Source organism: Ailuropoda melanoleuca, chromosome 16, assembly GCF_002007445.2.
Source record: "Ailuropoda melanoleuca isolate Jingjing chromosome 16, ASM200744v2, whole genome shotgun sequence".
Lineage (NCBI taxonomy): Eukaryota > Metazoa > Chordata > Mammalia > Carnivora > Ursidae > Ailuropoda > Ailuropoda melanoleuca.
Genome location: NC_048233.1, coordinates 48,808,231 through 48,952,409, shown reverse-complemented (window position 1 = coordinate 48,952,409; position 144,179 = coordinate 48,808,231). Strand labels below are relative to the sequence as shown.

General features: G+C 45.9%; 2 long non-coding RNA genes across 2 annotated transcripts; both read right to left on the bottom strand.

Moving 5' to 3' along the window:
* Positions 1-49,798: 49,798 nt before the first annotated feature.
* LOC117796762 lies at positions 49,799-51,387 on the bottom strand. Its single transcript, XR_004621417.1, has 3 exons — positions 51,016-51,387; positions 50,645-50,846; positions 49,799-49,903 (listed from the first exon to the last, which is right to left on the bottom strand). It is a non-coding gene; the product is annotated as an uncharacterized LOC117796762 (long non-coding RNA).
* Positions 51,388-53,092: 1,705 nt separating this feature from the next.
* Positions 53,093-99,880, bottom strand: LOC117796763. Its single transcript, XR_004621418.1, has 3 exons — positions 99,755-99,880; positions 95,703-95,792; positions 53,093-55,909 (listed from the first exon to the last, which is right to left on the bottom strand). It is a non-coding gene; the product is annotated as an uncharacterized LOC117796763 (long non-coding RNA).
* Between the last annotated feature and the right edge of the window lie 44,299 nt (positions 99,881-144,179).

Here is a 144,179-nt window from a genome sequence, read left to right as displayed (position 1 = left end):
TTAGTTGGTCCCTGAAGCTAGAGCCCTTGCTCGCCACTGCAGTGGCCTCATCACTCAAGAAACACGCCTTCCCCCTTCCAATGGCAAGTACAGGGCACATACTATGTGCCAGACACTGTGGGTAACCCTTGCCCCATAAAGCTCACGGTCAAGTCAAAGAGACGACACAAAGCCCATAAACACGTACATAAATATTCAACTCCAAACTATAAAATGAAGGAGCAGTACAGGGTGTGATGATGTATTGGTGGAACAAATCTAGAGTTTGGGGGTGGCATCCCAAAGAGAAGTACATTTTAGCTAAGTTTTAAAAGAATGATAGAAGGTGGCCAGGCCAGGAATGAGTTAGCATGCCAGGTAGAGGCTCGATGGGGCCCATCTGAGGACTTGATCAGGGACTGAAGGTCTATGGCACGCCTAGCACAGGGAGCTGGAGAGGACGGCATGAAGTCACCAGAAGGTTCACAGGTCCCTCAGAGTTGCATGTGAATTTGGGATTTTTTAGCTCCTTTGGCTGCTGGACAGAGAATGGATAGAGTGGGGCCATTGGATGCACAGCGAAGGGTCTATTTATGTACCCCAGGGGAGAGCAGATGGGAAGCGTGGGCCAGCACGGTGGATGTGGAAATGCAGACAGGAACTCACGAGGGATCTGCAATAGAATCTCCAGAACTTGGGGATGGTTGGATGAAAGAGCAAGAAGGGAGAGCAACAACTGAAGAAAGCTTCTGACCTGAGACTCCATTGACTGAGAAGGGGAGCCTGGAGGAAACTCTGGACATCAAAGGCTCTAGTTGGGTCTGAGGTGCCAAACGACAGAAGGATATTTGGATCTGGCATTTCGAGTAGCTGCCCAAGCTGGAGCTGCACGTCGGAGCATTAACAGCACGCTATGTGGGGATGAATGCAGGCGTGAGTGAATGAAGTGTTGCTCAAATTTGAACTTGGATTTGTCTAACTGAAAAGTTAATATTTTATACACTATTCAGTCACCTTCCAATAAAATGAATTAAGTAAAATGGTGACTCTTCCAGCATCCAGAGACCAAGTCCAGAGCAAAAGGTGGTACCTCCCAGATCAAGACAGCAGCCTGGGTTCTCAGGAGAACTCTTCAGAACAGGCAGGACCCAAGAGTCTCCACTGTTAGGGATTCTGGCATAAGACCTGGAGGTACATAGGAAGAAGAAGAATCTTGGGGGGCATAGGAATCACATCACATCCCCAAACCGCACTAGGCTGAAACTCTCCAGAGTAAACAGACATTCATAAGCATATAAAAGGTGCGCAGGCTGGGCTAAACTAAATGGCAAGCATGAGCAATCCCCACACCCCAATGACATAATTCCCCCAAGTGCCCCATGGGTCAGGCAGCATTGGAGACAGTTTTCTAAGAGCAACTCTTGGATCAGGGCTACTTCCACCCCTTATCACTAATATCCTTATGGCCCTCGCTTTCCACACTGCGGAAGTGCAAGAAAGCATGGAGAATTCACAGCTGTTCCTGATGACTTTGAACTGGAAGCACCATCAATGACCGCCATGCCCAGCCTATGGCGCTGGCATATGGCCCCAGGCCAGTGGCAGAGGAGACCAGGGGACGGAGAGGAACACGTGGAGGCTTAGTGAGGATTGCTTTTCCCTGCCTCCTTGGCAGGTGCACACACTCTCTCCTTCTTCCCCCGGGAGAACTGATGCAGGAGACAGGATTGGAAGATCCAAGTGGGAGGTGATTGGAGAGGGTCAAGGCCGGGGATGATGGTGTTCAATCAATCTTTGACTAAGAGCGAGGATCAGAAATCTGTGCCTGGAAACGTGTCTGTTTCTATGCACGTGGATTCCATTTTCTCTTATTCTTATTCTCTTATTCCCTACCTTGAAAATGCTGCTATTTCTGTGACCTTAGGAGAGGTTAAAGTGATGTCTTCTGTCACATCAGGAGGTCTGTGCCCTCTCGTGCCTGCTACCACCCAGGACCCACGTGGAGGGCATAGCTGGGAGGGTGGGACAAAACTGCCCTCACTGCAAGGATCCTAAGAGGCCATGTGCAGGGAACTCCCCACCGGCCCCACTTGCAGGAGCAAAACCTCCCCAAGCCAGGATCATGGTCTCGGGCTTGAGCTTGGCTTGCCAATGAGTTTCTGTGTCCTTCCAGCATCGTGATCTTATCAGAGCAGATTAAAAATGAGAATGGGCTCATAAAACATGCATTATAGTCTCTCAAAGCCTCATAAAGGCAGATAAATGCCTTGCTACAGAGGTCCCTACGTTGAGTTTACACCTCTCTCCCTCCCCATAATGGAATCATCAACAACAGATAATTGAAGCTTAAAAAAAAAAAAGGCAGTAACTTGTAAAGTTCAACTCAGTGGGCTGATTTTTTGGCCTCATGGATTGCCTGGTAAAGAGATCATGCCGGAAGCTGCCTGCCTTGCCTTGGCCCCAGATAGCTCCTCCACGTTTTCCATGAGACTTGGAGCAAAGGCACGGAAAAAAATCTGAGGGACTGCTTTCCCTTTCTGGGTGGTTCCATCTTCTTTTCCCACTTTCCCACTGGTACCTAAGTCCCCATCCCCAAACCAAAACGTTCCCATTCAGGCAGATAGCGGGCTTCGTAGGATTCTATTCCCAGGATTTTAGACACTCTTCTGAGAATCAGCCTTGGGTGGAAGAAGGGGGTGCTGCTGGGCGTTGGGCAGATTGTCTGCTCCTGTATCTCGACCACTCCCGGCCGAGCGTAAGTTATGCACACATTTCAGCTCAGCCTTGCTTTTCTGCTCTCAGGCAGGGAGGACTGAAGGTGCTGGAGTCGGCAGACTCGGGCTTTGGCCAAGCTGCCACCTCACGCTCAGGTTTGGCAATTGGCTCTGTTCCTGGCTCCCCTGCACCCCATTTATTGACTTGCTACTGTGTCCTCTGAGAGTGGAGATTATTCTGGGATGGGAATCCTGTCTGGGCTTAGCCCAACCTAGCCATTTGACTTCCTTCCTGTCCAGCCTTCCCCAGAAGCTCACTTTCTAGGAGACTGAACTTCTTCCTACTGTTTGGATCAATCCTTCTCTCAACTCCCTTCTTTGGGCTGATCCTGGGTCCCGACCCAACCTGCCCCTCAGCCTCCAGAGCTCTGAGGCCCCATGGTGATGGGGAACAGTGAGAGAAGGAAGCCATGGCCTGGAAGGCGTTTGGGTCCAGGTTCACGGCTCTCCTTTGAGCCGGGTATGATAGTCAGCCAGCATGGAGATCAGCCCAAGTCTTCCTTCCCAGACCAGGCTAGAAGAAGGCATGTTCTCTTGAACTTAGTATTCAAGCCTTCTTTATTACACCTGCGATAACCGGACTCTGGAGATGAGCTGGCATTACTCCTCTTAGAGTCTTTGTTCTCTCCCAGACCTAAAGCTTAGACAGCATCTTCGCAGAGTATCCTTCACGCCTAGCCATCCAACCACAACCACAGTCTCCAGATTGGTCCTCAGCCTTATAACACCTCATGCTGACTGTCTATTTAGAAGCAATTCCTCTGTATTGTAATTGTTTCCTTATGTATCTGCGTCCTGACTAGACTCTGGGAATGTGGCAGGCAAGGACCACCCAGCTCTGATTTTCGTTTGTATCTCCAGAGCCATACACAATGCCTGGCACATAGTACGTGCTCAATAAATATTTGCAAAATGAGTAGACGGATTTAATTGTGTCTTCTCGGTCTGATTCTAAGCAGGCGAGAACTTCTGCAATGTGTTGAGACTGTTTGCCCATCAACTTCCTAGGGAAGCTCACTGATTCTGTGACCTCCTGGGATGGGCTCTAAAACACAACTGAGACAGAAGAAACGTCTGGCTGTTCTGTTTTGACTGGTGACAAGAGTTGCAAGCTGATTAATACATTTAAAGTGGTGATCAATTTGTCTTATTCGCATCCTCTTATCTTGATTGTAATGAGTAGATCTTTTAACATAATGAAAACTGCATATTTCACTCAAATTCACAGTTTTGCATTCCAGAGGAGATGAAATGCTGTTTTTATTTAACGTTAAAATGAGGTGTACGCTCTTGTCTTGGGAGGCCAGGGAAGGTGACAGGCGGCCTCTCTCCTTGAATGCCAGAGGTGTGGCGCCTCCGAAGACCTCGAATTTGACTGTAAAGATTGTTTCCCAAACGGTGGAATGGGACCTCTTCGGTCACCTTGTCCCCACTGATGAGTGATCTATAAATCAGCCCTGGCTGGAGGTCAAGTAGCTTTGGCTTGAATACTCTCCAATGATGGAAAATTCACCACTGTCCATTTTATTTTTCAAAGCCTCAAGCATAAGAATAATTCTTATCCTGGTCCAAAAGAGACACCTCTATCATTTCTATTTCCATGGACTTTCCTTTTCTCTATCCTTCTCTCCCTTCTTCCTTTTCTTCCTTCCCTACCTTCTTATCAGTTTTCCCTAAAAATGTCTAGTATCATAATAACCTCTTCCAATTTTGCAAAGGCTTAGAGCTTTCACTGTGCTTTCCAAACAGCCTTGCAGAGCTGGATGAGTGAGTGGTTTGCTTTTGATTCTCTGCCAGTGTTGCTTCTCCTGAAATGACCTGTCCTCTCAGACAAGGGTGGCCTCTCTGATCCACACCCCCTTCTGCCTCACTCACTACCATATCTCCAGTACCCAGAAAGCACCCGGCACAACCTGGGTTCTAGTCAACGATTGTTGAATGAATCAATGAATGAATGCATGCATGCATGAATAAAAGGTGCCAGGAGGGTGTGAACTCCCACGTGACCCTGTGCCCCTGTCCATGGTTGGTTGTGTGACAGGCACCTCTCTACCAAGCAGCTAGGACCACACAGGGGCAAAGTGGAAATGGGGACAAAAAGGGATATTCACACATTCTTCTGTGGCCACACTCATGTAGGGAACGCTCATGAGCTGTGAGAAGGCTGTGCTTTTGCTGCGGAGACCAAAGAATGGACGAGAACAGCAGGTGCCCAGAGCAGAGCAGAGGTGAGAAGCAGAGAGTGAGCAGAGAGCTTACCAGCCCCAGCTTCCAACCGCGCCTGGGGCTCAGCGCTATCCCAGTGCGGAGCTTCTGGAGATGATCCAAGTCCTTATCCAAATCTCCCTTTATTGTTCAAGCCAACTCAAAATAATTTCCTTTACTTACAACCAAGCACGTCCATCTAAATAAAGGTAGACATAAAGACGTCGGATTCTTAGACTTGGAAGGGAAGCCGGGGAGGGTAGGAAGCTCTCCCAAGGCCACAAGAAACAGGAATGGCCGAGTCCGGGCTGGCGGCTCCCCTGGTGCCCTCTGACAGAGCTTTGCTCTGTGCTGTCATGGAAGCGCGTCCCTGTCCCCTGCTGGAGCTCTTCCCCAGCATCTCCTCTCGCTTTTAACAAAAGAAAGAGTCACTCCTGGTGCAGCCAGATGTAGCTGAGCAGTGGGAACCCAAACCAAGAGGAATTCACTCTCCATAAATTATGCTTTAATAGATGTCAATTATTAATTCCTAAATAAATATTTGTTAATATTCAAAAGAGTTTGCCTACTAAGAAAAACTCAGGCTACACAGAATAATTAGGGCTTCTCACTGTGCGATGGCTGTGGCCCATAATGATTTTTTTCCCCGTTCTGCATCTTTCTTTTTTCTGAAGTGTGAATGCCTCGCTGTGTCAGGCTTCCTGGGGAGGGTTCGGCTGGCCATGCGTGCACAGTAGGAGGCAAAGGGCCGTTGCTTCCCCGAAAGCTTCCATACAGACCAGCCGAGCCTTCTCTCCCTTCTTCGTAGAACAGGAGTCTGTGAAAAACTGAAGTTGTCCCATGTGTAAGAAGAGGAATTGGAGCTCCAGCCAAAACTAGGATAATTTAGCAATCAGTTTGGCAATGGCCTCTTAACACAGCGCAGTAATCGAGTGCTGCGCTAGGTGAGGGTGGGGGTGGATAAAGAAGAGAATAGATGACTCTCCAGGGTTTAAAGAGTGTGCAGACCAGGAAAGGAGCGCTTCCTGATAAATTCTTAGCCCAGGGGAGAGGGATATCAGTCCATGAGAGAGGGACCAGCAAAATGCCAGGGGAGCAGGGAAGAGCCAGAAATAAATCAAATTGAGGGCAAGGGAGGGAATAGACTCACGAAGGAAGTAGAATTTGAGACAGTTGTCCCCAAATGCATAGGCTTTCGATGGGCAAAGATTGCCTCGGCATTTGAGTTTGAAAGGGCATTCAGTCCTTTTCTCCCCTGTTTAAGATACATTTATTTGGAGCAACTGGCAGGAGCCAAGTCCTGATCTAGGTACTAGAGATATAAAAAAATATCAAACTGGGTCTGTGAACATAGAGTTTACAGCCCAGTGACATGTAATAATTACACATATAATTCCACCTAATACTTTCACATATAATATAAGAATAGTTGTAATACAGTGAATTATGGATCCAACAGAATGACCACCTCCACGGCGGGGGGGGGTAAGAGAAGGATTCAAAAGGTGAGAACTCGATCTAGATCCCAAGGGATACATTCATTCCATCATTCATTTACAGAAAATATTTACCGAATGCCTCCATGTGTCAGGCACTCGCTGTGTGTTGGGATAGTGCAGTGAACAAAGCAAATGAAGCCTTTTTACATCCCAAGAGTTCAACAAATTCAAGAGGAAGGCCATTCATGCCAGAGGCTCAAGGAAGGGGATGGTCAGGAGGCGAGACTGGAGAAGAAGTCAAAACCCCATTTGGAAGGACTTGCAAGCTGGGCTAGACACTTAGGACTTCATCTGGAGGCAACGTAAAGCCAAGGAAGGCTGGTAAAGCAGTTTGACGAAGGTGACCTTGGGGGCTCTGTGAAAGCCAGACTGGACAGAGAGGGAGCTGAAGGCAAAGCGACCCTTTAGGAGGTCTTCGCAGTAGCCCAAGATACCCACAATGAGGGCGTGAACCCGGGCACAGGTGGTGGGGACGGAGAAGGGACGCATTTGAATTGGAAGAGTGGTTCTTCGCCTTTTGTGTAGGTGTGTGTGTGCCTAAGTTCTTTTTTTTTTTTAAGATTTTATTTATTTATTCGACAGAGATAGAGACAGCCAGCAAGAGAGGGAACACAAGGCAGGGGGAGTGGGAGAGGAAGAAGCAGGCTCATAGCAGAGGAGCCTGATGTGGGGCTCGATCCCATAACGCCGGGATGTGTGTGTGTGCCTAAGTTCTTTTTTTTTTTAAAGATTTTATTTATTTATTCGACAGAGATAGAGACAGCCAGCAAGAGNACAGCCAGCGAGAGAGGGAACACAAGCAGGGGGAGTGGGAGAGGAAGAAGCAGGCTCATAGCAGAGGAGCCTGATGTGGGGCTCGATCCCATAACGCCGGGATCACGCCCTGAGCCGAAGGCATACGCTTAACCGCTGTGCCACCAGGCGCCCCGTGTGCCTAAGTTCTAATCAAAGCTTCTTGCCCCAGAAAAATTCTCATACTCGCCAACACATATTATTTTACAAACAACTTCAAAGGGCATGATTTCCACATCAGGAACTGCTGAGTTATTATGGAAACAGCTGGGGTGAGTGTCGCTCATTCCTACCTGTCACTCAGACACCCACCTGAGCCACGGGCCTAGGGGGCAAGTTCCTTCCTGCCTTTTCCCTTCTGAGAGAGAGTTAGAGTATTTCCCTAGGGGTACCAAAACCTCAGGGTCCAGACCCAGGGAGCATCACGGATGCCACAGGCTTAGACTGGGGAGGCCAGCAGCCAACGGCAAACCTCATTCCCTCAGTGCACAGGTGGGAAAGTTCGGGACCCGGGGGAGAGAAGTTTTACCAAAACCACATGCAGTAAGCGGCCAGGGTGGACCTAGAACCACCGCCTGCCAATGTCTCTCATCCTCTGCCCTCATGGGAGACAATGGTTCCCTTCTTTGCGTTTCCAGTAGGACAGCGCATCTTGCTAATGGCTGATCGTGTCCAGCCCATGTACCAAAGTCACCGGACACGAGCTCTGTGAGCGATGCAGGGACTCCAGGAGTGCTGCGTATAGACCAGGAGAGAGGAGGGGTTTTGCTTGGCCCCTGAAGGCTCAGCAGGGGCCTTGTTCCGCCTGTCTCACCATCCCACGCCCAGGAAAACAGCAGCCCTTATAGTTAACCCCCGTGAGCCCTGAGATTCCTCAGCAGCAAGATGAGGGTAATGATAACCAACTCCCAGGGGCGTCCTGTGTACTAAAGGGAAACTGTGTAAAGGGACTTGCGCAGTACTCTCAGGAAGTGCTCCTTCCTGCCTTTCTTCTTGGCACTTCTTCCCACACTCACGCTGACCAGTGCTGTGGGAAGAGCTGGGGATGGGGCAGGCTGGGTTTCTGGGCAGAGAAGAAGGCAGAGTTTTGCCTTCGTTTTGGCCAAGAGCCACGTAATTGTCCATATGTTATATTTCCACATACACTGACACAAATCCTTTAAAAACACACCCAGAACCAAAGTCAGAAAGAGCAGGAAACAGGAGAAGATGGAGCTGAGATGCGTCCTTGGCATAAACCGCAGGGATGCTGAGGGCCCGCTGGGACCCCTCAGGCAACAGGGACAAGCCCACATCTCTGCCGTGTGAGCGACCTGCAGGTGTAGGAGCCCGGCCCCTTCCAAGGGATCTCTTGGGTCCGTGGGTGGCCATGCTGGTGGGAAGGGACAAGAACAGGCACCAGTGAGAGAGGGCAGGGGCCGGGGAGGAAGGATCTGGGCCCAAATCAAAGGGAGTTGGTTGTAACTTCCAGTTGTCCCGGGGGATTCCGAGTCCTCTGATCCTGGAGCCCGGACATGGAGAATGAGGGCTTGGACACGCTTGTTCTTGGGGGCAGATTTTGGCTTATCCCCTCCCTTGCTGTGTGCATTTGGGAGAGTTACTTAGCGTCGGGAAGCATCCGTTCCCCAGTGTCTCCTCCATCGGACAGGATACTAACAGGAGCCACCTCAATGCCAAGGCTCAGACTGAGTGAGATAAAGGCTGGGAAGCAGCTGGCACAGAGCCCTATTACCTAATGGTCAAAAAATCTACCAAGGCACAAACAAGAACGGGGGGAAGGGCTGCCCTCCTGGAACCAGCTGCTGTTGTCTCTGCCCCAACAGCTGCCTGAATCCTTCTGCGGCCCTCGGGGGGTTTGGGGGTCTTGTTTTTGTTTTTGTTTTTAGCTAAACTTCTTAAGAAAGGAAAATACATATACAGAAAAACATGCAACTCATAAATGGCAGCTTAATCAATTTTCTCCAAATGCCCACACACCCTTGAAACTGGTCCCCAGATCACGAAAGAGCCCCTCGTGTGCCTTCTCCGTCCACGGTTAGTCCCCTTTGAGGAGGTGACTCCTTTCCAACTCCTAACACCATGGATGTGTTTGTGCTTGAACTGTACGTAAATGGAATCGCAGGATACCGATACATACCTTTTTGTGTTTGGTTTCTCTCGATCGGCAACGTGTTGGGTAGAGTTGTAACTTAACTCTATTGCATGCCCTATTCTGCCTATGAACAAACCATAACATATGGGTCCGTGCTGCGGTCAGTGGGCTTTTGCACGTGTCCAGCGTCAGATTATTATGAGTAGTGCCGCGAGACCATCCTTCTACATGACTTCTGATGAGCAGAGGTATGCATTTCTGTTAGTTACCTATGAGGTTGAACCAAACGGAGTTGCCGTTTTTGTAGATGAGAAACAATCAAATATCGGCAATGTCATGTGGTTCCATCTACTACTTTTGAGTAGAAATGTTGGGTCATAAGACATCATATTTGACTTTAGTAGACACTGCCAGCTAGTTTTCTCAAGTGGTTACGCCAGCTTCCCCTCCCACCACTACTGCGTCGGTTTCTGATTTCCACAGCCTAGGCTACCCAGATCTTTCCGCTGAGCCTTCGCTACTGACATCTTCCTTTCCCATGGGCCCTTTTGTATCGTGAATTTACAGTATGCTATGTGTTTACTTTCCCCTTGGGAAGGTCTTTCTGGCTGTTTTAACCCTAACTGTGCCATGTTTTGGTATGTGAAGAATGTGGCTCAGTGTGATGTTGGCAGAAGAAATCAAACCAAGAACAAGGAACAAAGGTCATCCCCCTCCCAAAGATGAACTTGAAGAGTCTGAGTTTGAGTGGTATTGAGGGCATGTTTTTACACCAATAATTTTTAATCTGTCGCCAGATAAGAATGGGAAGAGGACAGGAGATAAAGCTCTTCCTTCTTGTCCAGATCCAAAAAAGCTAGATATTCCAGAGTTTGGGGTTGATGGTTGGGGCCCATCCACCAAACGGAGGCAGAGTGGGAGGTTCTCGTCTCCTTGGGCTTCATGTCCTTAGGCCTGGCCGGAGCCATGTGCCCACTGGCCATTGTAGGCTCAGTGCCCAGGGCCCACAGTACATTTACGGGCTCATGAAAACATTTTAATTTCTTTTAAAATCAGGGGGAAAAATGAACTTTTAGGTAGAAGAAAATGTTTTATTTTACAATATTAATATATTCTTCTTTACATCGATGGAGTGATAAAATACAATTTTGTTTTCTTTTTTCTTTCTTTCTTTTTCAATTTTTTTGTGGAGGAAGGAGCCCTTGAAGTCAAAAGCGCCTAGGGCTTATGGAAGTCAGAATGAGGCCCTGCAGCTTGGACCAGAGGAGCAGCTAAACTGTGCAAGACGGATATCTAGATCATGGCCCTCTTTTTTTCCTTCCTCTTGGGAATGTCTGAGAGCTCCCACCCTGTCTCAGTCACACCCTGGGTTTAAGGAAAAGAAAAGCATGTCCACTTTTGAGCCAAACACTAAAAGGGGCACACTGGGAAGTTCTTCCTTTCATTTTATGGCCAAGAGCAGGCCATAGGGTCTGCAGGTCCCTTAGACCTGCCTTCTGAGTTGATGTGAAACCTGAATCTTTAGACATCATGGACACAGCTCCCTAGGGGAGCGTGGGGTGGGGGCTCTGGCAAAGACAGAATCATGTTCTCTGGCTCCAAAGAGGATCCCAGTATGGGCACCAGGCCCATCGTGATGACAAGCCCCCAGGTCTGCTTTTTTCTTCCTCCCTACAGCATGCACATACCTAGAGACTAATTTAAGGGCAAGAGCCTGAGACATCCAGATCTTATTTCTTCCAAACATGTCTTTGTTGGGCTGGCCTTCAAGGAAATAGCAAATGATGAATAGCTGTTTGCTAACTGGAGGAATTTGGAAAGAACAAGCTATTTAAAGCTCGGTGAAGAGCAACCAGGTTGGGGATATATCTTGTATTATAAGGGGAGGTTAAAAAAAGTAGTCATTTTGCAAAATATTAATTACTTAGCATATGTCTAGCATGGACCTGATCTATTCTATTTCTATATTTCTATTTGAGTCAGATAGAAAGGAGATGGACAGAGAAACCAATTCAGTAGAGTGAAGAGAGCAGGGCAGATGCAGAGTCAGGAAACCAGGGTTCTCCTGCAGCTCTCATGCAGCTCTGCTACAAATTTGCTGTGTGATCCAGGAAAAATCACCCAACCTCTCAGAACTTTGGTTCCTGCATCTGCAAAAAAAGAAGTGACTAGATAATCCTGAAGGTCTCCAGCTTTCAAATATTGGACCATAGTAGGCTCTCCCTCAGTAATTATGAAGGGATGAGAGAGCGAATGGCTATGGACCAATGTCACACACGTGTGAAAGCCAGCAATGGAGGTGGTAAGTACGTCAACAATAGCGACAATGCTGGAAAGCTGAGCCCATCTGTAGACAGCATTTGTATTGCCATAAAAATAGCATAACAAGATTATATTGAAATACCCCACTATTTAACTTAATAATTTAAATGTTTGCCTAATGAGGTGGACTTGATTGGATTAGGGCATCCACAATTAATTTTGATAGATCATTTTACACATTGGAGGTGCATTCTTCTGAACCAGGAGGTGGAACGGAAGTGCAAACTGTTTACGTTCAAACGAGCATGTGATTTTGCAGGAAACATTAATCCCAGATCATGCACACTAAGTCAATTTCAGAAATGGCTTCTAGATATATTATTAGAAATTGCTCTTCAAATATAAAAAGCTTGTAATAGAGTTCTGTCCATTTTTCCTTTGGCTGATGGAAGTTGTTTTATAAATATGCCCATGATATGATGCTTTCTTCATCCAAGCCTCTTGGTACTAATTGCAACTTTTTAAACAGTGTAAGTAGTGGCTGTCATGAACACTTTGAATCTTATTACAAATACTTTCTGAACAATTTCACATTAAGGGGTGCATTCTTTCTTCAAATATCTTTAACTATGTTTTTCTCCCATTTTTTTTTTCTGAAAAGCGTCCCTCCCCACCTTTTCGGTTAAGGGAATGATTTTATTATGTTATAGGAAGATATCTCCACTCCCCAGCTCTACCCCTTCAAAAAATTAAAGAGCCGGGATTGGTCACATAGGCTCTTGAAGTCAGGAACGAGCAAATGTGAATGGCTTCGGGACAAACACATCGGCATCAGGCCATCAAGGCTGTCCCAGAATTCCAGGAAAACACGTTCCTCAGCTCCCTGGCTGTCAGGCCTGAGCTGTGTCTCTGTTTTCTATCAGGAAGTTATCTGATGTAAGGTGTCCATGGGCAAGATGCTTCTTGGAGAATTCTTTGTGTCTCGGGACCCTCCACCGAACAATAGAGATAAATTGCTGGTACCTCAAGCCAGTGCAGGTTGGAGGTCCGATGTGTAAGGACGTTTGGTGAGGGGACATGTGGTGAGGGAAGCACTGCCGTGGGGCCAGGGGACCGCAGATCGAATCCTGATGCTGCTCATAGTAGCTGGAAACCATGGAGAAGCCACCGTTCCTTTCTGAGACTCAAATGCATCATTTGGTAAAAGGGGACCATGACACCTATTTGAGAGTGTTGTCAGAATTAAATGCCACGTCTCTGATGCATGATAGCAGCTCAGCGGGTGTAGGCCCCCTCTCCGAGCCTCCTTCTCTGGGAGAAAAGCAGTTCCAAACTCAAGGCGGCATCCCTGTTGCTGCCGTTCACTTGCGCTCCCCGGAAGACCGTGGCACTTAGCACTTGGGGGCCCTGGGCTTCCTGGGCTTGGTGGACAGCTGACGTTCAGGCTACAGGCTCTGAGCCACCTTTGTTGGAGGACGCGCCTGCACCTGCCTTTCTTCTCCGAGGTTCATGCTACGTAGTGGTATTTCATTAAACTCACCCTTAACGAGGTTTCAATGACCTTCTTAATAAAGTCCAAACACTTTGCATGACTTTCAGGGACCTTAAAGACCTGCCCTCTGCTTGCGCCTCCAGCCGGCTTTCCCTCTCTCATTATGGCATTCCCTTTATTCACCCACGAACTGCTTCTCTCTGCTCACTATATTCTGAACACACCAACTTTCTCCTACCCCAAGCCCTTAGCTTATCCTGCGGGCTCCCTCATCTCGGGATGCTCCTTCCTTTATTCTTCAACTGAAGAAGTCTCCTATTCCAGGTCTAGCTAAAATGCCACCTCCTCCCTGTGTCTTCTAGGATATAGCCCGTGTGGCTGGATCAGGTCCTCTTCGGATTTGTCATTTGTCCTTGGTGTAACACGATTCCGTAGACATTAAGGTATGACAGGATCCCTCAGAAAACTGCCATGTCTCTTCATCACTTTGCCCCTGGGTTCCCCAGAAACGAAGCTGAATATAGAACTCCTAAAATATTCCCACCAGGTTTCTTGAAATAGGCACTATTATTGATTCCTTATCAAGTCTCAGAGATGCTGAGTAACTTGTCTAGAGTCACACAGCTAGTGGGTCATAGAACCGAGATCTGAGACTTTCACTTCAACACCTGTGCTCTTTCCACTACTCTGTTCTGTAAGCTTCTCTACGACCTCCTTTCGTCTTTCAAACAACTCAGTGAGGTGGGCAGAGAAGGCATCAGCACGGCTTCTTCACAGATGAGGAAACCAAGGCTTGAACAGGACAGTCACTTCCCCAGCCCACATGATGGACACTGGTGGAGCTGAGAAGAGTTCCCAGCTTCGGGTTCCAGATGCAGGCCTCTGGACCCCCGCAGGCTGCCAGCCCAGGTTAGAGACCCATGCCTCACCTGCTGGAGGGGCAACCCAAGCAGAGGGGGTGCGGCCCCAGGCTGTTGCAACACCGGAGGAATTCCTGAGCCTCTCAGGGCCCCTCGGAGCCCCCTCGCCACAGAGGTGAGGAGTGACAAGGGACATCTCCGCTCCCAAGAGATTCCAGTCACGCGAACTCCTCCAATTAAGGCTGGAACGATGTCATCTCCTGAAATAGCATTTTAATGAGTGATGGCTCTGGGATAAATTGTCATCTCGTGATCTCTCGTTAGAGAGCTTAATTAGACCCATCATAAAACATATTGATCGATGGCACTGAGCAGGTCCACAGGACATTCACCACCCGCTGGAACATTCCTGCCCGCTGCTTGGTGGAGCTGGGGTGGGACCTGTCCCAGGCCCTGACAGCTGCTGGGGCACGGGCTCTTTTGGAGCACCTGGACACCATTCGCCGAGTTCTTGCCCCCTCCCTTCTTTCCTTTCACAAATATTTATTTAGCGCCAACAGTATGCCAGGCACTACGCTGACCTCTTATGCTTTACCTCATTTTGTCTTCACAAAAAAGCTGTTATTTCCCTATTTTGCAAATGATAAAACCAAGGCTTGGAACCCTGAGCTGCCACTGGGTGCAGCCCCAGCCTACTGAGTTCTCTTTCCAGCGATTTCTGCTTGAGTGACTTGCATAAGAACAAAGGGAACATTGAAGGGGAAAATGAACTTTATTAAACTCCTAATGCATGCTTGGCACTCTACTGGGCACATTATTTATAATAATGTCCCTTTAACCTTTATATCAATCCCATAAGGTGAGAATTTTAATCATTTTATAGTTGAGGAAACTGAATCTCAGATATGTTTCTTGCTCTAAGTCACTCAGCCAGTGACTGTCAGGGCTGGGACGAGAACATAGTTTTGAGGAATTGCTAATCCAGACAAATGATGGTTCAAATCCGAGCCCTATCACATATCAGCTGTATAATTTGAGGCAAATTAACCAAACCTTCTGAAGATCATACTGGCTATAATAACTGGACCCGTCTCAGAGTTATCGTGAGGATTAAATGAAATAATGTCTAAAAAACATTTAGATAGTCTCTGACGCATGGAAAGTTTTCAATAAATATTATTTTTCAATGAATACCCCAACTGTTTTCTCTTGGAAAGAAATTACCTGTTTCCTCATCTATAAATTGGGCATAGAACCCCTGCCCTAAAACAATTCATAGGGAATGCTTTATAAAAGGTAAAGTAATCCAACTGCATTTATTAATCACTTTCTGTATACTTGTATGTAGGCAAAAAGCTTGAAGTGGCCATCTACTTGATGGGCTTCCAGAGATGGTAGGAAATGCCCTCAGGCAAATCTCATCTAAAGTCTTTTTCTTATTATTATTATTAAAATAATGCATTAGCACAAAATGGTGGTGGGAGTTGGGGTGCATCAGAGGAAAAGGTGGGGGGAGGTTTAATAAGACCCGAGTATTGAAACTTCAAGGGAAGTTTGGCTCAGAGCATCTCAGCAACATGGCACGTGTAACTCGATGTAATGACCTGGGCTCAGCTGGGTGTGTGTGACTTTGTGGTCTGTCACTGTGCCTGCCCTGAGTGTGTGTGTGTGTGTGTGTGTGTAGGTGTGTACATCCCTGTGTGTGTGTTGAGGCCAGTCTCCGTGAGAGGGTGACTTCCTTCACCTGTGCGCACTTGGACATTTTTTCCTTTTTTATTACAGTAAATGTAGCTTGAAAGCTGAGGCTAGCACAGCTTTTCCCCAAACACAGATCACATCACAATTTTTCCTTCAGAGAAAAATGCTGCAAAATGACCTGCAGGTGGTGAGTCTCCTCTTTTTTCTTTCTCTTTCTGTCTTGCTCTTTCTTTCTCTGCATCTCTCTGTCTCTGTCTCAGTATCTCAGCCTCTCCCTCCGAGGCCCTATTTATAGCTTAAAATGCTTTCGTATTTTCACACTTAGCATCTGAAACGTCCCTGTGTTACATAAAATAACACACAGTCGAGTTTGTCATTAGATCAGTGTTTCATCCCAAGTTCGGCCCATGAAAACCCTGCACATCGTTCCTCACCCGACCCCTGCCCACAAACATCGCCAGACCTGAGGACCCTGCCCGAACCCTTCTCTGGGTTCCGGTTTCCCAACTCCAGGTGACAGCCGTCCCGTTTGCCTCCTCCCTTCCTGACCCTCTCTTGCTGCCTCTGACAGGGGTTCCGTGAGCCCCCCCAAGCTCCGAGCAGCCGGACCTCCTCTCCCCAGAGCCACCTGCATCCTTGAGCGCAGTGACAAAATTCATGTCCCCAGACTGCCCCGACACAAACACTGTCCAGAGGGAAGGGAAAGCTGCGTCTCTTCTCTCTAAAATAAGGAGAAACAATTTTTTTTTCTTTAAGGAGGAAGAAATCGCGATTCATCTCTAACCAATCTGGACATGTGTTAGAGAATATTGTTGAGAACAATTAGAGATGTATGAGTGAGGGGTTTATTTCTCACTTGCTTGTCAGGTCAGAAGACAATCTGTTTATTTTCCTGCTACAATTTTATTCAATAAACTGAGAGGATGAGCGCCGGGGAAGAGGGTATGAACAGGACGTGTGCTATCAATTTGTCAAATAAATAATCGAGCTTGGAAACAACAGATTTTATTAATTAGACAGGATGGTGTATTATTACCATTAAAGTGTTATATTGCATTGATTTTTATATTTTACTCGGCTACTAATTACTGTAAAAGATTTCCGGAATGAAGCAAAATAAAATCATGCAGCATTATACATAATGTAAAGATAGCGTGAATTAATTTTTCTGCGGCTCCCTGCCTGCAGTGGGAGTGTTGGAGGCCCGGAGGCGGCCCCCCCTGCCTGGCCTTGTCTAGGGGGGCAGCTGGGAAGCCGGGGGTTTGAACACCCAGCTCAGCCACGCCCTAGCTTTGCACCCTTGGGCGGATCACCTCTTCGAAGCCAAAGCCAGAGTTTTCCCTCTTGTAAATGTAAACACCTCTTCTCTGCCCCCCTCACGGGGTGGTTGTAAAGCTCAATGAATTCCCCAGAGTCAAAGCGCTTTGGAGGCCAGTCGGACAGCAGACCAGGCGGCTCCGGCCAGGGCCCCCCAGCTCAGGGGACTGTCCCGGCCGCTGGGCCTGGGGAGGCCTCGCAGTCAGGGCTTGGGAGCGAAGCAGAGGCCTTCGCGGCCACTCCGCTCCCGGGACACTGCCCCAGAGCCCAGGCGAAGCCCGTCCGGGGCCACAGCACCGCCGAGCGGAGCCCCTGGAAACGCAGCAGAGGCGGCGCACGGGAGAGCCGGGGCTCCTCGCGCGGGAGGCCGGTGGGCGCGGCTCAGCGGGCTGAAGCGCGGGCTCTGGGCGCGCGGGCCTGGGTTCGAATTCTGCGCGGCCACGGGCGCGCAGAGGCCCCGGCCAAACCCCTTGACCTCTCCGCACGGCGGCTTCTCCTTCGGTTAAAAAAAAAAAAAGGCTATTCGTTCAGGAAGTAAATCCTCAGGCCGGGCACTCGTCCTGGCTAAGGAGGCAGTGAGCAGGGACCTCCCCGGGGTGCGCAGGGCCCCCCCCCCAGGGTGCGCAGGGGCCCCAAGGGCGCCCCATGACCGCGCAGCCACATGGGGGCCAGGAGCCCGAGGGAACCCTTCAGGTCCTGCTCCGGCGCTGCCTCCCAAGTCCTCGCTGACCTCGGCTCGGGCCGAAGCCGCCGGCCCGGGGCGGCCCCCGCGCCCCACCCCGGGCGCGTTTCTCTCGGCGCCGCGGCCGAAGCCCAGCCACGTTTTTCTCCAGGCTGGGTCTCCGCGCCGGGCCCGGCGACGACCGAGATTTCTCACGACCCACTGCCACCTACTGTCCGAAGCGGGGAACTGCAGGGCCTGGCCCGGCCGGACTCTGAAGCTGCAGAGAGGAGAGACGACCCCAGGATGGGCTCACGTCCCTCTGCCTGGAACCCCCATCACCCTTTGTTCTCAGTACCGCGTGGCACTTGTTGGGGAGCAAGCCACCCAGGCCACCCGAAACCCTGGTCCTCTGGCGCCCACTCACATGGGGGCGACTGTACCTGGGGCACTGCCTTTCCCGGGACAGTAGTACCAGGGCAAGCCCCTTGCTCCCGACCCTGGACTTGACTACAGCTCCCTTCAGAGCCCTGAAAATCCTGCTTCTGGACTTAAGGGCCGTCTCTGGCCGCTCAGACTGGACCGGACGTGGCTCTTCCGGAGAATGACTGCTGTCCCTGTTCTAGCTTCTGAAGAGTTAACACTTTGTGTGTCCTGGAAGTCTGACCTCATTCTGAGCCAGGCATGCCCTCAACCTTCTCCATACTCTCTGGATCCCTTATGTCACCCTCATTAGGGCATGAATTCTGAGCTCTAGTGCGGCCTTACTGGCTGTGTCACCTTAGACAAGTCACTGTATTGTCGTGAATATCTCTTTAAATTGCAAAGTGGGAGTAATAATGATATGCTGGAAGTCCACCAAAGAGGGAGTCAAGACCTACTGCGAACACGGCCTGACACTTGGAGATACGTGTACAGATTTTTCTTGGGCATTCAAAAGATTGCTCGCTGTCCTGGGCTGATGTGTGTGTGCCCCCCACCCAGGTTTGTATGTTGAAATTCTAAGGCACCTGCAGGAGGTGATTAGGTCACGGGGGTGGAGCCCTTGGGAATGGGATTAGTGTCCTTATAAAAGACAGTCCTTGCCCCTTTGGCCATTCAAGGTGACAGTGCAGAGACTGCCATCAATGAGGAAGTGGGTCCCCACAGACACTGAATCCACCGGCAGCACTACGATCTCGGATTTGCCAGCCTCCAGAAATGGCAGAATTAAATGTTTGTTGTCTGTAAGCCACCCAGTTTGGGTACTTTGTCATAGCAGCCCAAATGAAGTAAGATACTCACTGCATCAAGCTAATACAACCCTGAACAGAACAGAGGCCACGGATGTTTTGAATAGCAGTTGGTGGGTAGCAGGAGATGGCTGGTCTGGGAGGGTGGGGGTTGGGGGGGGAGACAGGGAAAATAGAGCATTGAGTCCTCTAGCCTTTCCCTACCTACCCAAGGCTGTTTTTCCTCTCTGATAGAAAATTCTTCTTTTCCCTGGCTTCATAGCACATGTCACAGTTGATAATAATGCATTTGAATGATATATGCATTTGTCCCCTGTCTGGCTCGCCATAGACTGTAAGCTTCATGGGGATCTGGGCTATGTCTGTTCCATAAACCACTGCAGCCCAGTGTCTAGCACCGTGCCTGCACATAGGAGACACTCATTAAATATTTCTTGAATGAATGAATGACTACAATCATCCATTTAACCAGAGACAGTTAACCATACCCTGGGCCCTTTCTGGTTTTTCCAAAATGATCCATCCCCTTATCCTTACCCCCAGATAGCTCATCTGCTGAGCTTTTCTTCCTTTTTGCGTTCTTTATCCTAAACTCAGGCCCTGCCACAGTTTCTTGCTTCCTTTTTTAAGAAACAGCTATACGGAATAGGCAGAGGAGGGTTGACGGCTGTTTGATTTCTCTCTGGTTTTGCCTTTTGATGATATAAACTACTTTCAGCTCAGTTTAATCCTCTGAAGTACGATAGGGTAGAACTATTGTTCCCATCTTCCAGATGAAGAAAATTGGGGTGAATGGACTCATTCCATGTCACAGCTAGTGAGTGGCAGAGACACAGCTAAATCCCAGCTGTCACGGCTCTCAGTCACATGACACTCCCCCTCTCCTTGGCTGCTCTGTGGGGAGCCCCCTGTGCATGCAGCCCCCACGTCATGCCCTGGGGCTGACGGTCCCTGGCAAACCATGTGAAGTGGGACTAATTTTCCTCCAGAAAACAACTAAGGAGAAAAATGTAAAAGTCTCACAGGAACAATTTTTGTTCCTCCTGTTGGCATCCACTTCCCTTCCGGCGGCCATCAAGCAACTGGGGGACATTTCAACACAGATACCTCCATAGGTCCTCACCCCTTCCAGCTCTCTGACTTTGGACAACTTCCTTAAGGTCTCTGCACCACCAGTGTCTCATCTGTAAAATGGGGATAGTAACAGTGTCTCCTTCATGAGGTTTCTGTGTGGTTTAAGTGAACGAGTACACGTCAAACGCTTACACAGGTGCCTTAATCAATATTTGCTGACCCAATAGAGAGAGAAATAAAGTAAAAGAAAAGAGAAAGGGACAGCTGGTGCAGGGAGAACGATGTGGAAAAAGTGAGGGCAGAGTGAGAAAGATAACCTGTTTTTTTTTAATGCTTTTTATCTTAAAGCAAGAGCCTTATTAGAAGAGCCGAAAATCTAACGTGGAGCCCAACCATTCCACTCTCGCGCTGTGTTACCTTGAGCAAGTCAAGCAACCTCTCTGGACCTTCATTGCAGCATCTGTAAGATAGCAGCATGGATTTAGATCATCCTTAAGGTTTTCTCCATGTTTTCTCTGACACTGTGAGCGTACACATTCCATCAGCTTGAAACATGATGTTGACTCTCCCTAACATTTGAGAAAGGTGGGGTGGGGGTGGGGAGAAACCAAATGCGCATCTCCGGGCCTATGCTGTTCTACCTGTGACAAAGCGGCCTGCCCTGGAGCACCGCTTCGATCTCGCACTGGTGCTCAGCTCTGCCTCTTCATCACGGCGGGACTCCGAACAGGATGCCCAGCATCTCTGAGCCCCCCCTTCATCATCTGCACCAGAAGACTAAAGGAAATGAGGTGGGTAAAATGCTCCCCGCAGCCACAGACACATGGTAAATGCTCACTGGATTGTTACTGGCGTGTGTGATCAAAGTGTGCACAGTGTCACAGCCCCTAACAACCCGCTCCGAGGCCAAAGGACAATGAGTTTCCTGTGCCTGGTATTTGGGCCATTTTCTCCAACCAGCATTCATAGAAAATCTATTATGTATTCAAATTTGAACCAGGTATGGGGTAGAAAAATCATGAATCATGAGCTCTGATGCCAAGGTTCAAAGGTCTGCATGCACCTGTTCAGGTCCTAATGCGTTCCTGGTCCTGTGCCATATTATCCTCTTTAACCTTCCCAGCAACCCTGCTGGAGGTTCGAAGAAGCGAACTAGAGGGAGCTGCAGGGTGGAGACTGGAGGGAGTGATGGGGAATTCACAGGGCTCCGCCAGGACCGCACCAACTCCCTCCCCTCTTCAAACATCCACCAGCCAGTAGTCATGGAGTTCCCAGTGTGGGAGCCATACGGAGACTCTCAGGGTGGAAACAAATACGAGGGCCTCCAGGAATTTCTCTCAGCCCTCTCTTCGGAGCCCTCCTGCCCTTTCCCTTCTAGTACTTCTTTCAGGAAAGGCTGGGGCATAAATGAGCTGTACCCAAGCCTGCGTGAGAATCGGTGGCCTCTGCTCTCTCCCAGGGAAAGTTTTGTTTTTGCAGCTTGATTGCTCATATCTTTTGGAACAAAACCCCAAGCCTCCTCATTCCTACCTGTTAGAACCCAAAGGCCTTAACCCAGCACACAAGGGCCTTCACAGCCCGCCCGCCTCTCTCATTCTCACCCCAGCCAGCTTACCTGCAGCTGCTCTTGTCTGATTCCAGCCAAAAGGCCCTGGACTACTTGTCCACACCCCCATCCTTTCCATCTCTGAGAGTCTACTGGTCCCTCTGCTGGAATATACACACACCCAAACCCTGCCCTCTCAGGCCCAGCTAAGAGATCACCTCCTCCAAGAAGGCCTCCTTGATCTCATGGCTAGAAATACTTTTTCTCTCAGAGACACTCAGAGCGCCACACTTCACAAACTTTATTTGGGATATAATTTGTTTTCATATGAATCAGCCCAGAGATTTTGTGAAAATGCAAACTCAGATATAATAAGTCTGAGCGGGATCCTGAGATTCTGAATTTCTAAGATACACGCCCATGATACTGATGCTTTTGGTCTGTAAGTTGCATAGAGTAGCAAGTGATCTCCACCCCTATCTGTGTATCAGAATCACTTGGCAAGCTTACTAAAACTCCAGATCCTGGGCCCAGAGATGCTCTGGGGTTTATGGGGCCTGAGCTCATTCCATATGGAGGACCCTTTTAAAAATATGTATAAAATTATCAATAAGAAACGCTGGAGCCCCTCTCCGGGTGCTGGGATGGGGCGTACAAGGGAAGGATCCTGAAGTGTAAGCTTCATCAGCTTCAGGAGAATTCCATCTTTGCCTGGTCCACACACTGACAATCTCAGGACGGTGGAAATATATATGTGCTTTATTTTGTTTTATTTCCAGAATTTCTCCAGGTGAATCTTCGTAGCTCTTCCCTGGACTCACTCCCACTTTGGGGGACCACTGTCCAGAATTTCTTGATCTCTCCCTGACTGTGGGCTTCCCTCTCTCTACCCCTTCCATCCCCGAAGGCCCCCATGGCAGGCTTTGGGCTCGATCCCTCCGATACTAGGATCCAGGAAGGGTAGGCTCCTAACTTAAGAAGCTCAGGGTCTACTGGAAAACCGGTCACAAAATGAACTTTGCATCAACTGTCCAAATGCTGCAGGGACAAGAGGAGGGAACAAAATTTCACCCAAACAGGAGGACGAGGACAGGAGGTCTCCCAGAAGGGCTGCCATTCAGCTGAGTCTTGCTGAATTACTGGGGCTTTTCCAAAGAGGGAGCACCCGGGACAGAGGTGTGGATGCCTGAAAGAGCAGTCTCTTCAAGAACCAACCAAGTTGGGGCACCGGGGTGGCTCAGTCGATTAAGTGCCTGCCTTCAGCTCAGGTCATAATCCCAGGGTCCCGGGGTCCAGCCCCATGTCAGGCTCCCTGCTCAGCGGGGAGCCTGCTTCTCCCTCTCCCTCTTCTGCTCCCCCTGCTTGTGCTCTGTGCTTGCTCTCTCTCTCAAATGAATAAATAAAATCTTTAAATAAATCATAATAATAATAAAAAGAACCAACCAAACAAACCCACGTTTGGCAGAAGAGGAGGCCACAGAGTGGGGGCGACGGTCAGGGATGTGACAGGTGGTCCTGGACCTCAGGAGTTTGGGCTCATTTGGAACAGTATGGTGGGCACGGGAGGTGTTTGAGAAGGGAGTGGCATAATCCGGACTGCGTTTTGCATATGTATGCCTTACTTCCACTTCTAACTATAATTAGTTCTTTCTGTGGCTGATCCCACTATCAGATCCAGAGACCTGCCTTCTTTCCTCTTTCTATTTTTCTTTCTTTCTTTCTTTCTTTCTTTCTTTCTTTCTTTCTTTCTTTCTTTCTTTCTTTCTCTCTCTCTCTTCCTTCCTTGGCTCTAATTCTCTAGCTACTATTCCTTTTAAAGCAATCACTATATGTCACATAGTCTGCTAAATGTTTTAGTCTAATTCAGTTGTCCTACTGACTCTGGAAGGTATATAAAATGATGTCAGTTTTACAGATGAACTGAGGCTCAGAACATTTAAGGGACTTGCCCGAGGTAACAGATAGAAAATAAGAAAAGCCTGGAGACCCGAGCGTTAGCACAGTGCCAGGCACACAGCAGGGATGAAAAATCCTGCATGAATTGATAGCTGAACGCTGAGATGAAGACCTCCACTTGTTAGGCCAACTTTGGAAAGCGTGTTTGGAGTTGGAGGGATATGGGGCCTTCCTGGTTCCTGGAAGTCCCAGGTTCCTTCCTCCAGGGTGTTTAATCCCTTGTTCCTCTGCAGTCCTTTCTGGCAGCCAGGCTCTTCCCTCACATTCTCTGACTCAGTTAAGGAAAAGGTATAGTGGTGGACAGACCACAGAACTTTATGAAGACAGTTGATTTAGTGATTTTATTTTATTTGTGTGTTTGGGGGTGGGTGGGTTTTAATTATGTTTCTAACCTATTCACTTTAACTCAACCCAATTCTTTCGTTGCATGTAAGACAAATGAATTAAATTTTAAAAATATTTAGTGAGTGTCTGATATTGCCACTGGAGGCAAGTGATTGAGTGAGAAGCCCTGCGGAGGCTCTAGGCTTCTGGAAACAGACAATTTGAATCTGATAGAGATCTTGATTTTAGTTCTTCTCCTGGAATCCATTCCAATCCACCACGAAATGTGGCTCCTCCTTCATGGTTCAAACACTAACCATTTCCGCCAAGGAATTCACCCTCATTTGCCTGTTCTCACTGTCAAGAATGGTGATGGTCGTGACCTTTCCTACAGCATGTGACCGTGCTTTCTGTATCTCAGGGGATTCCCCACAACCATCCGAGGAGCAAAGCAGAGTGAAATCAGTATGGCTTCTCCCCGACAGAAGCTCAGAGAGGTTCAAAAACTTGCCTGGGCCACACAGCTAGGATACTGGGGCACCCGCTCCAGAAACCAATGTCTTGGAGGCAAGGGACAGTTCCAATATGACATTATTGATAAGTCACCTGGTAGGTAATCCATATTCATTCTCACGCAAATTGGTCTTCTCTTCCCAGATATGCTGCAGACAATTCATAGGAAGGACACTTCTCTTATTTCCCACTTCCCATGCATCAATGACGATTATGTGGCCAACACGCTAAAAGCTACTATATGGAAGGGACCAGGGACGCAACTAAGGATAAAAGAGATATCTTCCTGCTCTCTGAGAGTGTACAGTCTAATGGAATAATCATCTTTTATGACTTTGTAACTTCTTACTATGTCCTAAGGCTTGTGTTCTCCATTATTCAGATGAGCATACTGAGATGAGAGAGGAACAAGGAACTATTTGGGCTAGGGAAGCTAGATTCCCATGGATTCCCCCCAAAGAAGCTGGCCCAGGACCAAGCCAACATAGCCTGATAGAGCAGAGAAGAACATGGCTCTGGAAGACAGAGTCCATCTCAGCTCAGCCAGTGACCCGTGTGATCTTAGGAAGGCTCTTGGCCCCTGCACCTCAGCTTCTCCATCTGTAAAGTAGGGTCTCAACAGCCAGCTCCCAGTTTTGCTCTGTGGCTCTGCAGACAAAATGAACGTGAGGCCCTCAACTAAACAGCTGACCCAGAGCAAGAGCTTGATACATCGTAGCTGTTGCCACTACGACTGTGACTCCGTGGCAGACGGGGCCCGAGCGCGCATCACGTAGGCACCGGCTACTTCGGCAGTGCCTTCCGCCGGAGACGGTTCCTGAGAGCGAAATGCTCTAAGTTCTCCACCCGCAGCTGCGCACGCAGCCAGGGACTGAGACCACTCACCACAGGGCCGATTGCCGTGACCGGTGGATGCCAGTGTCCCCTCGCTGGAAAGGATGACGGGCGCAGCTCAGGACACACCAGCCGCCAACAGGCTTCCGAACCCCGCCAAGCCCTCCTGCCCACTCGAGCACCAAGGGGAGGGGGGGACTGTGCCATAAACACACGTTTGCTTTCATTTGGCTTAGCTGACTGTGTGTTTTGTTAAACAAATTTAGGTTTGGAAAAGATTATTTTTGGTACACTGCTGCATAATTAGATGAATTTTCATGAGTTTATTCTTGAAATAAACTTTGAAATTGTCCATGTTTTACTGTTTTTTAATCATCTGCAGATACTGTTTTTTGAGACTTAGCATGAAAAAAAAAACCTTGTTACATATCAGTTTAATTTAGATTCAAATAAAATAATTTTTTGAATTTGCAGCAACAACAAGTCTGCGAAAGTGGTTGTAACTGGTGCTGAGTTGTTTGAGGATCAAGATAATTACAGTATAAAGGATAAGAGAGAATATAATATCCTGGCATCCAGCGCCTATTCAGCTAATCCCCAGCCCTTGACAGATGTTCAAACACAGTATTTTTAAAAGCTGACTTTTAAAAAAACAGGGCGAGTCACTTATTAGATATAAACAACATGATAAGAAATTCAAAGTCTGACATCCATTATGAACTGTCCGTGCTGAGAAGCCTGACACAAGGTAGAGAGTCACATGTGCGGCGCTCATTGCTGTAATGTGCGCCCCAGGCAGGGCTGGGGTTGTGGCCACGCGTCCCCCACTTTGCCAGGAGCTTGGGCTCCACTGGCACCGGCCCGCTGGGAGGCAGAGTCCCAAAGGCAGTTTCCACGCTGCTGTCCACTTGCGCCGCGACAGCGGCTCCTCTTTGGCGGCTGGGTGAAGGCGAGGATGCCGGCAGCCCGCCCCGGGACGGTTTGGCCGGCTTTGAACCACAGCGACAATAGCCCAAAAAGACAGCCAGGCAGATGGAGGGGCAAGGAGCAGTGTATTTGTTGGCTCAAGGCTCGCTCTTGTCTTTGGTCCCTGCCACTCCTGTCCTCACACATCCCACAGATGTTCTACTGAGTCTATCTGTGGGTATCAAGGCCAGCTACTGACCTCTAGGGTCCAGAGACAGTAAGACCTCCTTCCTGCCCTGCCTCCGAAATCTCCCAGGACAGTAAAGGAGAGAAGTGACATCCATCAGTAACAACAACAATTAGTATTATTATTATTACTTATTGAACTTTGTTTATATACTAAGCTTCATTTCAAGTGTCCTTATGAACCCCCACAACAACTTTATGGAGCAGGCACTGTTCTTATGCCCATTTCACAGATGAGGAAACTACAGCACAGAATGAATGAGTATACGATGAAGGGATTCTGAACGGGCGGCGATAGATGGAGTTTGCTAATGTGGAAGTGCTGGAGAAGGGCATTCAGGGCAGAAAGAACTATGCAGGGAGAACAGGAAAAAATTAAATTAAGACACCAGGCTGCACCAAGGATGACACAAAATTACTTTTTGTTGTTCATCTATGTAAGTGGAATTCTGTACAAAAAGCCCTTAGCATATGGGGAAGCACAAACCAGACTGAGAATGGTGGTGCTTTCCTCGCTCATGCCAGATCTTTTATCTGAGGTCCTTGAAACTGCGTCTGGATCAGCGATGGCTCCCAAGTGGCAAAGTGTTCTGGAAAGAAAGGCTTCTTTCAGGGCCTGAGCCTGGAGCCATAGGTCTGGGCCGCAGAGTCAGGCTTCAACATTAAGAGAGGCTAGTGGATCTCGAGGCAGGGCGAGGTGGGTGCTGGGGATTGTGAAGCGCAAGCGAGTTCAAAGGGGAGCCACCTGCCCTACCTGTCGTTTCCATCTGATGCTCCATTATGTACGTCATCCAGCTACCTCTAATCTCTTTCCAACACTGCCAAGAATGGCCTTATCGGCCTATTACTTTAAAACAACTGCAGAAAAACATCTTCTTTTAAAGAATATTCCCGTTCTTCCCCCCAGTCCTCACCCCTGCTCAGAGAGCACATCCTTCCACGCAGATCTGCATCTAGAGCAAGGGAGAGCGCTTCCAGGAGACCACGCGAAGAGCCTGACACAAGTCCCCTGCTGTGTGGTGGCCTGGCTGTGACATGCTTTTGCCCTGTAACAGAGCCAGGCTGGACCTGGCTAGCTGTCCCATCCTTGCAATGAAGGAGAAGGTGGCGGGCTGCTGGCTGTGACTGGCACTCCCACAGTTTGCCAGGGCAAGAATTTCTTGAGTAGTTTCTGGGGACTAGATGCTGGCCCCTGTGGGAAAAAGCTATGGGGAGGTCTGAGGTCTTGCACAAGAAGGTACCGGGAGGTGATGGGGGAACACAGAGCAGGGAGACTAACTCCTCCATCCCAGGCTTCCCCTAGGCTCCACTGCGAGAGAGCAGACGTCCCCAGTGTGGTCGCAGTGGCATGCTCTCTTGGGCAGCTCTAGAAAGGCACAATGCTTGCAAAGAGCACCCCTTTCAAGAACATCTCAGTCCTGGCTTGCACTGGGGAAGGGGGTGAGCCTGGGTGTGGGCCCACAAGGGGCTGCATTCCTGCTCTGTCAGTTCCCCTGGAGGTGTCCACGGTTCAGGGTCCTTCACCCTCCTCAGGGTTCCTGCGGCCACCATGGGATTCAAGGGACCTGGGGCTCTGGTCATCATCTTCTGTTTCCTTCGGAACAACCATCTCAGATTCTCTGAGCTCACGCTGGGTTTCAAAAGTTTCCTATCATTTCCCCCAGAATAATAGCAGCCAGCCTTCAGGGAGTGTTTTCTAGGTCTCAGGGACCGCTGGAGTTTACGTGGACTATCTAATGTCATTCACAGACTGCTCTGAGAATAATGAGTGCCTCTCCTTCAAAATCTCACTAAGGATGGGCTTCTGGGGGGCGCCTGGGTGGGTCAGTCGTTAAGCGTCTGCCTTCGGCGCAGGGCGTGATCCCAGGGTCCTGGGATCCAGCCTTGCATTGGGCTCCCTGCTCTGCTGGGAGCCTGCTTCTTCCTCTCCCACTCCCCCTGCTTGTGTTCTCTCTCTTGCTAGCTGTCTGTGTGTGTGTGTGTGTCAAATAAATAAATAAAATCTTTAAAAAAAAATGGTGGGCTTCCGGTGGTGACAGACTGAACAGATGACTGAATGGTGGAAGGAAAGGAGGAAAGAAAGGAGATCAGCAAGAACATAGGAAAGGAACCACTCAGACCACTTACTGGTTGGGGATGACTTTGAGCAGATTTTCTTGCCTCTCCGAATTTTTCTTCTTCCCTTTGTAAAAAAAAGTTATTGGTGCTCAAAGAGTAGAAAGGTGTAAGATGCAAAAGCATTTTGGTTTGCTCATAGCAAACTCATTTGTTTTTATTGTAGAGTAAATCTGACCTAACTTTGTCAATTGACACATCCCTCCTTTCGGTGTGGTCGGCTGTGGAGCCGGCATCAGCATCCCTGGGAGCAACAGGAAAATTCTGACGTGCCCTCCTGCACCCCCCATAAAAACCATAGCTTCACATCATTCAAACAACACAAAACAAATAAACAAAAAACCAGCTGTCTGGTCTGTGCTCAGTCACCTCCAATAACAGAGAGGCCAACTACTTCTTGAGGCATTTGAACCACGGCCGCTCAATCCGAATAGTGGACCAGTTGCTTCTTGGGTTGAAATTCCTGTCTACATCATTGGATGAGGAAGCAGAGCTTTCTTGGGCTGAGCCTCTGCTTTTCTCTAATTGGGTAAAGCATAGATTCACAGAGTGTCAGAGTTTAAAGAGAATTTAGAAATCTGTTCTAGGGCCCTAATCTACAGATTAAGAAAGTCTATATGGGAGAGCTAACCTTTTCATTGGTTGGGAAAAGAATTTTATCATTTGAACTGCTTGTCCACACTGCTGGACTGAATGATTTCTCCTTGGGATTCATTAAGAGGAAAGTCACTTTGGCCTCATGGGTACAAAGTGCCCATTTCAGAACCGCCTCTCTGTGATGCTTCTGGTACATTGTTACAGTAATGGTGCCCAAAGGGGTTCACACCACCCTGCATCTCTGCCTTTGGGGAGTTCCGCTGTATACTTACTCTGGGTTTGGCTGTGTGATTTGCTTTGGCCATTGGCACAATTTGAAAAGTGCTTGTGTATTGGGACCTAACCCTCTCTTGCTTCCCTTGCAACCCCACCACTAACCCCATGTAATGAAGCCTGGGCAGGCCTGCTGGATGATGGGAGACATGCAGCCCTATTGCCTCCATCACCCCAATCAACAGCCAGCTAACTTCCAGAAGCAGAGTCACCTAGCTGGCTGGCAGTTAACTGCGGGCAGGTGATCGAACCCATTGGCAAACAGCAGAAGAACTGTCCAGCTGAGCCTAAACCTAATTGGCAACCCTTGGAGTCATGAGCTAAGCAAATGGTTGTTGTTTTAAGCCACTAAGGTTTGGGATGGTTTTTTATGCTGGGGTCCTCCAAATTGAATTCCATGGGCCATTCCTCTAACTTATATGTCCATCAGTTCAGGATAGTCTTGGCAGTGAGCGGGTCACTAGTTGCAAAGTTTAAAACTCACAAAAGGAAGAGTTATTTTACTGACACTTTTTAATTAGCAAATTTCACAGGCACACATAGATAGACAAGTGCATTCTGAGGTCCTGAGATCCTGCTTAAGGTCACAGAGTCAGCCAGGATTTAAACCCGTATTGACCTGGCTCCAAATTTTAAGCTCCGATATTTTAATAGAAGCCTACCAGACCTTTTATTAGGGCCTCCCTTGGTTGCATCTCTATGCTGGACTCCTAATTTTCCTATGAAGCCTGATCTGCTACCACCATACAGGAGTGGGAGCAACCATTATGCAGCTGTCACAGAAGGAAGGGGAGGAAGAAAATCATGGCAGACTATGCACTGATAATTCCAATCACTAAATTGACCATAAGAGGCCAAGAGCAAGGATTCAAACCCAGGACAACATAGGCTGTGCTGCCTCTTGATATTTGCTCAGGTGAGATTCCGAAAACCAGGCAGCCAGAAAGCCTGCAAAATTATTTGCAGCTACTGGGGCCAATGATTTCTGGTCTGTGCCTGCGTTGTTAAAGGCATCAGTCTTAGGCTGAGGACTGGTGGCTTTTTCTCTGCTCCTTATTTTTAAAACACCTCTGTGTCATCTATAGATTGCTTCTCAGAGGCTGAAAGAGGGGACATAGTGGCCAGCCCTAGATCCTAGAACTCCATGAAAGAAGAAAAGTGTTTCTCATTGTATTTTTACCACTGTGGTAGTCACTGTGGGAAGTTACTTCTACACGGTGCACCTCGAGTATTCCTTACCACCACCTGGAACAGTGTGATTATCCTCATATTACAGATGCTAATTAATAGCAACTCCCAATCAATAGAACCCTGGGAAAACCATATTTTACTGTAATTGGGTACTTTCCTGGCGCCACAAAAGGATTTGTTCTCTTTAGCTCGCTAAACATTTCTCCTCTGATTTTATTTGTTTCCTTCATTTGCTTAGCAAACTCTTTTCCACAAAGGTAGAATCCTGTGAAGAGAAAACTCCAGGAACATTCCAAATTGTCTCATTCAAAGAAATTCTGGGATAATGAATATGTGGTTGCAGTTCTCATTCCCAAGCTATGGGCCCTGGGAATGCAAGCAGGTTCAATGTCCTGGACAGAGTCCTAACTCCAGTGGAGCGAACGGGCCCTCTGACATTTGTGATTGACTGTACGGATTCTCGAACCCCATGCACACGGCGTCTTCCCATTTTCTTGTTGCCCTTCAAGTTCTGTTGGTTTTGTTCAGATGTGTTCAATGAGTTTGTCCTGCGGCAGCCAGGGAATGGCTAACAAGTCTTCTGGGCCCTTAAAAACCCATTAGAATGTTATTTCTTACCAAGTGAAAAACTAACCTCATGCCAGATGCAAATAGGGCTCAAGCCATCAGAAATAAAGTTTGATTCTGAAGGAAAATTCCACCAAGACATGAAAGTTCTTCAGCTTGGAAAAATAGTCTTTGATGTCTAGTCCAACTCAGCCATCTGATATAATTATTAAGAGTATAAGTCAGCTTGGGTTCAAATCCACTCTCTGTTACTTCCTAGCTCAGTGACCTAGAGCCAGTTGCTTTACCTCTCTGAGTTTCTATTATATCACCTGAAAAACTAAAATGATAGCTACCTCATTGAACTATTGGAAGATTAAACACTGTATTACAGGTATATAAGTTAGGATTCTGTTTAGCTGTAACAAAAAAAAGAAAGTGACTTAAATTAGTAGAGGTGCATTTCCCTCTCACTAAAAAGAAATTGAAAACTTGACAATCTAGTATTGGCATGGCACCTCCAGAGTTGTCAGGGGCCCAGGCTTCCTCTACTCTGCTGCTTTTTCACCTTTGGCACTATCCTCCATTCTCGAGGTCACCTCCACCTCATGAACCCCATGGTTCAAAATGGCTGCCAGGCACCAACTCTCAGCCTATATTCTAGATGGGAAGGGAAAGGAAAGGTAGAGGGAACAGAGGGCATAAAATCATGTGTTTTGAGTGGATTGTTATCTGTTTAGGAAATTTCCTAAAGTTCCAAACAATAATTTCTTGGATGTTTTGGGCTTCCTTAGCTGCAACGGAAACTGGGACATGACCTGCGGTTGAACATAGTGTATTTACAATAAAAACTTGGGATTTTGTGAGTAAAGAAGGGGAGAATGCAATTGGATAGTTAACTAGTAGTCTGTTTGCAACATTTGAAGTACTTAAAAATGGTGCCTGTTACTTAGTTGGCTGTAAAGTTGGAGGAGATGGCCTGCGTGGTGAATGGAACATAATAGCCCTTGGAGTCCAGTGGACTTGAGTTAAACCACAGCTCCACCCTTCCTGGAATGACGTGGTGAGCATTACTGAATTTACCTAGAAGCCTTAGCATTCTGGGTTGTTAAAGCACTTACAAGTATTGACCTTTTGGGATTTCTGGGCAAATAAAGTGAGACTGAGCATTTAAAGGACCCGACACATAGTAGATGTTCAGTAAATGTGAAGTCCCCTCTCTACTCCACTCCAGTAAGCTCCCAGCTCCTCAGTGCCAAACAAGAATTAGAGGAATCATCACCTCTCAGCAGGGCCCTGAGAAGTGGTCAGAAAGCTCCCAGAAAACAAAGCTGCTTTGCCCCCAGGCTGCCTGCTTTCTGCCCACAAAGTGCGGAAGTGAGTGAAGCCAACCCTGTAATCAAACAATACCAGATACTTTAATTATAGTTTTTTGCCATGATCTGAATCACTGTTTTCATGTGCATTGCCGTGAATTAATCTCCTAACAGTGGTGTTAATTTCTTGATGGATAAAGGAGTGTTTCAGCTACTGAGGTATTCCACAGAGAAGGGAATGGAGTTCACATTTAATTAGCTCCTACTCTCTGCCAGGCACTGTGCTGAGTGCTTTATAAACCTTGTCTCATTTTTCTCTCACAATAACTCTGTTGGTGGCTATTACCACCTCATTTTATGAGTGAGGGCACAGACACTCAGAGATGTTAAGTAACGTGCCCAATGTTACCGTTTGTACAAATCCCAGAAGTTGAACCGCATTTGTCTGATTCCAAAACTCATGCTCTCGCCACCATATCCTGCTACCTCCCTGCTCTCCCAGCCCCTAGAACCCAGAAGTTTTTAGAACAGGACTGGTGAGGCATCTTGGAGGAGAGGGAAAGGAAGACCAGGCTGGAAGTCGGCTCACTGTCTCTTGAGTCCTGGTTCCAATTTCCCAGCTCCAGGAGCTCTGTAAGACATTGTCCTTCTAAAGCCTCATTTCCTTTCTGGAAGGGAGGTAAGAGGGGGCGGTTAACAGGATGATCTGAGATCTCCCTTGCAGCTCTGAGAATCTACAACTAGAGAGGGACATTTCACACCATTGTTTCTGTATGTTCCAATATTAAGTGTACCTACTGTGAACCGAACTTCACTGTGGGGCAAAATAAAGCACAAACAAGATGCAGCGACTATCTGAGGAAAGTTAAACTGAAATCTGGAGAAAGGGTAGCAGAGTTTATCTAAATATGTGGAGATACTTGGAGGAACTTTCAAGAAATTGCATTGATCCAAAAAGTTAATGTCAAAGGGTAGTGGGCTTCCTGTCACTGGAAGGAGGTCTTTCACACACATGGCTGGGCCAGCCCACAATAACGCCACAATTATAATATTGAGTGATTGGACGAAAGGGTATCTGAGACCAAATGCTGACCTAATACATGGTCATTAGGAAAGGATTAAAGATATAATCATAGCCAAACTGAAAGTCCCATCCTCACTCCCCCTCCCCCAATTCTAATCCTTAGGAACAACAAACAGTGGTTTTCCTTCCAAATCTCTCTTCGAGATATTATCTTACCAATCAGGCGTCCTGAAATTCCTATTCATCGTGCGTACCCTTACGTGATGGCTCACAAATGATTGCCCTCATTCCTTTTATCAGTTGTGCAATGTTCCGCAGACGACGGGCTTGAGACTCATTGCTGCACAAGTATTTCCCATGTTCTGTCCCCCTTTGCATATCCCTCTATCTCACCCCACCTCTGCTAAAGACAATATCTTCCTTATTTGTTCAGATTGATTTTGCAAGCTTACTTATGGTACTGTCTTATTAAAAATCCATACATAGCTTTAGGAAGGTACATGGTTGCATCTGTCCATATTTTCTCTTTTGACATCTGCATTTCCTATCTCGCTTCAGAAAATCTTTATTATTCTGTCTTATTTAGCTATAGTCACAGTAAAACTGCATTACAGACCACCCCAAGTTGTAGTGGCTTAAAATGTAATCGTTCATGCATCAGGGGACTAAGTATTAGCTGATCTAAATCAGGCTTGGCTTTAAGCTATAGCTTGGCTTCAGTTCTGCTCCACGTGTCTCTCATCCTCCTTGGATCAGTGGGCTGGCCGGGCATGTTCTTTCCACAGTGATTGCAGACACACAAACTAGTTCATGCCTTTGCTTAGGCCACATCCACGAACATCCTATTGGGAGGCAAGGAGTATGGCCAAGACCAATGTTGAGCGGGGAGAAGTAGGTTTAGATCACACCAGGAGGAGAGGAGAAAGAATATTACACCCCTAAAATTTTAAAAAATGATCTCATTTTATTTAGTTGTTTTACAGGCTTTGGGTGTTTTGTTTGGTTCGTTCTCTATTTGCATTGAATGATGTGTGTGTGTGTGCGCGCGTGCGCGCATTAAGCAAGGCAGCGATCCTGGGCTGTGGTGGCAGGAGGCGGGTGAGTGTGCCATCAAGGGGTATGTAATTAGGAAGGATGAGGGAGCTGCCAGACCTCCACTTTCCAACCTGGGAGCTGGTGCTCCGTTCGGAGAGGTTTATGTAGAATTTCATCCCAGTTAGAGAGTCGATCACAGAATATAGGACGGGGTCTAGGTCCCAGAGAGCTTGTCAAATGGAGGGATTTATATGCGACTGATTTCAGGGCTTTGGGTGATGGTGGAGAATTCTACTCAGGCTTTAGCCCCATCAAAATACAATCATTTCCACAGAAAGCCCACAAGAGGCTGTGCTAACGGACCAGGGGTAATTTGAGGTTCAAAACTGGAAATATAAAAGCAATCAAGAGACATCATGTAGGCTGTGGTGCAGTTTCCTTCATTGTGTTTGTCCTGGGACAACAGGGTGGTGACCCCCCACCCTGCTGTCCCACCCATGCCAACCCCAGGAAGGGAGGGGCTGCCCCGAGCAGGACAGAACAGTAATGAGCAGCTCCTCAGGCAGGTAAGCATTTGGCTCTCCTTCAAACACGCAGGCTTGAAGTGTTTGTTCAACAGCTATTTACTGGAGAAGCTGAGCCCTGCCAGGGTGAAGGGTGTGGAAGTGAAGACCAAGGGGCTGGGCTGGCTTCTCCTCTACAGAAGGAACCATTATGCTTGGCCCCGAATTTGCATATGTCCCCTTAGCAAAACAAAAGCCCCACCGTTAATCAGATTCATCATCTGCACAGCACGGTTTAGCCCAGGTTTGGGGGCTCCTATCCTGTACTAAGAGCTTGATGAAATATGCCTTTGTTTTGAACAGTGTCCTAAGGTTGATGACTCTGTTTTGGGGGATGCCATTGCAGGTTGCTATCCAATTTAATAGCTCTCTATAGCTCACGGCAACCCTGGCCATCCCCAGAGAGAGAGGGCAGCCTGGGGACTGTAAGACAGCAGCGCGGTGGCCTCGCGACTTGGGCTACTCTATTCATACAACACAGTGGCTGTCTGCGGCAGGAGCCTAACAGAATGTTAGCAAGATAGCCTGGCTCTTTGAAAGATATTGAGGAAGACATAAAAAGATGGAAAAATATTCCATGCTCATGGATTGGAAGAATTAACATAGTTAAAATGTCCATGCTACCCAGAGCAATCTACACTTTCAATGCTATCCCGATCAAAATACCGAGGACATTTTTCAAAGAACTGGAACAAATAGTCCTTAAATTTGTATGGAACCAGAAAAGGCCCCGAATCTCCAAGGAACTGTTGAAAAGGAAAAACAAAGCTGGGGGCATCACAATGCCGGATTTCGAGCTGTACTACAAAGCTGTGATCACAAAGACAGCATGGTACTGGCACAAAAACAGACACATCGACCAATGGAACAGAATAGAGAACCCAGAAATGGACCCTCGGCTCTTTGGGCAACTAATCTTTGATAAAGCAGGAAAAAACATCCGGTGGAAAAAAGACAGTCTCTTCAATAAATGGTGCTGGGAAAATTGGACAGCTACATGCAAAAGAATGAAACTTGACCACTCTCTCACACCATACACAAAAATAAACTCCAAATGGATGAAAGACCTCAATGTGAGACAGGAATCCATCAAAATTCTAGAGGAGAACATAGGCAACAACTTCTATGACATCGGCCAGAGCAACCTTTTTCACGACACATCTCCAAAGGCAAGAGAAATAAAAGATAAAATGAACTTATGGGACTTTATCAGGATAAAGAGCTTCTGCACAGCCAAGGAAACAGTCAAAAAAACTAAGAGACAGCCCACGGAATGGGAGAATATATTTGCAAAGGACACCACAGATAAAGGACTGGTATCCAAGATCTACAAAGAACTTCTCAAACTCAATACACGAGAAACAAATAAACAAATCATAAAATGGGCAGAAGATATGAACAGACACTTTTCCAATGAAGACATACAAATGGCTAACAGACACATGAAAAAATGTTCAAAATCATTAGCCATCAGGGAAATTCAAATCAAAACCACACTGAGATACCACCTTACGCCAGTTAGAATGGCAAAGATAGACAAGGCAAGAAACAACAATTGTTGGAGAGGATGTGGAGAAAGGGGATCCCTCCTACATTGTTGGTGGGAATGCAAGTTGGTACAGCCACTCTGGAAAACAGTGTGGAGGTCCCTTAAAAAGTTAAAAATTGAACTACCCTATGACCCAGCCATTGCACTACTGGGTGTTTACCCCAAAGATACAGACGTAGTAAAGAGAAGGGCCATATGCACCCCAATGTTCATAGCTGCATTGTCCACAATAGCCAAATCATGGAAGGAGCCGAGATGCCCTTCAACAGATGACTGGATTAAGAAGCTGTGGTCCATATATACAATGGAATATTACTCAGCTATCAGAAAGAACGAATTCTCAACATTTGCTGCAACATGGACGGCACTGGAGGAGATAATGCTAAGTGAAATAAGTCAAGCAGAGAAAGACAATTATCATATGATTTCTCTCATCTATGGAACATAAGAACTAGGATGATCGGTAGGGGAAGAAAGGGATAAAGAAAAGGGGGGTAATCAGAAGGGGGAATGAAACATGAGAGACTATGGACTATGAGAAACAAACTGAAGACTTCAGAGGGGAGGGGGTGGGGGAATGGGATAGACTGGTGATGGGTAATAAGGAGGGCACGTATTGCATGGTGCACTGGGTGTTATATGCAACTAATGAAGCATTGAACTTTACATCGGAATCCGGGGATGTACTGTATGGTGATTAACATAATATAATAAAAAATCATTAAAAATAAAAAAAAATAAAAAATAAAAATTAAAAAAAAAAAAAGATAGCCTGGCTCTTACCTCCCACTTGGAGACCTGGTTTGCATACTTTCTCTGTGCACTTCTAGCTGCCCCATCCCTGATCAGTGCCTGTATGTGGAAGTCAGCCCCGGCAGAAAATCTCCCTGTGATGCAATCACCTATTTCATCTCATAGCTCATCTTCGGGGGAATGAGAGAAGGTCTCAGGAATAAGGTTTACTGGGGTTTTGTGACGTGGGGCTCGTCGGCCCAAAGCTTAAGGAGTTTAGGCACTTACTTCCCAGAGTGTGTGCCAGGCCTCATCTCTGCTCAGAACACCCCAGTGCCTTTCAAATTTATACAGTATTCTCTTCGAGAAGAGTGCCCTTAAATACAATCTTTCCATCTTCTTCCATTTCTTTAAACCTGTTGGTGTCCCTGGGACATTGGCATCTCGCACGCCCTCCTACAGAGAGCTACCCCGCCCCTGCCTGAGCTGGGACCATGCGGGCTCATCGGGGCATCCTTCCGAAGAAGCCGTGCCATCAGATTGCAGAGGGCAAGGAAATCAGAGAGGGCTTGGCACTGAGCCACATTCTCTCCATGGGGCACTCTGGGAGAGGAGCCCCTGAGGACAGAAAGCTGGACAATGCAGGGCCCTGGGCTGAATATACAGTGCAGCCCAGTGCCAATCTGTCCCCTTTATTAAGAACACTGAATGATCTAATACTTTTCATTCAGCTGTGGGAGTGCTTCACTGTGACACTTGGTAAACACACGAACATCAACTGACACAAGAGAAGCAAAGGATTATTTCTAGTTTCGTAAGAGACTGTCTTTGGAATTGTGGATTTATCGATAGAGGCACTGCCTTAATGTTCTGTCTTCTGGATTCCATTTACATCGTCTTTCTCTGGCCCACAATCATTCACTTGGGTAGAGTATTGGCTAGGATTCTTTTAGTTGCAAGTGACGGACACAGAGCCCCCATGAGCTTGAGCAGAAAAAACAATTTCAGTGAGGTTTCCACAACCTCACCAGAGTGTTTTCTGACTTCTCCTCGCCACGCCCACCCTCCCCCTTGAAATGGCTCAACTTCTCTGCGAGTGGGTCCTTTTCTTTCCTCCCACAATGTGGTTTTTCCTCTGCGTAGCCAGGGATGGTGGCAGAGGGCTGGCTGATGTGGCTGCAGACAGCTCTAGGCTTACATCACCTCCACTTAACACCAAAAATAAATAGAAAGTTTCTCTCTCTCTCTCTCTCTCGAGTCTGGCTGGGTACAACATCCCAGGGAAAGTTCCTAAATTGCCTTGCTTGAGATGGGCACTTCTCTTTCAAGTGGTTGGCATACAGCTCCGGATGCACATTTGTCTGGGATGCTTTCTCAAGGCCCAGTACCTGAGCCCTATGTCTGGAGATTCTGATTCGTTTGGTCTGGTGGGACCTGGTGTCAGTATTTTTAACAGCTTTCTGCAAGTGATGAGAATAGCCAAGCTTGACTGCTGCTTTAGACTCATTCATTTATTCTTCGAAAATCAATTTGAGGACCCACCCTGTGCCAGGCAGTATGCTAGGCGCTGATAGAGCAGCGAACAAGCCAGGTAAAATCATCCTCATGAAGCTCACACTCTTCGGCGGAAGGCAGGCAATAAACCCATTAATAAATGAATAAATAAATAGTGCTAATAAATAAATAAGTACTATCCAGAGAATAAAAACAAGGCCAAAGCATGGGTAATGAGAAGAAGCAAGCCATAAGCAGCTTGCAAAGAAGAATATTTGGGCAGAGGGGACAGCTAAGGCAAAGGCTGGGAGGCAGGAACAGATGGACCCTATTGCAGAAACGAGAAAGCAATATGGTGGCTGAAGGACAGTGAATGGTGAAGCGAGCAACATGGAAGGGGGTCAGAGAGACAGGCCGCAGGGGGGCTGCCCCAGAGCTTTGCAAACAAAGCCACGGGGTATGGATTTTATTCTGTGAGCCATGGGATGTCAGCAGACACAGAGGAATAACTGGGCTTGGATTTATATGTTCAAATGCTTACTCTGGCTGCCGGGTAGAGAAAGAACTAGATGGGGCAAGAGTCGGAAGGGGTAGGCCAAGTAGAAGGCAAAACAATTGTCTAGCTGACCGGTGATGTTGGCTTCGTCTAAGTTGGTTTCGGGAAGAAGTGAACGGACATAAGTTGAGTTTTGGAGATTGAGTCAACGGGACACCACAATGTAGCCCCGTAATCATTCCTTCCACATCCTCCATATCTGGCGAGGGGAGTGGGGGGCCACATACTCCAGCTAGGAGGGGCTCAAGACATCTTTGTTGCTTTAATGAAACCAGAGTCCAGAGGCATGCAGATGTACAAGAAGGGATGGAAATACAGCTCTGAACTCACAGAGCCACAGAGCAGGACTCCCTAATGAAGCCTAGGTCCTGGCACAGTGCTTCACCCATGAAGAAGGGGAGCGGATGGGGACCGAGTGTTGCCGGAAGACAGTCAATTTAGTGACCCTGAAACCTGTGTAGGAAACAACAATGAACGTGGGAGATATGCAGAGAGGGCTCTCAGCTCTGCCCTTGGGCAAGAGGCTTGACATGGGGAGACCCTGCCCCACCATCATGGTAAAGAGACGTTGAGCCTGTCCTGGTGCCTGTCTCGCTAGGACGGCCCCAAGAGAGTCAAAGCAGGTGACATTAAGCAGGTATATATACCCTGGGACCCAGCAATCCTAGCTTCGGTGTGTTTTCCAGAGAAATGCTTGCGAGGGTCCACAGTGACCTGTCATGACATAGTGCGGAGTGGGGTAACGTCGGGCTGGGAGTCACCCAGGCAGGAGTAGATGGGTAAATCAAGGCAGCTGCAGACTGTGCACTACCGTGGGGTCATCAGCAGCGGCAAACTCAGTGTGTCCAGAACGACGTGGGAGATCTTAAAACCGTGGTGTCCAACGAAGAATGGAAGAACAGTACCACAGATAGAACGTAGGACAATACTGTACATGTCAATTAAAAACACATACTCTGATGGCATGCTTACAAGGAAACATGCATACTTCTGGGGATATATTAAATACATGCGTACATTAGCATGGATGCCGACAAGGACAAGGAATAGGAGTAGGATTGGGGATTGTGGACAGCAGAGTAATGCCCCTGCCCCCGCCCCCACCCCTACCCCCAGAGATGTCCACATGATAATCCCCAGAACCTGTGGGTCTGTCTTATTATGGGAAATTCAGCTTGCAGATGGAATTAGCATTGCTGATCAGCAGGTAGGGAGATTAGCCTGGATTATCCAGGTGGGCCCAGTGCATCACCAAGGTCCTTAAGAGTGGAAGAGGGAGGCAGGAGTGTGGGTCAGAGGGAGATGTGACTATTTAGGAGTGGTAGTAACATAAGAAGGACTGGGCTCACAGTTGCCAGCTTTGAAGGGAGAGAAAGGGGACCATGAGCTAAGGGAAGTGGGAGGCCTCTTGAAGCTGGCCTCTAGAAGGAGGAAACAGATTATCTTCTAGGGAATTCCAGAAGGAAAGGCACGCTGCCAACATCTTCATCGTATCCAGAGAGATCCAAGTCAGACCTCTGGTCTACAGAACTATAAGACAATACATCTGTGTTGCTGTAAGGCATGGAGTTTGTGGCAATTTTTTCTGGGAACCCTAGAAACAAACCCAGGGATAAAGGGGCTCGTGTGGGCTTGTGATGATCAGCAATGTGGATTGAACTGCGGAGTCTGAATAAGTCTGGCCCCCTCTTCCAAGATCCAAAACAAAGTTGTCAAAATCAAAGGAAAAGAAGAAGAAAAAACCCCTCAGTATATAACACGAGATGTGACGGAAACAGCAGATCCAGGAATGAGTTCTCACCGTGTTCCAAAGACTGAACTAGAACTTCCTAGGCATGAACCCAACTTTGGCTCCTAGAGGGTAAGGTACTGGGGCTGGCCAGCCAGGCTCACTGGTGCCGGGAGCTATTAACGTCCCATGAAGCCTGTCCATCCCTCTCCCCGCAGAGAACATCATCATTGTCCACTTCTTTAACTTTCCCACTGCCTTCTCTTCCACCCCCACCCCTGCAGCCCCTGTCCCCTGGACCACAGTCAGCATCAAGCATGGTGCCTAGGCCACAGCACACCTGGTGCTTGTGGAGCTGATCCTGTCGATGTATAAGGAAAGGTCCTGACTGCCCTGCACCATCCCAGAGTTTCACATAAGCAGGACCATTCATAAAACAGCCCTGGGACTTCCATGAGCTATTTATTCTCAACAACTTAGAGCAACCCTCGGGGCCCCAGTGTGATGTTTGCGTGTCTAATTTCCGTGAGCTATTGATAAGAGCCCACTCCAACCAGCTAGTTGTCAGCCTTGACTCCAAGGGCCTGGAAAATGTACTATTTGCAATTACTTGAAAAGAAACTAATTAGCTTTAAGGAGGAAACCATAGGTAGAAATGACTGAAATCAGCTGTTCAACTGTGCTTGGCAAAAAATTAAAAGGAGTAGGCGAGCATACTTCTCATTGGTTTCATCTGAAGAAAGAGTAGGAAGAAGGGTGAGCCTTGCAGAGGGGGCGTCTGTGGCGTTTTCTCTGCAGGGAGAGGCCTCTGAGCAGAAACAGTATCAGCGAAGCTTTTGGGTGGCTGAGAGATTATAAAGTGACCTTGAAAGCCGCAGGTGGACTTGGTTCAGTGGCTGCAATGAAAGTTATTTAAAAGAGCCTTTAGAAATGTGTGCCAATCTTCAATGTAAGTGCGAGATTTCTGCATTTGGTATATAAATTTCGTGTCCTCCTTCAGATGTGGTCATTTGGAGTCACTTCTCAAAACAGATTTAGAAACACTATGTTGCAATTTCTCAGAGCCTAGCACTCTGCCTGCTAGACAGCAGGTAGTGATGAGAAAGGGCCAGGTGCTCTAGAGATCTCCTTGAATGTGACAGGGGTGGATGTCCCTGCGGGAGAGTGTTACCAACAGTCCAGAGGAGCAGCAGGAGGCGACAGCAGCCCCGGAAGAAAAGATGCTTCCAGATGTGAATCAGAGCCATGACCAGTATTCTCACTGTTTACAGTAGCAGCGAGAGAACTGTACATTTATCGCTGTTGAGTGCTTGCTAGGTCCTATGTTTAAACGTGTCAACAATTGTTATTTCAGTTTATTCTTGAGGAACCTGAAATATAGGGACCTGACATGGTGACTGTTTCAGAAGACTCTGGGGCAAAGATCTGGGGACAAGTTGTTCATCTGGCAGGTGAGTCCAGGAAATTATCTGCAAAGATGTGAAACATAAAGTAGCGAAGGGAGAGAAGACAACACAAGCTCAGTTATAATTGATTTATTACAGTGGACAGCCAGGGCTCGGCCCTGCTGGGGAACTCGGGAGGACGGAGTAGAATGTTTTCAGTGATTATTCCAAAAAAGAAGGCAAGGACACTGGGGCATTTAGCCACAGACTCCCTCGCTATCGTTGGTTGATGCTGCTTTGGGGACATCAAGTCTGCCCTTCCTGCTTGTCCCATGCTCAGGCCGGCCGTGCTTGCTGGAGCAGACCTCAGCACTGGAGGTGAGACCAGGGGGAGGGAGGTTAGGGCACCAACAGTGCCCGCCGCAGTGCCCCATGCCCAATTTGCCTGGGACAGTCCCAGTTTGCACTTGTTGTCCGGACATAATTATAAATATTCCCCCTTTTGCTCTTACAGATGTCCTGCCCCGGATGATTTCTATGACCAGTCTTGTATGGGAAGAAGCAGTTGCAAACCTGAGAGCCTAAGTTTTCTGCCTCCGTCTTGTCCTCTCTCAGTGCAGTTGTGGCTTTCCTCATCAGCCTCGAGATGCAGGCCCTGGCCAGGTACATCACTGCTCACCAGACCTTCTCCAGGAAGGTTCCAGACCACTGCAGTACCATGGCACACAGTGATTCGTAACACCCAGGCTCCTGATTTTCCTCCTTAATTCACTGAATTAGAACCTCTGGGGCTTGGGGCTGATGATCAGCATTCTGAATGTTTTCTCAGGCTAATCCACACAATCGAGTTTGGAAACTACAGGCCTGGCAAAGGGAGACAACGAGTGTTAACATTTTCTGAGAAGCAGCAAAGTGGGGTAGTTAATAGCAGGACCCCTGAGCTGGCCGGATTCAAATCCCAGCTCTGTCACGATGGCTAAGTGATTTCCAGCACATTACTGAACTTCTGTGTTACTCGCTGGAAAAAAAAAATGGGGATAATAATAGCATCTACTTTATCAGAGCCGTTATGAGGATTAGACAACTTAATCCATATAAAGCCCTTAGAACAGTGCTGGGCACGTAGCAAACACTCGAAATGTTAGTTAGTGTTATTACTAACTGTCAGCATTAATGCCAGGGATCCTACCTAGGCTGTGATATTAATCCTTAGAACAACCACACAAGGTAGGTATTATTGAGGATTTCGGGCAAATAACTTATCTGAGGCTCAGAGGTTAACAAAGTAGGGAGGGGGGGTGGGGTGGAATTCTAGCCCCGATCTGTTACACCTGCCTCCCTGTCCTTGTCAGGCTCATTCCCAGCCTCCACTGTGGCACTCTGGTTTTCACTTGGATCCCTGGGCCCACCAGGGACTTCTGGGAATGGAGAGGAGGGAGGCTCGAGTATTGGTAGCACTTACCTGCTGCAGCCCGTCTGCCTTGGCCGGCGGGGCTGGAGCTGCTCTCTGGGATCTGGTTAGCAGCTAATGATCAGTGGGCTCCGGCTATAATGATCAGATTAGCTGCGCTTTAATCACTGTCTATTGTTTCAGCAGGGAGAGAATTTCACAGCTCATTGACTGCTCTGACTCCTAATCTACACGGAGGAAACAATGTTGCAGCTCATCAAATGCAATCAGCTGCTAATTGAAAGGAAATGGAATTTTACAATTACAGGCCACCTTGCAGCGCTCAGGATTTCTAAGCACTTCTCCCCACCCTCCTTTGCCAGCTCAGCACTGGCAGGAGCACTTGACAACCTGCTAGAGACTTCCCTGAGAGCTGCGTTTAGGACCTGGCCCATTTCTCCCCAGCCCCAGAGCAGCAGAAAAGGGAAGCAGCGTCCTCGCCGATTCCTAGGCTGCCCTTCAAGGCTCACTGCAAAGGAAAAAGCCCTGGGCCGGGTGTGGGCAGAACTGAATGTGCGTCCTGGCTCACCTTTCCCCTCCCGCACCTTGTGACTGGCTATGTGACCTTGGTCATGTCCTCATTTCTCTCTGAGCCCCACTTTCTTTCCAAAATCCAGATTTGCTGATCTCTGAGGTTCTTATCAGTTCTGATGACTCCGTTTGCTCCATTCTTGCTATTATCCCCATCCAGTGGAGAACCTCTAAATTGACACCCTCTTTCTTGCCCAGATATCTGCTTTTCCAAATGTTTCCAGGGTGACTGTCTCAGGTCTCCCAAAGGATTTGTCCTGATGAGATTTTAATGGGACAGAAAGCAAATTTGGAAATACCCTACTCAGGCTCATGATCAGACATCTCCATCCCTGTCCTGGATCCATTCACTCTCTTGGATGAGTATCAATCACGATTAATTCTAAAGACAGTCACAAGGATTTCTCTGGGCTCTGTCTTTTTCCCAGTGAAATTCTGCGGAGACAAGGCTTGGATGAGGGCTACCAGCCAGAAAGAGCATTGCTGCTTTTGACCCTGTCTCAGAGCTCCATTTCCAGCCGGCGTTTTCTCTGAGAACAGGACAAACCAGCATCTGCTTTGAGCTCTGGTCTGTGTCATCCCACAATAACACTTGTTCTGTCCGGGAATGCATCCGAGGCTCACGTAACCCCGCAGTGCCATTTTCTCTTGGTTCCCATGGTCCGTGGGCTTGTCTGATGGGCTTATCAAGTAGACACTGGAAGAGCACCACTTTCCTTCAGGCAGACGACTTATGGTGTGTCTCAAAAAAAAAAAAAAGGCACAATCACAACTATTTTTTGTTTGGCCAGGGTTCATTCTCAGCTCCATTTTCTTCTCAGTGTTGGAGCAATGCTGTACGAGGGTCTTAGGGTCTTGGTCTGGCCTGTTGCCTAGCGCGATGGGCTGGAAACAAGGAGAAGGCAGGCAGAGCTGGCTGGCTGCACCTCCCTTCTGACAACACAGCAGTGGCCTGGAAGGAGGTCTGCAGCAGGTAACACCGGACGTCTTTCCAGAACTCGGGCTCTGGGGCAGGCAGGGAGGAAGAGAACAAAGGCTGGGGTCTGAGTTAGGATTGGAGGGAGGCAGTGTGGACAACGCTCTGGAGCCCCGGGGTCTGCTCTGCGGTGTGACTAGGAAAGAAGGTGCAAGTGAGCTGAGGTTGGGGACAGACACAAGATCACTCAGCACAAATCCGGCTATAGGTCTACCGGCCGAAGGCTCAGAGTTCAGAAAACCACCGTGGAGAGCAGAGAGAAGGCCAAAGGCAAGAATAAAATGGCCTAAAAGGGCAATGAAGAGCGTAAGAGATGCCCGGGGGCTGGGCAGCACTGCCCACGTTGACCCCGGCCAGCACGCAGATGCCTGCCCACGCTACTAAAAAAAACACTGGCTGGTCCGAGGCCTGGCCGTGGCTGCCCGTGGGCGGTCATGTGGGCACTAGGAACAATTTCATTCAGTGGGCAGAATGTGGCAACCAGCGAAGATGAAAATAGGCAGGCACCCTACGTGATTTTAGAGATGCCGTTGGCATTAGAGTCCTTTTTTTTTTAATGATTTTTTATTATATTATGTTAGTCACCATACAGTACATCCCCGGATTCCGATGTAAAGTTCGATGCTTCATTAGTTGCGTATAACACCCAGTGCACCATGCAATACGTGCCCTCCTTACTACCCATCACCAGTCTATCCCAATCCCCCACCCCCCTCCCCTCTGAAGTCTTCAGTTTGTTTCTCATAGTCCGTAGTCTCTCATGCATTAGAGTCCTAACCTAGATCTCCATGATGTTTTGACCTGTAGATGGGACAAAATGATGGAGGTTCAGAAGAACTTGCCTGGGAGAGGCAACCCTGGGATGTCTAAAGGTGTCTTAACAAAAGCTTTTATTTTTTTCAAAAGTAACCACGGAATCGTATCTTTGATAGGGCTTTTAATCTTTTCATGTCTTGGTCAAAATTCTGTTAAAAGTAAAACTTAGCACTAAAACCTTGGTATTGTGACCAAGATCGGGATGCATCGAATTTTGAACCATATTTGTTTAATCATTTTTTAAAAATGTAACTGGAATATTTTGTGAGGCTGCCACATTCTTTGAGATGTAATAGATTAGGCCCATGGAAACAGTTTCATGTCTGCTTTCAGATTTCTTTTCTTTTCTTCTCTTTTTTTTAAGATCTTTTATTTATTTATTTATTTATTTATTTATTTATTTATCTATCAGAGAGAGAGCACAAGCAGGGAGAGCAAGAGGCAGAGGGACAAGCAGACCCCCCGCTGAGCGGGGAGGCCAGTGCAGGGCTGGATCCCAGGCCCCTGAGATCATGACGTGAGCTGAAGGCAGACACGTAACTGACTGAGCCACCCAGGCATCCCTCAGATTAATTTTCTATTAAGAAATAAATGAATTACACATCTGATATAAAAAAGAATAAATATATGTTGTAAAATTTTAGACGCCAATCTATAAAGTCAAGTAGGTACGTAGTTATCAAAATCAATTAAAAAAAAACCAAAACACCTTGAAATCACCTGTGGTAGTCCACCCGCCACAGCAGAAATTGTGTCTGTAAGGTGCAGCTGCCAATTTGTGGTCTAATTGCTGCTCCATGTCTCCTGATACTGAAGCCCCACATTCTATTCCACCGAGCTCTGAACAGGTAGAAGGTTCCTGAGCTAAAACTCATGTCTTTTCACCTCTTCCACTGGGCTCCAGTTCTTTCCCTCTGGTATCACATAGGGCCTTGCTATGCAAAATGAGGTCCTCAGCCCAGCAGCTCTTTATCTCTTAAAGAATAGCTTTTCAGGGGCACCTGGGTGGCACAGCGGTTAAGCGTTTGCCTTCGGCTCAGGGCGTGATCCCGGCGTTATGGGATCGAGCCCCACATCAGGCTCCTCCGCTATGAGCCTGCTTCTTCCTCTCCCACTCCCCCTGCTTGTGTTCCCTCTCTCGCTGGCTGTCTCTATCTCTGTCGAATAAATAAATAAAATCTTTAAAAAAAAAAAAAAAAAAGAATAGCTTTTCAAATAGCTACTCTGCTCTTTGAAGTCAGTCTTTTTTCCTCCAGGCATTTGATGATGAGGTGAACCTCCAGGTGGAAATCAACGCCTACACATCTAAGTGGTTCTGCACAAGAAGGCTCCAAACAGGACTGGGCACCAAGTCCTCCTCAACCAGTGGGCTTCGTCCCTGACCATCACTGTTTAGCTCTGAGTTCAACTAGTGAGTATATAGGGCTCTGGTCTTTGAATCCCACCTGAACTATGTATGGAACCGTGTCCTTTGCATTTTAAATTAGACTGTCCCAAGTAGGCCCTCTTGATTTAGCAGAAACACATTCAGGATTTGGTTGTCGTTCTTTATTTTTTTTAAATTTTGTGGGGTTTTTATTGGTACAATTGACAATGCAGCCAGAACGTAATGTGGAAACCAAAAATATTGTTCAGGAATCAAGACAATTCTAGAGATCATCTCTCAGAGACCAGAGTTGATTGCTTCTACCCTCTTGTTGTTACCAACCAATTACCTTATTTTCTACTTCATGTCATCTTTGTCTTGCTTATAATTCCTATTTACTCATACCTTCTGCGTGTGGTGACCAAAGTGACCCTCTCCTTGTATCTTTTATCTTCTACTCCTGCTAACTGACTATCTGAATCTCAAGTTCAGGCGTTTGCGAGACAAGACATGGTTTGTTAGTTCGTGACCATTTCCCCCTGCTTATCAGAGATCTCCCGATAGAGCAGTCCATGAGGCCCTACCCAGCTTACAGAATGGCAGTCTTAGGTCTCTACCCTCCCCAGATCCAATCGGATGGTGACTTATGAAGAAGAAGCCCCCTAAAAAGGACTCTCTCTCTCTCTCTCTATATATATATATATCTGGCCAATTTAGTACGTTCTCCATCTCATTTATTTGTTCTTCAAATATTTATTGAGCATGTGTCTTATCCCAGACACAGTGCAGGAAAAATACAAAGATACGTATGTGAGGCATGGTCTCCTGTGTTATGAAGTTCACGGTCTAGCGATGGAGGTAAACAAGCAAAGAAATATTTTTTACGCAACAAAAATGCTACAATAGATATCTATCTAGGGCGATGTGGAGATAAAAAAGATGAGGCTGTTTCTACTTGAAGGCGGTGAGGGAGGGCTTCCCAGAGGTGGTAACAAATGCATGAGGGGCTGAGAATGAGTAGAGTGTAAGGCAGGGAGTTGGGCAGGGAGTGCTTGGGGAGGAAGCTGGCTATGCTCTCTTGGTGCTGCAGGAGGTCAGGCTGAGGGTGCTGAGCCACAGAGACTTAGCCAAGTACGAAGCAGGTCACTGCGGGCTTTTAGGCCTTGCTAAGGAGTCTGGCTACAACCTGTGGAACAAGAAGAAAACGCTCAAATGACTGTAATAGGGGAACGTCACAGTTCGATTTGTGTTTTGGGAAGAGACTACTTTGGTGGCAGAGGGAGAAACAGTTGGGACTTGAATGACAACAGAAGATAAGAGCAATTAGGAAGTTATTGAGAAAATAAGCGTCTGGGCAGAAGGGGCAAAATCAATGCCAGACACGCAGCTCTTGTCCAGCCCAGGGCCGCGGCAGCGTCACTGACTGATCAGACATTTCTCCACTGAGTCCCGACGAAACCTCAGCAGCCGACTCCACGGAGTGTACAGGGCAGGCGTTACCAAGGGACCGGCAGCTGAAACCTCTTTGCAAAGGGGGCCTCGTCCGCGTCGCTGATGGGGAGTGAGGAGGGAAAGAGGCTGTAAATGGGGATGAACCCCCAAACCCTTGAGAGCCTTTTCTTTGAGTCACCCCGGTTACTGCTGCCTAGACATGCGATCTCCAGCCTCGCTGCAACCACTTACGACTGGGCGTGGTTCACAGCCTATGCTGTAACTTTCAAATTTTAATTTCTCGCTCTCAGCACACAAGAAAGACAGGGAAAGGAAGTCCCACTTTCCCTTCTTTACAGCCCAGAAACCTGAGGCTTGGAGCACCTGGACTCCTTTAGCGCTCTGTGCTCTTAGGGCACTTTCTCCCTTCAACAAGCAGCGACTCTGCAGCTATCATCCCCAACTTCTTGCCACACAGAGGCTAGAGCTCAATAGAGCTTGGTCTTCGTATTTCTTCTTATTGCCCCATATCGGATTTATCTGAGTGTATTTCTTTAATACCTTCGTCCAGATTATCAGTTCCCTGAGGGCAAAGTCTCTGGAAAATATTACTGTTCCTAATCCCAGCCTGGATGCCGCACGCGAGAACAGCCCTAAAGAGACCAGCATGCGGCCTGGATTTGCCTAACCTTGGCTGCAGCTTCAGAGCCCAGGGATCCAGTTGCAGATTAGCCCAGAGGTCTGTTTCTGATCAGCTCGGCAGCCATCGGTGATGCCTGCCAGTCATTTAACCTGGCACAGAGCAAGGGCCTGCCCCCAAATAGAGTGTAAAACCACAACCACAGCCCACAAGACCTTGAGACGTGCAAATCCAGCGATTATCCAATGGCAAGGACGGGTGTGCTGGAAGGCAGTCTTTTCCAAATCCTCTAAGTCCAGAATCACTTGGATCACATCACACCGGCCCTAGAGGGACACAACGGGACGCGTGACCTTCCCGCCTCCCCACCCCTGACCATTTCAGAGTCCGAGGATGACTCGGAATCTGAACGCTTCTAAGGCCTCAAATGATCAGGCCACTTGGAGAGCCTGCAGGACGAAGGGGCCGTGGGATTGGCTGGCAGTGATGTCACAGCCACGCCAGCGCAGTCTCCTCCTGAGTGGCTGTCTGCCTCTTTGACAAGCTCCTACCCCATCTTGATTTATATGCGATATTTTATAATAGCCGAAGCGACGCTCAAAGAAATTTCCTCAGCCTCAGCCTCCTAGCACCACCCCAGGCATGTAATAATGTCCCGGAAATGCACAGCCTGTCGTGTCTTATTACGTAAATACAGGCCTGAGAAGCTTCTCGATGTGACAGCAGGATGAGAGTGCCACCCAGGAATGGCCCCGGGGAAGAGGGAGACGGAACACTCTCATCTCAGAGTTCTTAAGTGGAATTATTATCTGCTGGCATCGTTCCAATTAAAGCTGGAAAATATGAGGGCGCCTGGGTGGCACAGTGGTTAAGTGTCTGCCTTCAGCTTAGGGCGTGATCCCGGCATTATGGGATCGAGCCCCACATCAGGCACCTCTGCTATGAGCCTGCTTCTTCCTCTCCCACTCCCCCTGCTTGTGTTCCCTCTCTCGCTGGCTGTCTCTATCTCTGTCAAATAAATATAAAATCTTTAAAAAAAAAAAAGGGCTGGAAAATATGGAGCCCACCTCTCCTTTCCAGAACATCAGGGAAGGAATGCAGAAAGAAAAGATATGCGCCCAGAAGTCCTGCTCAGTGGCCTCGGCTCGGCCGCTCACCACCTCGATGTTGAGAAGGTCACTGCTTTCCGAGTTGCGGTCTCTCCCTCTCTAGGCTGAGGGGCAATGGTACAACTTGCCAGGTGAGTCTTCGACAGGAAGAAAGGATGCCCTAGGTTGAAAAATGTGAGAATATTTTACAAACTACAGCTACACAAATTTCATTTCATCATCATTAGAATAATAGTGATAACAATACATTTCCCTGCCTCTTGGCCTCGGTGAAGCCCCTATTTTATACGGAATGGTCAGACCCACATTAAGTATATGCAATATCGTACCATTTGACAGAGGGTGTTGATATCCCCTCTCGCCTGTTTTGTGAATCCTCATTTATGACAGAGGCCAGTGTTTGTCCCACAGCTGCATGAGGGGCCCGAGTCACACAGGCAGTGCAGGGCAGGGTAGGGCCGAGCTCTTCTCTGCTCCCCCCTCCCCAGCCCAAACCCCATGCTCTCCCACACGTGGGCTCCACAAGCCCGAGTGGGAGCGCGGGGGTTGTCGGTATGTGGAGGCACAGGCCGAGGTTGCTGGCCCTGGGGCTCTGGTTCCCCCCACGCTGAGGAAACTCTAGGCCTTGACTCATTTATATGGAGGCAACTCCTTTCCTTGAAGCTTCTGTTGAAAGTAACTGTGTTCACTGGTCTCTCTCTGCTCACACCTCTCACCCCCTGTGCCATTTATGGTAATTGCCACATCTGAGCTAATCTCACCGCTGGCTCTTTGGTGCTAAAAAAAAAAAAAGCAAAGCGAGTCACGCAGCCCCTCTGGGCTGAGGTAGCTCTGCTCCCTGGTCATTCTGTGCTCAGGCAACTGGGTCAGCTTGTCCTCTGCGCTCGGGTGTCTCTGGCTCCGTTCCTTCAGTTCTCAGGAATCCATATGCTCTGGTTCGTCCACGTCCGTCTGGGAGGGGCTGGGATTTTTCCAAGCCTAATGCTCCTGGCTGTGGTAATTCGTGAGTTCACCTGGAAACAGCATCGAAGGCAGGGGCCATTGTGTGCAGGCAGTTATGTGGGCAGGGAAGGCTCTGGAGAGGGGCCCGAGGGAGCACGACAGCACGGGAGGGGAAGGCAGCATGAGGACGTGCTGAGCAACGGGCCACGGCGACAAGCCATCGATGCTCTTCCCACGGGGCCTTCAGAGGAGCCTCAGAAAACTTGTCTTGGACACGAGAACTCAGAGCACGAAGGAAAAACATAGGTATCCATTGGCTTCTCTCCTCTGCTGGTCTGGGGGGTCCTTTGGTCATTGACTTGCCTGTGCCTCCGGGTGCACCTGCCCATGGCTAGCAGGTGGCACGGTTGCTCCCACCTTCATGGCAGAGAAGTCCCAGCACAGGGGGCGGGGGCGGGTATGTGATGTGCACCTGGGCAGAGAGAGCAGGTGACCCCCGGGAGAACCTGCCACCGTCCACACAGACCCGAGGAGGCGGGCATGGCGGTGGGGGACCTTCTGGGGATGGGATTGCAAGGCAGAGAAGCTCGGCCGGATCCCCCGGGTGCGAAGCCATCAGAGGGCACTGTCCCCTCGGCCGCACAGCCCCAGAGCGCTGGCTTGGGAAGAGTGTGCCTGAATTGATGCAGAATAGAGTGAGCTTGGGAGTGCAGGGTGACCAGTTCTCCCCGTGACCCGAGTTGGATACGGGCAGCAACACAAACCATTAAGCATTTAATACCGTGATTATGACAACGAGACACAGTGTGGGGAACAGAGAGGCACTTGGGAGCTCAACAGCACGCTCCAGGCCTCGGCGAGGGCCACTCCTTCAAATGAAGGGGGTGTTGAAAATGTAGAGCAGAAAGATTGATAATTATTTGAAACAAGCTTAAACATTTGGATTGCTCCAACCGCCTTAAATCACTCTGCCATATTTATACTTGACTAGTGTTCTACATAACAACTTCCAAATCAAAGACTTTTGAAACATTTCAATCACTGTGTTTTGAAGTGATTGAGAGCTCAGGGCGTGAGCGGTGTAGAAATAAGGCATATTAACATTATTAGCGCGACCAATTTCCTGAAGTAGTTACATTAAGAAACGATCAAGGCCTTAGCCTCTATAAAAGGAGAGGGAGCGGCATGTGGCTCAGGCAGTTGGTTTTGAAAGGATCTTAACTCTTCTGATGCTGAGAGGAGATCAGGGGTGTGAAAAGGGAGAACTGCAAATGGATTGTGTCCTCAGAAGGAGATCTTCTGTCCTATCAGGACAGGGGGAAAAAGGAAGATGGACAGGACAGAAGGAGGAAGAAAAGGAACCATAAACACAATTAACTCTTATACAGACGTAATAATATGTCAGGTGGTGCCTTAAATAGCCTCACATGTATAAGTAATCTACACTTACTCACCCCATGATTAATCAATCCCATAAGGTAAATACTAGTGTCCCATTTCACAGGGTGGAGGGGCAGTTAAAGTCCAGTATTTGGAGAGTGAAGAAACCGTGACATAAGCCAGACTCACTCCAGAGTGCCTGCTTTTGAAAGAGGGAAGGGAAAAAACCATATTTCTAGCCCCACAGTGTGCCAGAGACATTATCCATTTAAACCTTTAAAGAATCTCCTGAGATTTTGCCTCTCATTTGATGGATACGGAAACTGAAGCTCAGGCAGACTGACCAAAGTCACATGGCTCGTGGGCGGCACACACTGGATTTTCATACAGGTCACTTTCTGGCCCTTTCCTTTCCACTTGGGATGTTTATTAAGAAATGGGTGGCCTGGTACATAGTGGGTGCTCAGGAAACACCAGATGCCAGATTGCCATGAAAATGGGCACCCTGCCAGCAACAATTGTGCTGAGTTCAGGCTACTGTACAAAGAACATCCCACCAGTAGTTATGGCTCCGTAGCTCTGGAGAAAGTTCCAGTGAAATGTAAACTGTTGACAGAGCTCCAATCCTCTGTCTGAACCCAGAGCCTGCAAACTTGTCTCTTCTTTAAAGCCAGATGGGCCCTCCAGCAGTGCCTGTCCTGCAAGATCGTACGCTTCAGAGATGGCCTCTACTGTACTCTTCCCCGAGCCCCTGCAGCTCTACTGGGTCTTGGATACTGAGAGCCCTCATTGGGCTAAGCAGTCTCCGCATGGAAGGATAAAATCTTGATCTTTGCCAGAGAGAGTCATGTGTTATGAACATGGCCATTACGTGGTCAGTTTCTATAGAATGAGTGCCGAGGACACTCTCCTATCAGTAGATGATGTTAGCTGCCTCTCACAGGAAGAGTGCCCCCTGAAGTTGTTCAGTGTGGTCCGGTACCTGCAACCTCCTCCAAACGACTTGGGAAATCTCCGTTACAACCACCATCCCCTAGGACTGAAACTACATGTCTAATGTCTGTCTTCCTTGATGGACTCTAAGCCTCCTGAAGAAGAGGACTGTGTTTTATCACCTGTAAGCATTCGTTGTATCAACTCACCTAATGATGGGTGACCTGGCGAGCCCCCCACCCTTCATAGCTCCAGAGCTCACTAGGTTTTGTTAGTTGCTCTCTTTTTACTGGGTGGCTCTGCCACGGACCATGCCAAGGTGTGGGTTTCTGGAGCTCTTCTCAGAATGTTGTGTTTTTTCCCCCCAAAGATTGATATATTCATCCTTTGGTGCACCGTGTCCTTTAGGCTAGGTTGAATTAGAAGAGAATGATACTGAAATAAGCTTGGGGCGAGGGAGTAGTAGGTTGTGGTTGACACTGACAAGAGGTCAGGGTTGTAAAGCGCATCTTGGTGAGGGACCAGGGAGGATTCGGGGGGAGGAAAGAAAGGAAGAGCAGTATCGCAGCAGGTGGCCAGAACATTTAAGAGCTAGGTGAGCTGAAGAGCATAGTTCAGGACCAAGCTTATGAGTAAAGATTATATCCCGAGGTACAGCTTTTACTTAGTATCCATGCCATGCGATGGGTGTACCAAGTAAGGTGGTAATAGTCTGGATGCTCCAACAGTGATGAGAGGCGCTATTCTGCCTATCTGCCGTATCTTTCTGCTAAATATCAGAGTGGTTGGATGCATGCCAGTGACTGTAATGAGATTTTGTATTTGTGGCAGCTGTAAGTGACCACACTTGCAGGATTTGCTGGACTTTGATCATGTTGTAATATGTATCACTTATGACCAGGACTCTTGGGGCGAAAATGGGCAGCTGGCGATCAATCCTGAGCCCCTGGAACACAGAGACACTCCCCCACCCTCCCTACCATAGGGCAAATGAGATAATGAGTGTGAAAATGCTTTGTAAACTACAAGGTGCTTTACAGATGGGAGGGGCTTTATGATGAATATCACGTGTGATCTGGACAGAAGTGTTGGTACTACCCCGCGGTCTACAGAGCTACTTGGACAGTAAATCGATTCCCCAGGCAGAGCTTGCGTGAATCCTTAGCAGAGAAAAACCAAGACCAGGCCCTTGAACTTCTATTTGAGTCTAGAAATGCAGATGATTATTCAGCTTCATGTCTGTTGCCTTTTGAGTTTTGTGCGAAAGGCTGGCTGCATAAGGGAAGAAATGCACAGGAAGAGTATTCCAGTGAAGACAGCCCAAGGACGTTTGCAACCCTCTCCTCCTCTCCCTCATTTGTCATGGCTTCAGTCCTCTGCTTTCTTAAGCCTTTTCCTTGGTGAGCTTCCTGGGTTGACTTCTGTCGAAGCCGGATGATTATTGGAGTATTGGATTCCTATAGCCCTGGACAGAGCTCAAAGCCTGCGCTGCTGTTCACGTTTGATCTCCCATTCAAGTTTCCGGAAGAAGTTGGCTGAAGTGAGGATCAAAGATTTCTCCACTTGCTGCTGCTTCTCCCCTCTGACAGCCTCACTGCTCGCCGTTTAGCACAGCAGCAAATTAACTCCTCCACTCATCGTCGGCTCAGAATTTCTCCCATCCTTGCAGAAAGGGCAGTTGAGATGGACCCAAGGTCTCCGAGAAGGGGGTCTTTATTTCAGTTTGAATGTGCCTGCAGGTAAAGACATAGCTCAGTGTTCTTCCATTCCAGGGGGTCTCTCGGGGGGAGCCTGCTTACTCTCGCCAAATGATTTTGTTTGCTGGAGAAAACTCCTTACAGGGAGGTTTCCCACCAACACAAAGAACTTGGATGGTTCCATTGGAGCATCTTGGCTTCTGAAATGCTCAGACTGGAGACTTCACAGTTTTCAGCAGTAACTTGGGCTCTCCGGGGAGGAGTCGTATTCCTGCACAAAGAACATAAAGTCAGAGAATCTTATTTTCTGGTGCCAACACTCTACTAGTTAATAGTGTCAACCTTCCCCCTCTCGGCCTCAGTTTCTTAAGTGAGGCCATCACTTCAAGGAAAGTCAATTCTCAACCACCTACTATGTGTCTGACTCTGTGCTGGTCCCTGTCCTCAAAAAGCTTGACCTGTACAGCTTCCCTCCTTAGTCTTCAAGGTGCTTACAGGTCACCTAGGGATCAAGCTAAAATGCAAATTCTGATTCAGTCGTTCTGGAATGGGGCTTGACCATCTGCATTTCTCATAAGCGCCTGTGCGGTGTTGCCAACGCTAGTCCTTAGCAGCCCCTTTGCGTAGAGAAGGTCTGGAGGAGCTGGGATGCTGGCGTAGACTGAAAAGATTTCTAATAAATTTTAGCATCAGTTTCAATGGAAGTCTAATACATAATGAATAAAAGTGGAATTATTCTGGTTGGGGGAGGGCAGCATGCTGGAATCCTTGAATATGCCCAGCTTAGGCTTCCTCCTCGGCCTTGGCCTCTGGCCTCATCCGCTGATGAGGAAATCCACAATGCACCTGCGTGGTACCATGGAGTCCACACAGGGCAGAGCTCGAAGGCCAGAGCCATGGATGATTTCTGGGCATGTACTGGGTTGATGAGGATAATGTGGAAAGATGGCATTGGCATTTTAAGGGCAGAAAGGAACATGGCACCTACGATGGTTAATTTTAGGTGTCAACTTAGCTTGGCCCCAGGACCCAGATATTTGCTCAAACACCAGTACCGATGTCCCTGTAAAGGTTGTGGTTTTTTTTTTCTTTTTTTAGATGAGATTAACATTTAAATCAGCAGGCTGAGTAAAGCAGATTACCTCTCTGACTTTGGGTGGGCCTCATCTAATCAGTTGAAGGACTTAGTGAACCCAGACTGAAGTCTCCAAGGAAAAGGAAAAGGAAAAGGGAATTCTGTCTCTTACACTCAAGCTGCAACATCAACTCATCCTGGGGTCTCCAGCCTCCTGGCCTGCCCTAAAGATTTTGGACTTGCCAGACCCCACAATTACATGTGCCAATTACTTAAAATCTCTCCAACCGGTTCTGGTTCTATTTCTCTAGAGAATTCTAAATAATAAAGCCTCTTCAAGAACCAATGAGTACTTCTCTTCTATCTTAAAATCTGTGACCATTTGAGTCTGCAAATATGTGATTTGTGGTCTATGATGAGATGGGGGGTGCTTCTGGCTTGGAACACTGGGGGCCCCACAACTGACCCTCATGCTATAGCTCTCTTTGTTGTAGTAGAATCTGGAATGTGGCCTAGGCCTAGACTCAGGACATCTAGGTTGCTGTCTTGACCTTACTGTTAACACACTGTGACCTGGGGCAAATTATTTCCCCTGACCGAGCCTTGGTTTCTTCCTCTATAAAATGATACGGTGATCTATATCAACATTTTCTAAATGATTTTCTGGAGAACATTAGAATTCAAATAAGTTCGGAAAATGATGCATGTACTTTCCCCTTTATTCATTTCAAAGGCCCTGAGAAGTCCTGCAGCAAAGAAGTCTACTTAATTTTTTTCTCCAGCTTTTTAAATCTAGTGCAGACATATTTTGAGACATGTAATATTGGATGGCTATTCTCTTCATAGGATTCAAAGATTTAAAGACAGAGTCCAAGAAAAGATTGGTCCAAATCTTTTCCATAATACTTGAAGGGTGTGCTGCTTTTTACATACTTAAAATAAGAATATTAATAGAACTTACCACATTGGGTTGTTATAAGGATTATGTTAAATAACGCATGCAAAGCACTTAGCACGGAGCCTAGCACCTAGTAGGCAGCCAATATATATATTTACATATATATATTTTTTTCTACCTTGAGCCAAAAACAGTCATTTTTGAAGAGTTCAGTTTTAAGAAGAATCAGGCATTCAATCCTCCAAACCAAACCCAAACCATTTTATGCTTGGATTATTTCACCATGGGAGAAGGGCGACTTCCAGGCATTTGAAATCACTGCCGTCCCTCTGGCAATCCAAGAACATTCTGGAGCCAAGACACTAATGATTTAAGCATTAATAAATCCAGACATAGGTCATTCAATTTTCTTTTAAATGCAGATCATAAAAGAGGGAAGATTCTTTTGGTCAAGATGTACTGAGAGTTTTACTGAATCCGAAGGCTTTGGAACATTTTTGTAGCAGCTCCCCGGTCCAGGATCGCACTGCGTTTCCTCGATCCCGGGGCTGGGAGGGAGTTATTTGAACCTTGGGCCATAACTTTTCTCTCTGACCCTGAAAATACTCAAAAGCTATATTATGCCTGCGGTGCACTTTCAGCCTATCCAGGGACATCTGCGTCTGTTTCTGTCTCTTCAGCCTCTCAAAACCCGCCGATTTAAGAAGGGCAGGTTGAACTTGACTATTTAACAGCTGTGGAAGCTGAGGTCCAGAAAGTTATACGATTTACTCAAAGTCCTAAAGTGCGTTGGCCGAAGAGCCTGGACGAGAAATGCCACCTCTTGACCCTCCGCAGGGGTCTCTGCCTAGAGGACCTCACACCTGCACAGGTGAGCCATGGCCTCAGGGACGCAGCCAGCCCCAGGGAGCCAGCAACTGCCTGTGGGATGAAGCAGATTGGTATGCAAGCTTGGAGGGCTCTGCCTAATCTTGCTGAGGGAACCCTTCAATCTGAATAACAATCAACAAGATTTTAAAGAAATTTGGGCCAATTTCCTGGAAGTCTATGATTAATCTAATTGCTGGGTTTTCCTCTGTTTTTGTCTCCCACTGTTAATTTCATTTATTTTTCTCTTTCTTTCCCGACAGAGACTGCCTTGTCTCTGTGCGTGGTTTTGTCACTGTTGTTATTTGTCCATACATAGTTTATCATTGGCAATGCATTCAAGGGGATTGTTGTACTCTGTGTTTGGGGAAGGAGAATTTTTCAACAGAGACAACATCGTGCAGCAGGAAGAAAAGCACTGGGCTGAATTTCAGAGCCCCCTTTCCAAAGCCTCGCTCTGCGGATACCTGCTATCCCACCCTGGCTCCTCACATAGCCCATGGTTGAAAAGACCGTCTGCTTCTCCTGGCTCCTCTCTCCACTACAGAGTACCTGGGATTGCATGAGAAACTTTAGGGGCTCTGCCATGCCAGCTGTTGGCAATAAATAAGTAGTTAAAAAAAAATATTTTGGTCAAATAGAACAGAAAACGCCTCTTTCCAGTAGGGAGGTTTGGTTTTCTAGACAACACATCCAAGAGACAGAGGATGGTAATAATATTCTCAAACCAAATGGACAAAGGCATTCCAGCACTTGTGGTTCAGACAGAAGTTAGGGAATGCGTTGGAGAGAGGTCAGAAGGATAAGGGAGAAAATCACCACTGGCCACGGCTGCATGTGTTAGAAGAACCAGAGGCGGTCAGAGAGGACTGGAGAGAGATGGGAACATTCTACTCTATCGACCAGGTGAAACAAGAGTGATGCCAACTTTTCTCCCACCTGTTTCTATTAACTGGGATGTGCCTGGCTGGGAAGAGCACCCAGTCACACACTCCCAGACGGGGAGAGCAGAGATGAATGATTGGTCAGGCAAAACAGCATCCAAAATGGTCAGCTTGGTGGCTTTGCTACCAAGGGTGAAGCAACAAGGAGTGGAGAGTGTGACCTTGGTTTTCGGGTAGCCTGTCACCCACGTGACTCCTGGCCTGCTCTCCACAGCCTGCCACCTGTCCGCCCTACTTTATACCCCATGGGGTTCCTGGGAGAATGTGTCATGACATAAGCCAAGGTTTTTATTCAGTCTGAATTCTATTAAAAGATTAAAGACTGTCCTTGCTTGTCTCTGAAGCTCAGAGATGTCCTTTCTCACCAACTACCTGCCAGAAAGCTGGAGAGGTACGAAGTACTCGGTAGACAGGCAGGAGGCAATAGTCATAGGGCCCTTCATATCAGGGCCTTAATGTATGCCAGCTACAGAGCTGCCTTATCTCACTGTTCTTACCCTCATTATTACAATAAATATTTAGTTTATAATATGTATTTATTTGTAAAGCCTGACCCAATTCAAAATGAAAACATGGGCCTTTTGTTTAAAAGAATTATTAAGAATTTCAAGATGGCAAGAGCAGAGCATTAAACCAAGTATCGGGCCCTGGGAGCACGGGTGCTGTGCGGGTGCACAAATCAATGCTGATGAAGCCGGCCTTATGACTTAAAGCTTATGCCTATTACTGAGACACACAGATGCAAAGTAATTTCCCCAAGATGATGAAGTTAAGAAGCTGAGGTTCTAGGAGCAGAACCTGAACGCTTACCCGCTCCGCAAACTTGTCTCCAGCAGGAGAGATGGTGAACCCTCCAGCTTGGACAACACTCCCTCTGCCCTAGGCAATTGCAGGGGAAGCTGGCTGAGCCCATTCCAGAGGCCACAGCCTGGTCACACTCGAGCATGCGCGGGAGGCTCAGCGCATAGGCAGGGCTCCTGCCACCGGTTCTCACGCCCCGGGCCTGCACCCTCAGACTCTAGAGACACCACCTTCTCCTGGACCACGGTGCTTCTTCTAGAAGCAACAACAGCAGCCAAATCAACGGCAACAGCAGTGAGCAAAGCTGTGCACCCGGGAGTGGCTTGTTCTGTGAAACCACAGCCCTCTCCCAGACCCAGTGCAAAGGAGGCTCCTGGGAGGAAAAAGTCTACACCCACACCCCAGGCTATGCTCCTGGGGACCCATCTCCCCTCTGTCCAGAGGGGACAGTGACAGAGATCACGTGGAGGTCTTCTATCACTTCTCTGGGGCTTCTGGTCCCCAGGGGTCCTGATTTCTCTCCTATATTTTCTCCCAGGAGCCTAAAGCTCTCTGTGCTCCACATTTCAGAGTGGTTGAGACACGGAAGGAGGCCGGGCCACAGGCTATCTTCCTGTACTACCCGCCATGTGGGAGGTCAGACCTTCCCCCTCAGGAGCTCACAGGTGAAGGCTGTCACCAGAGTCTCCCCTCACGGGGCTCCATGACACTATATAGGCGACCCAGGGCACAGTCACGTACTGGACCGGGTATAAAGCCAGGAGGCCATCTGGGAGCTGGAATCTTTTGTCTGGAAAAGGCAGGAAGATTTGGCGGTGGTCGTGTGAGGTCTGGGAGAGGACTAACCCAGCAACATGTTGGACATGGAAAATGCATAAGTAACTCCTAAGACAAATGGGGCTCCTCCCCCAGAGCTCAGGGTCTAGCAGGCGACACAGACTGCAGATGAATTATTCTATAGATACATAATTGTGACTGTGAGAGATGCTAGGAAAACACAAGATGATATGGAAATGCACACAGATGGCCTGATCCAGTCAGGGGGGTCAGGAAAGGTCTGAAGAAATGACAAGTAAGCAGAAACTTCCATGAGGAATAGAAGTTAGCCAGTAAATGAAGGTGACAGAGGTGGCTGGAGGCAGCTTCAGCCAAGGAAACCGTGACCCTAAGCCAGGAATGTGCCTGGCCCTTGTCCCAGGGGTGCCGGAGAGGGTCCCCAGGAGAAAAGCTGCCACAGAGAGCCCTGCTTTGGTTGGGAAGGGAGCAAGAGAATGCGGGAAAGCGGGAAGAACCAGGAAAGGGAGCGCAGAGTGAAGGAGCCGGGCCAGAGACCCACCGGAGCATGGGGTCCTGATGCCCCAGTTCCCGAGCCAAACCTCAGGGGCTGACCCTCAGCTTGGGGAGAGGGGTACGGTAGAGTTTCTGGACTCCCAAAGGCAACCTTCTCCATGGTGAATTATGACTCTAAGGGGCGGAGGCCATTCACTTTGACCGGTGCCCGCCTTCCAGGGCTCCTCGCCCTGCATGAGGTTAACGGTGATTCTGCAGGACCAGCTGAGGGTTAAGGGAGAGAGTGCCTCACAGGTGCTTAGCACAGAGGAACCCCTCCGTGTGCCCGCTGCTTCTAATGTGGAGTGGAAGAAGGAAGCTTCAGACCTTTTGTGGCCAAAGTTTGAGAACCGCTTGTCTCCCTTGTTCCGTGACCTGGGCCGATGGCCTGGCCTTCAGTGGTCCCACTTTCAACATCTGTGAAATGGGGCTAATAAGACTTCCTAAGGCAAAGGCCTAGGCACACGGTTAATAATCATCCCTTCCTCTTTATTTCCTCTGAGTTTTTTATTCGTCGTAAATTCGGTCGGTCTCGACATCTGAGAGATGAAGGTCCTTGTGCCGTTTGCCAGCCTCTCCACAGGCCTCCTCGCGGATGATGGGTTCGGCCTGGAGAAGAGGCATGTCCGTGCCCACTGCCTGCAGCTTACAAAGCCGATCCAATGCTTTGCAAACTGCGAGTCTCAGAATGCTCTGGTAAAGGGGCCAGAAGGTCAGTTATCATCTGCCTTTCATGAAGAAGAAAACAGAAGCTCTGAGAGGTCTATTTACTTCCCCAAAGTGCCAAAACTCAGTGGCAAACTCCATACCCAACCCCACATAGGAGAGCACACCCGTTTACCAGTTACAAACAAACAAAACAAAAAAGGAAAAAGAAAAGTCAGAAAAAGATCTTCCAGGAGGCTTGGGTATATAGTTGGAAAAAAGTTAAGTGAGGTTCCTTCAAATGATCTTGCAATAAATAAGCAGCAGTTTGGAGTAGACGGAGATCGCTGGGGGCGGCGGGATTGGGGGGCAGAGAAGGGGGAAGGGATGTGCTAGATTGTAATGTAGTCTTTGACCTTCAGGAAAAACCAGGCTCCAGGGAAGGCTGGAGGGGCCAGGAGTGTCCGTGGGGGCAGGCGGACTCTGGAGTTTCCTGCTATAAGAAGCAAAAGCGGGCCCCAGACACTCCTTCTGGCTCCTCCCTCCCTCCCCAACAAGAGCTGTCTTTCCAGCTAATCCCTGGGGGCCGCTGCTCACTCTCCCACCTGGGCTCCATCCAGTCCTTCTCTGCTCTTGCCAGGGGCTGGAGTGCTGGTGGCCGGCTCCTCCAGCTCGCCTCTGTTGGCCTGAGTGCGTCCTAGCCCACTCTGGATATTAGAGCTTTCTCGCGTTTGAAAGGCTCCTTTATTTTTAGTGCTAAATCAACAAAGCTGTTACTGTCATTTTCCATCAGACCGTCATCTTCCACGGATTCAAAATTACACTCAGCTGCAAACTATTGACACTCCTCTTAACAAAAAAATGGTTTTAATAAATCTTTACATTAGCCTATGAGATAAAAAAAAATCTTTACCATGAAATATACAAGTGTATAAGTGTTTTATGAAAGTTTTATTAACTTTACAAAAGAAAAATTGGCAGTGGACCATGAACACCCTGTACTCCTAACACGTGGTTATAAATTACATGTTCTTTCCAATCACATCTGAAAAAGAGACTGTAATTTAAATTTCAAAACCACTTGGCATACCTACTATATAGTGCTGACATGAAGTAAAAGGAGGAAGTAGAGAGGCCCAGACAAAGAAGGGAAAATATAAAGACGTCCTTAGCTAAAAAGCTGCTGATGGGTACAATCCCCCTCCAGCTGGACAGGGATCAAGTACTTGCTTGTCATATCATTCAATGCACTGTTCAATCTGGGATTCTTCCTTTCAACAAAAAGAGAACTTAAGTGCTAGTAATCATCGCTTGCAGAACTTTATCTCCCAGATACCTTCTTTATGTCAGGATTTCTCAATGACCGTTGCTGCTGGCAGAGGGATCAAAGTTGTTATTAAACACAAATGCAATCCCCAGCCCGAGCAGGAGGTGTGAGCCGTGATGTTCCCTCCCTGGGATGTAAGCCTGCTACTGCCTTAATGATTTCTCATTTTCCCTCTCCGCTTCTTAGACTTTTAAATAAAGTTCCTATACGGTCTGTCCGATATTGGAATTGCGGTCCAGATTTTCTCTGTGAGTGAGTGCTTGAGTGTCACAAACATTTTGGGACATCAGCCCAGGGGGACGCCTGGTGTTTGGAGAAGCCGTCCGGAGGTGAGCAGATGGCAGGGGATCTGACTGTAACTGGCAAAGTTTACAGCTTTGGGGAAAGTGGATGTCCACCAGGATCTCAGCCGCACTGAGACCACCATCCGAGTAGAAACAGAGCAGAAGGGCGTCATTGAAGTCATATAAACTTGGATTCAAAATCCAGTTTCGAAAGTTGCAAGCTGTGTGACCCTCAGCAAGTTACTTACCCTCTCTCTTCTCTTTGAGTCCCACTGAGGAGGCCTGAGGCAGCTTCCTTTGCTGTGCAAGCTTGTCATTTACATGGCCTGAAGACAGGGCCTAGAGGACATCCCTTCCAGGTTCAAGAACTGAACATCTGTTGAAAATGGTTCAGGAGAGGTGGAAGGGGTGGGATCACTCCACACCGGTCCCTGCAGGCATAATCTCCCAGGGCCTGAGACTCTGCGGCTTCAGTCAAGGTCTTGAATCTTCCAGACCGTCACTGACAAACTTTTAGCCTTGAAGAGGTGTCCCCAGGTTGGGGGCTCCAGGCTAGAAGGCCCAGCACTTGTAGCTAGAAAAGTACTGACCAGCCCCTTTAGCTGGGTGACGCGTGGCCCTGGGAACTCCAGCCAAGTTTCTGAGCCGAGAGGCAGGGCCCCGGTCTTGAAGTGAGCCCTCCAAATCATTTCTTTCCATAGTAGAAAGAAAGAATTTGAATTGATTTCCAGTCAGACGAGGGACATTTTTATGGTTCTTTCAGAAACATCAGACAGGGAAGAATCCCACTAACCCACCTGCCTCTCTGCCTTTTCCCTCCATTCGTGGGGTTGTGAACTCACTTTGTTGTTGGATTAGTTCACTGAAATCAAGAGATTGGATTTCAATGGGGATTTCAGTGGGGAGAAAGCGCCACACTGGAATGGCTTTGGAGAAGGGGGGTAATCTGGGCGACCCATTTCCCATCATAAAAGGGAAATATGTGCCCTTGATGGAAAAACACAACTTTGACCAAATAAATTATTTTCTTCCAGTTCAAAATAAGTGACGGTCCTTACAAAGTAGAACTTGCCCTCCTTCCAAATGTGTTGAAGGAAAATGACATGTGTCTTGGATGCAGAATTACAAGGACATCGTGTTAATCTTCCAGGGTCGCGTGGTCCCCCGATGAGAAGGCAGACAGAAGCCGGGGGGCCTCACAGCGCAGTGCCTGGGAACAGCTGTGACTGTGTGGAGGTCACACCCTCACACCCGGGGACCAGGCAGGAGCTGGTCGTGGGCAGCCAGGGCCGCCCAAACTTCATTATGTGGGGAAAACGCACCCAGTGGCAAGATGCAGATCTGAGAATCGGTGAGAAAAGTTCATTTGGATTGACGGGGCTTGATTAGTTTTAAGCCTGGTGTATGGCTACTGCCTCTCTGACTTAGTCTTCAGAATATGAATGAGCAGTTTGAGGAAAAGCAGCAGCACAGCACGGGAGGCGTACCTGGGCAGGCCGTGCACCCTTCGTGAACACGACAGCAGCAACAGGGACAACAAGACACAGTGACGTGGGAAAGGCTCACGTTCATGAAGCTCTTCCCATGCACCAGGCATGAGGTGAATAGGCATTATGTAATGTGTTCCCGAAAACTCTTCTCAGAGTAGTTATTACGCGTTCTTGTCTTCAGTTTGCAGATGAAACACCCTTTGACAAAGAGATCAAAGGCACACGCCCGAGGTTGTACCACACATCACCTTTGTGGTCTCCAAGCCTGAACACTGGCTACGTGTGCCCACCCCCAGGCCTTCGCTGGAGGAGCTCCCCGGCCCTGACCGCCTTCCACCGGCCCATCTCCAGATTTGACTAGGCACGGCCTGATTGTCACTGGCAGGCACGAAGGGCTGGGCACTGGTCTGGGGATGCCCCGAAGGTTGGGCATGTGAGGGGCATCTGACCCGGGAGTCAGGGGCTCCTGATGGGGGGGAAAGCCTGGCATATAAGGCTGTAGCCCTCTCCCAGCCATAATGGGAATGAAGGGAGGCTCACCTAGCAGACAGGGAGACACAGAGATGGGGAAACCAGGCTGATGTTCATAATCTGGGAGACCTGCCCGTGAGCAGCAAGCAGGCCCTGCCACCAGCCAGCCAGCCAGGGCGGCAGGTTGGAGGCAGAGGTCAGGAGGTGGGGAGGGATGTGATGCTATGAACTTGGGGCACTGATCCCACGAGAGATCAGCAGTGGAAGAACTGTAAGAATAACCTGTCCCTAAGTCATGGAACCTAACAAAACCCTGAACTCATTCACGGATGCTCTCCTTCCCTCCCTCCCTTGTTCTCTTTCTTCATTTATTCATGAATGTGTTCATTCCGTAAGCTTTATCCGAGCAAGTATTCTGTGATGGACACTGGTATAAAGATAAATGGGACACATGAGAGCTCCCAGTCTGCTCTGAGAGAGTCCTACAATCTAATGGATACACCAGAACAAGGGTCATAGCCGTTGCGTAGATGCAGGACTACGGAAGCTCAGAGGAGGGGGCACTTGACTCCACCTGGAGTCATCCAGGATGGCTTTCTGGAGGAGGTGAAACGATTGTGCAAAATCATAGAGCTTAATTCACCAGGTGGACACAGGGCGATGAGGGAGGCGGTCAAAGTACAGGGAAAAGCTGGGGGAAAGGTACAGAGAACAGAGAGTTTATGGCCCATTCGGATTGGCCCAGACAGCGGGGTGCAGGCATATGGGTTAAGGACAGAAGGGACTCTTGTCATTTTCAGGGGAGGAAACAGGCTGGAGCTCAGCAAGCCAATGGGGAGCTGGGGCTGGAATCCAGGCCTCTCTACCCAGTGCCCAGCCCGCCCATTTCAGGGAGCTGGGGGACGTTGCAGAAGATTCTTTGGGTACAGACAGTCCCCTCAAACCTCAGCTTCGCCCCCACCAGGCCGAGGGACCTTAGGCAGCTGCTCAGTTCTCTGAGCTGTAACATCTTTGTTATAAGGGGGAGGCAAGGCCCTTAACACCAGTCTCATGGATTGGTATGAAACTAACGTGAGAATTAAATGAGATAATGCTCTGTGCGGTGAGTAGGAACTCAGAACTTGCTGGTGGAGTTTTGACATCTGTCTTGTTTTGCTCGTTTGTTTGGGGGAAGATTTAGGTGACTCCATATGCCAGAAATAGGAACAGGGGTCTGGGACAGATGCCTGTCGGAGACGGAGTCAGGAGCCCAGCCAGGACATGCTACGCAGGAGGAGGGGAGGGTGCAGGAATGCCTACTGGGCGCCAGGAGATGCACAGGGGCATTGATTTACATCATTTCACTCCACCCTTTCACAAGCCAAACCAGTGTATGGTCTGGAATATACAGATACGTAGCTGGTTAGGGAAAGGAACCTATGTTCTGCACCCACTGTTTTTCATGCAATATCTTCCGCATTCTTTATATATATTTTGATATATTACTACACATGTACTATATTTAATATAACATATACGCTCATGCTTGATTCTGTGACACACTATTTTCATCTCGTAGATGAGGATTGAAGACTGGACGGAGTTGATTTGCTCAAGCCATTCAGCTGATCAGCAGCAGACTCGGGATTTGAACTCAGCTCTTCTTGGCTCCGAAAAAAGCGTACCATCTTCCACCCCCACCCCCCGCCCCGGGTGTCAGGCAGGAAGAGGAGCAGCCTGGAAGGTCTGTGTTCCTCCCACACTCGCTGGCTCATTTCAACACTCTTCTCTGCCCTTACCTTGCTGTCCTGGGCCCCCTATTCCCCCATTTCTAAACTGCTTCAGCCAACAAGCCCCCACAGCCTGCGTTAGGACAGAAAAGCCCATTCCAGTTCTGAAAGCCCAGATTTCAGCTTGGAGCTCGGAGCTCAGGGCCTCTGTTAGCACCGACCTGAGCTCATCTTTCACCTTGTGACTGGTCTCTGCGGGGGGCGGGGGGGGGGTTGAAGGCGGGGAGGAGGCAGCACAGGTGTTTCCTACTTTCCTACTAAGGAGGGTGGGACAGAGGGAAGATGAGAAGAAAAGCAGCCCATTTTGAGATGCTATGATAATGTTAAACTGTGATTCTCCAAACACAGGTTTTCCACTTTCTGTCCTCAACACTTGCTCTCAAGAAAATGAAATTCTACCCAGAAGCCCAATATATAAAACACATCAAAGAGATGTTGCTTTTGTTGACCTGGGGGGCTGGGGGGTGGCCTGAAGTCCTGACTACTGAGCCCACCGTCCTTGTCCTTGAATCACCCCCCGGGACCTCTGGACCTCTTGGAACCCAGTTTGAAAACCATGAGTCTGTTCCGTGATCCGATTCAGACTGTCCATCAGCTAGAGAATCACTGAGCCAGGCAATACAAGCCCTAATTTCGTGGGGGCGCCTAGGTGCCTGTGGCTGTGAGCTTAACCATGTCTACCCTGGACACAGGTCATGCCTCTTCAAAGGCAAAAGGAAAAAGAAAAGTGAACTCACACTTACTGAGCACCTAGGAAGTACCAAGTATTTTGTACACATGGAAACGTTGCCCCAGTGAATGGGCTTTACCCTCATGCCCTCTTTCTCAGGTGACAAACTCTGTGAGGTTGAGTAGGATGGCCCAACATCACACAAGTAAGATGTGGTCAGCACGGAAATTCAAACCCACAACACTTCATACAAAGGCATCTCCTCAGTGCCAGTCTTATGTTACATGGCATTTCACCTTGCACGAGGATGCAGAAAGCACCCAGCATCTGCCAGGCCTCAGGGTCCTTCTTCACAGTGCCAGAGGCACAAAAGGGTAGAGAAAAGGACAACCCTGCATCATGCAGAGAGCACTGGAATGGGAGTCAAGAGACTAAGATGCTAGTCCTGGCTCTGCCCCTGATGTACCAGATGAAGGGCCCCCCCGCCCAGGGTGCAGGGCTGGGCTGACGGCAGGGAAGGTAGGATAGCACTTTGGAGACTTGAACCGTGAATGGATTAGAAGATCTGTGTAGGGTTAATTCAGATTAAGACCGTTTGCTAAATCAGTTTCTAATTACTTAGCATCATTCTATCTCGAAAAGTGTAGTTTGCCACGGATAAACCCCGTTAATGCACACGCCTCCTGTCAGCTACAGAAGCCAGCAGCTGGGAGAGAGCCAGGCTGTCAGAGCCAAAAGCACTGGGATGGGTTTCTGGCGCCAGCATTTGCTAGATTTGTGACCTTGGGTACATGACTCAACCTACCCTTCTTGATCCTAAGTTTCCTTCTTGTGAAAATCCCATCTCAGGTAGCGATTGCAAGAATTAATGTGCAAATGTGTAAAAAAGTCCCCAGTGCAGCCTGGCAGGTCGCATGTGTACGTACATATAAAGCTTCTTCCTCTGCTTCCTTCTCTCCACTCTTCAGACAGAAAAATAAATGACAGTTCCTCAAAAAACTCCTATTCACCCTTCAAAACCCAAACTCGTTGATACTTTTTTCGGCCCGTCTTCCTTGAGTCTCCAGAACAGGCCACTTCCGAGCTATTTGGGGACTTTGTACTTGCTTCTACTATTCCATGTTGTAATTTTATTAACCTGTTGTAATTTCCTGTTTTTATGGTTTTGTTTTTCCCCAGCAGACTGTGAACTCCCGAGTTCTCCTGGCACACGAGCATCCGCTCTCCACCCTGGGAGCTGCATTTATGATCAGCAGCCCCCACTAGCCCAGCCAGTGCTCCAGTGACTGGGAAAATTCCCCACCCCAAATCTGACAAGCCATTTGACCTGCTGTCCAGAAAAGCCCTGCACCATTAGCTCTCTTTGGTGAAAAACCATTTTTCAGGGCCCTCAGGAAAAAACTGAGTGTGTGTGTGTTCAAATGGAAAAACTCCGGAGCCATTGCTTTTGGCACAGAAGTTCTTGGGCTTTTAACAAGGAAGACCTTGCTCCTCTCCGTGACTGCCATCAATATGATGGAAACATAATAAAATACCAAGTAAAGCTTACAGACCAGAATTATTTTTATTCCAGCCCTGCTAGAGTGAAAGGATCAGTCCTGTGTCAGGAATAGTCTGGAGTAATGATATGGCTGGTGTCAGGACTAATCAGTAGAGCATTCTGGAAAAGCGAGGACTCTGCCATCACCCAGCCTGTGTGAGTTCGGGCCTGGGCCCTGGAGCTAGCGTGCCCCTCTGTAAAATGGGACTGTGGGTGCTGCCGTGCCGGCTTGTGCGGGTGCCCACTGCTCCTGTTCCTGTCCCCAGGCTGGCTCCCACGCTGACGCAGGAAATTCTCTCAACAGGTGACGTGGAAGAGAGCAGAGGCCCCCGGACGTCGGCAGCACAGCGGGAATTGCGAGTCACGGCTGCTGGACTCCGAAGCCCGCGTAGAATGTGTCGCCCGTCATTTGGGAGGTCTGAAATTTCTCATCGTGCTTTCTGTCTTCAGCTCCGTCATGGGTTTGCCGAATTCCTCCAGCTCAGTGCTTTGAGTGCCCCCTCCGGGCTCTATGTGGGCCGCCTGCTCCCGACTGGGGACCACAGAGGACCCCTCAGACAGAACAGACCCAAGGCGCGGTTTTGTCACTAGAATCTCATTTGCTCACCACACAGGAATGGTCTCCCAGACCCCCCTTTTCCTCATCACGCCCCGTGGGGATACCGGGCAAGTTGGAGCACACATCAGACGCCTTCTGTTGAGTGAAAACTGCAGGAGCAGAGAAGGCAACAGGGGGCTGCCAGGGACCAGCGCTCCCGCCCTGCCTCGGGGGACAGCCTCCTCTCCGGGGGCTTCATTCCAGTAGCCTCTGTGGGGCGGGGAAACAAGGGCCGGGTCCCAGCCGCTGCTCAGGGACACCAGGCCACAGGGCGCGGTGGTCCCTGTGGTGCTGCCCGCTTCCCCTGCAGGACAGAGATGCTCGCCCCCTCAGCGGACGTAGCCGCTAGGCTCACAGCCGGCTCCCTGTCTGGGACCGCGCTCCCTCCGGGCACCTCTTCACCTAACATCGCATCCCCTCCGGAGGCACACCACCTCGGCCTCCTTGTCCTAAACTGGGACAGCTCCGAAGGGCCTCCTCGGCTCCAGAGCCCCCACGGGACCAGCAGAGCCACTGCCCCATTCCAGCTCTTCCCCCTCCGTGAGGACCTGCCCACGAATCTGATGGTCTTGACTTGCTTCGCAGGAACCAGACCTAGAACCAGGCAGAACTTCTGGTCTGGGGCACTGGAAAACTGACTGCTACTACCTGTTCTCTTACCTTCATGTGTGTGACCTGAGGCAGGTCCCAGATTCTCTCTGGGGCTCAACTGCCAAACGAGAAGTTGCGATCTTCAAGGTCCCTTCAGCTTGGACCAGCCTTGGGCTGGGCTAAAGCACGAGCTCCGGGTAACCCTGTGAGATGCGGTCTCTCCCGAGTAGGAGGCTCATACCTCGCTCTTTCCTGGGACCACTTCAGGTGACTCTGTTGTTTCAGGTAACGGTCCATAACGTCCCCTTCCCCCTCAGCTCTGTCCCGGTTTGGATGATGTTTTCGGGTTGTCCCATGCAGCAAAGTCAGAGGGTCCAAAGTGCCGGTGCGGTGGTCTCCTGCCCTCCCTCCTGGCCCTGCCTCTCCAGGAAGTCCCGGGTCTGCAGACAAAGCGGCGCCAGCTGTCTCCTCTGTGGCCCCTTGGCCCCCGGGAGCCTGCAGACGGAGGACACTGGGGAAAGCCGGCCTTGATGGTCGCCGCAAAGACTTAACGCCAAGTCCCGGGGCCAGGTCATTACCCCATCAGCAGGCCGTGGCTCTGACCATACAGCTGTGTGCACAGAGACATGGGGGTGCGTGTGTGAAGGAGGGTGAAAGTGCATATGGGAAGGTGTATTTGTAATAAACAGGCCTGCAAATACATGCATGCGGGTGTGAATGGTGCACAAGGCACGTGGCGCCTCTGTCTATGTGCACAGTAGCTCCGAGTGAAACTACGTCTTTGAACAGTAGCCAACGTGCGTGTGGCAGGACGGCAGGTGCAAGTGTGTGTAGGTGCCGATGAGTGTATGGTCCCTGTGAGGGCACAGCAGCATTTTGGAAATTACAAAGCATTTAAAAATAATAGCCGTGGTTATAATGTGCAGTGTGGACACAAGTGGCTGGTTGTGCATACATGCGTGTGGATGGGAAGAGCTGGACGGGGCAGGTAGGGAGCACCCAGGGCAACTCCCCCATTCTCCAGAGGGGAAAACAGGTTCAGAGAGGTGACCCGTCCAAAGTCACAAGATTACCTGTGAGGTAGACTGGATTATTCTCTAGTCCTCACTCCCTCCTTCGCTGTGCCTCACAGAGCAGAAGACTGGGCGGGATCCATCTCCCAGCTCCACTGATGTTGGCCTCGCCCATGTCACCTGCTTTGAGCAACGGGATGTGAGTGGAAGTAAAATGGTACCAGACGAAAGCCAACGATCTCAAGGGCCACTTGCACTCCGGCACGGTCTTGAAAATTCGACCCGGTAAGCTGCTGCTCCCAGAAAGATGAGGGTCTGTGGGAACACGTGAATGCCCAAGGCAGCTGGGAGTGGCACTCCGCTGGCCTGAGGCCTGGGGCAGAGCCGCCACCTGCATTCCAGCCACATCCCATTCAATCTGCATGTGTGAGCATGAGCATAAACATGGCTTTACTCTGCATGTGACGTGGGACCAATGAAGGGTTTTACGGAGGGTGAGGACATGGTGACATTTGTGCTTTAGAAGGATCGCCCATGCAGTTGCAGGGCATTTTGGAAACCAGCCACTTACCTGGCCGGGCTCCTGCATTTGCTGGTAACCTCTGCCTGGACAGATCTGCAGTACAGACTTACACCTGAGCACTCTCTCTGCCTTAGAACCCGTTTCCGGGGTGTTCAGGACACACTCAAGTGGCCCCGTAGCTACTAATGACTGTCTTAAAAGAGGGAAAAGAAAAAATCAACGGGACCCCGGCCTCACTGTCTCTTACTTGGGATCTATCCCAGCCCCACTGCCTGTCTGCTCCCTTCCCAAGCCCAGCTCATCCTGTGAGCCAGTCCCAGCTCCAGCTGCCTCTAACATAGGGTCCAAAATCTTTCCTGGGGGGCAAGGCCCCTCCTGTTTCTACCCAGATCTGCCTTTCCAGCTTTTCCTCAATAGCGCTTCGGGGCTTCACAGGAACTTGCATCTGCGTTCGCCCTCCCCGCGCCTTCAAGCCCAGCCGTCTCTCTGCCCAGGAGTGCTCCCCCGCCTTCCCCTCCTGTCAGAATCACACTGTACCTTCACAGCCCCACTCTCTTGGAAATATTCCTGGACTCCCACAGCCCCAGACAGAATAACTGCCTCCCTCGTCAGAGTCCTAAAGTCTGTCCTTTGTCCCCCTCTTATTTTCCACGGAAGGTTATTGACCCCCAAGTCTTGTTCAGCCTTTGCGAGCCTCTGGAGATCAGGGATCTTAGCCTTTACATCTCCAGCCCCTCTGCCCCTAGCAGGGCCAGACAGGCAGGGGTGGGGGGCGAGGTTAGTGTTTGTTGAACTTGACTGAATTCTTTGCCCCTTGTCTGGGCTCCAGAGAGAGCAAGCACAGTGGGGCTGGCTCTGTGCCCTGGAGAGAATCTCCCAGAGGCATCCTCTTCTGCCTCCCCCACCCCCAGCTTCTCAAGGATGCTCAGCCTTTGCCCTGCCTTGGGTCCCTGCTATGCCCTGCCTTGGGCTCAGAGACAAATACATCTCCTGGAATGTTTTTGCCCTCCATTATCAGGACAAGGGCTGAGCCATTGACAGCTCTCTGGTCCACAGGCCCAAGTGCCCTGGAAGGTCACGGGCTTTATCTTGTTTATGTCTGTGACTTTCCTGAGGCTCCTTGCTTCTTGACAGTGTCACAGAGCAGGCCTGTTGCCTGGGATGTGTCTGGAAAGTGGCCCACCTCCTTCCTTCAGGGGCAGAGGAGAGAAGCCAGGAATTGATGCTGGTGGGAATGGCAGGCCAGCCCATGGTCAGTCTGTTTTCTAATTTGAAGGCTAGACATGAATCTGAATGTGGGCACAAGGCACAGAACTGAAGTTAAGATGGAGCAGGATTAAGCCATCACCTACCCTATTTCTCTTTGATCACCTGTAATGACTAGCTCCTAAAAATTGAGATACTTGGTGGGGGTAAAAAGAGAAGGGAAGAAAGGAAAAGGAAGGAGAGCAAGAACTAAGAGTCCCTGCTATGCACCTTACACCAGAGAAAGTAGTAAGTGCAAAGGCCCCGAGGTAGAAACATGCTCAGTATGTTCTATGAGTGCAAAGGAGCCTATGAGGCTAAGTGGATTGGGGAAGAGGCAGAGTGTTAGGAACTGAGGTTAGGAAGGTAGAAGAAAAGAAGATTATTTAAGCCATTGTAAAGATTGTGGCTTTTACTTTGAGTGGACCAATGCATGATCTGATTGACTTTCCTAAAGGATCATCCTGGCTACTCTGGGGATCACAGATATCCCTTTCCTCCAAAGTGGGGCCCTTTCCGTCTTGTTTTCACTAGTCCCCAGCACCTGGCATGGTTCCTCTCGCAGAGTAAGCCCTCAATAAGTAGCTCTTGAATGTGTTGGCCAGAATTCCTTCCCCAGCTTTTCCTTCCGCTCCTAGTGAGCTTTGAGGACATGGCAACAGTCACCGAGAGAGATACTTTGTCTTAGTGGCATGTTAGGAGTTTCATCTCCTGTGGGGCCTGTTCTCCAGATGTGTTACGGGTAGGAATTGGCATATGGTACCTTCTACAGCTGGCAAAAGCACAGCTGGATGCAATGCTGTGCACATCTGGTACCCACATGTCTAACTGTGGACTTGAGAGTCAGCCAGATATCTAAGAATGGGTTGTAGGCAACCAGGAAAAATGGGAGGTCCGAAGTGCTAGTGACAGGTGACAAATGCAAGGGGCTTTCTGGACAGCCTGTGGCCATATTGCATGAGTCATCTAGCTCCCTCTGCCATGGCCAAGAGGGCTTCAAGTGCAGGAGCTCCTGAGGTCCCCCAAGCACAAAGTCAAGTTTAACAGGTGGTAGGATCCCGGGCGCCCACTTTACTCAGCCTCAACTTCCTCATCTGTAAAATGGGATATACCTGAGCTGGAAGAAGCCCTGTAAAATCTTTTGGCTGAAGGGCCTCATTGCACAATTGGAGATATGTATTGGATGGATCTTTCCTTCCTCTGGGCCTCCGTTCTCTGCAACAGAAGGATGCTTGCCAGAGGACTTCTTCCTATGAACCCCCAGGCACACGGAGGGGGGTAGGCCTCCCCCTGAAACTCCAGCCAGCCCCTCCTCTGCCTGGGAATCGACTGTGCCTTGCACTTCAGTTAGTTTGGGAAAAAAGGTTTTGTTTTCTCTTCTGCGTCCTTCCCACTTTACTGGTGAGGAGGCCACGTTCTTGAATGAAAGTGGAGACTCTTAAGCACAATTAATACTATAATTTTAAAATGCTACATTATCGAAGCTATCTTCCCCCAAACTGCTCTTCAATTATAGGCACTGGAGAATTTGCAGGGGCCTATTTTAAGCACTAGACTCTCCTGTGCATTTTAGAGCCATTCTTGAAAAGACACGGGCAACATGTGAAAATTCCAGATCTTTCCTCAGTGCTCTCAGCGTTTCGGAGCAGAGCGGGGAAAGAAAGAGTCAGCCCGCCCCCTCTGGGAAAGCAAAATCTGGATTGAAACTCCTCAAGCTGGTCTGTTACGAACAATCCCAGAAAAATAAGGTGTTTCCTCCTGGGAAAGGAGCCTGGAAATCCTAGGATTCCTGAGGAGGAAACGTTCTGGGGAGTAGGAGAGAGGGACAGAAGGCTGGAAGGAAGCTGGCCTTTGACCTCAAGCCTACAGAGACTGGGTTTCCCTTAGCCGTGCCATTCAACGCTCACACAAACCCGTGGAGTGTGTCACTCTTGCTCTGCACGTGCAGAAGCTCACACTCAGAGAGGTCGTCCCCCTGGAAAGTGATGAAGCCAGGACCTGGACCCAGGATTACGGCCTTTTCACTTCCCTGGCCTGCCTGGGCGGCATGCACAGTGCTTACGCCGCGAACTCTGCAGCCAGACTGCCACGTATTGAGCTCATGGGCAAGCTCCTTAACCTGTTTGTGCCTCAGTTTCCTCATCTGAATTGGGCTTCGGAACTGTGGCCTCCTCAACGGGCTGTGGCAAGGATTAACAGTTAACAAGTAGAAAAACTCAGGAGAAGTAGGTACGTGCATGCTTGGCACGGGTAAGAGCTCTTATTCCAATCCCCTGATGGGAGGGAGCCGGAGCTGTTCACCTGGGAATACACAGAAGTGGCAAAACTGTCCTCACCACCTCTCCTGCGCTCCACTGCCGGAGCTCCCCTCAGGTGGGACCGCCCCGAGGACCTCCGTGTGCTGTGTCTTCCAGGACTCCACTCCCCTCCTTTGTGACCTGTGGCCTGGCTTCCCTGCTCTGCACTTGTCCCCTGTGGCTTTCAACCCCGAGCCTGAGTGCTGGAAACGACAGGGGATTCAATCCCCCAACTTGCTGCTGAACGTCTATGTTGACTGTGAGCAAGACTCTTGAGATTTCAAAGTCTTGATCTTCCCATCTGTACAATGGAAACAATACCACTGCATCTCTCCTAGGACTCTCGTGGTAATTAAATGCCATTAACATTTGCAAACATCTCCCATGATTAATGATGCTTGCTCAGTTCTGGCAATTATTATTATTTATCAGTGCTTAAAATGCTCAGTTTTTGTTTCCTTTTCTAAACTCTAGTCATTATTTTAAGAGCCAGTTAAAATTCTATATTCTATTCCATCCACCATGCAGCTTTCCCAGAACTTACATTCTCTCTCCCCTAAGTTTCCTGGGGCAACGCCCATCAGGGACCATGGGCCTACAGACTAGATTCTATCCCCTCTTTCTGCCTCCAGGGGAGGACCTGCTCTTGTCCAGCTGTGAGCAAGGGCTCAGCTTTCCCTGTGGTGCTTGAATCCACCAAGAGATGGGTGTCTTATTTTTTTGTGGGTACAGTGGTCCTGGATCCTCAGTCCTAAAGAAATATAACTTTGGAGGGGAGAGAATCAAAGATGATTGAACTAATCTCTCTATTGTACTGGGGAGGCATGGGAGTCTAGAGACAAAAATGATTTTCCCAAAGTCAAAACCACAGGGGATCAGCACGGCAGATGAGAAAGAGCACAAGATATGGAATCAGAGAACAATCCTCAAGTCTGAGCTCCTCTATTAACCTCTATGACGGTTCACCATTCTGGACCTTGGCTTTGACCTCTGTTGAACGGGTACAAGAACACTTCTCTCATCGATTGTTATATTCAAGGAGCTGAGGTTTATAGCACATTGTGGCATAACTATTCTATTCCGCGGACGGAGGTCTGGTCCACTCCAACCCCAGGTCCGGCTACCCAGTCAGGAAGAGATGAACCAGCCTGGAAGCTACAGGTCCTCCCACTGGCCCCCACCCTTAGCTGGACTTTGGGGTACCTTGTCCTTCTTTCCACAAAGCTGCTTCCCCTCTCACCTTGCCCCCAGGCCAGGATGAGGCCTGCTAGGGCACAGGGGGAGGTGAGGAGTGGAAGGCAGACCCTGTGTCCCACCTCTTCCCTGAGCTCCCAGCCTCAGCACAGACCTGTTGGCAGCATTCTCGGGTTTGGGCCTGTCCAGGTGGGCTCAGAGGACCCTCACCCCAGCTCTGGACATCACCACATCAGATGCCTCTGGACAAATTCCTCCCCTCTGGCTCCCTCTCTCCATCCAAGAGCTGAGAGCAGAGACCACTATGCACTGTCCATCTCTTGAATTCCTTTGACCTTGCCTTCTCCTCTCTCTCATGCTGTCCTGGGCTGAGTCTTCATCTCTGATACCCCCATGCTCTCCACTGCTATGGGGGGCCAAGTCAGGCCTCCCCTGACATCCACTGAGCTCACTCTTCATGCTGAGAGACTCAGCATCAGCATCGCCCCATGTGGCCTGGGCTTCCCTCCTGGTTTCAGTGAAGGAGCAGAGGCAGGCACTGGCACCCTACCCTCTTCTCACCCCCACATAAATGTGTCTTATCACCACTGGCAGCAAAAACCTTTAGAAAACTTCACAAGAGGTAGCTTCAAGGACAGGTAAGAAGCAAAGCAAGTCAGAGAGGAGGCCTGCAGAATCTGGACCTCATCCTCTGCTCCCTGGCTCTGTGGAGACCCCTCTGAGCATTTGGCCCTGCTGGGGATGTTTGAAAGAACTTGGCTCGGCCCCACCTTGGCAGAAACCCTCCCCTTTCCATGCTCTCTTCCTCTGTTGTGACAGATTTTGCTCTGATAACTTTGGTACCCAGTTCCCAAAGAAGAAAACAGATCACCCATCACTGGGTAATTACAGAGCAACTGAAAGGCCATTTAGCTACTGTGTGATAAGCAATAGACTATTTTAATAATAACCAATTACCATACATTATAGTACATCATTTGGCATTTGATGATCTACTGAGGTTTCACCTGTTCCTTCCCTTACTGAGCATTTCACGGCTGTTCACACCTTCCCCAACAGAAGTTGTGTCAGTTTCTAATTGAAGCACTATTTTTAGGAAATAGTTAGGAAAAGTTTGTAGAGGTGCTGCAAATTATATCATGCCAAGTGGAAGGATGCATTCTGCCAAATGTCTTTCCTGACAGCTCTGCCATTACATAGCACTCGGCAGGATGGAGAGAGATTTGTTTCGTGATCTGTGTTAGTCTTTTGACATTAAAGGAGTGTAAACAGAGGCCCCCCCATTCCTGCAGACATGGGGGCAACCTGACCAGATGTCCAGTCTCTGCTACTGACCACTCCTTCCCCGGCTGAGACGCATTCTCACTGCCGGTTGAGCTGGACGCCGTGGGGCTGAGCGGTCTGCTACTAGGTTTGCTGGGGATGCCAGGGCACAGCCTGTCTAGGACACAGTGACTCTACAAGGGGCCGGAGGAGATGGTCCCCCACCCCCTAAGATCTTCTCAGCCCAGTCTGAGCCCACCCTGGCCTGGGCTCCCCCCACCTTTACGTTTGCTCATAAAGCCACTTCCTGAGGGCACAAGCCTGACAGGTGGCTCATGAAGCCTGGCATGGCCAGGCCATTTCTGGGTCCAATGTCAGCCCCACAGCCAGGTCGCCACTGATTGCTTTTCATGATCTATCCCATGCAGAGGCTTAGCCCTTAATCCTTTCTTCCCAAGAAGGGACCTGGAGTCTTCGTAAAAATTTTCAATGCTTTCACACACACACACTTCCGTTTAGTCATCAGTAGTGCCCTTGTTGCCCATTTCGAGATTTATAAAGTTGTAGTCGTTTCTCTTTGGGACAGGCCTATGGGATCTCACACATCACCCTTCTGCCCATGCAAAGCAGATATGGTGCAATCCATGAGACACTATCATCACCGTCACATCCTATCACTTTGATCCCGTCCACCGCCCCGTCCCTTACCCAGATGATTCCAATAGTCCCGTAACTAGTTTCCCTGCCCCACCTCTCCCCCCTACAGTCTGTTCTCAACACACCAGCTAGAGAGATTTGTGGAGACTTTACTCTGATCAAGCCACTCCTCTGCCCAAGTCGTCCTATGGCTTTCCATATCCTTCAAAAAAAATATTAAGTAAATATTTAAAATTTTCAGAATAAAACATTAAGTCAAAAGTTTTCCTAATGATAAAGCCCTGCAGAATCTGTTACCCCCACAGTTATCTTGTTACTCCTCTCCGTTTACCTTGGACTGGTTCACTTTGCTTATTCTGTTCCAGCTACACTGACCTATTGGCAATATCCTTAGATGCAATGTGACAGCTTTATTTCTGAAAAAAATCCTTCAATCATCTGTGATAACTGTAATAAAGCAAATAAAATGAGGTTTATTCTAACCATAAAGCAATTTTTTAAGTGACCTTTAAAATCAAGTGGAATTTAGTCGAACCTTCTGAGACTCTGAGGTGTTTTAGGCAGGAATCTCATAGTGGCAGTAACAGAAACCCACTCAAACTGGGATCTGACAGAAAAGAAGGACCTTAGAATAAGAAGGCAGAGCCACCTCATACAACATGAAGACACGAAGTGCTTCCAACCTGAACAGTGGGCTGAACTCAGGAGCTAGGGAGACATCTGGACCCAAGCAGCTGAGAGTTGGTGCTGGGGATAGACAGGGAAAGTGCAAGTTAAATATTTCTGGCCCCAGTTAGGATGACTCAGGAACAGGCAAAAAGATGGAGATTAAAGATAGGACAAGAGCAGGCCTAGAAAGAGAGGTGGAGATCCTGGAAGAAAATGACCAGGGAGATAGAGCTGGAAACATGAGCAAATGACTGCAGGGTGGAGATTGTGGGGACGGTGGCTTCTCATTCTCCCGGGGAAAGGACCTACTCCAGCTGAAAACCAAAGACAAAGTGCACAGTGACTGGAAAAAGTAATGCAGCCTTCACATCAGCTCAAAGGTGCCTTGGTCCTTCATCCTACCCATACTTTATTTTTTTAAATATGTTATTAATTTATTTGAGAGAGAGACAGAGAAAGAGAGCATGCGCACATGAGCAGGGGGAAGAGCAGAGGGAGAGGGAGAAAATCTCCAGCCGACTCCCTGCTGAACGCAGAGCCCGAGGCTGGGCTTGCCCACGACCCTGAGATCATGACCTGAGTGGAAACCAAGAGTCAGATGCTCAGCTGACTGAGCCACCAGGTGCCCCCATCATACTCATACTTAAAAAAAAAAAAAAAAAGATCACAACCAGATATATCTTCATTTTACCAAGTGTTAGCTACCATGCTAAGCTCAGTGAGAGATCCAGAGAAGTATAAATCCCTCCCTTTTAGCAGCATACAATCCAATGAGAAAGGGAAAACACACATGGATGAATTATTTAAATATTATCAGTGAAGGAGGTAGCTGGATATACTGGCTAGATAGAACACGTGTTTGGAGTCAAACAGATCTAGATTTGGATCCTGGCTCTCCCACTAACAAAATACACCCTCCTTAAGTTTCTTAAACCCTTTAGATCCCCGTTTCTTGTTTCTTTATCTTCAAACAGGAATAATAATGGCTACCCCTAGGGCTGGCACAGAGTAAGCATTCAGTAAACGCTGCTCCTTCTTTTATAATGCAAGCTCATGTGTGACTGATTGCCAAGACAAATAAAACAACGAAAAAGATCTTCTAGAAGTTCAGAGAACGGAGAATTCAAGATCCCAGGGCAACAAAAGACTTAGAAAGACTTAGAAACGCCTCTTAGGAGGCAGGAAGGCCTCGAACCACTTGTGATGATTAATTTTATATAAAGACTCAACTGGGCCACAGGGTGCCCAGGTATTTGCTCAAATATTATTCTGGGTGTTTCTGTGAGTGCATTTTTGCATGAGCTTAACAATGAAATCAGGAGACTGACCTTAAGCAAATTTTTCTCCCTATGTGAGTGGGCATCATCTAATCAGTTGAAGGCCTGAATAGAACAAAAATCTGACCCTCCCTTGAGTAAGAGAATTTCTCCTGCCTGACTGCCTTCCCATGGGACATCAGCTTCTTCTTGCCTTCACATGAAAACTACACCACCAGCTCTCCTGGGTCTCCAGCTTGTCAGCTCGCCCTGCAGATATTGGAACTTGCTGGCCTCTGTAGCTACGTGAGCCCATTTCTAATAATGTCTCTTTCTATGTGTGGGTTTATGTATCTTAAATATATACACGTGCACATCCTGTTGGCCCCATTTCTCTGGAGAACTCTGACCAGTACACACCCTTCCAGGATGGGTTAGGTCTGAAGAGAGGTGGAAGGAGGGTGAGGGTGAAGCCATAGGCAAGAGAAAAACAATGCAAATCGACTGCGCGTTTTTATGAAAACTAAAGAACTCTGACCGAGTAATATTAGCCAATATTTACTGAGCACATTAACATATACCAGTTTCTGCAATTCTTGCGCTGGCTCATGGAACCCTCTTAACAGCCTGATGAGGTTGGTAACCAACACTATCCCCATGTTACAGATGGAGAAGGCTAGTCACAGAAGTCCCACACCTAGCAAGCAGCAAGATCGGAGTTCAGACCCTGGTAACTTGACTCCAGGGCCTATGCCCCTTATCTCTGTATGGATTAGTGTTTGATAAGGTTGAGTGGTTAAAACTGGATGAAGTTAGTACAAACACAGGTGAGTCTTAGGTGCCAGACTAAGTAGGTTTAGGCAACTGCAGACTATAGGTCCAACTCCCTCATTCAGTTGAGAAGGAAACTAAGTTCAAAAATGGGAGGTAGTCTGTCTGGCTTGCCGGATCCGACCAGAACCCGACCACGGATCTCCTTTCAGCTGTATCAGCTCTCAACTCGCCTCAGGCAGGGTCCCTGCTCCTTTTGGAGCCTCATGTGACTCATACCTCCACCAAGACTGGGCCTCTCTAGGGACCTCTCCTCTGAGGGTCTCTCCAGTGCAGCCTTTCTGTTGGGAAGCCAAGAGGAAAGTTGTGCCTCTCGGTCACACACTATCAGCCTGTGACTGGACGACACAGCTCCCTCTCCTTCCCCTTGTTGTCTTCTCTCATTCATGGATCTTTCTCTCTTTGGGACCCACTGCCTACTCTGCCTCAGTTCCAACCCCCATGGTCCCAATCTTTCCCCCAAATGGGCCACATGATACCAATCACAGCTCCTTAGAAGACTCAGGGGCCAGACTCAGCTGGAGGTACTTTTAAGTAGCTATTGCTGGGGACATGAGGTGACTTAGCATGGCCTCCCCGACTGTAGCCTGCCACTGACCTCGGGGCCCAGTACAAACTGGTCCCAGTGGCCATGACCTGTGCCTGACTCACTGACCATTTCACTCCAGGACCGGAGCAGACAATCAGTCCCAGTGCTCCATTTCCTGTGTGGTCTTCGGTCAAATCAAAGTAAACTCCTGCCTGCTCTGGACCCACCCTATGGGAGGCTCTTCATTCCTGACAAGGACTCTGAAACAGTCTCTGAGTCACTCTGGCAAAGCAACAGTCCAGTAAGCAAAATCATGGTGGCCACTCACTCAGCAATACTGCTCACCCGTTTACCGTGTGTCACACACTGGTGACACAGAGTGCCTGCCTCATGCAGCTGAGTGTGAGGCCCATCACAGACAAATAAGCAATCCCATTCCAGAGGACAAGTGCCACACCTGGGGACACAGCAGTTGCAGAGAGTAAACACAGCAAGGGCATTTAAACGTAACCTGGCCAGCAGGACTGGGGCAGGGCCATCTGAGACTGGCTCTCCACAGCAGCAATCTCTGAGCTGGAAAATCAGTAGGAGCTCGCTGGGCAATAGGGAGTCGGGGTGAATGGGAGGCAACATGGAGGCGTGTGGCTCTGGGTGGAGGAGTGCAGATGATGGCCAAGTGAGGCTCCGTAGACAGCTGGCATGATGACAGGAGGAAGCCTGTTGTGATGTGGATTTACAGCGCTGGGCGGTGGAACAAAACTTCCCAGGGGTGGAGCCTGGGGAGGCTGCAGGTGCAGCCCAAGGCTGGATTATGGAGAACCTTGTAAATCATTTTAGGGAGTTTGGCATTTATCGCGTAGCCTTGGGGAGCCACTGAAAAGGTCCAACCCTGCGGAATGACATGGACAGCTTTGCGACTTGGACAGAGAAGACAGTATGATAACAGGGATGCGGGTGGTGTGCTGAGGAGTGAGAGGAAGGGTGATTCACTCTGCCTGGCTTGGGAGCCAGACCAGACATTCATCCTTGGGACCCAAGGCCTTCCTCGGGATGCATTTCTGATTCAGGGTCCAGAATTCAGCCCAGGCTGCCAGGCCTCCGCTGAGCCTGACCACCAGCCCTGCTGACTGCACTCCCAGCAGCTTGCAAAACCTATGGCAGAAACTCCTGCCTGCCCTGCTCTTCCTGCCTCTGACGGTGGGCACTTGGCTCCACCTGCCCAGACAGATGCCCTCTCCCCACTGTTGCCGGGTCAGGCCCCAGGCTGCAGACCCACCGCAAAGTGCATCCAGGGTCCAGGCCCTTCGAAACCTGCCTCATTGCGCAGCGTCTGATCTCTGACTCCTGACACTCCAGCTGCAATGATAGCTGGTTGAAGAAGTTCGGACCGTGGGAAGGGGCACAGGAAAGATAGCCTGAGGGAGACGTACCTTGCCCTCAGAGGGTTCTAGCTTAGTAGCTTTGACCTTGAACATGTTATCTAGCCTCTCTGTCCTTAATTCCCTCATCTGTTAACGGGTATAATAACAAGACCTAGTTCCTAGGGTTGTTTGAAGACCCAATGACTCAACACACACAAAGTGCTTTAAAATAAGCGCCTGGGGCGCCTGGGTGGCGGAGTCGTTAAGCGTCTGCCTTTGGCTCAGGGCGTGATCCTGGTGTTCTGGGATCGAGCCCCACATCAGGCTCCTCCGCTGGGAGCCTGCTTCTTCCTTTCCCACTCCCCCTGCTTGTGTTCCCTCTCTCGCTGGCTGTCTCTCTCTGTCAAATAAATAAATAAAATCTTTTAAAAATAAATAAATAAATAAAAATAAAACAAGCGCCTGACACATAGATCCGTGCGTCATTACAGTAAGTAAGAGCAGCCCCCTCCTCTGAGGTAAGGCAGAAAGCAGACGGGGGCAGGAGTCGGCATGTCGGAGAGGGAAGATAAGTGGAATTTCCCTCAAATAAACAAAACCAAAAAATGTCTCCAGAACTGAGCAAAGAATTTTAAGAGAAAATGCTTCCATACACAGGGCAGCTGCTCTACTGGTCCATTACCATCAGCTTCTGAATTTTCCTGAATCCCCAGGGCTCCCTCACTTTGAACAGTTGGGGGCAGAGGAAAAAAGCACGGCCTTTGGATTCAGACCAAACTGAGTCGCAACACCGTTTCTGACTTTGGGAACCTCACTCAAACTTTGTAAACCTGGGGATCCTCATCTGTAAAATGGGCACAATCCCGCCAACCTGGTGGTGCAGGGATGAGGAGGAGAGTGTTTTTAATTGACCTGGTGTGATGGGGTGCTCCAGTCAGGGGGGCTTCCTCTCTCTTGGAGTCACACTTGCCAGCACACTTCAGAGACGTGTCCTGCAAGCGAGAGGAAGACAGAGCTACCCCATGGCACGGGCAGAGAAGATTCCCAGGAGGGAAGATTTTACAGGGAGGGCACTGAGGATGCCATCTGCCACCTCTCAGGCTTTTCCTCTCTAAGGTTCTCGGCTTGTTCCTGGGAGGATTTGGGGCATTGTCACTTTCAGGGCTGAGCCCTTCCGAGGACTGGGAGGGTCAGAGGGACTCACAAGGAGAAAGGCAGACCTCCTTCAGTGTTCCACATCCCGCTGCCCCCAAGCTGGGCTGTCAGCCCAGGAGTCATTAGCAGGTGGCAGGCCTGAGCATGGGGCCATCAGTCAGAGGAGAATGTCTGCTGCAGTTCCTGAGATGCAACGGTGCCCTGAGGAGCCGTTGGCAGTAATGATGATGGGTATTTAAGCAAATGAACTGTTAATGACCAGGCAGAGGTGAGCCGCCTCCCAGACCAGCTGGAGCCCAGAGCTGGCGAAGGAGGGCAAGGCAGGAACGAGAAGAGTGGAGAGGAAAGAGACTTCATTTTCTTCTCAGAAACTGGTTTCCCCAGGGAGTCTTGGTTGGTCATGAAGTAAGCCCTTCTTTATCTGCTGCCCCAACCCCAGATCTCACCATCACTTCCATGAGTGACTGCCAGGAAACTCCTGCCCTCCCCTCACCCCCATTCCCTAGCTCCGTCCTTCCTGCCACGTTGCAACAGGGACTCTTGTAGGCAGCCCACATCAGCGGGGAAAGGACAGCAGGGACGCCGGCCAGCTGGTGGTTCAGGCTCGGCGGATGCTGGGGGCAAGTGGGCTAGATGAAAATACTAATATTAGCAACCACATCATCCACAGATGATATTTTGGGGAGGTCACTTGTGCGCCCAGTGCCAAATATGTGCCAGACATTGTTCTTAACCCTTCATTAACGTGGTTTTGTTTCATCCTCATGCAATTCTGGAAATAGAGATTGACAAGCCTATCTTAGGGAGGAGGAAATTGAGGCTCAGAGAGATGAACTGACTTGGGAGGTTAGGGAGCTAGAGAGTTGGTATGAAACACTGTGCAAGATCAGAAGGGAGAGTGAATTTGTTAATTCCAATTTTTCATCACCCACGGCACAATGTAGGGAGAGCAAAGGATACCTGGATGTAGCCTGAGAAGAGACGGTATTGGCTGAGAACGGGAAGTGGAACCAAGATCAAGGCTTTGCCCCTTTCAGGTCCACAGATTCTGATGGACAGGAGGGAAGATGCCAGAGCATCCTGCAGGGGGTGCTCTTGTGCCAGGCTCTATCCTATACACTCTCAATTTGCCCACACCCAATGAGCCCATCCAAACCCACATTGGTGAAAGAATGTGTTCAAAAATCAAAATAAAACAAAACAAACATCAGCTCTGTCCTTAAGACAGAGTCTGCCACATCTTTGCTGTGTGTCCTTGGGCAAATTACTTCACTAGTCTGAACCTGTTTTCTCATATGGATTAACAGACAAACAGACCAAACCAAACCAAACCAAACCCCCTGGGAAGCAACGTGGTAAAGGAAGCGGATCACTTTTGATTTCCTGGCTCTGACTCTCACCAGCAGGGTGGATTTGGTCAGGTGTTTAACCTCTGTGACCCTCCATTCTCTCATCTGCAAAACTGGAATAATTATGCCTACCCAGAAGGATCATTTCAAAGATTAGAGGTGGTGTAAATAAAACACTTGGCACATAATTGTTCCACAAAAATAGTAACTATAATTCATCTTTCTCTCCATTCATTGTGTATGGTGCCTGACCCGATGCCTGGGTCCCACGGTGAGAAGGTCCCTTTCTCTGCTTCTTCTCTTCTACTCTCATCCTTAGGAAACTTCCCTCACATGTTCTCCAGGAAGGCTTTAGCTGTCTCTCACAGCATTCTGTCTCCTCTGAACTCAAGAGTTTCTTCTAGTCAATTAGTGATCAACTATAGTTCATCTTGTATTGTTTCCTGTGTTGGTTAACTACTGCTCCGGAACTTATCAAAAGCTTTTAATCGGGTGTATGGATTTGGACATGTAACTTTCCTTCTCTGAACCTGCTTCCTCATGGGCAGATGGAGGCTTGGACTGAAGCCTGGTCTTTGGTCTCCAAACCACAGGATCTCCCAGGACCCCGAGCCTAGCCCACCCTCCCACCTCCCAGCCTCTGTCCATAGGATCCCCTCTTCCTCAAATGCCCTGACCCCACCTCCACATCCCAGGACCCATTTTTAAGGCCACTTCTGCTGTATAGTTTCCTTCATTCCCTCCAGGCAGAGGTGATCTCCTTTGTAAAATCCCAGAATCCTTGGTTTTAGCCACTGCCCCACACAGATCTTCCTGGTCTCTACTCAGAACTGTCACCCCTCCTATGGGATCACAGGAGTGTGGGGAGTGTCTCCATGTCTCCTACAGCACCAACACTCTAAGTCTTGCTCAGTAAGTGCCCCTGAATCTTAGGGTCCTGTTGAGGGCACTGCGGAGGAAACCAAAGATGTACTATGCAACCCTTAAAAAGGAGCCTAAACAACCAAGTCTGCTTAAAGGGGGACAAATCCAGACATGGGGGTCCCTAGGTATCACTTTCACATGGACAGAAACCTGCACCCCATCTTTCTTTGTTCCCTGATGTTCTTCCTCTTGCAAGATTATCTTCACTTCGTCCTGTTTCTTTTGACACCTGTGCCGGGAGCTCTAGACCAGAGCAAATTCCCTGACTCTGGGAGCTGTATTTTTCTTCTGCTGTAACTGGCATCTGTTCAGGCAGATGAGTGAATATTTATTAGATCTCAGCAGGCTTCAGTCATTTTAATTGTTTTCTAGTGAAATGTGCCCATTGCTGAAACCAGACCTTGCTGGCCATTTATCAGGTCAGCTAAGTGAAAGGGGAGCTGCGTGGAGATGGGAGTTCAGGCAGGTCCAGGAAATTTTGGCCGCAGAAAGGAGTCACACCAAAGAAAAATGAGTCCCTGAATGGTCATTTGAAACTGATGGATTAAGAGATAAGTACCGGAGTTGTGATCTCGACACACAGAGTCACTGGACCAACCATCCTCATAATTAGATGCAAGTGGCAAGCATTTAGTGTATTTTTTTTAACTTTTAAAAGTGCATGAAGCGAAAGCCATTGGAAATGGTAACTGCCATTCTTCGAAAAAGGGGTTGGAGAGAAAAGCAATTATTTATTAAGTGTCTAATCCATACTAAGCCCTTGACATAAACTGGTGGTTTCCAATTTGATTTTTTTTACAGGGAACCTTTCTTTCCCCTACATGGATTATTCCCCCCAATCTCAACATCCAAAAGAGACAGAAGAGGAGCTGCTTTTGTTGAAGCTTGAGTGACACAGCTGAAGCCCACCTACTCCTTTGGTCTCTTCTTACCCAAACCTCCACCAAAGTAGCCCTTGAAGCCTCTTCCAGAAATATCGATTATCTCAATCCTGAGCAACTCGTCGATGATGGCATTATTTTCCCATTTTATAGATCAGTTAAGTGAGACTGAAAGAGGTATGGTCACATGGCTGGGAAGTGACGATGAGTCAGGCTCGGAACTCTGCACTCCTGATTCCAGCCAGCCCAGTGCTCCTTCCACACCATCAGGATGCCGCCTGGTTGGAAGAGGAGAGACTGTGATCACGGGGCCCAGGGGGAGGCTGTCCTTGAATCCTCGTGCGAGGGGTAAGGGACGACACAAAGAGGAGCCGAGAAGCGTGGAGAGGACCACGCAATAGGTCTTTGGTATGATCAGGAGGAGGAGGGGAGAGGAGAGGCAGCAAAGATAGGTACCCACCACGCTTCTGTCCAGCTGATACTCCCCACCTCAGACTCTGCATTTCAGTGCGCCCCCCCACGAGAATGCACCCCTCCAGCTCACCACCCTCCTCTTTGCCTGACTGCCGCTCTGCCGTCAGCACAGCCCTGTCTCCAGGTGACACAAGTCCAAGTCAATCGCCTGCTAGGAACCTGTCCTTTCAGTCAAAGAGGGGAGCTTTGAACAGAGAGCTTCGGCAAGGACAAGCTGATGCAGCCCCTGGTGGACAGTCACCAATGGTGAAGATGATTTTGTGTCCTGAATGCCAATGTGTTTGTGGACATGTGGGCTGCGGTAAGACAGAGGTCCAGTTGGAACTGTCCAGCAGCCCAGCCAGCAACCACTTCTGGGGGTAGGGTCGGGTGGGTGTCTGTCCCTTGCTAGTCCTCAGTGGCGTGCAGGTTTACCTCACCCACCAGGTGGCCCTGACTTCCGTACCGATGAAGTCTCCCATGGAAGCAAGACTGGCACCAGTCACCCAGTTCCCCAGTACATAACCAGCAGCTCAGCCCACTTTTTGTCATCTCGCCAACCTCCCCATTTTCTTTCTATTGCAGGGCTTCTGGCACATTCATAGGACCTTTCAGAATGAAAAAAAAATGAGAAAACTCATTCACCACCAATATAGATGTGTCCTAGTACGGAGGCTTTATGCCAGAAGGCATAGTCGGTTGAACATTCTCAACTCCTTCTTTGCCACCTTCCAGCCTGAGGTGGTCATATGACACAACTCTAGGTGTGATACGTAAGTGGCAGCCTCTTGTGAGATTCCTCTGACAGCTTTCGATTTCCTGACAGGGACACTCCTCCTTCTCCTTACTATTTTACTATTTCGTGCCACATGACAGACGTGGTGGAAGGAGCTTCAACAGCCATTCTGCCACCATGAAGGAAAGGAGACGAGAACTGCATAGACACCATCCCACGCAGAGCTGAATGGCCAACCAGCACTTGCTTGCCTCTAGATATCTCTTTGTGTGAGAAAATTAAGTTCGTCTCTGTTTAAGTCACTAGAGCTAAATATTTCTGTCACTCAAAGCCAAAAGCATTCCTGATATAGCATGTGAGCTGACAAGATCCTCACCACCATCATTAACCCTCTTCCACACATGAGAAAACTAAAGTCACTCATCTTGTAAGCAGTAATCAAGATTTGAATCCAAGCCTCTCACATCGCACTCACAAACCTATACCTAATGAGAGAAGTTAAGATACTTTATCTATTAGACATCATATATAATATCTATGTTATGCATAACTTCTTACACATATACTTACACGTTACATATTTTCATATATATACATTTATATATATTTAATTCTACACACACATACACACACACTCTTTCATCCTATTGCCTAATTTCCTTTGAGCCCATGGTGATAATCCTCTTTATCTTGGGCCTGTGATGATTTATCTCATAGGTTAACATTACTCTCAGCCCACTGTATATGAGCAAAAATTATCCTGGAGAAAATACAGATGATACGGAAATGCCATGCTTTCTAAATATGAAGGGGAAAAAAAAAAAGAGCCTAAGTGTGGGAGGCAGCATATAAAGCTAAGAGAGCAGTGAATCTGGAGTGGGAAGATGTAAGTCATGGTCCAGCTCCATCCGACACTAATGTGTGGGTGCTTCGACAAGGCACTTCCCCTCCGTGCAACTCGGTTTTCCCACCCATAAAATGGAATGAGTTCTGGCATGTGTGTGCTGGGGGGGGTGATTGTGTGTGTGTGTGTGTGTGTGTGTGTGTGTGTGTGCAGAGATATGTGATATTTAAAATGATTTTAAAGTTGAAAATGGTATGACTAGGACTTTAATATACATATACACACGTGCGTGCTTATATATGTAAGTTATATACTATTATAAATACAGTAGTGTATGTGGACATATGTATTATACAGTAGTATATGTATATATAAATACATGGGAATACATGAAGGGAATATATGGCCATTGCCAGTAACCCCACCTTGACCAGAATTACAGATTCTCTGACGAAGAGGTGGGGATGCACCCAGCTCTCGGGGTAGAGGGTGGGGATGCCCACCCATGGGGAGAGACCCCAAACAGCAGAGAGCCGGCTCCTCATGAGTCTCTTCTCAGAGCTGCCAGGGTCCACCTCTGGCTGCCACACTGAAGCCTTTGGGATGTGACAGAGAGACTTGAGTTTGTTCCTAGTATAGATAGCCCGCTCTCAGAAGCTGGATCTTCATGACCCCACCCTGCCAGGACCTAGCAGAGCAAGGTCTCCATGAGCAAATATCAGTGTGGGAACCTTTGCTACTTTCTTAGAAGCTGTGTCATCTTTTGAATCTTGTCTTTCTTACTTTTTTTTTTTTTTTTTGCAATGTATTCCAAGGCCCATGCTCTGAGATTTAGAGAAACACAGCAGTGACCTCAGTCATCGGCAGGTCAGGGGACCCATCCTCTCCTAACATCATGATCTGGGGGGGTGGAATGAGCTTTGGGCCTGATCAAGCCTACACGGAAGACCTGCGTCTTCCCCAGACCTCACGTACAGCCTCCTGTGTCACTGAGCCACACCAAGAACAAGCCGCTCACAGAAGCTGCTTGATCTTGGATTACCCTGTCCTGAGATCCAAATGTGTGCTGGGATCAACCAGGGTAGATTGAGAGTAACACGCGGAGCTTCACTGAACAGCCTCAGGCTCTTGGCTCCCTCCCCACACGAGCTGCCAAAACAAATCCCCACCCACACGTGTCCTGGGTCTGTCTGGCTTAACGCTTAAAGTGAAAACACAGAGGCAGAGGAGTTGTTCCGTAGCAGGTTTTCTCCATTTTCACAAAAGGCCCTCCAAGAGTTCCTTTCCTTTCTGTCCTAACCAAAGGCTAAGAGCCAAACGGTTATCCCCTTCCTCTGTTAGACCCTTCTAGGATCTCCCCCGTCTCTCCCCTAGGCAGCCAGCCCATTCACGCAGCCTGCCTTCGGCAGACATTCATGAAGCAAATGCATCACTTAAACATCAGCGATGCTACGCACAGTGCTAGGCCCTGGGGACCCAACGGCCAAAGGGACACCACCCCCGCCCTTGGCTCAGACTGTACCACGTACACTGAAGCGGTCCCGCTTCCATCCTCCGCAAGGCCATTGCTTTGTCTGCAAAGAAAGAGTCATGGAGGAAGGCCCTGGTCACTGAACCTGTGAGGGTGTCTCACATTTCAGCTTACCCAACATGTGGTGGAATTCTCTGCGGCAGACCCTGGGCTATAAGGCGATTTCACATACGGTCAGAATGCTCGGTAAATGTCCGAGAGATTGGAATCTTTGTTAACATCGTCACAGCCGGGAGAGAGATAGTACTTGCCCAGTTTTCAGTTAAGATGAGGTGTAGACACTTTTCTAGATGATTAGCACTGCTGACTTGACTCCCATTACCATTAGCCCCATTACTACAGGACCGCCATGACCACGACTTATGACTACCAGCAGCACGATTACCTCCCCACTACTATGACCATTTCTCCATCACTATCAGCAGCTCACAATTCTTGGGCTCTGAATGCCAAGCCCTGTGTTGATATTTTAGATGCATTAATTCCTTTAGACAGCATAAGAACCTATCATTTAGGGACTGTCTCCCTTGTAGATGAGATAACAATTAGGGGACGGTTACACAGCTGGGCGTGACAAAAGCAGGCTCCAGACCCAGGCAGCCTGACCTCGAAGTCCACGCTCTTACGCATCTCCTGCTTCCTCTCTAGATCTGTTCTGGGGCCCGACGCTGTATGATTGCACAGCCAAGCTCCTAACCATGGGATGTATGACCACGCTGGCACCCAGGGGGTAGGTCCGCAAGATATGCAGGTGTTCGGAGCTGAGCCTGAGCCTGGCGTGGCTTCGGGGATCACCCTACACCTTGTGGCCAGGAACATTCCAGAACAAGGATGAGGTGAGCATGAAGGTCAGACTGAGGAAATGACATGGAAGGTGAAGGATCCCTGAGAGAGCAGAAACCCACCATGAGCCTCCGATCGCTGAGCTCAAGGGACAGCCCACAGTTTCCCAACAGCGGCAGCGTCTGAGCTGAAGCACTTACTCCAGCCACACTCAGGGCAAGCTAGCAAGTCCCCTACCTCTCAGGCCAGGAGGGACTGACAACAGAAATCGGGGGCAGATCTCTGCTCTACGCCTCCATCCTCTTCTTCAGGTCGCACACACCAAACATACACCCTGGGCTGGCCAACACTGGACATGATGCCCTAATGGGGCCTCGCTGAGTTAGTTCACTCCCCAAGCCCTCAACCTTCATTCCCTATCAACAAATGGCCCACGACAGGGTGAGAGCAGTGAATGATGCCAGGTCTGGAACACCCGTCCCCTTTGCTCCACTTATAAGACTTTTGCACATCTTTCATCATCTACAGGGTCACCTCCCCTGTGAAACCTTCCCCTGCTTGGGACTCATCACTTGTACACCTTGCACTTAGGGCAACAGTCAAGCTGTTCGGCTATCTTGTGGGGCTTCCTCTGCTTCTGGACCAGGCTTGCGGAACTCATCTCGTTTATCTTTGTACCCCCCCCAGTGCCCGGCCCGGTGCTTGCCTCAGAGTAGGGGCTCGGTAAGTGTAGAAGGAGAGAGCAAAGGGAGGAGGGAAAGAAGAAAGTCAAGAGGCAGGGAAGGAAGGGAGGGGGGAAGGAATGAAAGAAGGAAGAAAGGGAGAAGGATGGGAAGGAAGGAAGGAAAGGAGAGAGGCTCAGGCATTTAGTACACCACTTCTGACCTTTCCTGAGCCCAGCCCTGAATCACACAAACATCGGTTTCCAATCGAGCCCAGAGGAATATGGACTTGACCTTGTGTTCATTACTAGAGACTTATAAGCAGAAGCAAGCCGATCTCTCAGGACTTCTAACCAAGCAGGGAGCTGAAGGAAGTCACTGGAACAAAAAGGAAAGGAGGCAGCTGGTGGAGGAAAAGGACATGGAATTTTAAGTTCTGAGACTTACATTCCAGTCCTCCTAGGTTTTACTTTGGATTTGCCTTGCGACCTCCCTGCACCTCAGCTTCCCTCTCTATAAAATGGAATTACCCTCATCTTCCAGGGAGCCTTGTGAAGACATAAGTAAAAACCCCAACACCTGCAAGGGTTCTGTGGCTGGGAGCATGCCCTGAGGACATCATTTCTTACTCCGATCGGAGTATCTACACTGATTCGTGCTGCTCGGGCTTTCTTCCTGCCCACCGCAAGTATGGGTTACCATGCCCCAAAAGGCAGTAGGGTCCCAGGCGCCACCTGCCTTCTCCAGTGTAGCCTCCCGCCGCCTCTCCACCACAGCCTCGAGCGAGGAAGCCCACCCAGGATGTGCTTCGCGTGGCGTCTGGCGCACATCTCAGCTGACCAAGCCGGAGAAAGAAGGAAGGAAGGAGGAGGAAGAGACCCTGCCGCCAAGGCACAAGCCTCCCGTGGGGCGAGCCACTCTAGAATAGCTCTTCCCAAGCTCTGTAGAGGCCTCGCCACGGAGGAAAATGCCGGAAAAATGCCGGCTAATTTCAGACGCTCCACGTTGGTGGGCCAACAGCCCAGGGAGAATGAGCAATTATGATTTTCATCTAAGCAACATATGCTGTTTGCTGGCCTCTTTCGAACAGCTGTAGGTTAGATGCTGTTAAGATTAGTCTCCTTCTCTCCTCCATATTTCAGAATTCCAATTAAACTAAAATAACAGCACCTGCTGAACAAAAACCCCATTGGAAATGTGTCCTCATACACAATTACTGCAGGGAGGCTGGTCACCATTGTTACCCGCCTATTCTTCCTGAATGGGAACGGCAGCGAAGTTCCCCAGCAGCTGCAGCAATTCAATTGTATAACTGGAGCTGGCCTCGCGCCAACCCTCAAGAACTCAAGTGGCACCAAAAGATACTATATTGATTTGCAATCGAACATAATAGGCCATCAGCTTAATTATTACTGAAGTGACAAGGTTCTGGGTATTTCATATTTATATTTCAGGGCCTGTGAAGGATGAATGTAAATCTTTTAAATGCACGGATTTGCATATCTTCAGAAGGGTTGAGTGCTCTTATTACATTCATAGCCTTTGAAAGACCAAAAGGACTGGCTATTGAACTCAGGTTGCCAGATCCCACCGGCATTTGCTTGGATGAAGAGACAAAAGGCATAAAATGGAAATTGCTTTTAGTCCAAAAAAAAAAAAAAAAGGCCAAAAAGAAAAAAAAAGAGCCCACAACTCAACTGCTTCAAGCTCAGACCTCTTTGGGGGCCTTTGAAGGGAGACTGGTTATATAGGTCTTATTGGGACAGAGGCATTCGGACATTGAGAAATGAAGCCAGTGGCACCTTGGATCCATGAGACCCCCCTCTGTTCTCTGCTTCCAGGCTGTTCCTGGCTCCTACGGGTCAGTAGACTGGAGGAATACTGAGATGTAGGCAAGGGAGGGGTGGGAAGACACAGAAGTTCACTTTCTAAGTGTCCAGCCACATCGGTGTCATCTGAGACCAAAGACGAGAAGAGAGATGGTTTCGTCAACTCGTCATCATCATCAACCCTCCTTTCCACATCCTTTCCAATGAGAAGAAATTCTAGAGCCATTCCAAATTTCTCCCTATCCCTCACTCTCTCCACCCAATGTCATTGAATTTTTTGCCTTCTAAGTCCCCCTTGATTTTTGCTCTCTGTCCCCTTTCGGTCCTAATAACTCTGCCTTCTGTTCGGTCTCAAGTGAAAGCATGGACCATGAGGTTTTCCAATTGCTTCGTGATGCCATGGTCTTACTGAATCTCACATGGTCCATTCTCCATCCAGCTGTCAGAGGGCCCTTCTGAGCAGGCTGGGACCATGTGGAGCTCCTGCCTATGGCCCACACTGGTACCCACAGGATCCAGTTCACCTCCTTGTAGTCAGGCTTCATCCTTCTACCAGCCAAGGATTCCCTAGGCACACCCTTTTACCCTTTACACATGGAGTTTCAGTGCTCTGTGCCTGGATGCCTCCTTGTCCTTGTCAGTGGAGCTAAGAGAAAAGAATCATCTTCTGAGAGTCACTTGAAATCATCCTACTATATCTGGGCCCCCTTGTCAGCAAACCCACTGCACTTTGTTCATCTCCATGTTATAAAACTGATCACATTATTATGCTTTACATACCTGCTTATATTTCTGCTGCCTCCACTTAGAGGACCTCACAGTCAGAAAATGTGCCTTTAAGTCTCTTCATCCCCAGGAGTAGGTCAGGACCTGGAATATAGGACGTGCTCAGCAATGGCTGGAGTTTTCATCCCTAGGGAACATCAGGCATTCATTGACCATCTCTTATATGTGACCCTTGTTCCAGGCACTGAACCAAGAATAATCCTTGCCATCTGAGAATCCAAGGCCTAAGACCAGGACAATGCTGTCAACATAGCTGTCTGTCTATGCAGATGACCAAAGGAAAGGGTTAGGCATCAAGTGTTCCTAAAACACAGAGAAACGGATTTGTGGCCTACAGTGTTCATGAGAAAACAGAAGTAGGACTGAATCTGAAATCATGTCATTTAAGAGGTAGCAGGGCTATTTGAATTTACCTTCTCTGCTCTCCACATTTTATTCATGAGCACACTGAGAAGCAAAAAGCTGAGGTTTACCAGTTTGTAAGAGCAGTAGGAATTCTGACTCCTAAATCCATGTTCCTTTCCATTATACATTATGGGATGAGTAGAACTTGATTAGACATGGAGTAGAGAGAATATTCCAGATGATGGCTATAGTCACCCCCACCATGCTCAGTAATGTCAGTGTCCCTACCATTGCCATCACCCCCACTCCCAATGCCACTTCTATCACCACCATTGTCAGCGTCTCCCTGACAGTGTGCCAGCCCCGCTCCTGCCATCATTCCACCACCACCATCCACACTGGAGAGGCCTCTGGGTTGAGGACAAAGTGGAAAGAGAAGGAGTTTTGTTCTCGTTTCCACCATCTTTGCTGTTTTTAGCCTTGCTTCTTCTCTACTCCATATTCCTGCACCATCTAGACACCATCCTATACCATCTAGATGTCCTTTCACACCTTGGGCTCTGGCATGGCCAAGGGTGATAACTGCCCCACTCCAGAAAGGGTTTTCATTCTCTTGAACTGAGAAGCTGTTTCCAAGGAGCTATATCAAAGAGTATCCACAAGAGAAAAAAAAAAGGTTAGAAAAGAAGAGGGAGAGCATTACAAAATTTGAGAAACAGAATTCTCTCTACAAAGCTAATGGGGCAATAAGAATTAAGATCTAATAATTCGTGAAGGCACAGGGACTTTGAAGAGAGAGGTGACCATATTTACCCAATCAGGAAACCCTGAGATGTTCTTCAGGACAGAGCGGAGTCCCGCTCTGACTTTTGAGGTCCCAAATCACAGTATGGCCCCCCCATTGTTACTTCCAACCTCTGCCTTTTGGGGGATCCCATTTAGACTTGCTTCCTTGGCTTATGGCTTTCGGGAAGCGCCTAGCTCCTCCGTCAGAATCACCCAGGAGAGCATCCCCAGGCTGGCAAAGACTAAGTCCTAGAGTCCCAGGCGGCTTCCCACCTGTGACGGCCACCCCTGCTGGCTGGCACAAAGGAAGGCATTATCCTACGAGGAGGAGAAGAGCCGCAGAGGACACCTGCTCAGGCAATTCTGCGATAAAAGGAAGTGAGGATGGAAATTGGACAATTGTTACTAAGTAGCTGAGGACCCAGCTGAGTGGGATTTTCTTTAATAAAGATGATAGAAGCCAGCTTAAAAGACAGATGAAGATTTTCCAGAATCTAGGGTTTCACTGAGAAGAGCAGGAGAGGAAGGTAAACTCAGGGAAAAACATCTCTTGACATCCCTGTGAAGAGGAAGGGGTGGGATGAGGTTCTTTCTTACAGACTTCAGAAGTATTTCCCATGGGTCAGTGTTTATTCCCTGTCCTCCTAGTAAAGGCACAGCCTCTGTGAGCACCTGCAAGGGAGGCAGCGATCCCTATGACTGAGCGAGGGCTCCCTAAGAACCGACTGCGAAGGGCAAGACTCACTTCCTTCTTTCACTGCTTCCTGGGCTGGCAGGTTACAGAAACATAGGAGAACAAGTAGATCTGGATTACAGCGAAACATTTGACAAAGTCTTTCTATCTCCTTAGAAAAGCTGGAGGTAATTAGGTGGATTTAGCACTAGCTCGTACCTACAGCTGACTGAGTGCGTACCATACGCCAAGAACTACAGTGGAATTTCCATCCATCGTACTGTTGCATCACTTCATTGCCCATTTACAGATGAGGAACGTGGGGCTCGGAGAGGTTCAGTAAACACAAGGCAGCCGGTGCCACCTCGTTCTACAGTGTCATCGTCTGCAGGCTAGAACGGTGGCCTACATCCCACACCGTGCACACCCTTCCACTGGTGCGTGGAGGGACACCAACGGAAACTCTCCCAGTCACAGTCACAGACTGTGTGCAAGTCTGCACACTCCTGTGGGCATGCATATGTGCACACATACCCTATAAGTTACAAAGAGGCTTGCACACCACGATCCCCTATAGATAGTCTTGCCTATGTTTATCTCCTGTCTCCAACTGACAGAGCTCTTCTCACTCTACCTCTGAAGTCAGGGCAATTCATTAACTCATATCACAGAAAACGGTGTTGATCATCTGGGATAGCACTCGGAAGTCCAGTGGGCTAAGCAATGTCCCAAGGGTATGGCCGTGATGGACATGGGGACCTGCCACCACCAGCTCTGCGGCCCAGAAAGCACTCAAGGCCAGCCCCTCCCCAGGCTGCTGTCACAGGGCGCTGGGGAAGAGAAGTGGGAAGACCATGAGGGATCTGCAGGCCAGGTCTGTTCAGATGCCCAGCCCAGCCGAGCCTTAGCAGTGTGACCTCAGCAGTCCCTGAACTTCTCCAAACCCCTGTGCACCTTCTGATGAGGCTAGAAATTCCCTTCACATGCCATTGCTCCACTGATCAGAAAGCCCGGAGCACAGAGCTGGCACTAAGCGCCCGTGCTGACCAAGAGCCAGCTCCAGCCCCTTCTGCCACATTCCCATGCTGCCACCTTCTGATGCCAGAGCCATCTCCGTGGCAAGCTGCACTGCACCCTGTCAACAGCCCCCAGGGAAAAGGAGATGGCAGAGAGTCAGGGGGGTTGAGACCCTCAGCTGCTCCTGGAGAAGCAGGGCTGACAAGGCGAGGATTGTTTTTCTCCCCTGGTGTGAAGCATGTTGACTTGCTGTTGATAGATGGTGGGATGATATTAATTAAAATGCAGGCAGGTGTGAGGGCGCCTCTTAGAGCTGCACTCTCTTTGGGGGGGGTGCAGGGAGGGGAACATATCAGGTCTCCATTTTATAGCCATAGTGGGAAGTGTCCTCTTACCCTCTCCTTCCCCTTCTGAGATCAGGTGCGACTTGGGTCACTGGAAGAGGCAGGAGCACGGGGCTCCAGCTGGAACACAGCCACATCCTCCCATCCCAATAGGTGTGGGGAGAGAAGGGGCACAGCCTCCTACCAGCTTTCCTTTTTGCCAAAAGGTCTGAAAAGGGAACACTTGCCTTCTGCGCTCTCCGCCAGCTCTACCCCTGGCTCCAGTGGGCAGGGCTGGGGTGCAGAGCGCTCCCTGAGAGGGAAGAGTCTGATGATCTATGGCAGAGCCACGGGGGACAGCTGAGGTGCCGGTGCCACAGACCGCAGCACAGGGGCTAGGTCCAGCGAGGCAGGGGCTCAATCTCAGAGCTGGGAGACCATGAGAGCCATCAGAGCAAGGGCAGAGCAGGAACAAGAACGTGGAGAGCAGAGTGGTGGCCGCATACAGCCACAGGGTGCACCCAGCTCAGCGCCACGGTCGCTCAGTGCCTCCCTCCCTGGGTCCCTCGTCCCTTGGCCAAGCTGGACTGCAGGAGGACACAGAGGCCAATTCCTGTTCTTGCGTCTTCCCGCAAGAGTGAGAAATGGCTCCTAGGACTCCTAGTTCTGAGGTGCTAATGTTGGAGATGGTAGAAATTATTGAGGATCTCAGCGGTCACCTGATTGAAATGATAAAACTCAGGTTCCCACACTTACTTTGTTTCTGCCAGCTGGAGGCCTGAGCCACTCCATTTACTTATATTTTATTTGGATAGGAGCCAATGAAACTTCCCAAGAATAAGTCCCCCTCCTCCACTGCCCCAGGTCTGCCAAGCACTCAGAAAAAAAAGAGGAAACTCTACCTGCGGAAGGAGAGCAGAGCAGATAAGGAGGCAAGCTGGAAACTCAGTACTTGTTAGTGCCTGAGTTTAGAACTCTAACCACAGAGTTTAATCTTCAACTTCTCCAGGGCGTTGTTGACTTATCTGTAGAAAGGAAGGAATGAGATTAGGAAATATCCCTCCTGTCTGCCCGCCTGCCTTCCCGATTTTTTTCTTTCCCTCCGCCAGCTCCAGGGAGAATAGAACTATCTGCATTTTGGGTTCTTAAAGACGCGTCATCATTTCTCCACCATCTGACCTGTAAATAACAACTTTAATGAGGCTTGTTGGGACACATTCCCCAGGGAAGGCAATGAATTATAATGTAAACTGAACGAAGCTATCCTATAAGCCTAAGAGCTAGAACTGTTAACAAAGAGGATTATTTGGGAAGCCCTGAAGACAAGGCAAGATGCAGCCTTAAGGAAATCTCTATAGACTCAAAAGTCCCCTCCTGCCTGTCCAATCTCACCTAGCAACAAACTTCTTCATCTAGAGGGATCAGTTTCCAGTCACTCATCAGGGGGTCCTATATCCATGGACTATAATCAAGAATATTATCCCAAACTATGTTTCTGGAAAAAAACAGTCAATGCAAACAAGCAGAAAGCTGTTTCCAAACTGGATTTTAATCCTGATCTTTCGTTGGGAGGCCCTGTTACCTCCTTTGTTCATTTCCACCTCCCAGATCAGATTTTATCACTGTATTCTAACTAACAGAATAGAACTGGACAAAACAAGGAAAGGCCCATAATCTCTTGACCCTAAAAGCTCTGAAAACAGAAAGTTCTTGTTTTGTTTTGCGTTGTTGTTGTTTTTATAGCTCCTTTGGTAGCAAAACCTAACCTGGTCTGGGACAAGCTAGTTATCTTTCTTTATCCCATTTAGAGCTAGCATCCATACATTCGTATGTGTTTAATCACGCTGTGCTGCCCAGTCCCTGCGGGAAGTGTTACATAACACATGGTATATGCCCTTTATTAACTTTCTAAAATCTATTTTTTAAGGGATTCTGAGTATATTTGGTCCTAAGGTTTGAGAAAAGGGCCTGTGGTTTTAGACTATGTTATCTTCAGAGGCAGAGAAACAGTGAGTTTCTGAGCAACAGCGAACAACAAAGCAAAGTATCACTCTCACTAAAGAACGTCAGACCAATATGGCTTTTGGTAGATTGCAAAAGGCTTTCACTCTTGTGTTCTCAACAATTCATTTAATAAGAAAATCAGTAACCATCCATTTCAGATGACAAGATATTCTCTCTTCCTAGAATTAAATGAGAAGAAGTGAACTGCCCTATGCATATGCTAATTAAAATTTCCTAGTGGCTGTTGGAACCAATAAAAATACAAATATCAGTAATGAAATTGGAGACATGGCCTTGCTTTGAGTTGTCTTGGAAAACTAACAGGAAAGCTGAAAATTTGCATTCATCTTTGGCATGAACTTTTAGAGAAAGAATCCAAGCACAGACAAGGCCAGCTGCTGAACAATGAAGGAGAGAAGAGGTTCAGGTAAGTACACCACATGGGTCGGACATGTGCAGAAGCAGTCAGGTTTGGGGCTCGTCTAGAGTGGTTTTCTGCCAAGACTAGAGGCATGATTTGAGCCCACTTCAGTTCTCCCATACAGTACTCCAGGATTTTTGCATTTTACTCATTCTCCATGGCCTCCTAAGAGTGTACCACATTCCTCCCATGTATACTTCACTACTCTAAAAATTAATAAATGAAAGAAATATCATAGGCATACACAAAGATTCACTGGTTCACATATAAGGGGATCATTTTTACAAATCAGAGCTAATACTCCCCCTTTGAAATAAATACATTCTATTAATTAAGAAGGAACTTTAAAATATCTATAATCGGGCTGCCTGAGTGGCTCAGTCAGTTAACCATCTGACTCTTGATTTCAGCCCAGGTCATGATCTCAGGGTTGTGAGATGGAGCTCCACGTTGGGTTCTGCACTGGACATGGAGCCTTCTTGAGATTCTCTCTCTTCCTCTCCCTTTGCCCCCCCCCACTCCTCACCCCTACTCAGGCATATGCATATGTGCGGACTGCTCTCTCTCTCTCTTAAAAATAAAATAAAATATCTATAATCCATGCTCTTATTGAAATTTAAGAGGACAATTTATCTATCTAAAAAGGATTATCTGAGATCAGAAAAGAGTTTCAGGTTGAAAAAAATATGGCTTTTGAACATAACAACAACAACAACAACAAAATACAGCAAATCAGTGGATAGTTGTTTAAATATTGCAGGAAATTAAGTTGTCATTGAATAGAGAAATTATCCCAGAATTCAGAAGTTAAAACAGATAGAAATATTGAGAAAAAGATGATAGAAGCAAAAGACAGAAGCAAACACTGTTGAAACCAAATCCCCAGTGTGATGGTATAAGTGTTTGTTTATATGCCAGGCCTTGTGGAAGACACTAGAGAGCTAGTCCTGTCCTCATGGCTAGTGAAGTTTATGGATGTGAGGGGTAGGGGAAAATCAACAGATAATTCTTACGTGTTTCATTGTGATAGAGAAATAAAAATTCAATATGCTTTAAGGGGAAAAAACAGGTAATCATTACTAGAATAAAACAGAGTAGGTAGTTTCCTAATCAACAGAAAATTTAGAAAGAAACATAATAATATGTAAAAACAGCTGTCTACCTTCTGTTTATAGGTAATGTTCTAAAACTAAGTTGATCTAGGGGCGCCTGGGTGGCTCAGTCGGTTAACCATCTGCCTTTGGCTTAGGTCATGGTCCTGGGGTCCTGGGATTGAGTCCCACATCAGGTTCCCTCCCCAGTGGGGAGTCTGCTTCTCCCTCTCCCTCTGCCCCTCCCCCTGCTCACACACTCTGTCAAATAAATAAATAAATCTTAAAAAAAAAAAAGACAAGTGAAGGCAGTAAAAGGAGAAAAGAAACAAAGAAGAAGTATAATGAACAGAAACAATTACAAACATAGGAGACATTATTAATCCAACCATATCAATAATCGCTTCAAATGTGAATGGTCATAAATTAAAAGACAGAGACTGTTAGAGTAAATTTAAAAACAGGACCTAACCGTATGTTGTTTATAAACAAATAAAAACCAATTTAAATGTAAAAACTCAGGTAGGTTGCAATTAAAAGGATGACGAAAGGTATACCATGCTAACAACTGATCAAACAAAGCTAGAGTAGCTCTATTATTTTTTTAAAAGATTTTATTTATTTATTTGACAGAGAGAGAGCACAAGCAGGGGTAGCAGCAGGCAGAGGAAGAAGAAGCAGGCTCCCCACCAAGCAGGGAGCCTGATGCGGGGCTCAATCCCAGGACCCTGAGCCAAAGCCAGACACTTAACCGACTGAGCCACCCAGGCACCCCTAGAGGAGCTCTATTAATTAGAGACAAAGCAGATTTCAAAACAAGGAAAATTATCAGGGATAGGAAGAAGCATTACATAATAATAAAGGGGCCAACTCTTCAACAGATACAACAATCCTTAACATGTATGCACCAAACAACAGAGCAACAAAATGAGGGTCTGATTATTTTGTAAACAAACGATGGAACAGCAAAAAGAAATACACCGATCTACCATTATAGTTGAAGACTTCAACACCCACCTTCTGGGAATTGCTAATCAAGCAGGCAGAAAATCAGTAAGGATATAGTTGACCTAAAAGTGCTGTCGATCAACTTAATATAGTTGACACTTAGAGAATATGCCGTTCAGCAACAAACACAGTCTTCTCAAGCTATCTATAACATTCACCAAGATAGGTCATATTTATATGTTCTCAGATTACAATAGAATTAAACTAGAAATCATTGACACATCGATAGCTGGAAAACTTCCTGATGTTTAGGTATCAAAATAACATACTTCTGAGTAATGTATGGGAGGCAAAGAAGAAGTCTCAAGAGAAATGTAAAAAATATTCTGAAGTAAATGAAAACGAAATTTCAACTTAACAAAATGTGCGTCATGTAGTGAAAACAGTGCTTGGAGGGTGATTTGTAGAATTAAATCCATGTATTAGAAAATAAGAAAGATCTAAAACCAATTTTCTAAGATCCACCTTAGGAAACAAGATAAAAAGAGCAATTTCAGCCTAAAGCAAGGAGAAGAATAGGAATAATAACAACCAGAGGAGGATGCAATAAAACTGAAAACAGAAAAATTATAGAGAAAATCAACAAACCCAAAGATCAATAAAACTGAAAACCTCTAGCTAGAAGAATAACGAAGTTAAAAAGAGAGAGAGAGAGAGAAGACACAATTATTAATATCAAAAGTAGAAGAGAATTTATCACTACTGATACCATGGACAATAAAAAGATAATAAAGGAATACTATGAACGACTCTGCCCATAAATTTGATAACTTATGTGAAATGAAATAATTCCTTGGAAAATGCAAACTACAAAAATTCACACAAAGAGCAACAGATCACCTGAATAAGCCTCCATCTACTAAGAAGTTGAACGAATAAGTAATAAACTTCCAAAAGTGAAGGCACCACATTCAGACTGTTTCACAGGTGAATTCTGCTAATTATTTAAGGAAGAAATGATACCAATTCTTCATAATCTCTTTGAGAAAGTAGAAGCAGAGTATTTTACAACTCATTCCATGAGGCCCTCATTATCTTAATACTAAAACCACTCAAAGACATTATAAGAAAGAAAACAACAGACCAGTATCTCTCGTAAACACAGATGCAAAACTCAACAAAATATGAGCAAATCAAATCTAACATTGTATACAAAGGCTTATACACCATGACTAAGTGGGATTTATTCCAGGTGCAAGGCTGAGGCAACATTTGGCAATCAATCAACATAATACGCCACATCAACAGGCTCAAAAAGAAAATCATATAATCATATCAATTGATGCAGAAAAATAATTTGACAAATTCTAGTTCCTAGCCATAATTAAAAAAAAAAAAGAAAGAAAGACCTCTCAGCAAACTAGGACTAGAAGGGAAGGAAATTCCTCAACTTGGTAAGAACCATCCGGTGACGTCAAGTGACAAAACCTTACAGATGACATCATACTTAGTGGTGAGGATCTGGAAGCTTTTCCCCTAAGATCAGGAATAAGGCAAGTTCCTGCACGCAAGTATTTATAGTAGTTTTATTCATAATCACCAAAAACTAGATGTAACCAAGTTGTCCTTCAATCAGTAAATGCATAGAAAGCTATGGTACATACATAAGATAGATTACGACTCAGCAATAAAAGGAAATGAGTTTTTAATCCATGAAAGGACGAAATCTAAAGTTATATTGATAAGCAAAGGATGCCAGTCTGAGAAAACTACATACTATATTACTCCAGCTATGCGAATGGAAGAAACAAAAAAACCATAGCACTGGTTAGAAGGACAGTGTTTGCCAGGGAGAGGGGAAAAGAGGTAAGATTGGATAAGAGAAGCACAGGATATATTTTAGGGCAGTGAAATTATTGTGTATGATACTATGATTGTACATATCTGAACCTATGCATTTGTCAAAACCCACAGAACCTTATAGCACAAAGAGTGAATCTTAATGTATGCAAACTAAAAAATCACTTAGGAGGTTGGGGAATCCTAGGAGCAATGCAGAATGTAATAGAACAATTTGTTTTACAAATCTATGAAACACCTCAGTGAAGGGGATAGGGAGAAAAGATCCTGACCTAAGTAACTTTGGAAATGGAGCGAAGTCTGTAAAGGCTAAAGGCAAAAGAAACCGTACACAGCATCATACTCTAGTCAATAAATTTCTTTTCCATGGTGTAGGAGTTAACAATTCTGGCACTATTATACATATATAGTAGAAGTGAACAATTAAGTAATGGATGGCAGGTGGTGGACCCAACTTTCTCAAAGTTGTAGTTTACAGATAAGCAAGGGAAGGAAGCTAGAATCACTCAAGTGATAATGGATTAGGGCTGGAGACATCAGGATGAATGCATATTTACACACGGAAGTGTTACAGATATATGCATAGGTTATTACACACGTATGTATTGCCCCGTGGTGTCAGCTGAAAGGGCCTAGAAGCAATGATATTCAGTAGCAACAAGCATATCTATTACCCAAATCTTAGCATCTAATACCATTAGTAATGAAAGGAATCAGGGCTCTTTGGATAAATGGCTGATTCTAGGACTGAGGCAGGAAATGAGAGGAGATGAGCTTGGAGCATTTTGTTGTACCAGGAAAGCCTGAGAAACTATCAGAGTCAAGAAGAGCTGAAGGAGATGTGATGATTAGACGTAATGTGGTATTCTGGATGGGATTCTAAAACAGAGAAAGGGGGCACCTGGGTGGCTCAGTTGGTTAAGCAGCCGGCTCTTGACTTCAGCTTAGGTCACAATCTCAGTCCTAGGATCGACTGCCGGGTCAGGCTCCTCACTCAGTGTGGAGTCTGTAGGAGATTGTCTCTCCTCTCCCTCTGCCCCTCCCCCACTTCTCTAATATAAATAAATAAATAAAATTTAATTTTTTAAAAAATATTTTATTTATTTATTTGTCAGAGATAGAAAGAAATCGCACAAGCAGGAGGAGCAGCAGGCAGAGGGAGAAGCAGACTCCCTGCTGAGCAGGGAGCCCGATGCAGGACTCGATCCCAGGACCCTGGGATCATGACCCAAGGTCAATCCAGATGCTTAACCAACTGAGCCACACAGGCACCCCTAAAATAAGTAAATAAAATAAAATAACAGAAAAAGGACATGAGGTAAAAACTAAGGAAATGTGAATGAAGTTTGAACTTTAGTTAATAATAATGCATTAGTATTGGTTCATTAATCGTAACAAATATATCACACAAATGTAAGGTGTTAATAAAAGGGAAACTGAGTGTGGGGTAAATGAGAACTCTCTGCGCTATCTTAGCAATTCTCCCTAAATCTAAAAGTGTTATTAAAAATAAAGCTTATTAAAATAAAGCAGATAAATCATTGTGGTAGAAATTGAGACTTCTGAAGCCAGCAGTTTCTCGGGCAAGGTCTATCAAACTTTAAAGACCCAAGTATTTCTGTGTTTTAAACATTATATTTTCATAATGAAAGTAGACTATTGCAAATATATTACTTTTCTCCAAAGCACTGAAAAATACTGAAAACCTCTCAATTCATTTTATGAAGTTAGCATGAACTTAATGACAGGTATTTGACAAAAACATTACATACACCACAAATATATAACCATATAATCCTACAGGACAACTGTATGTGTGACTACAGACAAAAAAAAATCCTATGAAACATTAAGAAAATGAATGCATTGGGATTTAGAAAAGAGTAAATCACAACCATTCAACATAGAGTTGAGTAAGTTTAAGGAATGATCAAGTAAATTCTAATTGGGAATTCAAAAATATTTGGAATAACGAAGTCAATCAATATTGACATATTAGTAAATCAGTAATTCAAAGCCATATAATCATATCAACGGTCATTAAAAAGCACATGATTAAATTCAACAACCATTTCTGCTTTTAAAAATTTTGCCCTAGTAAGAAAAATAAAGGTCCTTCATATGAAAGAAACATCCTATCTGAAACCAAGAGCTGGCATCTAGCATGACAGTAGGAAAACACTAGAGTCATTCCAGTCAAGGATGTGACATCTATACTTACCATCATCTCTATAATTAAACATCATGCTGTAACTGAATAATCCAATCAGAAAATATAGGAAAATACAAAGCTATATTGATACCCTCCTTATATACATGATTTTTTAATGTGATCCAAAAATCAAACCATTAATCTTTCAGCTTAGGGACGGGTTGGTGGCTGGGCACTACTCGAATGAGAATCATAGATCACCACTATTCTTGTTCATCTCCGAAAGGAAAATCGGTAATTTCAAACAGTCTTCTCATTTTCTGCTAGTTCACATAAATGATCAACATTTCACATCATTTGCTAGAATCATATTTTCTGTGTCCAGGTACATAAATTCAGTGCATAAATATACTGGATTGGTTAATAGTGGAGCCTATCATTTCCCACTTGAAATGTACAAAATGGTTTCCTCTATATTCGTAGGCATTTGAAGAGTTAACCTTATTTAATTGGCCATATATTAAATGTCAAGGGAGGGAGGGAGAGGGCAGAAGATGAGGAAATGAAAGGGTTATAGTAGGGTTTCAGCTTCAGATGGTCTCAGTGCATTTTCTACGACAAAACCTAAATACCCATTTTGGATGCAGCAAAGAGAGGTTTGGAGCCAGGGAGATGGACAATGAGAAAAATCGCAACTACAGAACTCTGGAAAAGCAGGGAACTTTAAGGGTATATCAGGAATGTTTTATCGCTTTGTTTCTCCATTAGACTGCAATGAAAATATACATTAGTTACCAATGATTCTGGAGTTGGATTTGTCTTTACCCAGATTTGCTGATATGAAGACATGCTGAGCTTGCCCTCCCGATGGGTAGCAAGTAGCAAGATTTGGGAAATAAACAAAATAAAAAAACATAGTAAATATTTATTGAGAGCTTACTATTTAATGGGCATTGTTATACTGTGTGTGTGTGTGAGAGAGAGAGAGATCCCTTACAACAACTGAATTAGGTGAGTACTGTTATTTCCCCCATTTTACTGATTGGAAACCACACGCAGGTACTGAAATAATTAGCCCAAAATAATGATGACTAATAAGTAACAGAGGCAGTATTTGAACCTAGACTGTCTGGCTTGAGAGTCCACAACTTCAGCCATTTCAATCTCAATTTATTGCCTTTTCTCTCTCCCACTGTTAAAATTTGAAAATAATTTAATGAAATACACTGTGAAGTAAATACCCCAGAATTAGAATGGAAGTTAGGGAAAGTTTAATGATCAGCTGAGTCTGTTAAAGACCATACTTACTTTAAAAAGAGAATGATGATTTTATATTTTATGAGAATGATATTTTTTTCCAAAAATTCCCCTGCTCCAAAGGGTCCCCATATTAGGATATGTGTCAAAACAATGATTCGATGAAAACAAGTCCCATACATACTATGAAGGAGGAAACAAAATTAATGTTACTAATGATTAAGGCTGTCTACCTAGGAAAAAAAATGGGAATCACTTGAAAAACAGAACTGATACAAGCACTTCATAGTTTGCAGTTACCAAAGTAACTTAAAAATCATTAGCTTCTCTCTATAGTAGAAATAGCTATTTGGAAATACATTTTCAAATCAGGTTAACAAAGGCAACAAAATTATAAAATGACAAGGACTAATCTTAATAAGAAATATGACAGATTTCTCTGAGAAATATTACAAACTTAACTTAGGGACATAAAATATGTTAATAAATCAGGAGGCATTCCCTGCTTCTGGATTAGAAGCTTCAATATTTTAAAGATGTCATTTCTCCTCAAATTAATTTATAAATTTAATGCAATCCCAATTAAAATTTGATGAGATTTTTGTTTGGAACTTGACCAAATGATTCTAAAGTTCATTTAAAAGAATAATTGTGTTAGAATAGTCATGAAAAGACCAAGAAAAATGAGTAATGAGATTGACTCGCCCTACTGGAAATTAAATTATCACTGTGGTATGGTACCAAAGTAGTCAGACAGACCCATAAAACTAAAAAGAAAATCCAGAAGCTGAGTTAAGTATGTATAATAATTTGGTATATATTAATGATGTCAGTTTAAAATATTAGGGAAAGAATCAACTATTTATTAAATGGATTATTCAATAAAATATGATTGGGGGCAAGTAGAAAAGCTTTGAAAAAACAGGTTTGAGCCTTACAGCATAATTTATACCAAAATAAATCCTGGATGTTTCAAAGTTTTGACTGCAAGAAAGAAACCATTAAAATACCGAATATATAAATAAGTATTTATGTAATCTTGTGGTGCTGAAGGACTTAAAATGTGTGGAATTATTGACTGAAAGAACCTAATAATGCATTTGACCACAAAAAGTCTTGTAACTTGTGAAGAGCATTTAAGCCCTGATGCACTCATCCACTGAAACACCATAAAACAACATTAAAAGACAAATGATAAAAATTATTTGCAAGAGGTATTACAAACAAAGATTTAGTTTCCTTAATCTTTCCAGGACTCATTCAAATCAGTAGAAAATGGCCTAAGGACAGGTCAGGAAATTGTAGAATGGATACATATGTTTTTAGGATGAAAAAAGTGCCGAACCTCACCAGCTATCAAGGAAGCACAAATTAAAATATCAGTGAGATGTCATTTCTTGCCTATTAGGGTAAAAGGGATGAAAAATATTGACAGTATCCAATGCTGGCTAGGGCAGGAGTAAACAGCATTATCATATGCTCTGGTGTAAATTCAAATTGATACAACAAACTTTCTCGAGAGCAGTTGGGCAATATATTATCAAAATTGAAAATGTGCATCCCCTTCAATGCGGGAAGGCAATTTCTAGAAGTAATCTTAGGGAAATAACAGGACAAGTGTCTAAAGATACAGGTCCAAAGAGATTCATTTAAGCATTAACAGAACAGAAAAATTAGAAAACCTACTCACATGCAAAGTAAAGTATTCGTTAAATACATGATGGTATCTTCACACAATGGAATACCATGCAGCAGTTTAAAAAGATAGAGGGAGGTTCATATTCATTACATATAATCACGCCAAAAAATAGGAAGTGAGAAAACTGCATTAAAAGCATTTTGTATAGTATGATACCATTTCTCTATGTATCATGTGTGCAAATGCGTGAGATATTCTGAGGATATCTTTCTCTTCCTCTATGTGTGCGTTAAGAAAACCAGCTATTTCACTAAAATTCTGTAAAATACCGTGTCACAAGCAGTCTTAGGCGAGTTACCTTCCCTGTTCCTCAGTCTTCCCATCAGTAAAATGGCATCTGCCTTATAGGGTTGTTATGGAGATCAAATGAATTAACGTGTAAAGCATTTAGAATAGTACCTGGCACATAGTAACCAGTGTTTGATAATTCTTGGCCGTCATTATTGCAATTATCATCATCGCGAAGTCTATGGAGACCCTCCACGGAGTCCAAGAGAGAAGAGGGGAAGAACATTCTCCACGACAAAACAACACACTGAGCAGCTCTGGCATCTCACCCTTCAGAGCACCTAAACTGCCCTGGGTGACGGTGGGCTCTGCAGGGCACAGAGGAGCCCTGTGGCCGCTGGGAGGGGCATGCAAAGCCTGGGCCACACCCAGTGAGAGCCGGCTCCCTTGTGAGTGTTGCTTAAGGGCCTCCCAGAATTCCTGGCCCCACCACGTGAGAGGCAGAGGGGCTGGAGGCAGGGGGCCACAGGTTGCGGCCCGAATCCGTGCAATGTCTGACACTGTTTCCATGCCTCCAGGCAGGACTATGGGCTGTATCAGATTCTAAAGTTACTACATAGCTAGATGATATACCGTCTAAGAAACCTGTCCATGCAGGTAAATTAAAAGCAAATAAATATTGTGTATGTTGAAGTGCTCTATGGACGGAACTATAGGGTCGTGAATGCACACTCTGTTCATCTCAACTCATCCTGCTCTTGGGAAGTGTGAATAAAGATGCACTATGGATACTCTACCAGAGCTGCTTAAAACTACGCAGACCTGGCGTAATTCATCCCATTTCAGCACGGTCAGTTCGTGTTTTACACAGTTGCCCCTAAGCATTGCTTGCACCGAAGCCCCATCAGGAAGCAGCGCCTTCTTAATATTCTAGCCCTTTAGAGAAAAGGAGCGACACGCAGGATACCCACCGGCCGCAGATCATCAGCGGGACCTTTCTACCATGGAGCGATGTTGAGTTCATGTTTGTCTGTATGTGTGAGATGAATGCTGGGCATGATTTACTTACTCCAGAAAGTGTTGCCTGTAACGTGGAGACACAGGACAGTTTAAAAGGAAGAGGAATCACGGCACACAGCTATTCATCTTCAGCTGCCTCGGGGAACCGAGAGCTGGTTAACTCTTGCAGCAGCTGGCTGCTGGAAGCTGTCAGCTCCCACCCCCATGTGGCTCTCTCTCCAGATCCTTACTGGCATGCGGCTCCCCGAGTCCTCACTCCCCAGCCTCAACCCCTGGACCCCTTTGGGCACAGTCAAGAATTAAGTCATTGTTCTCTGGGTCAAGACTGATGAGGCTCTGCCTCGCTCACCTTCACCAGATCCCTGCCACCTGCCGTCAGATTTGGTTACCTGTACATTCAGGGTTGACTGCTGCTGGTTCGTTCTTGCCTAGGACAAACCGTCCTTTTCCTCCTAGGTAGGCTGGTTTGTTCCAGGACTCAACCTTGTTTCTTTCTCTTAGTTCCACTTGATTTCCTTGCTTGATTCAAGCTTTCCTGTTGGCTGAGACCACCATAACCCCTAACTCAGAGTGGGGTCCTATTGTCCTTTCTGGTCCATTCAAGACCCCAATCCTAGTCCAGGTGGCTATAATCTTATTATCTTCAGATAATCTTTGCCTGTCTAACCCCCTACTTGATATCTTTGCAGATCTTCTGGTGGTTTGATTTGTCCTTTCAGTGTCAGCCAGCTTCTAATGTAGCCAGATGTGCTTCTAGAGAACAGTGTGAATTGTCCATCCAGATTCTGGTTTTGGAGACTCTTCTATGTGCCTGTCACTGTTCTAGGAACTGAGACCACAAGACTGAACAAGTCTCAGCCTTCATTGTGAAGACCTTCTAGCAGAGGCGACATATGCAATAAGAACACAGCTGTAAATAAGATCATTTCCGAAGGGTAAGTGCTATGATGAGAATAAATCAGGGTAAGGGTTTAGGAAGAGACTGGGCAGGTGGAGAGCATTTAACAGAGTGGTCAGGAAAATTCTTTTTGAAGAGGCATGACATTTGAACGGACACTTCAGTAACAGGAAAGCCTGCCACTGGGAGAGGGTAGGGGAAGTGCATTTCAGAAAAAACAGGCAATAAGGGAAAGCTCTGAGCTGTAAGGGAAAAAGAGGTGGCTAGGAGGCAGGAAGAAGGGTGGCATGACCAAAGCCAAGTGAGAGAAGAGAGCAAGTGGCAGATGGGTTTGGAGGCGGCAGCAGGGACAGATCATGCAGGGCCTTGCAGGCCATGGGATGGAGCTCAAATTTCCTGCTAAGTGCCATGGGAAATCTTTGGAGGGTTCTACATGGAGGAGTGTCTTCCTGGATTCATTAGCTCCATGCTGGTTTCCTCTCTCCTTTCACCCTGGTGATTATCATCATGTTCATCCCCCAGAGGGTGGGTGACCCATTCCACCCCAACAACCCCAGTGCTGTCACATGGCCCACCCAACCATGGAGAGGGAACGTGGTCTTTAGCTGGGGCTTAGTTGGAGCTCAGAAAACTATCGGAGAAGGATATGGTCAGACAGGGAGTCAAGAGTGAGGAAGACTGCTGGGGGAATGCGGGCAAGAGCTGGGCTACTGAGGAAGGCCATGGGTCTGCAGGCAGTACTAACATGTGGAGGTCAAGTTTAAACAGCCCAGGAGCTTCAGCCTCATGCTGGTGGCTGAGACCTGGACCAGGGAAGGGTTGAAGTGAGCCCGCTTCTCCCACAGGAACTTAGAGAAGATCCCATCCTCCTCCTGGGGGCAGCACATTGCCCAGAACTGCCCCCCAACCCACAGTCCATGAGGACTAGATGGCACTTAGATTCCTGGCTTAGTTTTAAGGTCACATGTACTTCTTCTTGGCCTGAACTCGGCTGAAGGTGTACAAATAGTGAGTGTGAAGTGGGGATGGGTAGAAGTTTGATTCTACTGAGAGCTGGGTGGGGGGTGCATTTTTAAGATCAGGATTTTCCATCTCAGGACTACAAGGAGTTACAAGATTTCTGGTAGCTGGACTCTGCTCTGTTATTTCTCAAGGTTTTCATTCTGCATAAAATCTCTGTGGTCCTAAAGCTTTGAAGACAACATATGGGTAGATGGAAGAAAGCTAATAACATTTTTGGAATATGTATTATGTTACGTACTTTACACTAGGGACTTCACATATGTTATTTTAGCTATCCTCAATAATCTATGATAATATCCATAGGGTAATAATCCTATGTGTAATATAAATTCATTTGGTATCTAAAGAAGCAGGCTCATAAATATTAATAAACAGCCCTGGAACAGGCAACTAGCTAGCAGCCAATAAGTGATGGGATTGGGGCCAAATTTGGACTTGAAGACAGATCTCTTGAAGAATGTGTGCCATCTTGATGATTCCATTACTCTGACTGGTGGGAAAGGCTGAGTGCTCTATCTACCCCGTTCTGGCATTCTCTGTCCTAGTCTTTCAAACTTCTTCTGATTATTTTTTTCATATTAATTTTCCAGACGACTATGCCTTATCTCCTTAAATTGACTGTGATCTTGAACATGGTGTCATCCTCTTGACATCTTTTTCCATCCCTAGGAATGCTTTGCCTTAAGTAAGGTCTCAACGTTGTCTCTTTTTGATGGGTCAGCAGTTCTCAAGTGGGATGAGTTAAGTCGAATTTGATGGCATATCTGGGGCAGCAGGGGAAGGACTCTCAGATGTGTAGAACACAGGGAGCTTGGAGTGTGTCTAACGCACCAGAGGCATTGAGGCTGTGGAGCTATTCTATACATAACACATTGAATTCAATTATACTCCCTGCACACGAAGGAAAATCAGGAGAAAAACAGAAGGAAATGGGAAATTGATTTTCCTTTTCTTTCTCAATAGCCATCTTAGTTTATGTTTTTCTGGCCTTTTCCTGTGTCCAAAAGGGTCATCTTAGAACCCGTTTGAGGCCTTTCCACTTTCCAACAGTCCTACTGGATTCCGGGTGCCGGGAAGCTCTCCAACTACGTGCTTCTCTGTAGCGAGTGCCTGCAGAATAGTAGAGTTACACTCCTATCTATCTGCACTGCATCTCACCATGAATTATTTGTTCGAGAGGTTTGCTCCATACAAACATACAACTATACATTTATTAGAACTAAAGGCCTTTTGGAAACCAAACGCTAGCAATATTAGGATATGCTACGTAATTCTTTGAAAAGGAAGGAAAACAAACTCTTTATGCTTTTTGCGTATGATAACCAAGTGGTTTCAAACAGTATCAGAATTTGTTTTTAAAACCAGTTGGAATGTTTCCTCTTTTGTTATTCTGATAGCTAATTTGATGACCTAGTGTTGTGAACCCTATATACCCTGGATATCTTTTGTTTGGTTGATTTTTTGTTTTTGCAGGAAAATTTTATAGTTGTAAATAAATTATTATATGCCGTTCCATTTTTTAGAAGGGTTAGTTAACAAATACCATTCTAGATATTATACTCTGGCTTTTTCCATGTTCCAAGCACGGAAATCTTATCAAAACCATTTAATTTTTAGCCTACACATAAATTTAGTGTCCTAGGAAAGACTAAGGGCAGAGAGGAGTCAAGGACACAATATAAATGACTCCTGTGTTCCAGCCATGACCTCGCAGTTGCTGAGGCCGTGAACTCACAGATCACTCTCTGTGAATTCAAGCACAGGGAGGTCCGGGACCTCAGTCTCCCAGGTGGATGAGTCTAAGCCAAGACAAGATTCATTTCCAAGGAAACTGAAAGCAAGACAAGAAAATGACTTGGAATGGCCCACATTTGGAGTTGGCATTCAACATGCATAAACTCATGGTTTCATCTACGTTTTAGTAAGGAAGTGGACTTCTAGACGAGAACTGGAAACAGTCACCCAAAGTTACTCTGCAAATTAGAGTTAAAAGTACATGAACACGTGAGAGAGAACAGACACGAGAAAGCTGGGGAAAGTTTTGAAGCAGATGCAGGTCTTGGAAAGCCATTTGACTCACTTAAGAATTCTCTGTTTCTGCACCATCCCCCCAAGGCTGGAGTCTCAGGCCTGCTCTGTCACACATGCAAAACCAATCTGCTCCCGTGACATGGAGCATGAAAGTTCATCTCCTAAAACTTTACACCCTATTGAAAGAATATAATAGTGTTAAAGAAAAGCTAATTCTGTGATCCTCTCGCATCGGGCTACAGATGGGATGCCATTTTCAAGGGACATTTTTTTGCCCCAGTTCCCGTCAAATAGCTCCTGAAATAGGCATGATACAGCCCCCTTGAATAAAATAAAATACCTTATTTAATTGCCTGAATGACACTCGGGATTGTGCTGCCAAAGCAAGCCCAAACAGGCCCAACCAGAAGCAATATCGAGGGGGTAACTTGACTATGAGGCAGCTCCAGCCCTAGCCCCCACCGGCTGGCAGCCCGGGCTGATGGAAATGAAAACAGGTCTGGGGAAATGCAAATGAAATCTGCAAAGGAGCCGAAGGGAGGAGAAATGATTTCCCAGGGTAATGAGCTCATTGATTGCAAGGATGGCACCTCAGCCCAACCTCGGGGGGCTCAGAACGCCATTTCACAAGGACAGGGTCAGCCACCAACTCTACTCGTCAGCAGCTGCCAGAATGTGCTCCTCTGGCTCCAGGATTCTGGCCCCTTCTTGCTTCCTTTGTGTATTTTTGCCATTTGTGTGGACTTGCCTGGGATTCCACTGGATTCTTAACTAATTGGGAAAACAGCAAGTCTTGGATCTTCCAGGAGAGACCCAACTTGATTTATTTATTGAGTCCAACCCAATTTTAAAAATATTATTCAAGTACAGAGACACTGACTACCTGTTCTGTGTCATCCACAGCTGGTCTCCAAAGAGCTTAGCGGAAGAAGTTCTGAATTTTCCTGCTTTGCTGAAGATCTATTTTTTACCAGAAATGTATATTACACTAAAGTAGGTGGTGATCTTTCCTCCACACATATCTTGGAAGAGCCACTGCAGTAGAATTATATCAGGAAGATTTATAACCAACATGAACATTATTTAACACAGTTTCAGTGTACAAAGATGGTAAATTCTCCACTCATCCCAGCTTGCTTTAGGATAACAGAGGGTATGGGACACTGCCAACACGGGCTTCCTTCCTGAGCCTTGCCTATCCCAGCAAGGTGCGTGGACCCCTGCCCACTCTCCTCTAACCCAAACGCTCTTCCATAGTCACTGATTCAGAGCAACTATTTCATCTGCTGTCATGTTTTGGGAAAAGGATTCAGGAACAGGCATCTTATTAGTGTGGCTATTATGGACTGAGCTGTGCTCCTCCAAATTCCTAAGTTTAAGCCCTAACCCCCAGCACCTCAAAATACCTCTGTAATTCAATCCAACTGGCGTCCTTATAAAAGGAGGAGATTAGGACACGCAAAGAGGCACCAGGGATGCTCACACACAGAGGAAAGACCATGTGAGGACACTGAGAGAAGGCGGCCATCTACAAACCAAGGAGAGAGGTGTCAGCAGAAACCAACCCTGCCAGCAGCATGACCTTGGACTTCCAGCCTCTAGAACTATGAGAAAATAAATTTCTGTTGCTTAAGGCACTGAACCCTGGCCTGAGGAGCCAGCCAGTAGTCATGGTAGCTTTGACCCCAGGTCTCGTCTTGTCATTCACTGGTTAAGGGCTGCTGGGGGACGGGCATTAATTCTCCAGCCCTCTGGCCCAGGGTGCACAAGGGCATGCGGGGCTCGCATCACTGAGAAAAACCCTGTGGCCAGGAGATGTAGATGCTGTCAGTGGAAGGCCCCCAAGGTAAGGACCAAGCATGATTACACATGCCTGCCTAACCCCAGCAGAATCCTGATGCAGAAACAGAAGAAAGGACCTTCTCTCTCTCACCTTTGCCATTTTATGTCCTTCCTCCATATCTGGTTGTCCTTTGCTGCCCAGAGATGTCATCTCAAGAGCATACTGCCAGTCAACCGTGTCATTAAGACTGTCAAAAGGAGGTTCTTAAATAGAAGGTTAAGCCAGGAAAAGTCCCTGGCTAAAAGGATGATACCAAGGGTCCCACCTACTTGTGCATGTTGCCCTGGTCTTGATGTGCCCACCTGAGAGGCAAGTGAGGGCTACAACCCCCCAAAGGAAGGTGCACAGGATTTTTTCTCACGAAGATCCAGCCCACTCATCAAGCACGTGTCCAGACAGAGGAGTACATAAAGTTAGTACAGAACCAGCTATGTGACTGTGCCACCGTATGTCCCAGAAATGAAAGAACAAGTTCTTACGGTGATTGTATCCGATTGGAACGAGCTCTTTCCAATGGGGTCAGTGGAAACCAGGAAATAAAGGCTCCAGAATATTTGCACAGCAGTTAAAAAATCTCAATCCTTGCCCAGACTGCAAGGGTTCCTTCAGGGTTTTACCTGAAAAAATAAGCAAAAAAATGGCAGAATCCCATGAAGGTATTAACCCAAAAGGCAGGTACAGTCCAGGTGCCAAATAATAGTTTGGACACTTGGGTTTTCCAGATCAGGACAAGAGGGTCTCAAAAGGCACACTAGGGGGATTCTGAAGAGACTTACCTACAGTGTCAGTGGCTTTAACTATGTGCTTCTGAAGATATTGTGCCAGTCTGGGAAAAAGACCCCCCCTTTTTTTTATGTGGATTTTTACAAAAAAGCATAATAGTGTGTTGAGGTGGAAAAATCCCTGAAATAGAAGTCAAGAGACCTGAGTATTCCTAGTTTGGCCTTAAAATATTCATAATTTATGAACCAGTGATTTCACATCTAGGTATCAGTTCTAGGGAAAGAATCTAAAATGCAGACATGGATTCATGCACAAAAATGTTTACTGCAGTATTACCTGTAATAAAAATCCTGGAAGTCACTGAAATAGCTGGTGGTTAAGGTATGGTTAATTAATGCAATTAATGTTTTAAAAGAATTTTTAGGGGCGCCTGGGTGGCACAGCGGTTAAGCGTCTGCCTTCGGCTCAGGGCGTGATCCCGGCGTTATGGGATCAAGCCCCACATCAGGCTCTTCCGCTATGAGCCTGCTTCTTCCTCTCCCACTCTCCCTGTTTGTGTTCCCTCTCTCGCTGGCTGTCTCTATCTCTGTCAAATAAATAAATAAAATCTTAAAAAAAAAAAGAATTTTTAATAACACAGAAGAGTAATGGTAAGTGAATAAAGAAGAATATAAGTACAATATATAAAACTGGGGGTCAGAGTCATGGAAAAGAGACAAAGGGAAATGTGCCAAAACATTAGTATTTTTTGCCTTTAGGTATTTTGGGATTATGAGTGATTTCTTTTTTTCTGCTTCTTGAGTGATTTCTTGGGATTATGAGTGATTTCTTTTTTTCTGCTTCTTGAGTGATTTCTTGGGATTATGAGTGATTTCTTTTTCTGTTTCTTGTCATTTCTTATACTTCTAATTTTTCTACAATTAAGCATCCCATGTACTATGAAAAAATTAGCAAAAGAAAAATAGTATTATTCTGGCTGTGAAAAGCAAATTCTTTTTTTTTAAGATTTATTTACTTATTTAAGAGAGAGAGAGAGTGGGGCGGGAGGGAGGGCAGGGGGAGAAGGAGAAACTTAAGTAGACTCCCCACTGAGCACGGAGCCCTACACCATGGGGTTCCATCTCACCATCCTGACTGAGATCATGACCTGAGCCAAAAGCAGGAGTTGGGCACTTAACTGACTGTTAAGGCGCCCCCTGGCGGTGAAATGCCAATTCTAAGCGCTGATACATGCACAAGCTCCAAGCGTTTGCAGAGATGGCTGGGGCATACGTGAGCCTATGCTGTGATACGCAGTGTAGGGCCTCTGAGGAGAGACTGGTGTTTCACCCTTACAAGGGCAGAGCCAGAGGCACTGAGAAAGAAAGAGCCTTAGCAATAACGTATATTGACGAACCACAATATTGAGCTCCTGTGAGGCATTCCTTCCAAACACGATCAACTCCGAGAGAGGTACAACAATTAAATTTTGGCATCTCTACATGGGAAGACCTCTCACTGGATCATGAGGAACCTTCCTCTCTGGGAGACCACCTTGTGTCCATCTATGGCATCTCTATTTTTACCTCACTGCTGTTGCAATGCTGACATCTGAGTTGGGTTTTGCAGGATGAATAGGAGTTTCCCTATTCACTAAAGCACAGAAAAACATTTCAGGCAGACAACCACATATGCAGAGACAAGAGAGTATATGGAAATGACCTTGGGGGAGCTGTAAGGAGTTTCACGTGGCTGTATAACAGTTTGGAGAATGGAACATGAGTGGCAAAAACTGAGGTTGAACTGATAGTTGGGGATCACATGAGAGAGATTTCCATTCAGGAACTTGGCTCTCACCCTCAAGGTGACAGGTGCCTCATACATCTTTCAGCTGAAGAATGACTCCTGCGGTTGTTTCCCACACCGGTTATTCACATTCTCTCACCCCAAATTTTTATGATATTTGCATCCCATGTTTCCTCTAAAGTCCTTTTGCTTTTTTAACAACAACAACAACAAAAACCTGTTTATGTTAGCCTCATCCTAAATAATATCTATAATATTATAGGCTTGATGTGCTAGTTATATTTTTAATATATATACTATAATGATAAATTACAATAAAAATAATCCACTTCTGTACCACCTTAAATCACACTGCATACACATACCACATTTGGCAAATGCTGTTCCCGTTCATTCATTCAACAATAATTTTGAGTACCTACCACATGCCAAGAGATGCAAAGAGATAACATTAGGGACAATAAGGTCGGTGCTGATGGCATCATGAAAGTACAATAATTATATAAACATACTGACACTATGGACTCTGGGAAACAAACTGAGGGCTTCAGAGGGGAGGGGGGTGGGGGAATGGGATAGACTGGTGATGGGTAATGAGGGGCACGTATTGCATGGTGCACTGGGTGTTATGTGCAAGTAATGAATCATGGAACTTTACATCAAAAACTAGGGATGTACTGTATGGTGAATAACATAATATAATAAAAAATTATTATTAAAAAAAACCTACTGACAAAAGAACTATGTTTTTTAAAAATTCCTGTAGCAATAGTGTGCAAGATGGTGTATACTAATAAAACCATAAACAGAAAGTTTTGTTGGAAGGCTCTCAGTGGCCCAGGTCAAAATCAGAAGAAGGTTTGATCTAAGGCACTGGCAGAATATTAAAAGAGGAGACACATATGAAATATTATCAGGTGGGGAGCCTGGGTGGCTCTTGATTTCAGCTCAGGTCATGACCTCAGGTCATAAGATCAAGCCTCACATTAGATTCCATGCTGGACGTGGAGCCTGCTTAAGATTCTCTGTCACTCTCCCTCTGCCCCTTCCACCCCAACCCCACTTGCACACTCTCTCTCTCAAATAAATAAATAAAAACTTTGTTTACAGGAAGGAAGGAAGGAAGGAAGGAAGGAAGGAAGGTTGGTTGATTCTCAGGCAGTAGAAATCAAAAGTCGTTGTGGCCAGTTAGATGCCTGTTCTCTCCCAAGGGGTGCACAAGGGGCAGGCTGCAAGGGTTTGGTTCACATGTTCTCTTCAGTTGCTGACTCCCCATCTCCCCTCGGGGAGACTGGCCCAGACTCCTTCTCCCAGGGAGCCTTCCTATCCTGTGGAGGCCTGGAAAACCAACAACTGCGTGCCCCAGACTGCCTGGCAGTGAACGTTTTACTTGTAATTTAGGTTCCAACAATAAAATTAACTCTTGCAAGACTAGAAATTTGGAAGTGAGTTAACTTGGGGAAAAAGTATGGCAGGGAAGTTTCCCTTTCTTTTTTTCTGGAGTGGACCTGAACCCTCAGCATGGCTTTGAAGCCCACACTTCTGGCCAAGGGTCATGACACAAATCGCCGCTGTGTGGGTGTGATCCTGGGGCCAGCACTTGGCCCAGTAATCTCCTTATTTCCCTTCTTGCCAGACAATGCAGCAGAGTTAGCAGTTCTTTCCATGGATCCATTTGGCACTGTTACTCTAGAATCATCTCTGGGGTCCTAGGCCGGAGCCTGCTCCTTTAGACCTTCCAGTAATTTTGCAGAAACCCAATTCCCTTCATTAAATCCTTCTTTTCTTAAATAGCCAGAATAGTCTCTGCTTTCTATACTTTCTCCTTGACTAATACCACCACTTAAACTCATATTTAATCAAAGGCTGTTTTACACAACCCAATGTGTGTGCATGCAAGGGTGTGCACGTGTGCATTCATGCACATGTGAATGCTTCATACCGTAAATTCTTTGGGGTTAGACTGTAAGGTCTTTGGGATTTGTCTTACACTTATCTTCTTCTATATCAAAATACAGGGCTCCATATATGGCAACCATCATTAAATTAATTTTGAAGAAAGCGCTACTCATCTTCCCCATTCTGATACCAAAAATAAATCACGATCACACAGGAGAGAACAGAAAATGCACTGCTGACTCAGTGGAAGAGTCCCAGGACCACAGGCTGGAAAATGGTGCCCACTTCTGCGGGTGTGATCTTAGTCACAGAAGAGAGAAGCCTAGGGGCGCCTGGGTGGCACAGCGGTTAAGCGCCTGCCTTCGGCTCAGGGCGTGATCCCGGCATTATGGGATCGAGCCCCACATCAGGCTCCTCCACTATGAGCCTGCTTCTTCCTCTCCACTCCCCCTGCTTGTGTTCCCTCTCTCGCTGGCTGTCTCTATCTCTGTCGAATAAATAAATAACATCTTTAAAAAAAAAAAAAAAGAAGAAGAGAGAAGCCTATGTTGTTGAACCATCATGGGGACATTAGATGTAACCATAGTGGCGATAGCGGGAGGGGACATATGACAGATTTTAGGGTTATGTGAGGTCTGCTCCTCATATCTTGGTAGAGGGAGAAAAGGGGGACCCTTCCAGGACTGTATGACAGAGGCTAACACCTCAGCATGAAGGAGCTCCTCTAATGAGCCTGAACTGCTTGGGGCTATGGCTCTGGACCCTGGCTGCCCATTAGAAGTCCCTGCTGGAGCTGATGGCTTGTCCGGCCCTCAGAGATTCTCATTTATTTCATCTGGAGGGGTCCAGGAACCACTATCTTTGAAAAGCCCCAAGAAGTCTAATGAAGCAGGATTGGGCAGCATCGACCCTGTGTTCAAATGTTTTGCCATGCAGCAGTCATTGTGTTTCTCCTGATTTCTGACATCCCTACGGTACTTCCTGTTAGGTGTGCTTTCTCATTAATGGCATCTTTCATTTATGCCTTCTCTTTCTTATTTTTTTCCCTGTCAGAAAAGTTTTCAGGGGCGCCTGGGTGGCACAGCGGTTAAGCGTCTGCCTTCGGCTCAGGGCGTGATCCTGGCGTTATGGGATCGAGCCCCACATCAGGCTCCTCCGCTGTGAGCCTGCTTCTTCCTCTCCCACTCCCCCTGCTTGTGTTCCCTCTCTCGCTGGCTGTCTCTATCTCTGTCAAATAAATAAAATCTTAAAAAAAAAAAAAGTTTTCAATTTAGCATTTTTTTTGGTTTTGTTTATCCTATAATTTATAATTTATTATTATTTTTTGAAGGGGGGGCAGAGGGAGACAGAGAGAATCCTACGCAGGCTCCAAGCTCAGAGAGGAGCCTGACACAGGGCTCTATCCCACAACCCTGAGATCATGACCTGAGCCAAAATCAGGAGTTGGACGCTCAACCGACTGAGCCACCCAGGTGCCCCAATTTATAATTTACTTTTGGCAGATAACTTAGTTTGCAACATTCAGTTCTAAATAGTTTCTAATTCTTATTATGATTTATTTTATGAACTATGGGTTTTTTTTAATGCATGTGTTTATTTACTGCTGTTCTCGTAGATGGTTCAGGTTATCTTTTGTAAATTAATTTGCAACAGAATTACATTGAGCCCAGAGTACACGATATATAGGACACTGACGTCTCAGAATTTGCTTTGAGATTTGTTTTATGACCAACACATGTTCAACCTTTGTAAATATTTCAAGTGTGCCTGAAAGGAATGCATTCCTTACTGCAGTGGTTCCCAAAATGTGGTCCCTAGACCAGCAGCATTACCTGGAGCTTGTTAAAAATGCAAACTCTCGGATTCTATTAGCAAGGATCTTGTTGAGGATTTTGGCGTCCATATTCATTAGAGAAATCGGTCTGTAATTCTCCTTTTTGAGGGGGTCTTTGCCTGGTTTGGGGATCAAGGTAATATTAGCCTCATAGAATGAGTTTGGTAGCTTTCCTTCTGTTTCTATTTTTTGAAATAGCTTTAGGAGAATAGGTATTATTTCTTCTTTGAATGTTTGGTAGAATTCCCCAGGAAAACCGTCTGGGCCTGGAGTTTTATTATTTGGAAGGTTGTTTATCACTGACTCAATTTCTTCATAGTTAATTGGCCTATTTAAGAAATCTATTTCTTCCTGTTTCAGTCTTGGTAGTTTATAGGTTTCCAGGAAGGCCTCCATCTCTTCCAGATTGTTTAGTTTTTTGGCATATAGCTGTTGATAAAAGTTTCTAATAATCCTTGCAATTTCAATGGTGCTGGTCGTGACCTCTCCCTTTTCAGTCATAATTTTAATAATCTCAGTCCTTTCTCTTTGTTTTTGGACAAGTTTTGCCAGTGGTCTATCAATTTTATGGATTCTCTCAAAGAACCAGCTTCTAGTCCTGTTGATCTGCTCTACTGTGGTTCTGGTCTCTAATTCATTGATTTCTGCTCTAATCTTGGTCAACTCCTTCCTTGTCAGTGGGTTAGGCCTGTCCCTCTGTTGCTGTTCCAGTTTCTTGAGGTGAGAATATAGAAACTGCATTTTAGATTTTTCTATTCTTTTGAGTGAGGCTTGGATGGCTATGTATTTCCCCCTTAGGACTGCCTTTGCAGTATCCCATAGGTTTTGGACCGTTGTGTATTCANGCAAACCACTGCTCTCATAGTTCAGTTCAGGGTTCTGCATAAGAATTAAATATAGTCTATTCATTGTGTTGTTCAAATCCTTAGAATGTTTGGCTGCTTGATCTATCAATTCCCAAAAGAGATGAATTAAAATTTCTAACTACATTTGTGGATCATTGATTTATTTGGAGGCTACAATTCTTAAGACTGAGTTTCAAATATTTACATTTTACCAGAATTGTTTTTCTTTTATCATTACACACTTACCCTCTTTCTCTCTGATGCCAGTTTTTGCATTAAGGCCATTTTGTCTATTAGTAACACAACTATAAAGGTTTCATTTGTTGATGTTTGCTAAATATATTTCCTTTCCCTTTATTTTCAGTTTCTATGTTTTTCGTTTTATCTATTATTTCTTATAAATAGCATATATCTGAATTTTGTTGTGTTCTTTGATATCCACCATCTTTCATAGGAGAATAAAATTTGTGTACCTTCATTATAATTACTGATATATTTTAATTTGGTTTCATTCTATTATGGTATCATTTTTATTTATCAATAGATTTTTTGGTTTGCTTCAGTTTTTCCATTCTTGCTTTCTATTGAAATTACCATTTTCTTTACTTCCTTTGGGGTATAAACTATACATTCCATTTTGAAGTTTAGTAGTTACCTGTAAAGTGTTACCATATACACTTACAGTTTAAAATTAAGCAGTTATCTCTGCAGAATACATATCATTTCAAGTGCCTGTAAAAGGTTCATCAAGATAGCTCATATGCTTTCATTAAATGTTGAAATCATAGAGTACATTCTCTGACCGCAAGTATTTTCAATTAGAAAACCACAGCAATAAGATAAGTTAAAAAAAAAAGGAATATTTGAAATTTAAATAATACATTTCTAAATGATCCATTGGTCAAGAAGAAATTAAAAGGGAATAAAAGCTATTTTACATTAAAAAATACTTATATTAGAAAAGATACAAAATCAATTCACTAAGTTTAAAAATTAAGAAGCAAGGACCAACAACAACAAAAATAAGCAAATTAGATCTGATGATTAAAAACCACAGATAAGAACAGGAATCAATGAGATAGAAAAAAAAATGAGACTATTACCAAAGCCCAAAATGTATTTCTTAGAAAATATTAATATTAACCAATTCCTTCAAAACTGAATAAGAAAAAAATGGAGAAACCACAAATTAAGAACATCAGTGACTCGAGTGGATATTCTTACAGATATGTTAGAAATTAAAAGGATAGTAAGAGAATACTATAAGCAATTTCATGTGAACACATTCAACGACACAGAAGAAAAGGACTCATTTTTTGAAAAGCCCAATTTGCCAAAATTGCCTAAAGAAATAAAACTTTAAAAACTGAACAGCCTATATTTATTAAAAAACTTAACTTTATAATCAAAAGCTTTCAGACAAACAGAGGCAGACCCAGGTGGTTTCACAGGTGAATTCTATCAAAACACTTAAATGGGAAATAAGAGCGATCCAACCCAACTTGATCAGAAAATAAAAGAGAAAGGAGTGTTTCTCGAGGCAATTTATGAGGTCGACATAAACGCTGGTAACAAGCCTGACCAAGATATTGCAAGGAAAGAAGATTAGAGGCCAATAAATCTTACAAATATTGATGCAAAAATACACTACAAAACATTAGCAAACTTAGTCCAGCAACATACAAAAATATTTACAAAATGGGGTTTATCCCAGAAATGTGATGTTGACTCATAACAAAATCAAAATAAAACAAACAAAAAAACCCGAAAACCCTCAGAAAACTACAGCACAGGAAGCTTCCTCAATCATCTAAGGAGCATCACAAATCTATTACCCTCACAGTAAATGGGAACATAGTAAAAACTTTTCCCCAAGTTTGGGAAGAAGGCAATGCTGGCTCTTCTCATTACTTCTGTTACACATTGGAGGGGAGGTCTTATTAAAGGCAAAGGACAAGAAAAAAATCAACGATACAAAAATTGCGTTGGGAGAAGTAAAACTGTCTTTTTTCATGGCTGACATGATTGCCCTCAAAAGTACTTCTCAAAGTGTTGTCCAGAGACTCCTGTTGGGTCCCCGGATCCCTTTCAAGGAGTCCCAGAGGTAAAAGCGATGTTCATAATAATACTATGATATTATTTGCATTTTCATCCACATGGTCTCAGAAGTGTTCAGTGGACTCTGGGAAACAAACTGAGGGCTTCAGAGGGGAGGGGGGTGAGGGGACGGGCTAGCCCAGTGATGGGTATTAAGGAGGGCACGAATTGCATGGAGCACTGGGTGTTACATGCAAACAATGAATCATGGAACACTACATCAAAAACCAAGGATGTACTGCATGGTGACTAACATAACATAAAAAAATTTTTTAAAAATAAAAAATAAATAAATAAATAAAATAAGGAAAATAAAAGAAGTGTGCAGTGTAGTCTTGCAGAGGCATGATGTGTGATATTGTAACAGACAGAACGCAGAAACCGATATGAGAACCCAGCCATCTCTATTAAGCTAGACATGGAAGAAATTTACAAAAACATGTAAATTTACAATTCTAGTTTTCATGTTGTTTTAGAAAATAGAATTATTTTTCATAAAAATGTGTTATTCACATCAATGTAGAATGAATTTATGACTTGTAGCAGTGGTAGTTACACATATATGTGTATATCATAGCTCATCAAATGGTATACCTCAAACCTGTGCGTTGTATCATATAAATTTTTAAAAGTTGATTTTGAGAAAATTACCAAGACCATTTTTTTTTTGAGAGAGAGAGAGAGAGAAAACGTGTGCATGCATGGGGGGGGTGGGCAGAAAGAGAGGAACCTTAAGCAGGTTCCACACTCAGCATAGAGCTTGAGATGGGGCTTGATCCCAAGACCCTGAGATCATGACCCAAGCTGAAATCAAGAGTCAGACGCTTAACCGACTGAGCCACCCAGGCGCCCCCCCCAAGACCACTTTAACAAAAAGGAATTTGTAACAAAAGGGATCTCAGTTTACCATATATTAAAATTAGTAAAAAATTGTGGAAAACTAGTTGACCCATGTAACAGATTAGAAAGCCCAGAAACCAACATCCTCCCTCTTCACATCTCCTCACCAGTTCACTCATATGTATTGAATGATGTAATTTACCCAAAAGGTGATGTTTCCCCAATTCTATGGGCATGGGGGAAATCCTTCATTCTTCATTAGTAATTTAAAAAGCCTCCTGATTCACCCAGAGATTAAGGTGATCTTTCAGTGATAAAGGTGGAAGATTCCTTTCTCCACTATTCTTATTGTGACAAGATTCTACATCTGTTGTCTGGTATCTGGCCTGACTGCTCCCAATTTCCCTTCAGAACAAACCTTTCTGCCAACATCCAACATCTCGGAGAGGGGCTACAAATAGAAATAGAAAAGTCCAAAGTGAATTAAAATACCAGGTTGTTGACAGGAGAGAAAAAAAATAGCCCCTGCTAATAACCTGATTTGACATCTGATTTATGTGGTCCTAAAAGGACAGTCATAAAAAATGTGTAAGTGAAGGAATAACACCAAATGATTTACAAAGGCCCTGGGAGTGTGGGTGACAGGAGGCCCTGAAAGGGAAAGCAATAAATCCAGCCAGAGAAGCCACGCTTGGTCCCGTCATCCTCCAAGACCTGAGCACCCGGAAAGTCTCTGGTTGTAGCAATTTCTATTTAACCTTTCATTCGGCAAATATTTCCTGAGTCTCCTGGCCATGGGCAGCATTAGGCGAGGCAGAGTGTCTTTGTGGGTCTATGGTAGGAACAGCTTCCCAGAGAGAAGACATGAGGTGTGACCCAAAGTGTTGCTGAAATGATCCTGTGATTAACCAAACAGCTAAGCCAGAGGCAAGAGACATTGGCGTATGGTAAGTGGAAGCAACTAAAGAAATCAATTTTAAGAAGAGAAAATTCCAGGGAGAAGTGATTGCTGCTTCCAAATATCTCAAAAGCTTCTCTGAGAAGGGGAAAAAATCTAGGACCCCAAAGGATATTGAGACCAACGAGCTGAAGAAAAGCAAACTCCATCCACCAATATTCATTGAGCACTTCCTTTGTGCCAAACACCATTCTATTAGCTAAGCATCTAGCAGTGATGCAAAAGACTGAATAAGTTCCTGAAGCCACTGGAAGTTACATCTTACTGGAAAGAAAAACTATAATATGCCAAATAAGCAATTAAACAAACATGTTATTTCAGAGAGTAGTAGGTCTTACAAATGCACAGGGCAATGCAACAGAGCACAGGATGGTCAGGGAAGATGTCTCTTAAATTGAGACATGTGAGCAGAGCTCGGAATAATATAAGGGAGCAAGCCATGCAAAGATTTAGGGGAAGTGTTCCTCACAAAAAAGAACAGAAAGTGCAAAGGCCCTGGGCAAGGTGCAGGAATGACAAGGAGGCCGGTGTAGCTGAACTAAAATAAAGCAGTGAGTGACAAGAGATATCAGAAACATAAGGCCAGATCATGTTTTGTTTCGTAGGCCACTGTTAGAACTTCGGCTTTCACTCAGTCTGAGTGAAACGGAAATTGTTGGGAGAGTTTTGAGAGAAATAGCCTAATGTGATTTATGCTTTAATGGGATCAGACTGAGAAGGAGAGCAAAGGTAAACACAGAAAGAGTAGCTAGGGGGCTACTACAATCATCCAGATAGGAGATGACAGGGACTTGGACTCCAGGGAAAGCAGAGGGAGTGGTAAGAAGTGACTGGATCAGATACATCTCAAAGGTACAGCAGACAGACTTTGCTAATGGATCTGACACTGATGGCAATATGGGCTAGGGTTGAGGGGGGTGAGGAGGAGAAGAGTTAAAGATATCTCCAACACTGTCTTAGATATACACACCTCTTACGGTTCCACTGCCATCAGTCCAATCCGAGCAACCACCACCTCCCACTGGAACCTTGGCAAAAGCAAACAGCCTCCTGGTTGGTCCATCTTTATCGTCTTGCTCCTTTCTGAGTCATTCTACACGACACAATCAGTGTAATTTTTTAAAAAATTTTTATATCAGGAGTGATCAAGCCATGTCTCTGCTCAAACTCCCTTGGTGATTTTGCCTGAAAAACTCCAACCTTGAATGAGGCCTTTAAAGCTCTGTGTCATCTTCCTTTGCCCATTGCACCAGCCATGTGGCACATGCCACAGCATCACCCCCCTACCCCTCACGTCCACTACACTGCCTTTCTTTTTTTTTTTTTAAAGATTTTTTTTTATATTCGACAGAGATAGAGACAGCCAGCGAGAGAGGGAACACAAGCAGGGGGAGTGGGAGAGGAAGAAGCAGGCTCATAGCGGAAGAGCCTGATGTGGGGCTCGATCCCATAACACCGGGATCACGCCCTGAGCCGAAGGCAGACGCTTAACTGCTGTGCCACCCAGGCGCCCCTACTACACTGCCTTTCTTTCACATTCCATCCAGTCTCAAGTTCTTGCACATACTGCTCCCTCTGTCTAGAGCTTATCACCTCTTCCCTATATCAGCCTAGGCCACTCATTCATTTGTTGGATTTTCATTTAATTGTTACCCTTTCAGAGAAACCTCTCCTGCATCCCCTTGCTCCTCTCCTGGTAGAAATCTCCTACTCTCCTTTGTCACCATGGTCAACAGCAATTAATTGTGGAATCAGCTGTTCATGTCTGTTTTTCCCACTAGAGTGCAAAATCCATAAAAGTGTCAACCGTGTACATTTTGCATACTGCTGTATTCCCAGCATCTAGCACAGTACTTTGCTCAGGTTAAGTGTTTGATTTCTTTTTTTTTAGGTAAATGATTGAATACTTGAAAACTGGTTCATATATGAAGTCAACAGACCAATAATCTCAGTTATGCACGGATTCACAAAGTATTTGACTCATACATTCTTCCTGAAAAATTACTACAAGATCTACTTCAGCCAGCTGAAGAAAAAAAGAATCAAAATTTAAAACTCATAAATAGTAAAGTCATGGTGTGGAAGAACTGGTATGAGCAACTGAAAGCATGTAAGCACATAATTTATTCTAAATAACTGTGGTAAATATGGTTACAAAACAATGAAAGTGTCATAAATAATTCTGAAAAGAGAAGATCCTTAATTCATGAAATTAACAACAATTAACTGGGTTAAACTATCATCTTCACATCAATTAAAACTGGTGGTGACAGGTAAACTAAGGATGACAAAAGATGTATTGTCCATCTTCACTGAAGGAGGTAAATAAATTATAGACACATTCATAGTATAAGCCAAGCATATTTTTTGACAAAAAATAGAAGTGGTGACTTCTGCTTCTGGCTATGACAGAATACGTTGTGTCAGAACAATTCTGCCACAAAAACTAACTATTAAAACTGGGTAAGTGCCAAAAATAAATCCAGCCAATTGAAGATATAAGAGAACAACCAATGCAGGCAGGACCTGAGAGTGTAAGATTTCAGAGAGTAGAGAAACACTGAGGCCCCGTATTCATCATTGCTTTTTTCCTCTTGGGGCATTTTCTAGCTCAGAGTGTGGGGCAGAGACATTGAGCAGAAAGTGACAGCCTAAAGTTTATGGCAGTCTCATTGTGCTGGAAAACAAAAATTAGAGTCAGACTATCAAGACAGCTAGGATTGAGGGCTCAAGATACCGGAAGTAAAAAGGACACCAGAGGATTGAGCCCGAATTTCCCCTCAAAGCATTTGCTGGATCTTAAGCTGCATATTCTTCCAGAAAGAGGCCAAAAACAGGGAAACAAGGGAAAGTGACTGTTAAAGACTAAAATGATAAGCAGAGTTTCAACAGTTTCATGCCCCTGGAAATACAAAATCTGGAGTTCAGACCTAGCAGTGATACCCTAGGATTTCAGCTGAGAGATCCCTGAAGAGGTACACTTAAGACAACCAGGAAATAATCTAGCCCTTGCAGTTCCTGAAACCTACTTTCAAATAATTTCAGTCAGTGGTCAGATAAAAGTAATCTGTTTGTAGCTTTCCAAAAAAAAAAAAAAAATCAATGAAGGGAGATAATGAGTCAAAACCTTTTTTATTTTATTTTAAACCATTTTTATTTTCAAAACATGTCTAATGTCAATTAGAGATTAAACTGCATTTCAGAAAACAGGACTAAATGGCTAAAAATCAAGAAAAATAGACAATAGAGATATTTATCAAGGATCTAGTTAAATGGAGTTAGCAAAGATGGACTTTTAAAAAATCATTTATATGTTCAAGAATATAGATGAAAAGGTAGGGAAAGTGATCTGGAATTTATTTAAAATCATTAAATTGAAATTCTAGAGCTGAAAAATGTAGGAACTGAAATTAAGAACTCAATAGAGGGATCTGCAATGTATTAACTACTAACTAAAAACAAAAAAATCATGAAATAGAAGATAGAGCTGTAGAATATGTGGAATGAAGCAGAGATAGAAAAAGAAGATGGAAATGGAAACTAATAACACAGTGTAGGAGATGTACGGGAAATTTGAAAAGATGCAGTGTGAAAGAATTTTTAGCTTCAAAAGGAGAGGAAAGAGACAATTTGGAAGAAGCAATATTTGAAGTAATGCCAGATGAAAATTTTCCAAAGCTGAAGAAAGCTATCAACTCGCAGATCCAAGAGGCTTTATGACCCACAATTAGGAAACATTTCACACACACACACACACACACACACACACACACACACTGAGGCACTCAGAATAAACATGCACACTGACTTCTCACCAGAAAGAATGCAAGGGAGAAGACAGAGAAACACCTTTAAAGTACTAAAAGGAAAAAGCTGTCAATGTACAGTTCTATATCCAGATAAAATATCTTTCAAAAATAAGTACATAATGGAAACATTCTCCAATAAACAAATTCTGAGAGAATTCATCACTAACAGACCTGCACTATCAAGGATATTAAAGTTCCTGAGAATGAAGGAAAATAATCTATATGAAAGAATGAATACTGGAAATGGTAAATAGATAGGTAAATATAAGACCTTTTTTTTTAATTTAATTCCTTTAAGATAATAATTGACTGTTTAAAGTGAAAATAATTATATATTGTGGGATAATAACATATGTAGAAATAAAATGTATGACAACAACAACACAAAAGATGGGAATAAAATGAAGGGTATTCTTGAAAGGTTAGCACATTGTATGAGAAGTAACATATTAACTTAGGGCAAATTATAATTAATTAAGAAAACATATTGTAATCCCTAATGCAACCACTAAAAAACTTACGATAAAACAAAGAGTTATAGCTACAAAAGGAAAAGAGAAAATGAAATGTTTTTAAAAAGAATTTTTTATCTATTTGACACAGAGACAGAAAAAACAGCAGGGGGAGCGTCAGAGGGAGAGAGAGAAGCAGATTCCTGCTGAGCAGGGAGCCCAATGATGATGCAGAACTCAATCCCAGGACCCTGAGATTATGACTTAAGCCAAAGGCAGCTGCTTAACCTACTAAGCCACCCAGGTGCCCAATAAAGTGGAATTTAAAAACAATCCTCAATTAATCCAGAAAACATAGCAAAAACGGGAAAAAGTGGTCAAAACAACAGATGTGATAATGAGAAAAAAATTGTAAGATAGATTTAAATGCAATATTAATGATTATATTAAATATAAGTGGCATTAACACCCTAATTAAAAGGCAGAGATTGGCAGACTGAATATGAAAAAAAAATCCAACAATATACACATTTTAATATAAAAACAGAAAGTTTAAATATAAAAGACGGAAAATGATATGCCATTCAAACACTAATCATAAGAAGCTGAAGTGGCTATATTAATATCAGACAAAGCTGACATTAAAACAAAGGGTTATTTATTACCAGAGATAGGAAGGACATTTCATAATGTTAAAAGTGCCAATTCATCAAGAAAGCATAACAATCCTAAATAAGTATGCATGTAATAACAGAATTTCAAAATGCACAAAACATAATCTGCTAGAATTAAAAGGAAAAATAGAAAAATCTACAATGACAGCTAGAAATTTTAACATTCCTCCAAAAATCACTAATTGAATAAGTAGACAAAAATAGTAAGAATATACAAGATTTGAAAAGCAATATCAATCAAAACAGCTGAACTAACGTTTATATGCCACTATAATCATCAGTTACAGAAGGCATTTTTTTCCCAAGTGCATCTGGAACAATCACCAAGATATACCAAATTCTGGACCATGAATAAAGTCTATGAAAATTTCAAAGGATTGAAATTCTGTAAAATATGTTATTGGATTTCAACAAAACTGAATTATAAAGAGAAGATATTTTTAAAATCTTCAAATATTTGGAAATCAAGCAACACATATCTAAATAACACAAAAGTCAAAGAAGAAATCACAAGGAAAATAAGAAAATAGTTTGAACTGAATAATAATGAAAATAAAACAACAAAATTTGTGTATTCAAGTAATTTAAGCAGTGCTTAGGAAGAAAATTCCAGTTTTGTTTATTTTAGAAAAGAAAAAAAAATTAAAATCAATGATTTCAGCTTCCACCTCAAAAAGGCCAAAAGAACAAATTAAGTTCAAAGTAAGTAAAGGAAGGCTATGATAATAATAAGAATGAAAATTAATGTAATAGAAAATGAACAAAAAATAGAGAAAAACCAATTAAACCAAAAGAATAACCAAAATAAATCAGACAACGAAGAATAAAGTTGAAAAATTTTACCATCTAATTTCAAGACCTACTAGAAATGCTCAATAATTAAGACCTAACAGTATTTTCATAAAGAGAGATAAATAATTGAATGAAACAGATTAGAGCCCTCCAGTCATATAGTTGTTGAATTTTTACAAAAACACCAGGGTAATTAAATGGAAAAAGAGTAGTCTTTTCAACAAGTGGAAATGGAACAGCTGGGTAACCATGTGGGAAAAAACAACAACAGCAAAAAACAAAACCCAAAAAACAACAACAACCTCAACTCATTGATGCTGCACACAAAAATTAATTCAAACGGATCACAGACCTAACCATAAAGCTAAAACCGTAAAACTTTTAGAATAAAACATAATATAATCTTCGTGGTTTTATGGCAGACAAAGACAACTTAGGACAGAAAGAATGGATAAACTAGATCCCACCAAAATTATAAACTTCTACTCTTTGATAGAACCATTAAGAAAATGAGAAAACACATCACAGACTGGGAGAAAATATTCATAAGACATATATCTGATGAAAGACTGGTACCCAGGATATATAAAGAAATCTTACAAGTCAATCACAATAATATAAATAACCCAATGAGAAATGAGCAAAAGATATGTAAATGGCCAATAAACACAATATGATCAGCAGCATCAGTCATCAGGAAAATCCAAATTAAACGCACAACAGGAAACTAACAGACACTCACAATAATGGCTAAAACTTAAAAACCTGTGAGTAGCAAGTGTTGGCAAAGATGCTGAACAGCTAAAACTTCCATACAGGGCTGGCTAGCAGGACTGCAGAGTAGTAAAATAAGTTTAGAAAAATTTTTCCTTTTCTTATGAAGTTATACATACACTTATACACAGTATAATATTTACCTAAGATAAATAAAACCATATATTCATAAAGTGTTTTTTCGTTTTGTTTTGTTGACATGGTAGGTCAAATCAGCTTCATTCAAACAAAGGTAGAGGCATCATGCTCCCTGATTTCAAACTGTATTACAAAGCTACAGCAATTAAAACCATATGATATTGGCATTAAAAATAAACATAGATCAATGAAACAGAATAGAAAGCCCAGAAATAAATCCATGCATATATGGTTAATTAATTTATGACAATGGAGCCAAGAATACACGATGGAGAAAGAACAGTCTCTTCAGTGGTGCTGAGAAAACTGGACAGCCTTGTGCAAAAGAATGAAATGGACCATTGTCTTACACCACACACAAAAATTAACTCAAAATGGATTAAAGATTTGTACATAAGACCTGAAACCATAAAACTCCTAGAAGAAAACACAGGCAGTAAGCTCCTTGATACTGGTCTTGGTGATGATTCTTCAATCTGATACCAAAAACAAATGCAACAAAAGCAAAAATGAACAAATGGGACTCCCTCAAACTAAACTAGTTTAATTTGAACAAAGACACAAAATTTCTTAGTAAAATATTAGCAAATCAAATCCAATAATATATAAAATTGGTAATACATCATGACCATGTGAGATTTGTTCTAGGAATATAAGGTTGGTTAACATTAAAATATTCATTGACAGACTAAAGGAGATTCCTGCACAAATTAAAGAAAAAAAGTAATATAGTAATTACAGTAGCTACAGAAAAAGCATTTGAAATAATCAATACATATTTATGATAAAAACTTTTTTTTTAGGATTTTATTTATTTGTCAGAGACAGCGAGAGAGTGTACGCAAGCAGGGGGAGTGGCAGGCAGAGGGAGAAGCAGGCTTCACGCTGAGCCAGGAGCCCAGTACGGGACTCGATCCCAGGACCCCAGGATCTTGACCTGAGCTGAGGCAGATGCTTAACTGAATGAGCCACCCAGGTGTCCCTTTGATAAAATCTTTTAGCGAACTGGAAATAGAAGGGAACTTCTTCAATTTGAGAATGTTAAACAACCAGAACTCTCATGTATTTCTCATAGGAGTGTAAAGTGGTACAGAAAAATAGTTTGGAAATTTCTCATAAAGTTAAAAATACGCATGCCCTATGACTTAGAAATTCCTTTTCTAGGCATTTGCTCAAAAGAAATGGAAGTTTAGGTTCATACAAATGCTTGTATAAGAATGTTCCTAGAAGCTTTAGTCATGATATTCTTAAACTGGAAACAGCACAAATGTCTATCAACTGGTGAGTGCAGAAATAAATTGTGATATTGACATAATGGAACACTACTCAGAAACAAAAAGAAACAAATCCAGTATTTGCAACACCATGGATGAATTCACAGACCTCACCCTAAGTGAAATATGCTGGACACAAAAGAGTATGTGGTTTATACTCTCCACACTGTTATATATATAAACAAGCAGAAGGTACACAAATATGTAACTCATCTCTTTTTATTACAGTAAAAGATTTAGAAAAATTGACTTGGAAGTAGCATTGGCAAACTCTCTGGAATGATGGAAATATTTTATATATTGATAAGCATATGGTCTACATATGTATATGAGTTTGTTAAAACTCACTGAAGTGCATTTCACCCTGTATCATTTATACTTCAAAAAAGAGGGGAAAAAAGCTGTTGCAGCCATGGTAGTATCAGACAAAGAAATTTTTAAGGCAAATATACTTGGAATACACATATATAATTCATAATAACAAATGACAAATTCTCCCATGAAGATATAAAAATTCCACATCTTGGGGGGCTCAGTCAGTTAAGCATCCAACTCTTGATTTTGGCTTGGGTCATCCTCTCAGGGTCTTGAGATTGAGCCCCATGTCAGGCTCCATGCTCAGTGGGGAGTCTATTTCTCTCCCTTTGCCCACCCCCCAACCCCATGCACATGCATATAAATAAATAATTTTTTTAAAAAAATCTCAAATCTCGGGCCACCTGGGTGGCTCAGTGGGTTAAGCGTCTGCCTTTAGTTCGGGTCATGATCCCTGGGTCCTGGGATCCAGTCGCATCAGGTTCCCTACTCAGTGGGGAGCCTGCTTCTCCTCTGCCACTCCCCCTGCTTGTGCTCTCTCTCCCTCTTTCTATCAAATTAATTAATTAATTTTAAAAATCCCAAATCTCTAATGTACCTAATATCATATTTTCAAAACTTATAAAGAAAAAAAGGTACAATTCTTTTAATCAAATAAAGACTATCTAGTAAAATCTACAACAATCCACCTAAAAAGGATTCCAGAGAAGTGGAACCTATGAAAAAAGATAAAGCTTAAAGAATCAGGAACAATGTAATAATAATAATGCAATAATGGAAATTAAGAACTCAGTAGATAGGTGTAACAGTAGGGTTTGCTAGTCATCATTGTACTGAATAAATAAGATTAGAAACTTTAGAAGAAAATTTGAATAGGATACTGTTAAGTATTAAGTTGAAAAGGAAACATTTAGTAGAGTTAAAAATAGCATACACCTTTTTATTTTATTTTATTTTTTTAAAAGATATTATTTATTTATTTGACAGAGATAGAGACAGCCAGCGAGAGAGGGAACACAAGCAGGGGGAGTGGGAGAGGAAGAAGCAGGCTCCTAGCAGAGGAGCCTGATGTGGGGCTCGATCCCATAACGCCGGGATCACACCCTGAGCTGAAGGCAGATGCCTAACTGCTGTGCCACCCAGGTGCCCCAAAAATAGCATACACCTTTAAATATAGCATAGGGAAAAAAATAATGAGAGTATGGCCAAAAAAAAAAAAAAAAAAAGAGAGAGAGAGAGAGAGAGAGAGAGAGGATAGCCCAAAGAAAACAGCAAGGAAGGATCAAATGTAATAAACATAACAGCATAAGAACAAATGAGCATACCAGTTATGACAAGAAATATAAATAATTTAAACTTTCCAAATAAAAACAGATGTTTTCTTCAGCAGTATTTATACTACAAAATATTGGAACTATACATGTCAAATCACAGGGAATGGTTATATGGGTGATGCTTTCACTAGGATATTGTACTAGGATATTGTACCATAATTAAAATTAGTATTAACAAAAACTTTTTAATAATATGGGAGATGTACATGTTATTTACAAAAAGAAGGGACTCCCAAGTGTTCTACATTATCATGACACCGAAATATAGTTTAATAAAAAACAAAGTAGAATAAAAATACCAAACATAAATCTATAGGTAAGTTACCTATGGGCAAGAGAGTTATTTTGTTCTATTGGTGACTTCTCCTTCCTATAAGTATACAGGATTCCTCCAATGGGAATGTGTTGCTTTTATTTATTGTTGTGATTATACAAGCTATATGCGAATATAATAGAGATGTAGAAGGTATAAGTGCTGATAAAATACAAGTCTCCCCTGACATTCTGACTGCTCTATCGCTGTTCCCATACTAGCCCCTTCTAATGGGAGTAACCACTACTATGTTTGCTAATTCTTTCCAGATCATTTTTATGGATTACTTTTATAATGAGGCAGTGAATGATAAAAATGGAAACAATAAACTTTCAACAAGCTATAAAACGAGGCTCACTAACTACAGCTGTGTGATGTCACAGTGGGAATGTCGGCAGCTCTGAGAGCTGGATCTTCTTCTAGGCTAAGTTCTGTTGTACAAATCTAAGAATCTCTGAGAGGAAGAGCAATGAGAGTATGACTTAGTCAAGGCTGTATGAATGAAATTAGAATCGGTCTACTTTGAGAAGTTCAGCACATGCTGGACCCACGGAGGACAGGCTGAGATCCTTCTCAGTTGGTGGTGAGCGGAATTAGGGCATTTGGGGACACATGATGCAGGGCAGTTCAGCTAGAGGAGGAAGATGAAGTAAGGACTAGGGAGACGGAAGTCTACATGAAAACATCAAAATTCACCTTCAGAGGGCCCTGGATGTCTGGCTGGGATGATGGAATGTGTCCTGTTGCTTCTCCAGAAATTCTCTGGTCTTACCAAATCAGCCAGAGTGAGTCCTGTCTGAGGTTGAGTTTTCCGGTTTATTAAATGGGACTGTGGGTACGGTGAGAATCACATTAGTTAAAGCATGTGAGAACACTTGGCAGGCAATGTGAGTTGATAAGTAGAAGGCTGAACAGGAGACGCTGCATTGGAGCCTGGGCTCCGGCCCCAAGAAGCTGTCTTGATGGCCTCCCTGTTGATATTCCGGATATCATGCGATGCACAAACCAGCATCCTGTGACCAGAAAGATCCTCGCCTATGTTGGAGAGGGATAGGGAGTAGCAAATTTAATTTTCTAATGCCAGACATTGTCCCCACATCCCTAGAGAACTGCACATATGTTTTGGTGTAGTTTCTTTGAAAACACAATTGCTGTACACTTAATCATTTCTTTTGCAAGGAAAACATAACATTAGCTACTGTACATGGGTATGTAACTCATCTCTTTTAATTAGATGCTAATTAATGACTCACTAGATTTAATCATATCAATCTGGTAATACTATTTATGCCCCACAGAATAATGAACTACTTTATAAGAAATGAGCGTGGCACATGTTGACATAGGAATGTATCCAGCCATAATTCGCTCTGGGTAAATATCCCACCCAGACTTGGATTCTGAACAATTTACGAGGCAATGCTCACATGACATGTGGGGGAGAGGGGAGGGGACTTCCACATGGGGAGAAAGACCGAAAAGAGGCAGAGAAATGCCCCTAAGGGAGATTTTCCCTGGAACAGGGCCATGGTACTGGTCCATTTTGTCCTGGAGGTGAATGGGAGGCCACATCTGTAAGGGGGAATCCAAGGAAGAGTCTTCCAACTTATGTAGCCCCTGAAGAAACTGCTTTCTGGATGGGGAAGAACATGGCAGGCAGGTGGCATGATTCTGCTGAGGCCTGGCTGCAAGTCCTGCTGGGTCCAGCCAAGCTTGCAGAAGGGAATGGGGATGAGATAGGATGGAACCAATGTGGGCGTAAATAATGCAATTCTAAAATTGTTCCTCAGTGAAGAGGAGTGGCCAGCAACCAAATATTCCATGTCCAAATATATATATGGTGACATTAGGCATATCTCTGACAGGCTTTAAAGCCAATACAGTCCAAGTCAGCTCTGGGGGAGGAATGGAACAAGGGTAATAAAAGGCAGCCAAACCCAGGTGATCAATGACACTGGAAGTACAAGTATGCAGGAACTTCATGGTTCTGAAACAACAGGCCCCAGCCAAAGCCTGGAAGGACAAAGAACTCTCTTTCTAACCCAGGTAAAGAGGATTTGCAAAAAATATACAGGGTAGTAATAGTGATTATATAGTGAGGGATTATTCTATGTCATGCAGTTTACATGAACTCTCACAGGGTGCATTAAGAAACAGATACTCTTGCTCCCATTTCACAGATGAGAAAATGAGGCTTAGAAAAAAAAAAATAAGTACCCAGTGCTACACTGACAGCAAGTGGCAGAGCCATGGTCCAAACGTGGCACTCTGTCTTATAGCCCCTGCTCTAGAAAATTAAACTCTACGCACCCCTCTACCACCCTTCCTCCACATCCCCTACCACCACCTGTACCCCACATCTCCCCCATCACCACCGAGAAGCCACAGGCTCTGTCAAAGATGTCAGGGTTTTAGCAAAGCTAGCCGATCAATAAGAATCATTAATAAGGAAACAGAGGCAGTTCCCACCCTGGGTGGCAAATTTGGTGAGAACCCAGGATCAAGTCTAATCCTAGCCCCATTTTCTCCACAGGCTGAATAGGCATTTTTGTCCAGATCAGGACTGCTTCAGGACTTGGGTGGTGAGCTGAAGAGTAAAGGCTAGAGTCCTTACAATGGCCTGCCAGGGCCTCCATGATCTGGCCCTGGTAGCTTTCTGATGTCACCTCCTTCTGGGCCACCTCCCTCTCAGCCACACTAATCATTTTGCTGATCTGTTAATAAGTCAAACACACTCCTGCCCCAGGGCCTTTGCACTAGCTATTTCTTTGGCCTGCATCTCTCTCCTCCAGATTCCCTCCACAAAGACAGGTAGCTCTCTGTGTTTATCTCACTAATCTATCAGGCACCTACACAGTCTCTGGCACATAGTATATACTCAATAAATATGTGTTGAGTGGTCTTGGGCTGCCAGTAGCTTCCTAGAAAAGCCAGTCATTCTGCCACCTTTTTCTGCTGATTTCTTTATTGCCCTGCCAACCCTTCCACCACCCTCTTCCCTAACTTGAGCTCATGTTTCCCTCCCAGCGTGCCATGCCATAAGCACAAAGGGCCTGGTATTCCAACTCCTTAGTGAAAGTAAGTGTTACAGTGCTTTGTACTTTCATAGGTGTTGAGTGAGTATTTGTTGGAAAGATGGGATGAATATTACTCAGAGAGTAAAGAAGTCAGATAGGGATTTTGGGGGGCTCGGTGAAGGTTTTTTTTAACTTGATCTTGAAGGATAAGTAAGGATTCACCACGGTGACAAGGAAAAGAGTCTTTCAGGCAGCAGGAACTGCTTGCATAAACACGTTATAACAGATGTCTCTCCCCACCCCCTTCCACTGCATATTTGCCCTTCTTTTAATAACAGGAACATAATTTTTCTTGACATGATTACCCCTTCCTCATTCCCGTTCCATCCTCCATGGGTTGAGTAGACTTCACCTTCAGTGTGACCTCAGCCTAGTGAATCAGAGTGTCGCATGCCTCTGCCTGTGGGGACCGGTTCAGGGGTGGGCACCGACCTGTTGTGGGGCAGGCAGAGCCAGGAACATTGCTCGAAGACACATTCGTGGTTTTAATGCTGCTGAATCTGGAGTAGTAAGGATGCAGACAAAGAGGGCAGCTGTCTGAGAAGGGACAACCAAGGGAGTTTGCAAATGGACTCAACACCAATGGAGAAGCCAAGAGTCAGAGAGCAACCCAGAACTGATGACAGTGTCCATTGTTGGGTTTGCCCCTGGATTTTCTGGGGGGCAGGGAGAGGGATGTTGGAAAAGAATTGAATTCTCATTTTTTCCCCAGCCATTTTGTGTTGAATTTTCTACTGTTTGTGTTCCAAAGGTCCTGACTGATATAGGGAAGAGTGTAATGTGTTCCAATAGTAACAAACATTTAACTATGAAGGACATGGAGACTATCCACTTTGATTTGCAGAAGAGGAAGCTGAAACCCAGAGAGAAGTGGCCCTTTGAGTGTCACATCTAGAGCAAGAAGGAGCAGGATGGAGTAGCAGAGCAGAAAAGGGACAGGTCTTAGGGGAATGGAAGCAAGAGGTCACAGGCATTTTACAGTCCTCACCTGGCTTGTAAGCGCAGGGGTTAGCAACCACGGAGCCAAGCTGAGTAGTATGTCCCTGACATCACCCACTTCCTTGTAAGAAGGCTCCATGACCACTCAGTGCATGACCAATAATGGCCTGGTGGCCAAAGCGAGTGTGACACAACTTGCCAGGTCTCTCGAAGCTTTCAAACTTGCTTTGTGTGATGAAGATGTGAAATTACAGACCTTTGCTTTATGAAACTGTTCTTTTAAATTAGAAAGGCCCTCACACAAATCCTGTACCAGTGCTTTCAATAATATATATTTTTAAAACTGCAAATGGAGGCCCACGATAGCTTTTGGAGCTCCATGCTTTTTTTTTTCTTCGATAGATGGATAGACAAGTGACTTATGCAGATGCGGTATATACATTCCGCACAATTTGACCATGGTTAAAGGGTATTTATATTCTGATGCAGATAAAATTGAACGTGTCAACACTAATGCATTTTTCGAGGAGAATCACTACTTTCACCATAATTTCCATGGAAAATTTGTGTGCACACGCAGTAATAGACACATTTATAACATCAAAAGGATTCAATTTTCTTTTCAATCATACCACAGTATGAATCGCTTTTCCTATTGAATTTAACAATGAAGCACATTACCAGAGTCTAAAGGATGGGACACTTCGTCTTGCTCTTATGAAAGTACGTCAAACAATGGGTAATACATCACACAATGTCTCGGGTTAACTGAGCCTTTACACAGGCTGGCTGCTAATTTGCTTGGGCCAGCAGAATGTCACTTTTATTTAATTTTGCCAATAAGATCAGCAGGGATCCAAACTCTGTTTAACTCCCAGTTATTAAAAGAGGTTTTTCTTGTTACACGGAGAACTCATTAATTCATGTCTCTCCTAATTCAGAATTTGAGGTCTTTGGAACAGGAGGTGGGAGGTGCTTTATCTCTGCTATGAAGGAAGCAATTTCATCCTGTACACCAGCTTCTGTGCAGACTACTTACGCTGCAGAAGAGACAAAGTCTTTCAAGGCCTTTAGAAGAATTTGATGTGTTAATTACAAATTGTTCCTAGGTAGTTACCAGAGCAGATCATCTAAAGAACTCCAGTAGGGAAATCTTTGTTATCCCACCATCATTCATTCAATCATTAGGTTATTCATTTAGTCACTTAATCATCCATCCATTCACCGTCCCTACATGCATTCATTTACTCCGAATTTATTAAGTCCTTTCTATTTGTCGGGGCTGGAGTTTGGAGCTTGGGCTACAAAATGAAAAACACATCTCCCATTGAAAAGGCTTTCATAGTCTAGTGAGGGAGGCAAGCAGTTTGTGCTGAATGTTCCATTCACCCAGGCTCTACCCCCACATCCTGAGATTCAGTTTCTTCTCTTCTTGACCCAACTCAATGCTCTGAAAGGCTACTGAACTTCAATGTGTTCTTCCCTTGCCTGCCGGCTTCTGGTTGGGTTTGGTCAACAGAAGGCACTGGGAGATCAGAGGCTGGAAGGGCAATGAGATCAAGATCAGAGGTCAAACTCCTATCTGGTTACTCCCCTTCCTTGCCCTTTCAGCCCTGTGTGATAAGAGCTCCCCATCATCGCCAGGTCTGGGATTATTGTACTAGCTCTTGTTGGTTTCCCTAAGCCCTGCCCACATCTTTGTAAATGCTTGCTTTTTATGAAACTTCCTTCAGTGAGGCTGGGGGGGCCCAGGGGAAAAAGAAGCAGAGGGACAGAATTAGTTTTTTAGGTGTTATTCCCATTCTGGTCTGCAATCTGAATAAGCAAATGGCATTTGCTGAAAAGAACAGATCTGTAATTTGGACTTTTCATAAATTTCAACGGCTCTCTCCTAGCCAGTCCAAGAAGTTGAGGTCTCTTGTATAAAGGTTATCAGTTCTTAACGTTAAAAATGAGGACCTTCGAATGGGCGCTGAGATT